Below are 138,704 nucleotides of genomic sequence, written 5' to 3' on the forward strand. Positions count from 1 at the left end.
AGGACCCAGATTGTTGGGGGGGGGGGCGGTAATATACTAACGTAAACCATCCAGAAAGTGCTGCACAGCACTGCGGGGCGGTCTATAAATCTACACGCTATTGCTATTGCTAAACACAAAAAAGTGATAAAGCAGAGATGTCACAGTGGGACACTGCAAATAGCGGTAATGCAGGCTGGTTGCCCTGCACCCAAACTCTGATCATGTGATTGGGTGTGTGTGTGTGTGTGCTGCCATCAGAATTTCAAATCCAGTGTCACAAACGTCCTCCGTGGGATGAAGTCAGTAACCAGCAAACAGGAACAAGTAACAGAGGCTTTATTCTTCAAAAGAAAAAGTCAGCGCTGGGAGTGAACTGCTCCCAGCCCTTCACATAACCGCCTAGGGACATGGCCCTGCCCCCAGCCGACAAACCAGCATCTGGCAATATCACTTTATAATCCCTCCTCATAAGTAGCCCTGGGGAGGGGTGTCAAAATTTTGAACAGTCAATAAGTAACCAGACATAAGTCAAGGACTATCTGTAAAGCAGAGATGGTGGGAGAAATCATCTTTTGATTATGAGGAAAAGTTGAAGAAGTGAAGAGCAGGTGGCATCTGAATTACAACAGGGCAGTTGATTCGTCTCTCTCTCTTTCTCCCTCCCTCCCATATGTTAATCTAAATATCAGGAGATGGTTTTAAAAACAATTATATTAAATAATAATAAGTAATAATACACAAGAAGTCCTCAACGTACGACCACAATTGAACCCAAAAGGTCCATTGTTAAGTGAATTTTGCCCCATTTTATGACCTTTCTTGGCGTGGTTGTTAAGAGAATCTGACTTCCCCATTGACTTCTCTTGTCAGATGGTCACAAAAGGTGATGACGTGACTCCAGGACATGGCAGCTGTCATAAATACATGCCTGTTGCCAAGTGTCTGAATTTTGATCACGTGACCACAAGGATTCTGCAATGATTGTTAAGTGTGAAAAACAGAGGTCATTTTTTTTAATGCCATTGTAACTTCAAATGGTCACTAAAAAAAAAATTGTTGTAAGCAATGATGGGATTCAGCCAGCTCGCACCACTTCGGCAGAACCGGTAACTAATTTTCTGTTGCCCAGGCCCTGAATGGACTTCTGGAAGCGGCATCCACACAGAGAACCGGTTGTTCACATATTTGAATCCATCACTGGTTGTAAGTTGAGGACTATGTATACGCTGCTAAACCCTAGCATAGTAGGAAAAGGGATAGAAATGCCATTAGCTGGAACAACCCTATATGTATCTATTATCAACAACTATCGGTAAAGTCCTCATTTACAGGTGCAGCTTTTTAGAAGATAAGTGGGGAGTTTTCCTGTTTAACTATTTGAGTTAGGAGTTCATTGGGCAAAGTCCTCTGAGGCTGGTTGTGGTTAAACCTTTCAGCAGTGTTTTATGGTTATCTTTATTTGCAGATCTTGTAAGGTGTAAGTAACACCCAGTGAAAATACAGAAACAGAAGTAAAACTAGAATAGAATTAGAGTAGAGTAGAGTAGAGTAGAGTAGAGTAGAGTAGAGTAGAGTAGAGCAGAGCAGAGCAGAGCAGAGCTGGAAGGGACCTTGGATGTCTTCTAGCTCAGCCCTTTGCTCAAGCTGGAGTACCTAAAGTAGTAGCCAAAATTGTGGAAATCTTTTGGGAAAAGTGTATTTTTGAGGTTTGATGGCTAATAACACCACTTTTTTTGGAATAGTACCATGAAATTATATATCAATGGAAAGATAATTTAATCAGGAATGTAATGCAATAACTTTTATGAAGGATTTGCTATTAGAATAGCAGTTATAAAGAAGAAAATTGAAACATAGAAAAAATGAGATATACAAAAATTATCACCATGTCAGTTAATACTTAGTTGGGTAACCTTTAGCATGAATTACGGCCTTACAACGTCTTTCCATGGAGTGAACCAAGTCCTTTAGTTCTGCAGCTGTTATAATGTGGAATCAAGATTGAATTATTGCTTCTATTAACTGGGTTTTATTGCTGGGTCGCTTCTGACTAACAAGTTTCTTTAGTTGGCCAGGCCATTCCAGCAGTAGAATATGATTATCTTGAAACCACTTACAGCAGCAACATGACATAGAGCTGAATCCTGTTGAAATATAAATGCTTCATTGTCTTGGAAAAGATCATGTGCGGAAGGCTTCAGTTTGGGCTCAAGTATTTCGTTAATTTATTTTTGGCCATTTATATTCCCATTAATCACACAAATTCTGCCCACACCTTTTGATGTCATACAACCCCAGATCATAACACTGACTGGGTGTTTCATGGTACATGGTACATCTTCTCCAATTCTTCTCCTTATCTATTTTATGCCATTACTACCAAACAGGGAGATCTTGGTCTCATCACTCCAAATAATACATTGTTCCTCTGTCCAGGTAACACGGGTTTTAGCCCAGTTTAGTCTTTTCAACCTTTGTTTGAGAGATAAAAGTGGCTTTTTTGTGGAATTCTAGATTTTAGGCCAAATTCCTGCAGTCTGCACCGAACAGTCCTTGCACTCAACTTCACGTTGCATTGCATCATTTCATCTTGTATAAAGGTAAAGGTAAAGGTTCCCCCGCACATGTGTGCTAGTTGTTTCCAACTCTAGGGGCCGGTGCTCATCTCCGTTTCAAAGCCGAAGAGCCAGCGCTTGTCCGAGGACGTCTCCGTGGTCATGTGGCCGGCATGACTAGACGCCAAAGGCACACGAAACGCTGTTACCTTTCCACTGTAGTGTTCCCTATTTTTCTACTTGCATTTTTACGTGCTTTCGAACTGCTAGGTTGGCAGAAGCTGGGACGAGTAACAGGTGCTCACTCTTGTATACACCCAGATAATTTTCTTCCGTCTCATAGGCACAGTCTCTTAATTCTTCTATCATCACTTGCTGTTGTGTACCTTTTCCTGCCTTTACCACTGTGGTTTTGTAGTGACTGAGTCTCCTTATAACTCTTCAAAACCTTAGAAATGCCACCTTTGGTTAAGTTTCCACCAATTTTTCTTCTAATTTCTTTAGAACTGTAGCTTGTTCACAATAATACTATTTTATATCACTTTCTGGCCGACTAGTCAACCCTTTGCGCCATTACTTTAATTTTATTACGTTTTACAAGCTCACTAAAGGAAAGAACACAAAAAACCCAACCAACTTGATAAATGATCACATAACACACTGGCAAATGTCCTCCTCTCAGCTTCAATACATGACATCAATAACTGAATCCTACTGTGATCTGATTGGCTCATTGACAAAACAAGATGAGACCTGATTGGCTCTCTAAGCGCTCATGCTCATTGGATACAATCAGATGAAGGAAAGCTACCTGATATCAACCTAAGCAAGTTGTGCTACCTTTTTCTGGTTATTTGGCTATCACTTTTCATAGAATACAGATAATGGAACATCTTTGTTGCATTACATTCTTGATTAAATTATCTTTCCAATGACATATAATTTTATGGTACTACTCCCAAAAAAAGTGTTATTAGCCATCAAACCGCAGATGTACACTTTTCCCAAAAGGTTTCCACAATTTTGGCTACTACTGTATACCATTTCAGAGAAGTGACTGTCTAGTCTCTTCTTAAAAACCTCCAGTGATGGAGCGCCCATGATTTCTGAAGGCAAGCTGTTCCACTGGTTAATTATCCTCATTGTCAGGAAGTTCCTCCTTAATTCCAGGTTGCTTCTGTCTGGTCAGTTTCCAACCATTGTTTCTTGTCCTGCCCCTCTTCTTCGTGGCTGTTATGTATGCAGGCACCTGCATAGCAACAGCCACCAGGGGGCGTTGGCCTGAACGGTTTTGGTGGGAAACCCAGTTTCGGCGGGAAACCTAGGGCCAACCCCATTGGCTGTCAGCTTACCTGGCTAGGTATTTAAGGAGGCCAGGTAACCCTCATCCGCCAGTTCACTACCTCCTTCCAATAAAGAGCTGAACTCACACACCAGCTGGCGTCTCTTCCTTGCGTCAGACCCACTACACAACAGTGGCAGCCCCTCAGATACTGGAATATTGCTATCATGTCACCCCTATTTCTTCTTTTCTTTAAACTAGCAGGGGGGGGCTGGCTAACATCTGTTAAAAATTACTATGGGTAATTTCCAGTTTAGTTTGCATCCAGCACACACTTAATCAGAGCAAGTCCATTCAGTTCAGCTATGAATAATATAACTTGATGTATTCATTTTAAAAAATAGCTATCTGGAAGAAACAGGACAATAGGCAGATAAAAGCAGGGAGACAAAAAACATGAAAAAGCAAGAATTTATATTGTTTGGTGTTTCACAACCTTGGCAACTTGAAGAGATCTGGACTTCCAACTCCCAGAATTCTCAAGCCAACAAAAGCCTTATCTAACAAAATGAAATTCTGTATTTAAGCAAGAAAAACCAAATCCACAGATATACAGTAGTATAGGTGGAACCTGGTTCAATACCATAGTAGTAATTGTGAGAGGGACCTTGGAGGTCTTCTGGTAGACAGTCACTTAAATCTGAGCCAGCAGTGTGCTGTAGCTGTCAAAAAAGCCAACGCAGTTCTAGGCTGCATTAACAGATGGACAGAATCAAGATCATGTGAAGTGTTAATACCACTTTAATGCCTTTGTAAGACCACACTTGGAATGCTGCATCCAGGTTTGGTTGCCGCGATGTAAAAAAGATGTTGAAACTCTAGAAAGAGTTCAGAGAAGAACAACAAAGATGATTAGGAGACTGGAAGCTAAAACATATGAAGAATGGTTGCTGGAATTGGATATGTTTAGTTTAATTAAAAGAAGGATTAGAGGAGACATGTTAGCAGGGTTCCAATATCCAGTGCTTTTTTGTAAAAGAAAAAGGTGCCGGAACTCACACATGTCATACAACCCGCCTTGCCTACTTTACAAGGTTCCATCCAAAAAAGGTGCCGGAACTCCGTTCTGGGCGTTCTATGAGAAAAAAAGCCCTGCCAATATCTCAGGAGTTGCCACAAAGAGAGGGAGTTGGGCTATTCTCCAAGGCGCCCGAAGGCGGTACAAGAAACAATGGATGGAAACTGATCAAAGAGAGAAGCTACCTAGAACTAAGGAGAAATTTCCTGTTAGAACAGTTAATCAGTGGAACAACTTGCCTCTAGAAGTTGTGGATGCTCCATCCACTGGGAATTTTCAAAAGGAGATTGGACAACTATTTGTCAGAAATGGTATAAGGTTTCCTGCCTGGGCAGGAAAAGATCTAAAAGATCTCCAAGGTCCCTTCCTATTCTCTTATTCTGTTGCTCTTAAATTTGTCAAAGTTGAGAAACATTAGTCTAATAACTATATCAATATGGACATAATTTTCCAAAGCCGCTGTGGGTAACCATCATTGATTGAAGAATTACGTCCCATGAAATTGGTGTCATCTCTTAGCAATAAGAGTTTTTTTCCAGAAAGGTCCATCTGTACCCATCTGTCTCCCAAGTTTTTCAATGAGCACTGGATCATTAGCATGTTGTTGTTGTTAGCTGCGAAGTCGTGTCCGACCCATCGCGACCCTATGGACAACATTCCTCCAGGCCTTCCTGTCCTCTACCATCTTCTGGAGTCCATTTAAGCTCACACCTACTGCTTCAGTGACTCCATCCAGCCACCTCATTCTCTGTCGTCCCCTTCTTCTATTGCCCTCGATCTTTCCCAGCATTAGGCTCTTCTCCAGTGAGTCCTTCCTTCTCATTAGGTGGCCAAAGTACTTGAGTTTTAGCTTCAGGATCTGGCCTTCTAAAGAGCAGTCAGGATTGATCTCCTCTAGGACTGACCGGTTTGATCGCCTTGCGGTCCAAGGGACTCGCAGGAGTCTTCTCCAGCACCACAGTTCAAAGGCCTCAATTCTTTGGCGCTCAGCCTTTCTTATGGTCCAACTTTCACTGCCATACGTTGCAACTGGGAAGACCATAGCCTTGACTATACGCACTTTTGTTGACAGGGTGATGTCTCTGCTTTTTAGTGTGCTGTCTAGATTTGCCATGGCTTTCCTCCCCAGGAGCAAGCGTCTTTTAATCATTAGCATGGAGAATGCCAAAGGGAGCCTTTGATTATTCCAGTTTTAACCATTTATATACATGCCAATAGCAAAATATTGCTAAGTACATTGATTTGTGCTTAGATTGTAAGCCGCCCTGAGTCTTCGGAGAAGGGCAGGATATAAGTGGGATTAAAATAAAAAAATAAAAAAATAAATAAATAAAATAGAGATGGAAATTAGGACACCAGGTGATGCTTCTTATAGTATAGTACTGCCAGGGAACAATTTGGTGGGTGGCTGAGGAATTCTGGGAGTTGAAGTCCACACATCTTCAAGTTGCTACGATTGAGAAACCCTGGATAAAAGTTAGCTTATTACTATTTTAGGTATTTTTTGTTTTATTGGGATACTTATGATTCTTGTTAAGTTCTAAATAAAGAATTGAATGTTATTACTGTTCTCCAAATGAGTTTCATCTTACAACTGTAACATTACACATCTGTCTCAGGACATAGAAAAGAAGTAGGCAAATGTTTTAGACTGGTTCATTTGAAATATTGAAAGAACACTTTCAAAAAAATGTTACTCGTGGCTGGCATGCCATCCATTGCTACTGGTTAATTATGCCCTCTCTTGTTCTCTAGAATTTCTCTAAAAATTCCAATCCCATCTCCCTGCTCTAAAACAAAGCAGCCCAAGGCACAGATTTTCCAAGTCATAGCTTTTCCTATTGGCAGAAAGAAATTCCAGCAGTCACAGCATTTATCATGCTATAAAACTGTGATGTAACCAGAATGCCGCAACAAACCGCATCAAGGAGTAATTATATGTGGCAGCAGCCCAAAAATCCAATGCAATCCTAGGTTGCTTTAACAGAGGGATAGAATCAAGATCACATGAAGCAAAGCTACCACTTTATAAAGACCAATACCAAAAAAAAAGATGTTCAGGATACAGATAGTCCTCGACTTACGGCCACAATTGAGCAACACAATTTGTGTTGCTAAATGAAACATTTGTTAAGGGAGTTTTGCCTCATTTCACAACTTTTCTTGCCATGGTTGTTAAATGAATCGCAGCAATTATTAAGTTACGGACTTCCCCCCTGACTTTACTTGCCGGAAGGTTGCAACAGGTGTTGACAGGACCCTTAAGACACAGTAGCTGTTACAAATAGGAGTCAGCTGCCAAGTGTCTGAATTTTGATCATGTGACCATGGGGATGCTGCAATGGTCGTAAGCAGTGCCTTTTTTTGTAAAAGAAAAAGGTGCCGGAACTCACACAGGTCATACAGCCCACCTTGCCTACCCTACAAGGTTCCATCCAAAAAAGGTGCCGGAACTCCGTTCTGAGCGTTCTATGAGAAAAAAAGCCCTGGTTGTAAGTGTGAAAAAATGGTCATAAGCCACTTTCTTCCCCAGTGGTGGTGTAACTTTGAACAATCACTAAATGAACTGTGGGTAAATCGAGGACTACCTGTATTATAGAAGCAGAAGTGGGTGTGGGAAGGCAGGTTGCAGTGGATGTTTGGAGGTTCAGCTTTTATTGGGGCAAGGAAATGGTCCTCTTTAAAGGGAGGAGATCTGGAAGGAGGGACCTGGCGTAACTTGGGATGGTGGTGGAAGGAACAGAGCCAAATCCAGTGTGAGCTGCTTAAGGTGTGGCAGTCCTGAGAAGATCTGCCTTAGGAGAGGTGGGTCTTGAAGTCATAAGGAGTGGAAGGTAAAAACATTGCGCTACTCATGGAACTAAATATTCTGCTTTATCTTCTTTTCCTTCCCTTTCCATCTTTTTCTTCCATCTTTTTAGACTTGTGGTTTTACTATCCTCTACCTTGTTTTGAGGTTGTTTACATGCTTAAAAAGGTAAAGGTTCCCCTGCACATGCGTGCTAGTCGTTTCCAACTCTAGGGGCCGGTGCTCATCTCCGTTTCAAAGCCGAAGAGCCAGCGCTTGTCCGAGGACGTCTCCGTGGTCATGTGGCCGGCATGACTAGACGCCAAAGGCGCACGGAACGCTGTTACCTTCCCACCGTAGTGGTCCCTATTTTTCTACTTGCATTTTTATGTGCTTTCGAACTGCTAGGTTGGCAGAAGCTGGGACGAGTAACAGGCGCTCACTCTGTTACGCGGCACTCGGGATTCGACCCGCCAAACTGCCGACCTTCTGATCGACAAGCTCAGCGTCCTAACCCACTGAGCCACCGCGTCCCTTACTTTACATGCTTACCTATTCATAAATAGGGATAAGTAAAGTTAGACAGAGGACAGAAGACATACGAAATAGGAAGCCAAATAAAGTACTGAGCTGTGAAAAACGCTATCAGAACAGATGTCGGCTAAATCTACTTTATACCAACACCATTTACTGAATCTCCCCATACCTTTCTCTTCTTGAAATATCATCCTTGTCCACAGTCTAATTTATTTATTCTTTGACAAGGAAACGTGGCTAACGAATCCAAATTTTTCAAGGTATAAACCAGAGGTAGGCAACCTTGGCTCTTTTATGACTCAAGGACTTCAAATCCCAGAATTCCTGAGCCAGCCAGAATTCCTGAGTTGAAGTCCAGAGTCATAAAAGAGCCAAGGTTGCCTGTTGTTGTTAGTTGCGAAGTTGTGTCCGACTCATCGCGACCCCATGGACAACGTTCCTCCAGGCCTTCCTGTCCTCCACCATCTTCTGGAGTCCATTTAAGCTCACACCTACTGCTTCAGTGACTCCATCCAGCCACCTCATTCTCTGTCGTCCCTTTCTTCTATTGCCCTCGATCTTTCCCAGCATTAGGCTCTTCTCCAGTGAGTCCTTCCTTCTCGTTAGGTGGCCAAAGTATTTGAGTTTCAACTTCAGGATCTGGCCTTCTAAACAGCAGGCAGGGTTGACCTCCTCTAGGACTGACCGGTTTGAACGCCTTGCAGTCCAAGGGACTCGCAGGAGTCTTCTCCAGCACCATAGTTCAAAGGCCTCAATTCTTTGGCGCTCAGCCTTTCTTATGGTCCAACTTTCACAGCGATACATTGCAACTGGGAAGACCATAGCCTTCACTATACGCACTTTTGTTGACAGGGTGATGTCTCTGCTTTTTAGTGTGCTGTCTAGATTTGCCATGGTTTTCCTCCATGGTGATAAGGACATCATTTTTGGTATTAGTTCTATAAGGTGCTGTAGGGCTTCATAGAACCGGTCAATTTCATCCTCTTCAGCACCAGTGGTTGGGGCATAGACTTGGACTACTGTGATATTGAATGGTTTGCCTTGGATTCGAACTGAGATCATTCTGTCATTTTGGGGGATTGTATCCCAGTATTGCTTTTCCTACTCTTTTATTGACTATGAAGGCTACTCCATTTCTTCTGAGGGATTCTTGCCCGCAGTAGTATACCTGATGGTCATCTGATTCCTAAGATGTCGATGTTCAGTCTTGTCATCTCTTGTTTGACCACGTCCATCTTTCCTTGATTCATGGATCTTACATTCCAGATTCCTATGAATAAAAAAATCTTTACAGCATTGAACTTTCCTTTCACCACCAGATACATCCACAGCTGAGCGTCCTTTCGGCTTTGGCCCAGTCACGTCATTCTTTCTGGCGCTACTAGTACTAGCCCTCTGCTCTTCCCCAGTAGCATATTGGACACCTTCCGACCTGAGGGGCTCATCTTGCAGCGTCATATCTTTTTGCCATTTGGTACTGTCCATAGGGTTTTCATGGCAAAGATACTGGAGTGGGTTGCCATTTCCTTCTCCAGTGGATCACGTTTTGTCAGAACTCTCTGCTATGACCTGTCCGTCTTGGGTGGCCCTGCACAGCATAGCTCATAGCTTCATTGAATTACGGAAGCTCCTTCGCCACGACAAGGCAGTAATCCATGAAGGGGTTCATAAATAGGGATAAGTAAAGTTGGACAGAAGAATACGAAATAGGAAGCCAAATAAAGTACTGAGCTGTGAAAAACGCTATCAGAACAGATGTCGGCTAAATCTACTTTATACCAACACCATTTACTGAATCTCCCCATACCTTTCTCTTCTTGAAATATCATCCTTGTCCACAGTCTAATTTATTTATTCTTTGACAAGGAAAAGTGGCTAACGAATCTGAATTTTTCAAGGTATAAACCAGGGGTAGGCAACCTTGGCTCTTTTATGACTCATTGATTTCAACTCCCAGAATTCCTGAACCAGCTACGGTGGCTCAGGAATTCTGGAAGTTGAAGTCCAGAGTTATAAAAGAGCCAAGGTTGCCTACCCCTGGTATAAACCTTATCCTCTCATTATTTGCAAAGCAGGTATGCAGAGAGAGCAGGAGATAGTTTAAGAAACTGTAAAAAGCTCCTTACCAAAATGTCTATGTCGAAATATCAGTAGAATTTGTGAAACTAAGCCCACTGCATCTGCGAATGAGAAATAAACATAAATGGTTTCCTGAAACGCACTAGAACAAATAAAACACTGTCATGTAGAGAAAAGCAATCTGTAATAATAATAATAATAATAATAATAATAATAATAATAATAATAATAATAATAATAAGAAGAAGAAGAAGAAGAAGAAGAAGAAGTAGTAGTTGGAAGGGACCTTAAAGGTCATCTAGTCCAACCCCCTGCTCAGGCAGGAAACCTTATACCATTTCAGGCAAATGGCTGTCCAGTCTCTTCTTAAAAACCTCCAGTGTTGGAGCATTCACCACCTCTGGAGGCAGGTTGTTCCACTGGTTAATTGTTCTAACTGTCAGGAAGTTTCTCCTTAGTTCTAGGTTGCTTCTCTCCTTGATTAGTTTCCATCCGTTGCTTCTTGTCCTGCTTTCAGGTGCTTTGGAGAATAGCTTGACTCCCTCTTCTTTGTGGCAGCCCCTGAGATATTGGGACACTGCTAACATGTCCCCCCTCGTCCTTCTCTTCATTAGACTAGACATTCCCAATTCCAGCAACCGTTCCTTATAGTTTTAGTCTCCAGTCCTCTAATCATCTTTGTTGCTCTTCTCTGTACTCGTTCTAGAGTCTCAACATCTTTTTTACATCCTGGTGACCAAAACTGGATGAAGTGTTCCAAGTGTGGCCTTACCAAGGCATTGTAAAGTGGTATTAGTACTTCACGTGATCTTGATTCTATCCCTCTGTTAATGCAGCCTAGCACTGTGTTGGCTTTTTTGGCAGCTGCAGCACACTGCTGGCTCATATTGAAGTGATTGTCTACTAAGACTCCGAGATCCCTCTCACAGTTACTACTATTGAGCAAGGTACCACCTATACTATACCTGTGCATTTGATTTTTCCTGCCTAAATGTAGAACCTTACTTTTTTCACCGTTGAATTTCATTTTGTTAGATAGTGCCCAGTGTTTGAGTCTATGTCCGCAATTTTCTGTCTCTTCTTTCCTTAACACAGCTTAGGGCAGGGGTAAGGGAACCTTGGCTTCTTTGATGACTTGTGGACTTCAATACCCAGAATTCCTGAACCAGCCATGCTGACTCAGGAATTCTGGGAGTTGAAGTCCACGAGTCCATAAAAGAGCCAAGGTTCCCTACCCCTGGTTTAGGGCATTGGCAGCTTCTGTTGAACGGTTAGGGGACGTTTCAGAGGTGACAATCCCTGCCCCCGGCAAGGCTATTTCGCAATTCACCCTGGAAAAACCACAGCTTGGGCCCTTGGCTAAATCAAAGCTGCCTTCAGATCTTGCAGCAAGGATGGCGCTTCCTAGAGCAGGGGGTCTTCAAACTCGGCCCTTTCATGACTCGTGGACTTCAACTCCCAGAATTCCTCAGCCAGGCATGCCTGGCTGAGGAATTCTGGGAGTTGAAGTCCACAAATCGTAAAAGGGCCAGGTTTGAAGAGCCCTGTCCTAGACTGAGGGTCGATCTAGCGAAGCATCTGATCCACCCCGGCTTGCGGGATCCTCCTGTACCCAAGCCGGGCATCCTCGCCCGGAAGAAAGCCCCGCTGAACCCGGCGACGGAAAGGTCTTGACGGGGCTCTCGGGCGTGTCCGCCTGTAAACGTCGAGCTCCCGACATCCCGTGTCTCCCTCCCTCCCTCCTCCGTCTTTTCGGACCCGGACGAAAATGGACCCCTTGGAACGGGGGAGGGGGTGATGGCGGGTGGGAGGAAGCGTCGCGGGATGAATGAAAAGCGAGCGAGCGAGCGAAGGAATGAATGAATGAACGAAGAGCCCGGAGGAGGCGGAGGGAGGAGCGCAGCACCCGCAGGAACAGCCGCGGGCCGGAGGGGAGGGGGAGAAGCGCGAGAGAGCGCGAGCCGCTGGTCACGGTGGGGGGGTGGGGACAAACGAGGAGGAGGAAGGAGCCGCCGCCGCTATTGGCGGCCGGGGCTGCCCGTCAGAGCCCCCCCCTCCACTTCCTGCCGCTCGGCGGAGCCCCCCCCCCCGAGGAAGTGGCCCACGCCGGCTGAGGCCACCGCCGCCCAAGCTGGAGCATCTAAGCCCGCCCCGCCGCTCTGCGCTCCCGGCTTCTTCCTCGGCGCATCTCTCCGAAGCCGGCTCCGCCATGGCCTGGCTCTGGAAGCGCGGGGGGTGAGCGGACAAGGGGGCCGATAAGGAGCCCCGACGCCGGCTTTCCCCCTCTTTCCCCCCCCGCCAAAAAAAAGCGGGGCACGCAGAGCCAGGTAAGTAAAAGCGGGGTGGGGGGGTGGGTTGGAGCGGCGGGTTTGGACTTCATTTCCCATCATTCCCTAAGCATGGGATGATGGTGGGCGGATGGGAAATCAGAAGGGAGGTTTTACTGGCGTGGGGAGTTAGGCTGGATTGCCAGTCCAGCAATTGGATGTTTCTAGACTCCGGAATTGGATCGCCCTATGTCCTCTTCTCCATCCACCCCGCCTCGCCGCCTGGGATCTTAAGCCGTACGTTTTTTGCACGCTCTCTGCCTGGATCAAGGGATAGTAAGTCGGCAGCGCTGCGTTTGTGCTAACCCCCCCCTCCCCGTCCACTCAGTTGTGTATTTCTGGGGGTTCCAAGGCAGGGGTCTTCAAACTTGGGCCCTTTTATGACTTGTGGACTTCAACTCCCAGAATCCCTCAGCCAAACATGCTGGCTGAGGAATTCTGGGAAGTTGAAGTCCACGAGTCATAAAAGGGCCAAGTTTGAAGACCCCTGTTCCAAGGCCTGCTGCTCTCCCCTCCCCCCCCCCGTCCCCTTTTTCAGGGAAGAGATCTGGGTCAGTCGCTGGGAGGATACAGGTAGTCCTCGACTTACGGCCACAGTTGAGCAACCACAATTTGTGTTGCTAAATGAAACATTGGTTAAGTGAGCTTTGCCTCATTTCACAACTTTCCTGGCCACGGTTGTTAAATGAATCGCAGCAGCTGTTGAGTTAGTAATACCGTTGTTAAGTGAATCTGGACTTCCCCTTTGGCTTTACTTGCCGGAAAGGTCGCAAAGGGTGTTGACAGGACCCTTAAGACACAGCAGCGGTTACAAATAGGAGTCAGCTGCCAAGTGTCTGAATTTTGATCACGTGACCATGGGGATGCTGCAGTGGCCGTAAGTGTGAAAAAATGGTCATAAGCCGCTTTCCCCCCCAGTGGTGGTGTAACTTTGAACAATCACTAAATGAACTGTGGGTAAATCGAGGACTACCTGTATTATAGAAGCAGAAGTGGGTGTGGGAAGGCAGGTTGCAATGGATGTTTGGAGGTTAAGCTTTTATTGGGGCAAGGAAATGGTCCTCTTTAAAGGGGGGAGATCTGGAAGGAGGAACCTGGTGTGACTTGGGATGGTGGTGGAAGGAACAGAGCCAAGTCCAGTGTGAGCTGCTTAAGGTGTGGCAGTCCTGAGAAGATCTGCCTTAGGAGAGGTGGGTCTTGAAGTCATAAGGAGTGGAAATTAAAAAAAGGGGGTGGGAGAATTGGGGGGTGGTCTGTGAAATACAGTCATATGAATTGGGAGGCAAGAAAAGTGTCAAAGTGGGATTCTGGCAAATTAGGATGATATAATGCCATAGACAGGAAAACCTGGAAAATAACATTTACATAATGTTCAAGTGAGTTCTTGCAGTTGTGGTAGAAGGAGTTTAGTGGATTAATTATGAAAAGATGAGCATCCCTTGAATGTATTTGAGATAGGCAAGTACTGTGCTTCTAGCTTTGTTCAAAGCTTACTAATGGCCTTTGGTTTTCTTAAGTGGTTTCTCTTTCCCTTTAATAGTGGTCCTGAGCAACCAAGTGCCATGAATTCTTATCTCAATCATTCTTGCAACAGCCTTACTGGCATGGCATTGATCAACCCCATTTTACCAACCATGAAAATCCTATTTGGAAGACCAATTTGTCTTGGTTTAACTGGGATGAAAACCTAAGGCTCTTGAATTTCGACAGACATGTCTATCTAATAAGGAAGACTTTGGAACCCTATTGGGTAGTGATTAGATAGGCCTGGAAAGATGGAGTGTTGTGTGGTTCTGAAATTAAAGCAGTGTGCATGGGCTTCGCTGTACTACTTTGGAGTCTCATGCAATATCCAGCGTTAGAAGGGATAATTGGTTTTTAAAAAAAGGTAAAAGGTAAAGGTTCCCGCGCACATGCGTGCTAATCGTTTCTGACTCTAGGGGCTGGTGCTCATCTCCGTTTCAAAGCCGAAGAGCCAGCGCTTGTCCGAGGACGTCTCCGTGGTCATGTGGCCAGCAAGACTAGACGCCAAAGGCGCACGGAACACTGTTACCTTCCCACCGTAGTGGTCCCTATTTTTCTACTTGCATTTTTACGTGCTTTCGAACTGCTAGGTTGGCAGAAGCTGGGACGAGTAACAGGCGCTCACTCTGTTACGCGGCACTCGGGATTCGACCCGCCAAACTGCCGAACTTCTGATCGACAAGCTCAGCGTCCTAACCCACTGAGCCACTGCGTCCCTTAAAAACAAACAAGCAAACAAAAAAAAAACCTCCTAGTAAAAATATCCATAGCAATCATGGGGATGTAGTAAGAATACTCTTATAACAAGAAAGTAATAAGAGCCCTCTTATTAGTTACATGCCACTTTTGGGGGAATTTGAAATATTTTGTTTTTGTGTTTCAGCCACTTTTACAAGATCCTTGCTAGACAGATCAGGATTACTACAAAAGTCTTTAGATGGGGGAATCTGCTAGCTCAAGGCTACTAGCTCAAGGATTGCTCAAGACTGCTTCTGAATAGGAATGTAAGATTTTTACACATGAATAAGAGTGTTGCAAGACTTGAATTAAGGCCCCCCTGGATTTCGCCCGTGACCTAATGAGCTAGATGTCTTTCAGAGATGAGAAAGATAGCTGGACAGCCAATTTGGTACAAGGGTTAGGACAGCAGGCTAGAAATTGGGAGTCCATGAGTTCTAGCCTCCTCTGAGGCACAGAGTCAGTTGGATGACCTTGCGCTAAATCAGACATGTCAAACACAGGGGCCGGATCCGGCCCGTGAAGTGGTTTCATGTGGCCCGCGAAGCCATCCTGGAAACAGTGAGGGAACAGCCCCCACTGCCTTGGCCCTGGCCCAGAGACCCTCCTTCTGCCAGAGACCCTCAGATCTGTCCCACTCCTGCCCAAGCCCCCATAGGCACCCTTGATGGGAACCATGTAGAGCTGGCCACGCCCACCCAGTAAGCCATATGCACTCTAGCCACGCCCACCCAGTAGGCCACGCCCACCCTGGCCATACCCACCCGGCCCCCTGAGGGCAACCGCAATGCTGATGCGGCCCTCAATGAAATTGAGTTTGACACCCCTGAGCTAAATCATTCTTAGCCCCCAGGAAGAAGGCGGCAATAGCAAACTACTTCCGAAAGCGTTGCCAAGAAAACTGCAGGGACTTGTCGAGGAAGTTGATAGGAGTCAACACTGACTCAAAGGCACTGGAAAAAAAAATCTAGATGGGTGATACAGAACAGAAAGCCTGTCTGGACCAGTGTTTCCCAATCGTGGCTGGCTGGGAAATTCTGGGAGTTGTCGTCGCCACCAGGTATGATTACAATTGAGCCCAAAATTTCTGTTGCTAAGTGAGATGTTTCCTAAGTGGGTTTTGCCCCGTTTTATGACCTTCCTTGTCACAGGGGTTAAGCAAATCATTGCAGGTAGGTGTTAGGTTAGCAACGTGGTTGTTAAGTGAATCTGGCCGCCCTATTGATTTCGCTTGTCAGAAGGCTGCCAAAAGGTGATCACATGACCCCGGGACACTGCAGCTGTCATAAACATGAGTCGGTTGCCAAGCATCTGAATTTTGATCACATGAGTATGGAGATGCTGCAGTGGTTGTAAGTATGAAAAATGGTCATAAACCACTTTTTTCAGTGCCATTGTAACTTTGAATGCTCACTAAATGAACTGTAAGTCGAGGACTACCTTTATACATGCCAGTGTTTGGAATATAAAGTTTTAAATGAGTACATATAATAATAGTAATATAATAGAGGAGTTGGAAGGGCCCTTGGAGGTCATCTAGTCCAACCCCTGTTCAGGCAGGAATCCCTATATACCATTTCAGACAAATGGCTGTCCAGTCTCTTCTTAAAAACTTCCAGTGTTGGAGCATTCACCACTTCTGGAGGCAGGTTGTTCCACTGGTTAATTGTTCTAACTGTTAGGAAATTAATTCCTCCTTATTTTTCTTTGCTTCTCTCCTTGATTAGTTTCCATCCGGTACTTCTTGTCCTGCCTTCAGGCGCTTTGGAGAATCGCTTGCCTCCCTCTCTCTTCTTTGTGGCAGCCCCTGAGATATTGGAACACTGCTATCACGTCACCTCCTAGTCCTTTTTCTCATTAAACTAGACAGGACCAATTCCTCTACTTACAACCAGTTGTTTAGTGACAGTGCCTTGCACTTACAATCATCACAGCATCCCATGGTCCATGTGATCTGAATTCAAGAGCATGGCAACCAGCACGTATTTACAAATAGTTGAAGCATCCTTGGGGTCACGTGATCACCATTTGAGACCTTCCTAGTTGGTTTCTGACAAGCAAAATCATTGGGGAAAGCTGGATTTGCTTAGCAACCACGTGATTCATTTAACAGCTGCAGTGATTTGCTTAACCATTATGGTTAAAAAAAGCTCATAAAATCGGGCAAGACTCATTTAACAATCACCTTGTTTAGCAATGGAAATTCTGTTCCCGATTGTCGTCGCCTGTCCTATAATGGCCTTGCTACTGCTCTTAGGTAGATAATGCTTAAATTTACTTTTCCTTTTGGTGTTGCTGTGGAAGGCCAACATAATATGGCATCTGTTGCACAGCAGTGGGGCAAGACCCCTTCGGCAAGTTTGCAAGATGATAATTTAAATTTGCACGGTTGAATATTATAACTTGCTCTAAATGCTATTCCCAATGCTATTCATGCATTATGAGTCATTTTTAATTCAGTTCTGATGAATAAACCATAATAGACAAGATTCTCACAGCATGTAATACTTAAAATAACCAGGTTTACCATTTTAAACCATAATGTGGCTTGCTTGCACATGGTTCAGTATGTGATTTATCATCATCATCATCATCTTTGGCCATTTGTCTATCCCAGGGGGCCCTTTTATGACTTGTGAACTTCAACTCCTGGCTGAGGAATTCTGGGAGTTGAAGTCCACAAGTCATAAAAGGGCCAAGTTTGAAGTCCCCTCGTCTATCCACTACAGGATGAAGGTCTTTTCCGCATGTTTCCAACCAATAGGGTCCTGAGCTCTCTTTTGCCAATTGGGCTGGCAATACTTGCTGATGTCGTCGCTCCATTTTGTTTTACGTCTTCTTTTATCAAGTGGGATGCATTCTATGACTGCCTTGGTCCACCTGCCATCAGTTCTTGCTGTGTGACCAGCCCATTTCCATTTCAATTCTTTCACTCTCTTCATGATATCGTATACTTTCCTTTGTTCTCTAATCCATGTGCGGATCTTTCTATCCGGTCTTGTGATGCCGAGCATGCATTTTTCCATGGCTCTTTGCGCCACTCGTAGCTTTTGTATCAATTGTGAGGCTAGTGTCCATGTTTCACTGGCATATGTTAGAGCAGGTAGCACACACCGGTGTGATTTATAAACCATTTTAGTACCCTGGTTTAATGTAGTCTGTTAGCTGAGCCAATCGTGGGTTTTAAAATTATGATTGAGCAAACTATAGCCCAGTATATTGTGTAATACACACTGTTAAGGAATTTAGTGTGCAGAGGTCTCCTTGTGCTACCAAAGAGTTGCACAGACAAGGAAGGGCACTGAGAGCAGTAAAAGTCACACACAGAAATACACTGAGTTCTAAAAGCAAAAAGTATTTTACTTTGAGGTGGTGTAAAAACAAAAATGCACAGTCAAAAATAAACAGTCCAAGTCATACACAATAGCAACAGTCCAAGGAGTAATCCAAATACAAAGTCTTCTTACCGGTCCAGAGGTCAATACACAGTTTAGGTGTACAACAGTAGTAAACCAACAGCAGAGCAAAAACAGTAACAGTAGAGATCAGTGAATTCAGAGAGAGAGAGAAGCTACGTTCCTAGCTTCCTCTTATGGCCATGAGAACACTTACACACCCATTGGCCAATTAACAACTTAAAGACATAGCATTATGGTTAATATATTTTCAACCCAACATTGTAGGCTAACACCATATGCCTAACATTCTCCCCTTTGGGTAGAATAATATATAACTCTTACAATCTTATGCACATTCTTTCACAATTAGCATTGTGTTTCACAGCACTTTGTACCTTCGTAAAATGGTCTGCAATATTTACATCAGATGGACAATACTCTAACTGTATTAATTTATCTTTGACACATTGTCTGACATTTAAATAACGAAGATCAGTATGTTTAGATCTTGTTCTTACTGCAGCATTATTAGCCATCTTTATCGCAGCTTGATTGTCCTCATACACAATGAATGGATCATTTACATTTAAACCCATATCTAACAATAATTGTTTGTACACTAGCAGTTCTGTACATAACACTGATAGACATGAAAATTCAGCCTCCATTGTAGATAAGCTTATGTGTTTTTGTCTAATAGACTTCCATCCAATTAAAGAATCACCCAACATTACAGCCAACCCTGAGGTAGATTTACGACTGTTTGAATCAGAGGCAAAACTCGCATCTGCATATGCAGTAAGGATTAACTCACGATTTGGCTCTAGATATAACGAGTAGTGAATAGTTTGCTTCAAATACCTTAATACTCGTTTAGCTGATTGCCAGTGTCTAACAGTTGGATTATTGTTGTACCTAGCTAATTGATTTACACAGTAAGAAATATCAGGTCTAGTCCAATTACTCAGATACATAAGACTTCCTATCAAAGATTGGTACATAGTCTTATCAAATACAGGACTCTCAACATTAGTGTCCTTAAAATCCATAGCCATCGGAGTTTTTGCTGGTTTACACATTTCCATATTGTATCTCTTTAATAACTGAGATATTTTACTGGCTTGTGACACCTTAAAACCCCTATTTGTTTTCACAATATCTAACCCCAAATAGTGGCTAATTTCTCCAAGATTTCTAATTGTGAATTTATTTTGCAATCTTGAAATGATAGTTTGTGCTTCTAACTCAGTTTTTGTTATTATTGCAATATCATCTGTGAATAATAAAAGAAAAGATAATGCTCCGTTGTGTTCTCTTCTAAACAAACAAGGATCAGCATTACTGGCTACAAAACCTAATGCACTTAACTCATTAACTAAACATTTATTCCACTCATAGCCTGATTGTTTCAATCCATAGAGGCTTTTCTTTAATTCCCAACAATCATGGTCTCTATCACTGGTCAATCCTGGTGGTATTCTTAAATAAATAGTATGTTGCAATGGAGCATGTAGATATGCAGTTTCAACATCTACATGGGTAACCATATATTGGTTTTTAGCCGCCCATACTAAAGCTGCTCTTAAAGTAGTTGCCCTTAGACTGGGTGCAAACACCTCGTCATAATCCTCAGTAGTTTGGGCAAAACCTTGTGCAACCAAACGTGCCTTATGGGTTACAGTCCCGTCTACACCCTTCTTTAACTTATATATCCATTTACAACCTATAGCTTGCTCACCAGGTGGCAGTTTTGCTTTCACATAAACCTTAAGATCCTGCAAAGAATTCAACTCCCTGTTCATTGCAGCTTTCCATGATGCCTGTTCCTTTTCAGGATACATCCTGATCTCATCATAGTTAGATGGCTCTACACTAACTTGACATACTATACTAGCTTCATAGCGATCAGGTGGATGTCTGATACGCATTGAACGCCAAGGAATTACAGGGCTTTGAGTTTCTGACTCCTTTCCTTCCTCTGATTCATTTTTTATCTCCCCTATCTCCTCTTCATCTTTCATATTTACAGGAGATGTATTATCATTACTAGTTACGTTATCAGAGGAGTCCTCAAACACTAGAGGATCAGTATTAACAGTTTCTTGCTCTAACCTATCCCAACCAACGTGCTCAAGGAATTTTGCACTCGCACTGTTATATACATTAGTTGTGCCCTGTTCCCAGAAACGATAGGATCTGTGGTTAGCTTCGTAACCTACGAAGTATAATTGCCTAGCCCTATGTTGGCCTTTACTCCTGAGTTGTGCAGGAATGTGGACCCAAGCTGGGGTGCCAAACGTGTGCAGGTAATCAAGGTTTGGTCTTCTACCATGCCATATTGTATATGGTATTTTACCAGTAGAAGTATTAACAACTATATTCAGAACATGGTTTGCACATTTTGCTGCCTCCCCCCACAGTCTATCTGTTAAGCCAGAATCTCTTAACATCGTTCTAATCATGGCTTGTAATGTTTGCCCACGTCTCTCAACAAATGCATTATGTTGAGGCCTATAAGGGGCTGAATGTTTATGCTCAATGTCAGCAGATTCTAACATATCAACAAAACGCTTGTTTGTAAATTCAGTGCCATTATCAGTAATTATGCACTGAACCTTTCTCTTTGTTTTTCTCTCCACGAACTTCAGCCAGTTTGCAAATTGTTGGAAAGTATCTGCCTTTGACTTAAGCAGATAACAAAAACCATAACGAGAGTAGTGGTCCAATATACTTAAAATATAACATGACCCTCCTAAACTTGGTTTCATGGGTCCAATTAAATCAGCAAACACAACTTCCAAAGGTACAGTTGTTTTGAAGCTGTTTATCCTGTTTGCAGGAGTTGCCTTACTCTTTTCCTGATTACAGGCATTGCAATTCAAATACTTACTACATGGCTTCAGTTTAACTCCCTCTACTAATTCCACTGTTTTACGTAGTGAGTTAAAGTTTACATGCCCTAACCGCCTATGCAATAAATGTATACATTCATCATGTGGCTTCTTGTTCTCACATATTGAGTTAGCTTTAACTGTACTAACCTGGTTACTTGTGAGAATGAATAAACCATCTTTCAAATTAGCAGTTACACAGGTTCCATTCCTCTCAATAGTGCATTGCTCCCCTCTGAATGTTACCACAAACCCAACCTTAACCAATTCCCTTACAGATAACAAGTTGAATCTTAGTTTAGGTATATATAACATAGGTAACTGTTCATTAATGCATGGACAATAGGAATTACCTTCACCAGAGGCCTTCATCCTCCAACCGTTTGCTAGTGAAACATATTGGTTGCTGTTTTTCATATTAACAAACCTCTTTTTCACTTTAGTAATGCATTGTGAAGCCCCACTATCAACAACCCACAATTCATTATTTCTGGATGTTGATTCACCAGAAATAGCCAAACCAATGCCCTTCTTAGCCTTCCCACTGCTATTCACATTCTGTTTTTTACCCTTTCTACAGAATTTGGCTATATGCCCTATAGCCCCACAAGAATAACATTTCTTGACGTTGTAAACAGTGGTAAATGGCTGCTCCTCTCGTGGCTGTGTCTCTCTCAGCTGGTCTCTGTCACGCCTCCTTCTGGACTCTTCCAGCAGTCTCCCAGTAATGTTAGTCAATGTCAGTTCCTCTCTGGTCAGGACTTCCAAAGAAGAAACATACTCATCATAACTCTCATCCAAAGATGACAGAATAATGTAGACCTGATGCAACTCTGAAAAAATCAGCTCCTTTTCATGAAGCTCTTGAAAAGTTGCCTTCATGTAATTTAAATGGGTCAGCATATCTCCATTCTTCTGCAGACGAGCCCTAAACAGCTTACGTGTAAGGTGTATATGTGCACCCACACTGTCACGAACATAAAGCCTTCGCAAAACACCCCAACACCTAGCAGCAGACTCCTCACCACGAATATGGACAAGCTGCTGGTCATTCAGTGTTAGTCCAATAATGCAAAGAGCTTTCTCATTGCTACGTTTAAAGTTGTCTAACTTCTTTGCATCCTCTTCATCATCTGGATCCCAAGCAGTAGTATCTGGTGGGTTATTTACAACAGACCATAGTCCTTCCTTGCGCAAAAGCAAGCAGCATTTCGTGGACCAGGAAACATAGTTTGTCCCATCCAACCGGGTTATCCAGGAGATGCCTGACATCAGTTCTTGTGCCATTTTACACCAAAAAGCTAACACAAACTCAGCTAGGAATACTGTGTGTACTTACTCTCAGTACAGGCCTGGGCCCATAACCAGTGTTATGGAATTTAGTGTGCAGAGGTCTCCTTGTGCTACCAAAGAGTTGCACAGACAAGGAAGGGCACTGAGAGCAGTAAAAGTCACACACAGAAATACACTGAGTTCTAAAAGCAAAAAGTATTTTACTTTGAGGTGGTGTAAAAACAAAAATGCACAGTCAAAAATAAACAGTCCAAGTCATACACAATAGCAACAGTCCAAGGAGTAATCCAAATACAAAGTCTTCTTACCGGTCCAGAGGTCAATACACAGTTTAGGTGTACAACAGTAGTAAACCAACAGCAGAGCAAAAACAGTAACAGTAGAGATCAGTGAATTCAGAGAGAGAGAGAAGCTACGTTCCTAGCTTCCTCTTATGGCCATGAGAACACTTACACACCCATTGGCCAATTAACAACTTAAAGACATAGCATTATGGTTAATATATTTTCAACCCAACATTGTAGGCTAACACCATATGCCTAACACACACAGCCTTTATCAAAACTTAGTTATTAATTAAAACCAGGGTGGCCTATTAAGCTATCATTGCTATTTCCATTCCTCTTAGTAACCTACAAGTGGAGAGGAAATTCTGATCACATTCCAGATTATAGATAGTTCTACAGGGCACAATGTGCCCTGTAGAACTATCTATAATCTGGAATGTGATCAGAATTTATCTAAGCGACTGGTTCAAAATCAATAGATGGAGATACACTGTTTACTAGGTCATGCCCTTAGTGAGCATGTTAAGCAAACATTCACTGTGTCTGTTTGGAAAAGGATATGTAACCAGGTCACACAAGGATCCTAAACACACAAATAGATCAGTGGAATGACCAAAATAGAAGAAATTTTGTATTTTGGAATCTCAATTATAGCTTACGTGAAGCTCCGATCACATTATAGATCACAGCACTGTGGATCATGGATAGTTGTACAGAGTTTGCAAACTCTCATCACTGTAATTGTGGTAACTGGGTTTCCTTCTAGTAGTTTCTAGTAGAGCAGTACAGAGTTTCATTTCTGCTTGAAATGAAAGTCGGGCATAGTGGTTAGAATAGAAAGCTGGTTTGATCTAGTGCAGGGGTAGGCAACCTTGGCTCTTTTATGACTCGTGGACCAACTCCCAGAATTCCTGAGCCAGCATGGTTGGCTCAGGAATTCTGGTAGCTGAAGTCCACGAGTCATAAAAGAGCCAAGGTTGCCTACCCCTGGTCTAGTGAGTAAGGCTCCAGGCTAGAAGCCAGGTGACTGAGTTCTAGTCCTGCCTTTGGGCCATATATATATATGTATATATAAGGAAATAAGATTTGTCCCGTGTTTGGGGCCTAAGCAAGTGTATTCTAAATACTTAACAAACATTTAACGCATATCTCCCTTGCTTCTCAGCTAACAAAGAGAGAGCGAGAGCCTGTGGCCTAGGGGTTAAAACAACTGCTTAAGACGCAGTCGGCCCAGATTCGAATCTCAGAAGGGTATGGCTGACTGATGAGAACAAATAAGTTTGAAATGATCATATCTGTCTCCCTTTATTCTTTGTTAGCAAGCCAAAAAATTTACATACATACATACATACATACATATATCCCCAACCCACTTCAAACAGAGAAAGAAGTAGTAGTAGATATAGTAAACATTTTAAATTACTTATAAAGTAATAAAGGTGGGATAAAAATAAAATAAAAGGGTCAAACAGCACATCAAAAAAATTCTTGTTATACCTCAATTTTGGGAATGTTCCCTGAACTGGCTGGAATTGGAGTTTAATTGGAGTTTAATCACATGTATAGGGCGGCCTATTACTTATCTAGGCCTTAGGGTTTTGGACCAGGTCTAGCGAGGCCATGGGTTCAAACCCTGATGCAGTGCTACCGTATAAAGGAAGAGAAGTTTATGTGCTGTTGTGAACTCCTTAGAAGGAAGGAGGAAAGTGTTATAGTTGTTATAAAGATCATTATCAGGAAACAATTGGTGGCTGAATGCAGAAGCCCAGAGGATTAGTTCCAAAACAAGAAAGTTATGACTCAAATATGGGAGACATGCTTCCTGATAGACAATAGAACATGTCAAGCACTCCGACAAATAACCTTGGTGTGGAGATGAACAGTGAAGGAGAACTTATTATGTAGCAGGCTGTTCTGCTAGCTGATAAAGTAGTATAGTCAAGAGGTTCATCCTGTGGTCTAGCCTCAACAGATGTCCTCGTAATAATTTCTGTATTAGTTCTGGTCCTATCCTCGGAGGCAATAGAAAGAAAGTCCAGTCTTTCTTCCGTGTGATAATCCTTTAGATTTTTGTTTCTCTACCTCAGTAATTTTAAGATGTGTGGACTTTATGTGTGGCTGGAGAATTCTGGGAGTTGAGGTCCACACATTTTTAAGTTACTGAGGTGGAGAAACATTGCTTTAGATATTAACCTTACAGGCCAAACACAGGTTCTTTAACTGATTTACAGAAAACTCGTTTACAGAGACTAGTATCTTGGAAGCTCTGCTTTGTGGTCACTTAATTTGTCATTAAAAGGGACACAGTGGCTCAGTGGGTTAGGACGCTGATCTTTTCGATTAGAAGGTCGGCAGTTTGGCGGGTCGAATCCCGAGTGCCGCGTAACAGAGTGAGCACCTGTTATTCGTCCCAGCTTCTGCCAACCTAGCAGTTCGAAAGCACGTAAAAATGCAAGTAGAAAAATAGGGACCACTACGGTGGGAAGGGAACAGCGTTCTGTGCGCCTTTGGCGTCTAGTCACGCCACATGACCACGGAGACGTCCTCGGACAAGCGCTGGCTCTTCGGCTTTGAAACGGAGATGAGCACCAGCCCCTAGAGTTGGAAACGACTAGCACGCATGTGCGGGGGAACCTTTACCTTTTTAATTTGTCATTATTCTTTCTGAATTGTCCTGGCAGAACTGAACCCAGTGTATGATCAAGTCAGTACAATCAGGACAGGCTAGAGTTGACCTATGTTGAGGGCAGACGAGAATTGAACCGTGATCGGGGTAGAAGAGCGCTGAGCTATCATCTATAATCTGGATTCTGTGTTCCCATTAATAAACTTCCAAGATGGCTTTTTCCTTTTTAACAGCTGCATCACAGTACTGGCTCACGTTTAAGTTTTCAGTAAGAACATCCACTTCATTTCCACATGTTCTGCTATGGAAACCAAGTCACCTCCCTCGTATATCACGCAAGAGTCACCTTGGGTTTGAAATGAGTGGCAAATAAATTTAATTAGTAAATAAAAACACACGTTTTCATTTCCTTTTTCTTCCTAGATGCAGAACTTTACATTTCCTTATGGCCCACACTTCCTGTGTTATTTATTTATTAGATTTTTATCCTACCTTTATTGCTTTATAAGTAACTCATGGTGGCGAAAATACCTAATATCCTTCCTCCTCCTATTTTCCCCACAATAACAACCCTGTGAGGTGGGCTGGGCTAGGCTAAGAGAGTGAGTGATTAGTCCAAAGTCACCCAGCCAGTTCTCATGACTAAGTGGGACTAGAACTCTCAGTCTCCTGGTTTCTAGACTGGCGCCTTCACTACTACATCAGACTGCTCTCTCTCTCTCTCTCTCTCTCTCTCACTATATATATATATATATATATATATATATATATATATATATATATATATATATATACGGGGTATATATATATATATACGGGGTATATATATATATATACGGGGTATATATATATATATATACGGGGTATATATATATATACGGGGTATATATATATATATACGGGGTATATATATATATATATATATATATATATATATATATATATATATATATAGGGACGCGGTGGCTCAGTGGGTTAGGACGCTGAACTTGTCGATCGGAAGGTCGGCAGTTTGGCGGGTCGAATCCCGAGTGCCGCGTAGCAGAGTGAGCGCCTGTTACTTGTCCCAGCTTCTGCCAACCTAGCAGTTCGAAAGCATGTAAAAATGCAAGTAGAAAAATAGGGACCACTACGGTGGGAAGGTAACAGCGTTCCGTGTGCCTTTGGCATCTAGTCATGCCGGCCACATGACCACGGAGATGTCATCGGACAAGCGCTGGCTCTTCGGCTTTGAAACGGAGATGAGCACCGGCCCCTAGAGTCGGAAACGACTAGCACGCATGTGCGGGGGAACCTTTACCTATATATATATATATATATATATATATATATATATATATATATATATATATATATATATATCTATATCCTTCTCTTCTATACTGTTAGTCACCACTCCTAGTTTTGTTTTACCTTCACATTTAATACCGTAATCATCCCCTCAGCACACTCATCCCATTGTTAATAAAAGTGCTGATCAGAAAGCCCCGTGGCAGTCGGTTCCCATTCCCAAGCTGATGTGGAGACATTGATGCACCCTCTTTGGGTGTGGTCATTCAGTCATCTGTGATGGCATCCAACAGTTGTATCACTTAGGCCGGGGGTAGGCAACCTTGGCTCTTTTATGACTCGTGGACTTCAACTCCCAGAATTCCTGAGCCAGCATGGCTCAGCATGGAAACCTCTCCATGTCCCCTCAGCATGGCTGGCTCAGGAATTCTGGGAGTTGAAGTCCACAAGTCATAAAAGAGCCAAGGTCGCCTTCCCCTGACTTAGACCATGTTTTACCATGTTATTAATGAGGATTCATCTTCCCTGACAATGAGACAGCAGTCGCAGGGCAAAAATTTATCTAGAAGCGTGCCCTGTATTTCATGACTCCAAAAAAAAATAAAAATGCAGCCACAGATGTAATTTTCGTACTGAGAAACAGGGTAACAAAAGTTCAAATGGATTTCCCTTCCTAGCTTGAAATCTGTCATCATCGCCTTGGGGCGTATTTAAAACAGATTGCGAAGTCTCCACATCAAAAGAAACCATAAAGACTGCTGAGTCACCCCAAAAGAGACACCAAAGAAACTTTCTCTTTTGGTTCTTTCAACATAGACCTAGATGTTTGCATTCGGTGTCATCAAGACTAAAGATCTCTGATCCGGCACTTAGATGGATTAAGTGTAGATCTTGGAGGCATTCTCTTGTTCGTATTATGTTACAAAGAAGTTACACAGTCCATCAGTACTGCATCTCTATACAAATAGTCCTTGACTTAAAACCAATTGCTTACTGACCAAGTTACCGTGGACTCTGAAAAAGCTATTTACCACCCAGATTTGAAGTTTCTGCAAACATTCCCCCCCCCCCCAGGTCGCGTGATCGCGTTTTGGTGTTTGGCAACTGGCCCACATTCACAACTGCAATTTATGACATTTTTGCTGGAAAACAATGTTTACCTATTTCCAGTTTCCAGCAAAAAAAACCCGCCCCATAGCAAACAATGGATTTGCTTAATGACTGCTGCATTTCACTTTATGACCGCTGTGCAAAAGGTTGTAAAATCGGGTGTGGTCATGTGATGATCCACTTAACGACTGTCATGAGTTAGGACTGAAATTGCGGGCTCAATTGAGTTGCAAGTCAAGGTGTGCCTGTACTGTGGTCAAATTCTTCCAACAGTCTGTTAGATTTTAATACTACCAGTGTGCAAAACCTAGGATATGGTGATACAGTCTGATATCATTCCTGTGTATATCCTGAAATGGGTGGACAGCTATTATTTTATGGAACTATATGGAATCATAGATGTGATGTGGGAAGAATCCAGTATATAACATTCAGTTACGATTAAATCCACACATCATAAAGTTGCCAGGTTTGTGAAACACTTGATTTAGAATGTTTTCAGCCAATAAAGACTTAAAAGTCTACAGTAGTGGCCAAAATTGTGGAAACCTTTTGGGAAAAGTGTATTTTTGAGGTTCGATGGCTAATAACACCACTTTTTTTTTTGGAGTAGTACCATAAAGTTATATATCAATGGAAAGATAATTTAATCAAGAATGTAACGCAACATACGTTTGTTCAATTATCTGTACTGTATTGTATGAAACGTTATAGCCAAATAACCGGAAAAAGGAAGCACAACTTGCTTAGATTGATTATCAGGTAGCTTTCCTTCATCTGATTGTAGCCAATGAGCATGAGTGCTTAGAGAGCCAATCAGGTGTCATCTTGTTTTGGCAATGAGCCAATCAGATCACAGTAGGATTCAGTTACTGATGTCATGTATTGAAGCTGAGAGGAGGACATTTGTCAGTGTGTTATGTGATCATTTATCAAGTTGGTTGGGGTTTTTTTTCCTTTCCTTTAGTGAGCTTGTAAAAAGTAATAAAATTAAAGTAATGGTGCAAAGAGTTGACTGGTTGTCCAGAAAGCGATGTAAAGGTAAAGGTAAAGGTTCTCCCACACATGCGTGCTAGTCGTTTTCGACTCTAGGGGCCGGTGCTCATCTCCGTTTCAAAGCCGAAGAGCCAGCGCTTGTCCGAGGACGTCTCCGTGGTCATGTGGCTGGCATGACTAGACGCCAAAGGCGCACGGAACGCTGTTACCTTCCCACCGTGGCGGTCCCTATTTTTCTACTTGCATTTTTACGTGCTTTCGAACTGCTAGGTTGGCAGAAGCTGGGACGAGTAACAGGCGCTCACTCTGTTACGCGGCACTCGGGATTCGACCTGCCAAACTGCCGACCTTCTTATCGACAAGCTCAGCGTCCTAACCCACTGAGCCACCGCGTCCCTAATAGAAAGCGATGTAAAATAGTATTATTAAGTGAACAAGGCTACAGTTCTAAAGAAATTAGAAGAAAAATGGGTGGAAACTTAACCAAAGGTGGCATTTCTACTGTACACTTTTTCCAAAAGGTTTCCACAATTTTGGCCACTACTGTACAGGTGATCCTTGATGTATGACCACAATTGAACTGCAGACTTCCATTAGTAAGCAAGATAGTTGTTCAGTGAGTTTTGTTCCATTTTATAACCTTTCTTACCACAATTGTTAAGTGAATCACTGCAGTGATTAAGTTAAGAACACAATTGTTAAGTGAATTTGGCTTCCCCATTGAGTTTGCTTGTCAAAAGGTCGCAAAAGGTGATCACATGACACACACACACACCCGGATTCCTCAACCGTCATAAATATGAATCAGTCGCCAAGTGTCCGAATGTTGATCACATGACCATGGGGGATGCTGCAACGGTCGTAAGTGTGAAAAACAGTCATAATTTTCCATTGCTGTTGTACCTTCAGTCACTAAGCGAATGGTTGTAAATTGAGGACTATCTGTACTGAAGCTTTTATGATGGATTTTTTTTAAATCGCAGTTATTTCTGGGTTATTTCTTTTTTTAGTAAATATTTTATTTTCTAGTTTTACAATCATAAGTACTTAATAAACGTGTTGTCCTAGGTCCATTAGTAATTCAGTGGTACATATTAACTTCAATCTAGGCGTGATATTACCACCATCCAATGCTTCCTCTCTCCTTCCTGTAGTATACCTTTTCCCACGTTAGGCAAATATAATTCTTATTGTTAATACACATACAATTGAATATCAACATCTTTGTTACATTTTCCTAATAATATCAATAGTGTCGGTTTAAAATATCTTTTCTAACCAAAATAGATCTTCATTGCATTTGCACTTAATATCTATTTGTTCAATTAATATCCTGTTTTTCCCTACTTTTTTTAAAAAAATAATTTCCCATTGGTGTTCACAATATCTCTATCGCTTATAATTTCTCATAATAAGTTATATTTGGGCAACCAAAAGCTTCCCTTATTCAAACCTTCTTAGCATTTTCATATTTCCCTTCTCATACCAAAATATAATATTCTAATTATAATTCCTATCTTTCTAGTTATAATAATAATAATAATACTTCTATTTCTAACCGTTATCTATTCTCAGCCATGTTCAAACATCTGATTAAGAGTAAAATATCCCATCTAATGGGACAATACCTCTATGTTCTTCAGGAGTGCTGGGTCATTGAAGATGGACCACTGGGGTACCGGTATGTTAGAATGGGTCTTTGGATATGCTGGTATTTGTAGAGGGTTTGGAAAGCTTTATTTAGGCAGCGTTTTGAGTCTTCGACTGGTGATTAGTTTTTCCAAATGGAGCCTCCAGAGCAGGGGTGTCAAACTCAATTTCATTGAGGGCCGCATCAGCATTGCGGTTGCCCTCAGGGGGCCGGGTGGGTGTGGCCTGGGTGGGCGTGGCCTACTGGGTAGGCGTGGCCAGAGTGCGTATGGCCTGGGTGGGCGTGGCCAGCTCTACATCGTTCTCATCAAGGGTGCCTATGGGGGCCTGGGGAGGAGTGGGACAGATCTGAGGGTCTCTGGCAGAAGGAAGGTCTCTGGGCCAGGGCCAAGGCAGTGGGGGCCGGTCCCTCACTGTTTCCAGGATGGCTTCACGGGCCACATGAAACCACTTCGCAGGCTGGATCCGGCCCCTGGGCCTTGTGTTTGACATGTCTGCTCCAGAGCAACTTCCTAGGCAGATCAGAAGATAATAAGATTTATGCTTCCTTGTTTATGGGACCTTTTGAGCAATGGATTGTCTCTGGATGACTCAGCACCAATCAGCTCTTGAGTGATGGGAGGCTTCAGGTGGGAAGTGCTGCTCTGCTGCACAGGGTAAATTACGTTTGCACCTACGATAGACGTAAGATCCTATTCTTGATTACATTCTTGATGCTGGGTGGCTCATTATGGTTGATTCTTCTGTCTGGGAAGAAGGACCAACTTAATTCATCCATCCCAGGCTTCTGATAGACCTGGCTGGGCTTCAGAGGGGTCCCTGAGGCATAGTCTGACTGAGATCTTAAGGTGGTGCTTGGAATGAGAACGCTCACACCTGAGTGGAGTCTGCTTGTTTGTGGGTGCTGGTCAGTCCCCTGGTTTTCAGAGGACTTCCTGATGATAAAGCGGCACAGAAGATTCCTAGACTAGAGAAAGACCAGTGAATCCAACGGAGAATGGGTGAGAGCCTTCCTTAGAATTATATCCAGGAGATAAAGAGCAGTGAAAAATAGTTGTTTTTTTATTGCTGTTGGTCAACTGCTTGTAAAGGGCAGCCCTAAACCTTCTGGGTGGGTTGGAGGAACATTTGCAAGGCCACTGGGAGGATTATACCCTGCATTTGGTGGACGCAATCCTTCAGACCCCCTCCGAGATGAACTGTCGGTTCAGGTTCTGTGCAGTTAATGAAGATGTGGTCTCGCTCAGTTACCTGGGATAAATTTGAGCCTGTTGGTCCTGAGGAGGTAGACAGGTTTATTGGGGGCTGTCAGTGTAGCAAGCTGTATTTTAGATCAGGGGTCCCCGTGGACTGGCACCGGCCTGTGGCATGCCAGATTCTGGGCCGCACAAACAAGCGGCAGCACGGAAAACCATGCACCTCTCTCCTCCGAATTGGTCCCTGGTGGCTAAAAGGCTGGGGGCCTCCATTTCAGATAGATCCATGCCTCTTCGGGCTGGTTAAGGCCTTCAAGTAGATGAGGGGTCTCCAGCCTTGGCAACTTTTAAGACTTGTGGACTTCAACTCCCAGAATTCCTCAGCCAGTTTGAGGAAGGGTTGCTGGAATTGGGTATGTCTAGTTTAATGAAGAGAAGGGTGAGGGGTGACATGGTAGCAGTGTTCCAATATCTCAGGGGCTGCCACAAAGAAGAGGGTGTCAAGCTATTCTGCAAAGCACCTGAAGGCTGGACAAGAAGCAGTGGATGGAAACTAATCAAGGAGAGAAGCAACCTAGAACTAAGGAGAAACTTCCTGACAGTGAGAACAATTAACTAGTGGAACAACCTGCCTCCAGAAGTGGTGAATGGTCCAACATTGGAAGTTTTTATGAAGAGATTGGACAGCCATTTGTCTGAAATGGTATAGGGTTTCCTGCCTGGGCAGGGGTTTGGACTAGATGACATCTAAGGTCCCTTCCAACTTTATCATCATCATCATCATCATCATCACACAAACCTTAGTTACTTCCTGGGTTAAGTGAGTCATGCCTGATTTTATGACCCTTTTTTTGCCATGGTGGTTATGCAAATCCCCACCGTTCTTAAGTGAGTCATGTGGTCGTTAAGCGGATCCAGATTCCCCCATTGACTTTGCTTCTGGGAAGCCAGCTGGCAAAGTCACAAATGGCGATGACATGACTCTGGGACGCTGCAGTTGTCACAAACATACGCTGTTTGCCCAGCGTCTGAATTTTGAACATGTCACCATGACTGCAATGGTTATAAGTGTGAGGATTGGCTGTAAGTCACTTTTTTCAGGGGGATTGTAACTTGTAACATTGTCCTGGAATTAAGGAGAAACTTCCTGACAGTGAGGACAATCAACTAGTGGAGCGGCTTACCCCCAGAAGTTGTGAGGGCTCCCTCACTGGAGATTTTTAACAAGAGGCTGGATAGTCACTTGTCGGAGATGGTGTAGGTTCTCCTGCTTGAGCAAGGGGGCTGGACTAGAAGACCTCGAAGGTCCCTTCAAGCTCTGCTCTATTCTATTCCTATTCCTATTCCTACTCTACTCTACTCTACTCTACTCTACTCTACTCTACTCTACTCTACTCTACTCTACTCTACTCTGTTGCTAAACGAATGCTTGTAGAAGGAGGTCTACTTGCACATCACTTGTTTTCTACTGAGTAATCTAAAATCTTGAGTTAGAAGGGCGTACTAGGTGACTATGGTTTCACACAAGCCCTAAAAATTATAGGTGTAACCCCCAGAATTTCTCCAGGAGTTATTGCCTTATTTTAATTGTTAATGTGCCCAAAGGATATAATTTATCCCATACGTAGGGAGTAATAGTAATGGTTCCTTAATGGAGATGACATATACATTAAATGATTAGCTGTCCTTTCTCACTCCCTTTTCTGTTAATCACTGAGATGAAATCTCTTCTTTGATGTCTCTATCCCTGTGGAATGAATTGATGACTTCATTGAATAGCTTCCATACCTGTCCTGGGACTAATTGGCACTTGTTCCAAATTCACAATGGATCAGGGATAAACATTACTGGTTCAGTGGACATGTTCTGAATTTCAAGGTCACGATGTGGTGAGGTTATTCCTTCCCCCCAATATGGCTATGGTGGGAGATTAGAGCAGGGTAGGGTGGGGTAGAGTAGAGTACTATTTCTCAATCTTGGACCCTTTAAGCCAGGGGTGTCAAACTCAATTTCATTGAGGGCCACATCAGCATTGCGGTTGCCCTCAGGGGGCCGGGTGGGTATGGCCAGGGTGGGCGTGGCCTACTGGGTGGGTGTGGCTAGAGTGCGTATGGCCTACTGGGTGGGCGTGGCCAGCTCTACATTGTTCACATCAAGGGGGCCTATGGGGGCCTGGGTAGGAGTGGGCCTACTGGGTGGGTGTGGCTAGAGTGCGTATGGCCTACTGGGTGGGCGTGGCCAGCTCTACATTGTTCACATCAAGGGGGCCTATGGGGGCCTGGGTAGGAGTGGGACAGATCTGAGGGTCTCTGGCAGAAGGAGGGTCTCTGGGCCAGGGCCAAGGCAGTGGGGACCATTCCCTCACTGTTTCCAGGATGGCTTCGCGGGCCACATGAAACCACTTCATGGGCCGGATCCGGCCCCCGGGCCTTGTGTTTGATATGTCTGCTTTAAGCTGTGTGGACTTCAACTCCCAGAATTCCCCAGCCAGCAATGCTGGGAGTTGAAGTCCACGCAGCATAACATGGTCATGGTCAGTGCTTTTTTTGTAAAAGAAAAAGGTGCCGGTACTCACACATGTCATACAAACCACCTTGCCTACCCTACCTGTTTCCATCCAAAAAAGGTGCCGGAACTCCGTTCTGAGCGTTCTATGAGAAAAAAAGCCCTGGTCATGGTTAACACTGGAGTGGAGTAGAAGAGAACAACAACAGAATAAAGTTGGAAGGACCTTGCAGGCCTTTTAGCCCAATCCTCTGCTCAAACAGGAGACCTTATACCAGAGGTCCCCAACATTTGGGGCACCAGGGACCGGTTCCATGGAGAGAGGTTTTTTTTGTGGACTGGAGGGGGTGTGGTTCTGCGTGCTCCCTGCATCCTGCGGATAGGGCTTCACTTGTTTGCATGCATGGACCGCTTTCTGGCATTCCACGGACCAGTGCCAGTCCACGGACCAGGGGTTGGGGACCCCTGCCCTATACCATTTCAGACAGATGGCTGACCAATCTCTTCTTAAAAACCTCCAGTGATGGAGCACCCACAACTTCTGAAGGCAAGTTAATTATTCTCACTGTCAGGATTAGCTAAGATTGTACTTTTAAGAAGGATGAAGAACTGAACTTTTCTGTAAGTTTGAAAAGCAGGACGCAAATTGAACAAGGGCATTTTGTGTTACGAACTCGGTGGTTAGAAATACACAGAGTTGAGAGATCTCTATGAAAAAAAAATACTTCTAGCTCACAGGAAGGGGCCGACTCTCCACTGTCATTCATTAAATTGTAATTAGCCCAGGCCTTTTTTAAAAAGGCGTTGGTTGCATTTTCATAATTGTGCTCTTCATGTAAATAATTTGGATCACCAGAAATGTTTGTACTACGGAGGGGAACGGGCAGTACCAACTGGAACCTCCCTTTCTAATAAACACAGATACAGTAATTTGCCTTTTCACGTTGTCATATATAAGCCACAATTAAAAGTAGTGCTTTTATCATATATTCTTTGGCAAATATAATAATAATAATTAATAATAATAATAATAATAATAATAATAATAATAATAATAATAATAATAATAATAATAATAATAATAATAATAATAATAATAAATAAGTTGGAAGGGACCTTGGAGGTCATCTAGTCCAACCCCCTGCTCAGGCAGGAAACCCTATACCATTTCAGACAAATGGCTGTCCAGTCTCTTCTTAAAAACCTCCAGTGTTGGAGCATTCACCACTTCTGGAGGCAGGTTGTTCCACTGGTTAATTGTTCTAACTGTCAGGAAGTTTCTCCTTAGTTCTAGGCTGCTTCTCTCCTTGACTAGTTTCCATCCGTTGCTTCTTGTCCTGCCTTCGGGCGCTTTGGAGAATAGCTTGACTCCCTCTTCTTTGTGGCAGCCCCTGAGATATTGGAACACTGCTATCATGTCATATAATGTAATATGTAATATGAAGGCAAGTGCCTGAAGCTCCTCTCTGCCACCCCATTTTTTGCCCCTCAGGATGCTGACAAACGGTGTCCAGGAGGTTTACTGCCAGCAAGGGCTGGTTGACTTCCCCTCCTAATTTGATTAGAGCTGTTGCAGAGATCCATTTCTCCCACTTCCTCGGCATAGTTCTTTCCCACATACAATTTACATGTCAGCTTTGCTACGCTACCCCTGTAATCCATTTCCTGAGCATGACTGTGGAATTAGTAAGGTCACACCTGGAATACTGCATCCAGTTTTGGTCACGGCATTACAAAAAAAGATGTTGAGCCTTTGGGGGGGAAAAAAGTGGAAAGAAGAGCTAATTAAGATGGAGACAAAATGAAGAATGGTTGCAGGAGTTGGATACGGCCCGTCTAGAGAAAAGAAGGACTGGGGGGTGGGGGGGGACACGATAGCAGTATTCCAGTATGTATGTATGTATGTATGTATGTATGTATGTATGTATGTATGTATGTATTTATTTATTTATTTACTATTTATTTATTTATTTATTTATTTATTTATTTGGTTTATATACTGCCCTACTCCTGAAGGACTCAGGGCGGTTTACAAGGCAAAATTTAAAAACAATACAATATAAAATTAAAATAAAATTAAATTAAGCCTAGCCCCAAAAAAATTAAAATCACAATTTAAAAACATTAAAACCCCTCAGTCCAGACCAGATAGCTCAAAGAGCCAGGTTTTTCGGTCCCGGCGAAATGAACGAAGGTCGGGGGCAGTCCGGAGTTCCGTTGGCAGTTGATTCCATAGGGCCGGCGCGCCCACAGAGAACGCTCTCCCACTGGGGATCGCCCATCGGCAATCCTTGACCGGCGGTACCCTGAGGAGGCCTTCCCTGTGGGAGCGCACAGGACGATGGGAAATTGACGCTGGCAGCAGGTACTCCCTCAGATAATCCGGGCCCATGCCATTTAGGGCTTTATAGGTCATCACCAGCACCTTGAATCTCACCCGGAGGGCAACCGGAAGCCAATGCAGCTCGCGGAGAAGAGGTGTTACACGGGAATATCGGGAGACTCCCATCACAACTCACGCGGCTGCATTCTGCACCAGCTGAAGCCTCCGAGTGGTCCTCAAGGGCAGCCCCATGTAGAGAGCATGGGGCTGCCCCAAAGAGGAGGGGGTCAACTTATTTTCCAAAGCACCTGAAGGCAGGACAAGAAACAATGGTTGGAAACTGATCAAGGAGAGAAGCAACCTGGAATTAAGGAAAAACTTCCTGACAGTGAGGACAATCAACCAGTAGAACAGCTTTGCCTTCAGAAGTTGTGGGTGCTCCAACACTGGAGGTTTTTAAGAAAAGATGGAGAGGCACCTATCTGAAATGCTATAGGGTCTCCTGCTTGAGCAGGGGGTTGGACTAGAAGACCTCCGAGGTCCCTTCCAGCTCTATTTTGATTGATTGATTGACACAACTGTCATGTTCTCAGAGGACTTGTTACTCCATTCAAGGTTCAGCTGAACTCAGGATTCACAACCCAGAGCAGAAGAGAAAAAAGAGGATCCTGAGCATTGAGAGGTCGAGAAAAAGACAATTTCTGGAAAAAGTGTACAGGTAGTCCTTGACTTACAATCGTTTGTTTAGTGACTGTCCGAAGTTACAATGACACTGAAAAAAATTACTGATACCCATTTTTCACAATTAACGACCGTTGCAGCATACCTGTGGATCACCATCTGGATCCTTGGCAACCGGCGTGTACTTTTGACTTTTGCAGTCTCCTGAGGGGCGGGGGAGTGTCCTGGGATCCCCTTTGGCGACCTTCTGACAAGCAAAGTCAGTGGAGAAGCCAGATTCTCTTAATAACCGCGTTGCTAACTTAACAACTGCAGTGATTCACTTAACAACTGTGGCGGGGGAGGTCGTAAAATGGGGGCAATGCTCACTTAGGAACTGCCTTGCTTAGCGGCGGAAATTTGGGGCTCAATTGTGGTCATAAGTCAAGGACTATCAGCACGGGCAAGAGAAGCCAAGGGGTTGGATTCTTGCTTTGTCTGATCTATGAATGGCTATGAAATTCCCAGTTCTGAAAATCAAAAGCTGTGGTCAACTTGTAACTTGTCTACACTGTTTTATTTATGTTTTAAGTGCTCATAATGAGGGGGCTGTAAGTATGTTCCCTTCAGTAAAAAAGATGTTGAGACTCTAGAACAGACATGTCAAACACAAGGCCCGGGGGCCGGATCCGGCCCGCGAAGTGGTTTCATGCGGCCCGCGAAGCCATCCTGGAAACAGTGAGGGAACGGCCCCCACTGCCTTGGCCCTGGCCCAGAGACCCTCCTTCTGCCAGAGACCCTCAGATCTGTCCCACTCCTGCCCAGGCCCTCATAGGCACCCTTGATGAGAAGATGTAGAGCTGGCCACGCCCACCCAGTAGGCCATGCCCACCCTGGCCACGCCCACCCGGCCCCCTGAGGGCAACTGCAATGCTGATGTGGCCCTCAATGAAATTGAGTTTGACACCCCTGCTCTAGAAAGAGTACAGAGAAGAGCAACAAAGATGATTGGGGGACTGGAGGCTAAAACATATAGGGAACGGTTGCTGGAATTGGGTATGTGTTATTTAATGAAGAGAAGGACTAGGGGTGACATGATAGCAGTGTTCCAATATCTCAGGGGCTGCCACAAAGAAAAGGGAGTCAAGCTATTCTCCAAAGCACCTGAAGGCAGGACAAGAAGCAACGGATGGAAACTAGTCAAGGAGAGAAGCAACCCAGAACTAAGGAGAAACTTCCTGACAGTTAGAATAACTAACCACTGGAACAACCTGCCTCCAGAAGTGGTGAATGCTCCAACACTGGAAGTTTTTAAGAAGAGACTGGACAGCCATTTGTATGAAATGGTATAGGGTTTCCTGCCTGAGCAGGGGGTTGGACTAGATGACCTCCAAGGTCCCTTCCAACTACTACTACTTCCTCTTCCTCCTCCTCCTCTTCTTCTTCTTCTTCTTCCTCTTCTTCTTCTTCTTCTTCTTCTTCTTCTTCTTCTTCTTATTATTATTATTATTATTATTATTATTATTATTATTATTATTATTATTATCATCATCATCATCATCATCATCATCATCATCATCTAAGGTAGTTCGGTGTAGTGCAGTTGTAGCTATGTCGGCTTAAAAGTATGTCCCGTTATCTGCAATGGGACCAGCTCTCTGGCCCGCAGATGCATCAGCCTTTCTACCCCCATGACTTTCACGACGATTGCAATTAGAAATCCCGTCTCCTCCGGCCAAGAATAACTGGGAAAGAACACCATTCCAAAATTCAGAGGAAGTGTGGTTTTTGTTTTGTTCTAATCCAAGTTATAAAGGGAGAAACGGTTACACTGCCCAGACTAGGTTTTAGCGGGGATGTCTAGAAGTTCAGCATTAAAGTAAGAATGTTTCCTGCTTATGTGCAACTCGAAGCTCGACATGACTGGGCACTAAAATAGCCTGAAGATCATTTCCTGTGCTTTATTTTTGACCCACCTGATTTGAAGCGCCCAGGAGATGCCTTAGTAGTAGTGGTCCTTCTCATGAGAGGGAAGGACGCGGAGGCCTGCAAACGATGTTTCCCTGCGAATGGGATCTCCCGATTCCACTGAATCTCTCCCAGTTCCTGTCTTATTAGGTTCCAGGAGGGAAGAATTAAGAGGGCCTTTGATTTAGCTTTAGGTTGGGCCAGCCCAGGAGAAAATTGTAACTGCCTTCCCTACTTCATCTAAAACTTTTAGGGTACGAGGCAGTAAAAGTGGTCCTCGGCTTACGACCACAATTGAGCCCAAAATTTCTGTTGCTAAGTGAAGCGTTTGTTAAGCGACTTATGCCCCAGTTTACCACCTGTCTTGCCACACGTTAAGTGAATCGCTGCAGTCGTGAAGTTAGAAACACAGCTGTTCGGTGAATCTGGCTTCCCCATTGATTTTGCTTGTCAGACGGTCCCGCAAGGGGATCACGTGACCCTCCGGGACACTGCAGCTGCCACGATCCAGTTGCCAAAGGGTCTGAAACCGAGCGAGGGAGATTGCAGCAGCGCGAGATTGGCCGATTCGCGTTCCTGGCAATCTCCCTTGCTCCGTTTCAGCTTTGATCACGTGACCCCGGGGATGCCGCAACGATTGTAAGTGTGAAAAACGGTCATAAGTCACTTTTTTTCAGCGCGCTCGTAACTCACAAACGGTTGTGAGTCGAGGATTACCTGTACATTCCTCCTTAGTGCAGACGGTCCTCATTTAACAACCACGATTGGGACCGGCAAATCTGTCATTAAGCCAAGGATTGCGTAAGCGAAACTGCAGCTGTGCTTATGGTCTTGTCTCATCTTTCCTTTGCTGTACGGTTCTGGAAGGTTATTAAACGCGAGAGCTGGTTGTAAAGTTAGTTTTTCATCATCATCATAACTGCAAACCGTTGCTAAACAGGACAGTTGCCCAATGAGGACTACCTGTACTTGTTAACAATAGGGAGAGGCTGCGGCGATGCCAGGGCTGAGTTGTAACTTTGGAGAACTTAGTCCGTCTGGGAAGACCAAAGGCAAAGGCCCATCCGTGGTCACTCAGCTGCTGCAGAAGTTGTCCAAAGTAACATGAGTGGCAACAGAAAGCTGGTATGGGTGTACAGGTGTAATCCAGAAGGCTGTGAGTTCATATCTCTGCTCCTTCAGCACATTTTTCTAAGCCGCTTCCTCTACCTGGGCCCTGCACCTGCTGGTTGATTTTGCTGCATGTGGCAGCGTTCAAGAAACCAGCAATCTAATACTCTGCGCCAAAGTGTGCTCCTTATGTTAATTCAGCCTCTGCCAACCAGGTGTGTTTACTTATGTCTAAATAAATCATGGTGTCGCCCAGCTTCAAGCAACCGGATGCGTCTCCATAAATCTGAATTAATTGGATTCCTTAAATGAAAACGTCTGCCTATAGCTCGGCTTTCACTGGCTGAGTTCCCCTGCTGTAGTATTGTTCTGTCATAACCTGCAACATACTTTATTCAAGGAATAATTATTACAGGTCGACTTAACAACCGTTCATTTAGAAGTTGCAGCAGTTTGTTGACTGACCGTTCAGAGTTACAGTGTGGCACTGGTAAAAGTGATTTATGACCGTTTCTCACAGTTATGACCTTTGCAGCATCCCCACGATCATGTGTTCAGAATTCAGAGGCTTGGCAACTGGCTCGTGTTTATGGCCATTGATTGCTGGGTCCCAAGATTATGGGATTCCCCCTGTTCCAACCTTCTGACAAGCGGTGGGAATGCGGTGGGGATGCCAGTGGGGAAGCCAGGCTGATTTAACAAGCAGGTTACTAACTTCTCAACTGCGGCGGTTCTCATTTTAACAAATGTCTCCCTTAGCAGAAATGTTGGGCTCGGCTCTGATGGGTGAGTGGAGGATTGCCGGTTTTGTTCTGTTGTAACCGCGTTTGCTGCAACATAGCTTATTCGAGATAGTGGCTTGTTTCGCACCCCAAGCTAAGCCCTAAACCCTGCTTTACAATTTTTTTTTCTTTTGTATAGATTTTATTAGTTTTTATAGGGTTAGGAATAAGGTGGAGTTGGGGTTAGGGTTGGTATTTGGGTTAGGGTTAGGATTAGGGTTGGGGTTGGGGTTTTTCCAAGTAACGTTCTCAATATTTAGCAAACAGCTTAATGTCTGGGTTCATGTGTTTAACGAACAATAATAGATATAGTTAATTATCATAAACAATATGTTAATTGATCACTCAATAGCCTTCTTCTTGCTAATATATATTCAAAATTGCATATCACGTTCCTTTCTAACTCATTTTTCTAGCCATTGATGGAAATTATCCTATGTTCCAAAATACTGTACACTGAGTCTTCTTTTCTCTTTAATCTTTAAAGTCAATCTGTCCATTTCTGCACACTCTAGAATTAATCTTATTTTAACTGGGGTTTTATTTAGACAGGGACACATATAATTTCTTTTAAAATTTGTTTTTAACTTTTGTATTTTGGTTTTTTAATCACCCTGTAAACCGCCCTGAGTCCTTCGGGAAAGGGCGGTATATAAATGTAATAAAATAAAATAAATAAATAAATAAATAAATAAATAAATAAATAAATAAATAAATAAATAAATAAATTTTCTTAATTAGTACTTCTTCAGCTGGTAAGTTTTCATTTTTCCAACGTTGGGCAAAATACAATTCTGGCTTGCCGTTAGTACGTGTAGTGTTAAATATCTGCAATCTTTCTCAGAATTAGCTCCTATTATTCCTAACCGAAATAACTCTGGTTTAAAGTCTATTTGTTTTTTAGTCGTTTTCTCTAGTGGTTGCGTCCCCATCTTGCTAAGTGAAAAACAAACATGCCACACAACGCGTTAAAACGAACCCAGCTGTAGACAGGTGTTAAAATTCTCCAGTAGGCAATATTGTGTCCTTCTCTTCCAGAGGTTGTTGATCCTTTGTGTCGTGTTGGTTAGAGATGGGGCATTGAAGTAAAGCAGGCTCCCCTTTTTTCATCTTCCAGCCAAATCTTGGGCGGTATATAAATCTAAATAAAATAAAAATAAAATAAAATAAATCTGAGAGAAAACATCATTTCTCTCTTCTCTTTCCTCCCCCCCCCCTTCTCTCTTTAACCTCTGAGGAAGGATCTGCTGGGACAGGTTTCACACAAGAGGGATCAGGAAGCAGCAGATCCCGCTCTCTGCCTTGTCAAACAAGTCTGTCACACCAGGAGTAGGCAGCGACCTTCCCGCTGTGGTGAACTCTCTCAGCCTTTTTGCAATCAAAGCGTCTTTGGTGAGCTCCCCTTGTCTGTCTCTCTCTGTCTGTCTGTCTCTCCCTCCTTCCTTCTCTCTCTCTCTCTCTCTCTCTTTCCGCTCTCTGATCGATTTGAGCCACTGTCATTCCTCTTTGCTGTTAGGCCCGTTTCGCGGGACATCCATTTTTTATAATGCTTGCCTGAAAGGGGGATTTAATCACTCCTTCCGGGCAAAGAACGAGAGACACGTGCCGAGGAGCAGCAAACCTCTCCTTGCCCGATGAAATATTTGTGGCCTTTTCTGCCTGCTTAATATTATCCTCACGCGGGTTTTGACTGGCACAAAGTCTGCCGGGAATTCTCACTTGAGGCTGCTAAAGAACTAGACCAGGGGTCAGCAACCTGAAAAAGGAAAAGAGCCACTGGGAACCGGTTCCATCACACATAAAAAAAGTGGGAGCCGCGTGCGTGTGTCCATGCACGCGCATGCGCAAAAAAATTTGCGCATGCGCAAAACAGTTTTCCTTGCGCATGCACAGACGCGCGCAGTTGACATTTTTTTGTGTGTGATGGAACCGGTTCCCGGTTGCGCAACGGCGATGGCCCGTTTGCAGAGCTACCGCCTTCGGCAGCCTGCAAACGTGCCGCGACAGCTTTCTCAAAAGAGCGGCGCCGCTGCCCGTTCGCGCGGAGGTACGCGCGCACCTCTCCAAAGGTTTGGGGAGGTGCACGCGCACCTCCACCCGTTCGAAGAGGTGCGCGCGCACCGGGCGGCTGGGAGCTGCAGGAGACGGCTCAAAGAGCCGCATGCGGCTCCGGAGCCGCGGGTTGCCGACCCGTGAACTAGACTCACCCTGTATTCTGTTTGGGTGGCCTAAATTGATTGCCTGAAAGATGAGGTGTTAGACATTAGTTGGGAGATTTGCCTACCTTACGAAATGGGACAACTCGCCAGGGCCAACTCAATCAGACTAGAGCTGGAAGGGACCTTGGAGGTCTTCTAGTCCAACCCCTTGTTCAAGCAGGAAACCCTGTACTATTTCAGATAAGTTGACTGTCTAGCCCAGGGGTAGGCAACCTCGGCTCTTTTATGACTCATGGACTTCAACTCCCAGAATTCCTGAGTCAGCTGACTCCCAGAATTCCTGAGTCAGCTGACTCAGGAATTCTGGGAGTTGAAGTCCATGAGTCATAAAAGAGCCGAGGTTGCCTACCCCTGGGCTAGCCTCTTCTTAAAAAACCTCCCGTGATGGAGCACCCACAGCTTTTGAAGGCCAAGCTGTTCCACCAAGCTGTTAATTAATTGTCCTAACTCCCCATAGGCCAGCTCGCCGTGGGACAATTCAGCAATTCAGTTTAATTATTTAAAATAACCAAAAAATAAATAAATAATAATTTTAACTTTTCGTCATTCACATTTCATTTTGTCCTTCCTTTGGCACCCTTTCTTTAATGACTCTATTCCACCATTTCTTCGATGTTAGTGCAGCTCTTGTTCTGTGACAAATTGTCCCGTGGCGAGTTAGCCATGTTGAGTTGTCCTGCGGCGAGTTGCTTGTGGCAAATTGGCCACGGTGATTTGTCCTAGACCCCTCCTACCTTAAGCAGGAGGTTGACTAAAGTGACATAGGTAAAGGTAAAGGTTCCCCCGCACATGCGTGCTAGTCGTTTCCGACTCTAGGGGCCGGTGCTCATCTCCGTTTCAAAGCCGAAGAGCCAGCGCTTGTCCGAGGACGTCTCCGTGGTCATGTGGCCGGCATGACTAGACGCCAAAGGCGCACGGAGCGCTGTTACCTTTCCACCGTAGTGGTCCTTATTTTTCTACTTGCATTTTTACATGCTTTCGAACTGCTAGGTTGGCAGAAGCTGGGACGAGTAACAGGCGCTCACTCTGTTATGCGGCACTCGGGATTCGACCCGCCAAACTGCCGACCATCTGATCGACAAGCTCAGCGTCCTAACCCACTGAGCCACCGCGTCCCTGCAAAGTGACATAGAAGACTCTTAATAACTTGACAACGTATAATGTGGATCAAATCATTGTGTCATGGTTCCGACAGATGAAACTCTTCAAAGAACTTTGAGGCGTTGTTTACCTTAAAGAATCTTTTATTCGAGTAGCATGGGCAAAGGCAAAATCTGAATTCTCCTCCCCTGAGCACATAGTATCAAAGCACAATTCCCTCCTCTAACTTGCAATCATAAATCACATTCTTCAGTTAATTCGAAATGCAGGCTTCCCTCCAGTTCTCCAACCTGCCATTTCTTATAATCTCTTATTTCAAAAAAACAAACAAACCTTGAATCTCACACTATTCCAGTATTGTTATGTCTAACTAACTCCCGTGCACATTCCTCCTCTTCCCCACCCACAGTGTCATCTAATTCTAACTCTAATTCTAAGAGTAAAACATAAGGAAAATGGCTGCATCTCCATACATTGTCAAAGCAAGAACATCCGACATCAGCAGCGTTGACATCTCTGGTGGGTTTTGAGGTTTAAGGGACCCGTGAGATTTATTTAGAATTGATTGGAGATACATTGGGGATGGCTTTCCTGTCTGTGTTCCTCTGTATTGCTTATGTCTACAAGGAAAAGACAGGTACAACAATTCATTTAGCAACCATTCGAAGTTACGACAACACTGAAAACAGCGGCTTGCCACCCATCCTCATGCTTACAAATGTCGTAGCTTCCTTGCAGTTAACGTGATCAAAATTTGGATGCTTGGCAACCAGCGGGTAATTACGACGGTTGCATCGTCCTGGGATCATATGATATCATTTGTAACATTCCCAGTGGTTTCCGACGAGCAAAATCAATCTAGAAAGCAGGATTCACTTTTAAAAAATTGCATAATTCACTTAACGATTGTGGTGATTTGCTTAGCAACCATGGCAAAAAATAGTCATAAAATGAGGCATGACTCAGTTAACAATCACCTTGCTTAGCCACAGAAATTCTGGTCATAAGTCGAGGACTACCGATAGAATGCTTTCAGGGCCAACCTTTGGGTGTGAAATGTAATATTTGTAACGTCTTGATTGGTTACATATGTGCTCATTTTTAAACGTCACCCATAGCAAAGAGTGATTTTAGATTGGTACAGTAAACCCCATATGAGCACGAGTAGTCCTCAACTTATGACCCCAATTGACCCCAAAATTTATGTTGTTAAGTGAGACATTTGTTAAGTGAGTCTTGCCCCGTTTTATGACTTTCCTTGCCACAGTTGTTAAGTGAATCACTGCTGTTGATAAGTTAATAAACTGGTTGTTAAGTGAATCTGGCTTCCGCTTTCACTTTGCTTGTCAGAAGGTCGCAAAAGGGGATCACATGACCTTGGCACCCAGCAGTGGTCATAAATATGAATCAGTCTAAATTTTGATCACGTGATCATGGGGATGCTGCGAAGGTCATAGCTGAAAAACGGTTATAAGTCACAATTTTCAATGCCGTAACTTTGAACGGTCACTAAACAAACTGGTTGTAAGTCGAGGTATCCCTGTAACCAGCTTCATTTGTGGCCTTATTTTGTTTATTTTGGGGGATAGCTTTCCTGATCTGGGCATGTGAGCTGCCGAATGTCTTATGTTCCCTATTTCCTTGAAAGAATTTCTTTAGATTTCACTGATTTCAAAACATCTCTTCAAATGGGAAGTGTCATGTTTAAATTGTTTCTTGGTGTCACCAGGAGTGCTCTGACTGGTCAGACTGCAGATCATTTAAATGTGATGTGTCCAGAATAACCAGTTGCCTTTCACGAAGACTCACAAGGAACGATAGAGATGTAAAACTGTCCATTGCAGAAGGTGGTCATTAATAGGTTAACCTCTATTAAATTATCTAGTTTTCTACTGACCTCTCCAGTGTCAAGCCATGGAACCCTGCTTTATATTGTCCAGCAGTGGCCCATTTGCTGTTGATTTTTATAAAAATATTTACCGTATATACTTGAGTATAAGCCGACTCGAGTATAAGCCGAGACCCCCAATTTCACCCCCAAAAACTGGAAAAAGTTATTGACTCGAGTATAAGCCGATCTGCCGTTCTGCAAGCCTCTGCCGCCAGCAGAGGCTCGATCCGCCATTTTGCAAGCCTGAATACACAGGAATACCCTGTGTGGCCGCGGCTCGTCGGCAGGTCTCCGTTCCTCCTGCCGACCTTTGGGGAGGTTTGGGCGCCTCCCCAAACCTCCCCAAACGTCGGCAGGTCTCCGTTCCTCCTGCCGACCTTTGGGGAGGTTTGGGCGCCTCCCCAAACCTCTGCAGGTCTCCGTTCCTCCGCGCAGACCTGCCGACCTTTGGGGAGGTTTGGGCGCCTCCCCAAACCTCGGCAGGTCTCCGTTCCTCCTGCCGACCTTTGGGGAGGTTTGGGCGCCTCCCCAAACCTCCCCAAACCTCGGCAGGTCTCCGTTCCTCCTGCCGACCTTTGGGGAGGTTTGGGCGCCTCCCCAAACCTCGGCAGGTCTCCGTTCCTCCTGCCGACCTTTGGGGAGGTTTGGGCGCCTCCCCAAACCTCGGCAGGTCTCCGTTCCTCCTGCCGACCTTTGGGGAGGTTTGGGCGCCTCCCCAAACCTCCCCAAACCTCGGCAGGTCTCCGTTCCTCCTGCCGACCTTTGGGGAGGTTTGGGCGCCTCCCCAAACCTCCCCAAACCTCGGCAGGTCTCCGTTCCTCCTGCCGACCTTTGGGGAGGTTTGGGCGCCTCCCCAAACCTCCCCAAACCTCGGCAGGTCTCCGTTCCTCCTGCCGACCTTTGGGGAGGTTTGGGCGCCTCCCCAAACCTCGGCAGGTCTCCGTTCCTCCTGCCGACCTTTGGGGAGGTTTGGGCGCCTCCCCAAACCTCGGCAGGTCTCCGTTCCTCCTGCCGACCTTTGGGGAGGTTTGGGCGCCTCCCCAAACCTCCCCAAACCTCGGCAGGTCTCCGTTCCTCCTGCCGACCTTTGGGGAGGTTTGGGCGCCTCCCCAAACCTCCCCAAACCTCGGCAGGTCTCCGTTCCTCCTGCCGACCTTTGGGGAGGTTTGGGCGCCTCCCCAAACCTCGGCAGGTCTCCGTTCCTCCGCGCAGACCTGCCGACCTTTGGGGAGGTTTGGGCGCCTCCCCAAACGTCCCCAAACCTCGGCAGGTCTCCGTTCCTGTTTGGGGAGGTTTGGGCGCCTCCCCAAACCTCCCCAAACCTCGGCAGGTCTCCGTTCCTCCGCGCAGACCTGCCGACGTTTGGGGAGGTTTGGGCGCCTCCCCAAACCTCCCCAAACCTCGGCAGGTCTCCGTTCCTGTTTGGGGAGGTTTGGGCGCCTCCCCAAACCTCCCCAAACCTCGGCAGGTCTCCGTTCCTCCGCGCAGACCTGCCGACCTTTGGGGAGGTTTGGGCGCCTCCCCAAACGTCCCCAAACCTCGGCAGGTCTCCGTTCCTGTTTGGGGAGGTTTGGGCGCCTCCCCAAACCTCCCCAAACCTCGGCAGGTCTCCGTTCCTCCGCGCAGACCTGCCGACGTTTGGGGAGGTTTGGGCGCCTCCCCAAACCTCCCCAAACCTCGGCAGGTCTCCGTTCCTGTTTGGGGAGGTTTGGGCGCCTCCCCAAACCTCCCCAAACCTCGGCAGGTCTCCGTTCCTCCGCGCAGACCTGCCGACGTTTGGGGAGGTTTGGGCGCCTCCCCAAACGTCCCCAAACCTCGGCAGGTCTCCGTTCCTGTTTGGGGAGGTTTGGGCGCCTCCCCAAACCTCCCCAAACCTCGGCAGGTCTCCGTTCCTCCGCGCAGACCTGCCGACCTTTGGGGAGGTTTGGGCGCCTCCCCAAACCTCCCCAAACCTCGGCAGGTCTCCGTTCCTGTTTGGGGAGGTTTGGGCGCCTCCCCAAACCTCCCCAAACCTCGGCAGGTCTCCGTTCCTCCGCGCAGACCTGCCGACCTTTGGGGAGGTTTGGGCGCCTCCCCAAACGTCCCCAAACCTCGGCAGGTCTCTGTTCCTGTTTGGGGAGGTTTGGGCGCCTCCCCAAACCTCCCCAAACCTCGGCAGGTCTCCGTTCCTCCGCGCAGACCTGCCGACGTTTGGGGAGGTTTGGGGAGGCGCCCAAACCTCCCCAAAGGTCGGCAGGAAGAACGGAGACCTGCCGAGGTTTGGGGAGGTTTGGGGAGGCGCCCAAACCTCCCCAAAGGTCGGCAGGTCTGCGCGGAGGAACGGAGACCTGCCGAGGTTTGGGGAGGTTTGGGGAGGCGCCCAAACCTCCCCAAACAGGAACGGAGACCTGCCGAGGTTTGGGGACGTTTGGGGAGGCGCCCAAACCTCCCCAAAGGTCGGCAGGTCTGCGCGGAGGAACGGAGACCTGCCGAGGTTTGGGGAGGTTTGGGGAGGCGCCCAAACCTCCCCAAACAGGAACGGAGACCTGCCGAGGTTTGGGGACGTTTGGGGAGGCGCCCAAACCTCCCCAAAGGTCGGCAGGTCTGCGCGGAGGAACGGAGACTTGGGGAGGTTTGGGGAGGCGCCCAAACCTCCCCAAACAGGAACGGAGACCTGCCGAGGTTTGGGGAGGTTTGGGGAGGCGCCCAAACCTCCCCAAAGGTCGGCAGGTCTGCGCGGAGGAACGGAGACCTGCCGAGGTTTGGGGAGGTTTGGGGAGGCGCCCAAACCTCCCCAAACAGGAACGGAGACCTGCCGAGGTTTGGGGACGTTTGGGGAGGCGCCCAAACCTCCCCAAAGGTCGGCAGGTCTGCGCGGAGGAACGGAGACCTGCCGAGGTTTGGGGAGGCGCCCAAACCTCCCCAAAGGTCGGCAGGAGGAACGGAGACCTGCCGAGGTTTGGGGAGGTTTGGGGAGGCGCCCAAACCTCCCCAAAGGTCGGCAGGAGGAACGGAGACCTGCCGAGGTTTGGGGAGGTTTGGGGAGGCGCCCAAACCTCCCCAAAGGTCGGCAGGAGGAACGGAGACCTGCCGAGGTTTGGGGAGGTTTGGGGAGGCGCCCAAACCTCCCCAAAGGTCGGCAGGAGGAACGGAGACCTGCCGAGGTTTGGGGAGGCGCCCAAACCTCCCCAAAGGTCGGCAGGAGGAACGGAGACCTGGGGAGGTTTGGGGAGGCGCCCAAACCTCCCCAAAGGTCGGCAGGAGGAACGGAGACCTGCCGAGGTTTGGGGAGGCGCCCAAACCTCCCCAAAGGTCGGCAGGAGGAACGGAGACCTGCCGAGGTTTGGGGAGGTTTGGGGAGGCGCCCAAACCTCCCCAAACGTCGGCAGGTCTGCGCGGAGGAACGGAGACCTGCCGAGGTTTGGGGAGGCGCCCAAACCTCCCCAAATGTCGGCAAGTCTCCGTTCCTCCGCGCCCTGCCTGCCTGCTTCTTTCCGCTGCGGAAAGAAGCAGGCAGGCAAGGCGCGGAGTTTGGGGAGGTGCGCGCGCACCTCCCCAAACCTCCCCAAACTTCGGCAGGTCTCGGACGGCGGTGGCTTGGGAGAGGTGCGGGCGATCCCGGAAGCACCAAAGCCTCGGCCGCGCACAAGTCCTCGGTAAGTTTTTTTGTTGACTGGAGTATAAGCCGAAGTGGAATTTTTCAGCCCAAAAAGTGGGCTGAAAAATTCGGCTTATACTCAAGTATATACGGTACACTTGAAATGTGGCTAGAGAGGGGTGTTTTTTCCCCTTGAGGCACTGAGTCAAAATTGTATTGACCTTTTAAAAAATTCCAGAGTTTTCATATATATATATATATGATCCATATATATATATATGATCCATATATATATATATATATATATATATATATATATATATATATATATATATATATGATCCTTGGTTTTTCGGGTTTTTCCCGGCGTAGAACTAAAGGTGTAGGCGCAACGTTTCGACGGAATCCCATCCGTCATCATCAGGCTTTAGCTTCCTTCTTCTGGGAGAAGCATGTGGCTGTTTGTTCCTCTTTTTTAAACTGCCAGAGGGGGTGTGTTCTGTGGAGGTGTGCTCTGATTGGGTAGGGGACCAAGTGTGTTCTGATTGGGTGGGAGTGTGTTTTGAATGGTGGGTGTGTTCTGATTGGGTGGGGGGGTGTTCTGAGTGGATGGGCTGGTCTCAGCTGCCAGCTCCAGACCTGAGCTGGTGAGTTGTGCTGCTTTTGTTCGGCTTCGTGTTTGTGGTGGTGCCATGTTTTTATAGTGGGTGTCAGTTTGCTTATTGTGTGGTTTGGAGGGGTTTAAAGTGGCTGATGTTGCAGCTGTAGTTAGGTTTCTGTTTTGTGGTTGTGTGTCTTTATCGTTGTGGGTTCGGATTTGCTTTTTGAATGGTTGTGTGGTGGTGATGTCATGTGATGTTATCATGAGTTTGGGTCTGGTATCATTCTTGGTGGTTGGGCCTCGTCTGTCAATCAAGGCGGGTTTCCAAATGGCTGGTAGACGAGAGGTATCATCTCGTTTATTCATGCTGTGGGGGCGTTTTTCTATCTCAATGGCTTCTCTGATTATTCTGTTGTTGAAATGTTCAATTTTGGCGATAGTTTTGGTTTTTTTAAAATCAATTTCATGTCCCGTGGCTTCAAAGTGTTGGACCAGGGATGAAGTTTGTTCTCCCTTTCTGAGTGAGTTTTTGTGCTCTTCAATGCGTGCACTTATTCTTCTGTTGGTCTGTCCGATGTATGTGGTGGGGCAGGTGGTGCATGGGATTTCGTATACTCCTTGGTTTTCTAACCCAATTATGTCCTTGGGGTTTCTTAGGATGGTGGATATTTTTCTGTCTGTGTAGAATGCTGTTTTGATGTTGTGTTTTTGGAGATCAACTCCGTAGCCAAGACACTCATCTCCAGAACAAAACACCTAGCTGACGAACAACACCTCAAAACCGAACTACACACTCTCACTAATGTACTAACAGCCAATGGATTCCAAAGAAACACGATTACCAACTTAATCCGAAGAGAGACACCCACAAAAACCCAAGACAGAGAACAAGAAAATGGCAAAGCCCTCCTCCCATACTTAAAAGGGACCACAGACAGAATCAGCAAGGTCCTCCAAAAACACAACATCAAAACAGCATTCTACACAGACAGAAAAATATCCACCATCCTAAGAAACCCCAAGGACATAATTGGGTTAGAAAACCAAGGAGTATACGAAATCCCATGCACCACCTGCCCCACCACATACATCGGACAGACCAACAGAAGAATAAGTGCACGCATTGAAGAGCACAAAAACTCACTCAGAAAGGGAGAACAAACTTCATCCCTGGTCCAACACTTTGAAGCCACGGGACATGAAATTGATTTTAAAAAAACCAAAACTATCGCCAAAATTGAACATTTCAACAACAGAATAATCAGAGAAGCCATTGAGATAGAAAAACGCCCCCACAGCATGAATAAACGAGATGATACCTCTCGTCTACCAGCCATTTGGAAACCCGCCTTGATTGACAGACGAGGCCCAACCACCAAGAATGATACCAGACCCAAACTCATGATAACATCACATGACATCACCACCACACAACCATTCAAAAAGCAAATCCGAACCCACAACGATAAAGACACACAACCACAAAACAGAAACCTAACTACAGCTGCAACATCAGCCACTTTAAACCCCTCCAAACCACACAATAAGCAAACTGACACCCACTATAAAAACATGGCACCACCACAAACACGAAGCCGAACAAAAGCAGCACAACTCACCAGCTCAGGTCTGGAGCTGGCAGCTGAGACCAGCCCATCCACTCAGAACACCCCCCCACCCAATCAGAACACACCCACCATTCAAAACACACTCCCACCCAATCAGAACACACTTGGTCCCCTACCCAATCAGAGCACACCTCCACAGAACACACCCCCTCTGGCAGTTTAAAAAAGAGGAACAAACAGCCACATGCTTCTCCCAGAAGAAGGAAGCTAAAGCCTGATGATGACGGATGGGATTCCGTCGAAACGTTGCGCCTACACCTTTAGTTCTACGCCGGGAAAAACCCGAAAAACCAAGGATCCACATACAGGCACCCGCGAAAACCTCAGAAAACAAATATATATATGATCCATATATATATATATATATATATATATATATATATATATATATATATATATATATATATATATATATATATATATATATATATGATCCATATATATATATATATATATATATATATATATATATATATATATATATATATATATATATATATATATATATATATATATATATATATATATATATATATATATATATATATATATATATATATATATATATATATATATATATATATATTAGAGACCTTGTTCGGCTGGACAACACATCACCAATGTGCTGGAGAGCACCAGAGAAAGGGGATTAGAACTTGGCAGTTCCCCTCCCACTTCAATTGTGACACTGGGAGCATGTTGTGCTTGCAAAACAATTACTTGTACTGGTTGTGCCAGTGTGACATTCCTCAGCTCCTTGGCAGACAGTCTGAAAGTCTGGGTTCTTCTCCAGGTCATCTGCTTGTGACTCAGTCTGGCATCTCAGCTTGACATGTCTTTTGTTGCTAATGGACGCAAGCCAATTTAATCCCAGAAACTCCGTGGGTGCCAAGAGGACACACACAAATTGGATTCACACATCCCTGAGCCATCTTTTTTCTCTCTCTTCTCTTCATTTGACTAATCCACAATTGTTCGGGTTCATTAATCCTTCAAATACGATGGACCGATTGGAATTTCTGGGTATACATAACATTCTTAGCCAAAGAAAGTGCATTATGACTTAGCATAAATTGAGCTTATAGGATTGCTTATCAGGATTAGAGACTTGTCCTTAGCATATTTCTTCTAAGGTTGCGAATTGCTGCCCTGGTTGTTAGGAATAGAGTTGGTTGGTTGGTTGGCTATTAAATTTATATGCCATCCATCTCACTGTCAAACAACTCTGGATAGCTTATAAAAACAGATCATACAAACAAAAATACTGGGGTTGGGGAATTCTGGGAGTTGACGTTGAAGTTGAACTCCACATATTTTCAAGCTGCCAAGGTTGAGATACACTGCTTTAGAGCATACTAAATTTTCATTTTTCAAAATGAAATAGGGATGACATGATAGCAGCGTTCCAGTATTTGAGGGGCTGCCTCAGAGAAGAGGGGGGGGTCAAATTATTCTCCAAAGCACCAGAGGGCAGGACAAGAAACAATGGTTGAAAACTGAACAAAGAGAGAAGCAACCTGTAGAATCAAGGAGATACTACTTCCTGACAGTGAGGACAACTAGTAGAACAGCTTGCCTTCAGAAATTGTGGGCGCTCCATCCCCGGAAGTTTTTAAGAAGAGACTGGACAGTCACTTGGTACTGCTGCTCAAGCAAGGGGCTGGACTAGAAGACCTCCAAGGTACCTTCCAGCTTCTATTCTATTCTATTCTATTCTATTCTATTCTATTCTATTCTATTCTATTCTATTCTACTCTACTCTACTCTACTCTACTCTACTCTACTCTACTCTACTCTACTCTAAAATTAAAAAATAAATAAATAAAACTATTGGAAGCAAGGAGCTTGGTAGATAGCAAGAGAACTGTTTGCTGGCTGGTTGGTTGCTGGAGCTGCTGTTCTGAAGATTCAAGATGTTTCACCTCTTATGGGTTTCTTGTGATCTGCAACAACAACCTGAAAAGTGGAAATAGAGGGTAACTTGCAAAGGATTTACTTATCCAGAGATAAGCAACAGCAATGCTATTACTGGTTTGGGAGAGAGACTTGATCTCTTTCCCAATATTATGACCCTGTCAAGATGAAGAGTGATTGATAGTGATGTGGATTTTCCTAAAAAGGAAAAGTTGTCACGGGAAATGTGACATTTTGTGCCCTTCTTCCATTGTTTTTTCTGATGTTGGTGTGTTTTGAGCTATATTGCGGTTTAGTTTGATTATACTGCATGATTATTAGCTGCTCGAAGTATATTTGGTTAAAAGGAGATAATAAAAAGGAAGAAATAGTTCACAGTGTACAGGTAGCCTTTGACTTATGACAATAATGGAGCCTACCCCTTATGGTCCTAAGAGGTTGTGAAGGTTATAAAATGGGTCATCCACATGACCAACCTGATTTTATGACCTTTTTCTGTGGCGGTCGAAAAAGCAGTTGCCAAAACCTAGAAGAAAAGGCTGGTTTTTCAGCAAAAACGGGATGCTGCATACAACTGTAAATGCGGTTCAGTTGCTGAATGCTTGACATGCGGTCACAAGATCGTGGGGTGGGTAGCTGTTGGAATTTTGGAACCAGGTTGTCTGTGCCTCCTGGGAGGTCTGTTGTAACTCTGAATGATCGCAAGTCAAGGATTGTGCAGGCCAGTTGCACTACTGGAAAACCTCAACCATAAACCCTGAGCTATTAAGCCAGTTTTATAGATGAAAATTTAGTAAAACAAATTAGAGATTTAAATCGTGCACATATAAAGAGGATATATAATGTTTTAATCAAACTGGACTCGGAAGCGGAATTGGTTAAAGATTGTATGATAAAGTGGGCACAAAATATTCAGGAACCAATTTCGCTGGATACTTGGGAGGTAATTTGGGTTAGAAATGTTAAATTTACTCAGGCTCAAAATTTAAGAGAAATTTTTTATAAAATGTTTTATAGATGGCATCTGGATCCCAAAAAGTTGTCTAACATGTATCCTAACTTACAGTCTAAATGCTGGAGATGTGGTAGTTTAGAAGCCACCTATTTTCATATGTGGTGAACTTGCAGAAATATAAAAGCTTTTTGGGTAAAAATTTGGTGGAACATTTAAAAGATTTTTAAGAGAAAGATAAAGTTCTCTCCACAATTGTTTCTATTGGGTATTGTTGTAGATTGTGATGTTAAATAAACCAATTTGATGTTGAATTTGATAACAGCAGCACGGTTACTGGTGGGACAATACTGGAAGAAGGATAGTTTGCCTACAATAGAAGAATGGGTGTTTAAAGTTTCGAATCTTGCAGAAATGTCTAAGATTTCTGCTTATTTGAAGGATCATTCACAAGAAAGATATATTTCAGTTTGGAGGAGATGGATAGATTATATTCAGAATAAATATGGGACTAAAAAGTTCCATTTAGCTTATGAGTAGATTTTTGAGGGATATTGTTATTAATTTTAGTGTTAGTACTTTGTATGTATTTATGTTAAAGGGAGGTTAAAGCACATTATGAATTTGGTTAATTTTATATTATGGATAATCTTTAGCTAGAATATGATTATTATAACTATACCCTGTATTTAGCTCTGGGAAGTGGGGGGTAAGGGGGGGTGGTTTGGGGTGGGTGGGATTTTGGGATGTATTGTAAAATCTTGTTTTTGTAAAACTCTTTAATAAAAAAAAGCCAGTTCGTGGCTAAGCGCTCAGGGGCTGTTAGGCCCAACCCAAGAATGACATAAAACGCACATGACACCAGTGAGACTAGCAAAAATGTTTAAAAATACTTCAAAGGTGTGTTGGAAATGTAATCAAAGACCAGGTACTTATTTTACCATATCTGGTGGTCATGTCCTAAAGCTAAACAGTTCTGGCTTAAGATACACTTTTGGTTGGAGAAGATGATTAAAAAAACAAATAGAATTTAAACCAGAATTGTTTCTGTTAGGAATGATAGGTCCCAACTATGACAAGGAGAGCGGATACTCAATGTTACGTGTATTGACAGCAGCTGGAATCATGTATGCCCAATATTGGACAAATGAAAACTTACCGACTGAAGAAGTATTAATTAAGAAAATATTGGGTGGTGCAGAAATGGATAGATTAAATTTAGAGATTAAAGAGAAAGAGCATTCAGTTTACTATGGAACTTGGAATAAATTTTTATCAACGGCTAGATAAGCGAGTTAGAGAGAAAGGAATGTGATACGCAGTTTTGAATTTATTTGAGTAAGAAAAGTACTATATGTTGAAAACTTAGTATTGTTTATGATAATCTATTATACCCAGTGCTTTTTTTGTAAAAGAAAAAGGTGCCGGAACTCACACATGTCATACAACCCGCCTTGCCTACCCTACAAGGTTCCATCCAAAAAAGGTGCCGGAACTCCGTTCTGAGTGTTCTATGAGAATAAAAGCCCTGATTATACCTATCATTGCTATCAATTATTAGCTTTATTACTTTTATTTATATATACCGTATATACTTGAGTATAAGCCGACTTGAGTATAAGCCGAGACCCCCAATTTCACCCCCAAAAACTGGAAAAAGTTATTGACTCGAGTATAAGCCGATCCGCCGTTCTGCAAGCCTCTGCCGCCAGCAGAGGCTCGATCCGCCATTTTGCAAGCCTGAATACACAGGAATACCCTGTGTGGCCGCGGCTCTCGGGGAAGCCCTGGCTGTCCGCTTCCTCGCTCCACGCTGCCATTCGGGGCCCGCGCGTTCCCCGGGCAAATTGCGGCGCCCAGCAGGCGAGGAAACACGCCCGCTCCAGTCGCCCCCCCTTCCCTCAGGAGACGCGAAGCAAGTGACCGCCCAGAGCTTACCGAGGACTTGCGCGCAGCCGAGGCTTCGGTGCTTCCAGGATCGCGCGCACCTCTCCCAAGCCGCCGCCGTCCGGAGACCTGCCGAAGTTTGGGGAGGTTTGGGGAGGTGCGCGCGCACCTCCCCAAACCTCCCCAAACGTCGGCAGGTCTCCGGACCTCCGCGCCCTGCCTGCCTGCTTCTTTCCGCAGCGGAAAGAAGCAGGCAGGCAGGGCGCGGAGGAACGGAGACCTGCCGACGTTTGGGGAGGTTTGGGCGCCTCCCCAAACCTCCCCAAACGTCGGCAGGTCTCCGGACCTCCGCGCCCTGCCTGCCTGCTTCTTTCCGCTGCGGAAAGAAGCAGGCAGGCAGGGCGCGGAGGAACGGAGACCTGCCGACGTTTGGGGAGGTTTGGGCGCCTCCCCAAACCTCCCCAAACGTCGGCAGGTCTCCGTTCCTCCGCACAGACCTGCCGACGTTTGGGGAGGTTTGGGCGCCTCCCCAAACCTCCCCAAACGTCGGCAGGTCTCCGTTCCTCCTGCCGACGTTTGGGGAGGTTTGGGCGCCTCCCCAAACCTCCCCAAACGTCGGCAGGTCTCCGTTCCTCCGCACAGACCTGCCGACATTTGGGGAGGTTTGGGCGCCTCCCCAAACCTCCCCAAACGTCGGCAGGTCTCCGTTCCTCCTGCCGACGTTTGGGGAGGTTTGGGCGCCTCCCCAAACCTCCCCAAACGTCGGCAGGTCTGCGCGGAGGAACGGAGACCTGCCGACGTTTGGGGAGGTTTGGGGAGGCGCCCAAACCTCCCCAAACGTCGGCAGGAGGAACGGAGACCTGCCGACGTTTGGGGAGGTTTGGGGAGGCGCCCAAACCTCCCCAAACGTCGGCAGGTCTCCGTTCCTCCGCGCCCTGCCTGCCTGCTTCTTTCCGCTGCGGAAAGAAGCAGGCAGGCAAGGCGCGGAGGTCTGGAGACCTGCCGACGTTTGGGGAGGTTTGGGGAGGTGCGCGCGCACCTCCCCAAACCTCCCCAAACTTCGGCAGGTCTCCGGATGGCGGTGGCTTGGGAGAGGTGCGCGCGATCCCGGAAGCACCAAAGCCTCGGCCGCGCACAAGTCCTCGGTAAGTTTTTTTGTTGACTGGAGTATAAGCCGAAGTGGAATTTTTCAGCCCAAAAAGTGGGCTGAAAAATTCGGCTTATACTCAAGTATATACGGTATTTACCCAGACAATATGCTGTTTGCCAAATATTGAATGTTATTGGGGAAAACCCCAACCCTCACCCCCAACCTTTCCTGTACCCTAACCCTAATTCCCATCCCCTTACCCCCTCCTTAAACCTATAAAAACTAATAAAAAAATTTCAAAAAAAAAGAATGACATAAAACAATCCAGCCAAGGTTCTCTTCTTTATTTGCTCACCTCACGCAGACAGAAAGTGGGAAAATGCAGAGCTGATTGTTGGTCAGGATTGGGTATTATTGGAGAGTGTTACCCAGAAGGAGCAGATGAGCTACAGGCTGAGGACGACAGAGGCAAGGAAGCTTCAGGAGAATAGAATGGAATGGAATGGAATAGGAATAGGAATAGGAATAGGAATAGGAATGGGATAGAATTAAAATAGAATTAGAATAGAATAGAATAGAACAGAACAGAACTGGAATAGAATAGAATAGAATAGAATAGAATAGAATAGAATAGAATAGAATCGAATAGAATAGAATAGAATAGAATAGAATAGAATAGAATAGAATAGGAATAGAATAGGAATAGAATAGAATTAGAATTAGAATTAGAATTAGAATTAGAATAGAATTAGAGTAGAGAAGAATAGACTAGAATAGACTAGAATAGAATAGGAATAGAATAGGAATAGGAATGGAATAGAATAGAATTAGAATAGAATTAGAGTAGAGAAGAATAGAATAGACTAGAATAGAATAGACTAGAATAGAATAGAATTGGAATAGGAATGGAATAGAATAGAATAGAATTAGAGTAGAGAAGAATAGAATAGGAATGGAATGGAGTAGAGTAGAGTAGAGTAGAATAGAATAGAATAGAATAGAATAGAATAGAATAGAATAGAATAGAATAGAATAGAATAGAATAGAATAGAATAGAATAGAATAGAATATGGGTAGGCAGAGTGCAGAGAGTGATGGGAAGGTAGCAACGGTCAGGGGTTTCCCATTTTCACAGACCCCACTGCTGCCTTACCAGGCTCTAAGTGGAAGAAGCCAGGGACAACAGTGGTGGTGGTCCCATTTTTTTACACACACGCTGTGTCGGGCTCCAGGTCTGGTGCTTCGGTTTCAAGCCTGGTATGGCAACAAGCCTAGCATGGCGGCTGTAGTGGCAGGGGTGTGAAAATGGGAAGCCCCCAGCTGACACACCTCCCCACCACCCGCCCTGACACTCTGCGCTGACCACCCACTCGGCCACCCGGCTCCCTCTGGTCACCCACGGCAAATTGTCCCCGCGCCAAGTGGGCAATGTGGAGAGATGACCTGCAGCGACTTGGCAGCTGTGAGTTGGCCGAGGTGACTCGGCGGTGAGCTGGCCGAGGTGAGTTGTCCTAAACCAGGGGTAGGCAACCTTGGCTCTTTTATGACTGGTGGACTTCAACTCCCAGAATTCCTCAGCCAGCATGGCTCAGCTTGGAAACCTCTCCCTTTCCCCTCAGTGTGGCTGGTTCAGGAATTCTGGGTGTTGAAGTCCACAAGTCATAAAAGAGCCAAGGTTCCCTACCCCTGCCCTAAGCTGTGTTAAGGAAAGAAGAGACCGAAAATTGTGGACTTCCAAATTATGCTGAATTCTGACCAGCCAGAGTGAGGGATGCTGGGAGTTGTAGTTTAGAAACGGGCAGAGGACCGTAGGTTTCCCCGTCCTTGTAAGGTAGTCCTCGACATACGACCACAATTGAGCCCCGAAATTTCTGGTGTTAAGCGAGACATTTGTTAAGTGAATTTTGCCCCCCCCTTTACGACCTTTTCTTGCCACAGTTGTTAGGTGAACCGCTGCAGTTGTTAAGTTAGTAATGAAGTTGTTAAGTGAATCTGACTTCCCCATTGACTTTGCTATTCAGAAGGTTGCAAAAGGGGATCCCGTGACCATGGGATGCTGCAACCATCGTAAATATGAATCGGTTGCCAAGCATGTGAATTTTGATTACCTGGCCATGGGAGACGCTGCAACAGTCATATGTGTGAAAACGGGTCATCACAAGTTCCCTTTTTTGTGCCACTGTAACTTCGAACGGTCACTATATGAATTTTGTAAGTTGAGAACTACTTCTAATCACACTCCATTCATCTCAATCTGTCTAAAAGTATTCTGTAAGAAGAAAAAATATATATTTCAAGAATATTCCGGTTCAGGCAGCTGCCGATGGGCCTGGGAGAAAATCCTATCATACGTCTTTCTGGGCAGAGGGAAGCTAGCGTGTCTATCACAAAGCTCCTGTGTGTTGCAAAAGGTTCTAGGACAGAAATTGTGTTTATAATCTGCCCGGGACCTCTTGGGTCCCCCTGCATGGATTTAAATTCACACATTGAAAAAGTCAATAATAGCAAAGAAACATCAGATCAAAGGTGGTTTGATGTCTACTAAATGTTTTCAACTTTGGGACCTTGACAGCTCTCCGAGGGATTGTACGGTTAAAGTGCTTTCTCAAAAATGCCTTTGAGCAGGATTGGTAGATTAAATCCTGGAAAAGTTGCAGCCATAGAATTGGGAAGTGACCAGTTCCCTGCTGCCTAACCTCAAAAGTGGGGCCTAACTTGCATAGGTTTAAGTTACTGGAGAATACATTTTGGTTGAGTGTCGGAGAAGGTCAGTGGTGAAGCTGGTTCCCGAGAGAGGTGTATTTCTCAACTTTGTCAACTTTGGGATGTGTGGATTTCAACTTCCAGAAGTCCAGCCAGGCAGCGTGCTGGTTGACGAATTCTGGGAACTGAAGTCCATACAGCTTAAAAGTTGTAACCAAATGTTTCAAAGCCATAAGTGGCTCCTCAAAGCATTCAGTGAATCTCTGTGAAGATTCTCCATCATCCAAATCATGGTTGTCCCAAAAGTGCTTTCTTTCAACTGGGACTTTCTTGTTTTGCTTGAAGACATTTTGCTTCTCACCCAAGAAGCTTCTTCAGTTCTGACTGAATAGTGGAGAATGGAAAGATTTATATTCCTTGCAGTCATCTGGTCGTTAGTAATCTTTCGGAGAGTCATTGAAGCCACTTGGAGGTTTATCTGGGCCCTCGGTAGTCTGTAATTTTTCTGGAAATCCATTCACACTCCCATACCATTCGGACAGATGACAGCAAGAAATATAAATCCTTCCATTCTCCACCCTTCAGCCAGAACTGAAGAAGCCTCTTGGATGAGAAGCGAAATGTCTTCAAGGAAAAACAAAGTCCACTTGCCTTTTGAAAAAAAGCACCTTCAGGACATTCAGCGAATCCCTCAGTGATCCTCCAGAAGTTGTTACAAGTTGAGGACTACCTCTATAGCTTTTCCAGTCAGGGGACCTCCAGGTGTATTAGAACTACAACTTCCAGTTGTCTCCAGCCAACGTGGCCTCCCTGAAGAGCACAAGGTTGTTTGCAAGGCTCTATTTACTTTTGGTTTCTAGGAAAGCGTCAAATAAACTCAGCTTCTTCCTGTTCCCTTTGTTCAGAGAAAATGGAGATCTCGCTGGGCCAGTGGCTCCTCATCCTCTTCCTTGTGGCTGTCCCGCTTCTGTATGAATGGAGTGCCACCTTCAAGTATTTCTGCAAGGTGGCGTTCTACAACAGCTACATCCTCTTCCTGGCTATCATTGCCATCCCGATCTGTGCAGTCCGTGGGCGCGACGTGGAAAATATGAAGTGAGTCTGTTTAGGTGTGTGCTAGTGGGGTCCATACCTCTTGGGCTAGGACAGGGGTTAGGCAACCTTGGCTCTCTTATGACTCGTGGACTTCAACTCCCAGAATTCCTGAACCAGCCATGCTGGCTCAGGAATTCTGGGAGTTGTAGTCCACGAGTCATAAAAGAGCCAAGGTTGCCTACTCCGGGGGGCTAGGAGAAAGCCTTCATCGGACTTAGGCCTATCTCTGATCACAGCTGGGTTAGATATCCACCTTCCCGATGTATATTGGACCTAGCTCCCATCTTCAGCTAAAGTAGCTGGTGGAAAAGGGGAAATGTAGTTTAATTCAGTGGGAAAACGGGATGGTTCCATAACTTTGAATAGGTGTGGATTTCAGCTCTCAGAATTCCCCAGCCGGCGTGGGAATTCCCCAGCATAGCTGGCTGGTGAATTCTGGGAGTTGAAGTTCACACCTATTCAGAGTTCTTAAGTTTGAGGAACCTTTGCTGTTGATAGGGTTAGGGTCCAAAAATGGGCTCTGCCGGCTTAACCACCCTAACCCCTCTTGTCTCCTGCTGTCAAGGACTGCAAATTGCTGGTTTGGGTGGGATACTGACCAATACAGGATGCTCCATGAGAGTGGAATCTAAGCAGGAAGGAGGCGAATGTATATGTCCTTGCAGCCTGGTTATACCCCGGTACCTGTTTTAAGAAGAGATGTCCAATGTCACCTTGAAATAGAAAAAAGGAGGAAAAGAACAGACTTGAAGGGAGAGAGATTGTGCTTTTGCCCTGAAATAAGAAATACTTAATTTTTATGCCTTGGAGCGCCTGATTTTCACATTGCTGGCTCACGATTTCTTGAATAAATCACTGTTAGGATAGGTTCAGGCCACTGCAAGCTGCAAAACCTGTTTTACAGCTATGTTAGCGAACAGTCTTGTGGTAAGCCGCAAACCAACCAGCCACATTTCCGTTATGTCTTTATTTAAAACCTTTCTGCTCCACTGCCATCAAAGTGACCCTTGGTGACCTAACTAGAATATAAGCAGAACTTTTGTTGAATATCCGTGGTCATAAGAGTCTGTGGAGATTCTCAGTCATCCAGGTCATGGTTATCCCAAAGGTGCTTTTTTTTTTCTTCACGAGGTAACTGGATTTTCTTGTTTTTCTTTGAAGACGTTTCACTTCTCATCCAAGAAGCTTCTTCAGCTCTGACTGGATGGCGGGGGGGGGGGGGCGAATGGAAGGATTTTTATGCTCCTTGCAGACAGCTGGTCATTTGCATTCTTTTAGGGCAGGGTTAGGCGACCTCGGCTCTTTTATGACTCGTGGGCTTCAACTGCCAGAATTCCTGAGTCAGCATGGCTCAGCTTGGAAACCTCTCCTTTTTCCCTCAGCATAGCTGACTCAGGAATTCTGGCAGTTGAAGCCCACGAGTCATAAAAGAGCCGAGGTCGCCTACCCCTGTTTTAGGGGGTCGTTGAGGCCACCTGGAGGCTTACCTCTGTCCTCAGGGTCACCTGAGCAGTGCAAATGGGTGTGGAGCCTTCCTGGAACTGCCGAAAGGGCTGTGTGGTAGCCTGGGAGATATTTATTTTTTATTTTTATTTTATTTTAATTCCATTTATATCCCGCCCTTCTCCGAAGACTCAGGGCGGCTTACAAGCTTAGCAGTAGCCTTCATTCTATGTATAAAAGGTAAAGGTAAAGGTTCCCCGGCACATGCGTGCTAGTCGTTTCCGACTCTAGGGGCCGGTGCTCATCTCCGTTTCATAGCCGAAGAGCCAGCGTTTGTCCGAGGACGTCTCCGTGGTCATGTGGCCGGCATGACTAGACGCCAAAGGCGCACGGAACGCTGTTACCTTCCCACCGGAGTGGTCCCTATTTTTCTACTTGCATTTTTACGTGCTTTCGAACTGCTAGGTGGGCAGAAGCTGGGACGAGTAACAGGCGCTCACTCTGTTACACGGCACTCGGGATTCGACCCGCCAAACTGCCGACCTTCTGATCGACAAGCTCAGCGTCTTAACCCATTGAGCCACCGCGTCCCTTATTTTATGTATATGCCTGCTTATTAGGGCTTTCACACACACCCCAAGCGGCATTATTACAAAGTCAGCTTAATTGCCCCCAACAATCTGGGTCCTCATTTTACCTACCTCAGAAGGACGGAAGGCTGAGTCAGATAGATGCCGTCATATCCCTCCCCCTCGGTTGGGCTATTCAATTTTGACATATGTCCTCTCTCAACAGAGGGGGGGGGAATGCTTTTTTCAAAAAGCAGCTGTATTTATTTATTTATTTTGGTTTTTCCAAGAAGCTTGAACTGAACTTGAACTGAAAAAGCTTCTTGGGTGAGAAGCGAAAGGTCTTCAAGGGGGAAAAAAAAAAGTCCAGTTGCCTTTTGCAAAAGCACCTTTGGGAAAAGAGCACGGAAAGTAAGAAATACCGAAGGTGTTTCAGAACAAAAATTAAGCAGTTAAAAAAATGAAGTAAGAAGAGCACATAATCAACTCGGGCAAAAGGCCTTTGAAACAATGGTGTCTTCCAGTCAGATTTCTCCCCAAGCCAGCCTTTTCTGGCCTCATATATCTCAATGAAGCTCAGGTGGGAACGTGAGGGATTAATAATTGCCTCTTTGGGGGAAGGCATGATTTTCCTCCTTCCTTTTGGAAAAAACGCTGAGGCTTGCTTTCGGCGGGGGTGTGCTAGCTCGGGGGGGTCCCCAAACTTGGCGGCGTTAACGACTTGTGGACTTCAACTCCCAGCCAGCTTCCACAAGTCCTTAAAGCAGCCCAGTTTGACGATCCCTCTTCAAATTCGATCCGTATACCAGCCACGTATGGTGAAGTTGCTGTGGTAAAAGGCAGCCTCCGAGCGTTGAGGAGGGACCGTATTCCCGAAACCTGACATATCCACCGACATTCACGCTTAATGTTGCCAAATTCGAATCTGATGTGCCTCCGCTTTTCCTTACCCTTCCAGGATATTGCGATTCATGTTACTCCACATAAAATATCTCTACGGGATCAAGATTGACGTGCGAGGGACCGAGAACTTCAACATCAAGGAGCCATACGTGGTGGTCTCCAACCACCAGAGCTCCCTTGACTTGCTTGGTAAGGCCAGAAGGAAGGTGGGGAGGATGGGAAGGAGCTTAAGAATTTGTTCCGGGCTCTGCCAGTTCATTTCTTGCCGTTAAGTTTGTAAGTGGAGGTTGCCCAGAATCGTTGCATTACAGGATGGGCAGCAAATAAATTGGATGGATGGATGGATGGATGGATGGATGGATGGAGAGATGATAGATAGCAGTAGCGATTTATAGCTTTTATCCATGGGCTGTTAGGCTCTTGAACGGGAAATGATTTTATAAATTTTATCTATGATTGACTGAATCCTTCAGGAGAAGGGCGGTATACAAATAAAATTAATTAATTAATTAATTAATTAAGAGGCCGGTGTGTTGTGCAATTAGCTCACATGGAGGGTTTGTTGTCACTGTGATTTGTGGGGGAGGCTCAGCCAATCTCAGTTTATACATGGTTGTACTTTGACAATAAAAGGTTCATTCATTCATTATACTTATATACTGCTTCACAGTGCTTTACAGCCCTCTCTCTAAGCGGTTTACAGAGTCAGCATTTTGCCCCCCAACAATCTGGGTCCTCATTTTACCGACTTGGGAAGAATGGAAGGCTGAGTCAACTTTGAGCCAGTGAGATTCAAACTCAAATGGCGTACTGCATTCTAACCACTGCACCACGATGACTCATAGATGGATGGATGGATGGATAGATAGATAAAAGATAGATAGATAGATAGATAGATAGATAGATAGATAGATAGATAGATAGATAGATAGATAGATAGATAGATAGATAGATAGATAGATAGATAGATAGATGAGCTAGATGATGGATGGATGGAGATTTAGGTAGATAAATATAGATCAGACATGTGAAACACAAGGCCCGGGGGCCGGATCCGGCCCGTGAAAGGCCCACAAAGCCATCCTGGAAACAGTGAGGGACCGGCCCCCACTGCCTTGGCCCTGGCCCAGAGACCCTCCTCCTGCCAGAGACCCTCAGATCTGTCCCACTCCTGCCCAGGCCCCCATAGGCACCCTTGATGCGAACAATGTAGAGCTGGCCACGCCCACCCAGTAGGCCATACACACTCTAGCCACGCCCACCCAGTAGGCCACGCCCACCCTGGCCATACCCACCCGGCCCCCTGAGGGCAACCGCAATGCTGATGCGGCCCTTAATGAAATTGAGTTTGACACCCCTGATATAGATGATAGATAGGTGATAGAGATAGATGATAGATAGATAGATAGATAGATAGATAGATAGATAGATAGATAGATAGATAGATAGATAGATAGATAGATAGATAAAAGATAGATAGATGTATATATATAGATGATAGAGATAGATAGATAGATAGATAGATAGATAGATAGATAGATAGATAGATAGATAGATAGATAGATAGATAGATAGATAAATAGATGTATATATAGATTAGATAGATAGATAGATAGATAGATAGATAGATAGATAGATAGATAGATGATGATAGATAGATAGATAGATAGATAGATAGATAGATAGATAGATAGATAGATAGATAGATAGATGTATATATAAATGATGGAGATAGAGAGACAGGTAGACAGATAGACATAGATAGATAGACAGACAGACAGATAGATAGGTAGATAGTCTGGCATTTTTCTACTGTTTCTTTTGTTTAAACTCCTCTAATAAGCATTAGTTAATAAAAAAGTTCGTTTTCCACCACTTCCTAAATTGAAAATTGCCCAACTTAATCTAGGTAATTAAAAAAAGATATATACAGGTAGTCTTCGACTTACGACCACAATTGAGCCCAAAATTTATGTTGTTAAGTGAGACATTTGTTAAGTGAGTTTTACGACTTTTCTTGCTCCATTTTACGACTTTTCTTGCCACAGTTGTTCAGTCAGTCACTGCAGTTGATAAGTTAGTTACCCGACTGTTAAGTGAATCTGGCTTCCCCTTTGCCTTTGTTTGTCAGAAGGTCACAAAAGGGATCACGTGATCCCTGGGACACAGCAAAGGTCATAAATATGAACCAGCTGCCAAGCGTCTGAATTTTGATCATATGACCATGGGAGATGCTGCAAAGATCGTAACTATGAAAAACAGTCCTAAGTGACATTTTTCAGGGTTGTAACTTGGAATGGTCACTAAACGAACTGTTGTAAGTCGGGGACTACCTTTATTCTGTCTCCACTTTGTGGTTCCTTCACTTGAAGCCGTGGCCGTCTGGTTCTTGGCAAATATTTTTGTCTGTGACAGGGATGAGCAATTATGGCCCTTTTATGACTGTGACTCAGGAAATCTGGGAGTTGAAGTCCACAGGTCATAAAGGGGCCACGGTTGCCCACCCCTGGTCTATGACTTCTAGAGCAGGGCTTTTCAACCAGTGGTACGGGTACCACCTGTAGTACATTTATTTTATTATTTTAATTCCATTTATATCCCGCCCTTCTCCGAAGACTCAGGGCGGCTTACAAGCTTAGCAGTAGCCCTCATTCTATGTATATGCCTGCTTATTAGGGCTTTCACACCCCACACCCCCAAGCGGCATTATTACAAAGTCAGCTTAATTGCCCCCAACAATCTGGGTCCTCATTTTACCTACCTCGGAAGGATGGAAGGCTGAGTCAACCTTGAGCCTGGTGGGATGCGAACCTGCACTAATTGCAGGCAGCTGGTGTTACTTAAGGAGGCATTAGCCTTGGCATCTAGCAGGTGGTATGTGACCATTCTAGAAAAGTGGTAGTAGGGGAGGGGAATGAGCTGAACCAGTGGCAGGACCACACAAGCCTGAGCGAGAGACGGTTGTCAGGGCTGTCAGGGCTCAGCGGAAGCGCCAGGATCAGTGCCAGGCTCCAGCTGGAGCTTGGCACTGATCCCGGTGCTTCTGCTGAGCCCAGAAGAAGTGCTGATCAGCTGGAATGCTGCAGCATCTCCAGGCTCTCGTGATTTACATTCAGATGCTTGGCAACTGATTCATATTTATGATGGGCACACTGTCCCAGGGTCATGTGAAGTGACCAAAACCTGCTGCAACCACCCAGCAGACTGGGGGAGGGGAATAGAAACCAAACACCACCCCACCCCACCCCCACTGCCAATCCTCAACAGAAATGCTCACAACAATGAAAACCTCCGACAGGAGGAAGAGCGCAGCAGGGCGGGCAGGCAGGTGTCTTGCTTGGCTGTGGCTTGGGGGGGGGCACTTTTTTCACTGCCATTGTAACTTCGGACAGTCACTAAGCAAACTGTTGTAAGTCGAGGACTACCTGTACTTCATCCCTTTTTTCCTTTTTTTTTGTCATCAAGTTTTTTGACACCTTGCTAGGCGACTGGTGGTACTCGGATGTTGCCATATCCTAAAAGTGGTACAATGAGTGAAAAAGTTGAAAAGCCCTGTTGTAGAGTAGCATAGCTAATCCTTATTTTTTTTTCCCTGCACAGGTTTAATGGAGGTGTTGCCAGATCGGTGTGTGCCAATTGCCAAGAAGGAGCTGATGTATATGGGCACGGTGGGGTTGGCTTGCTGGCTGGGGGGCATCATTTTTATCAACCGCAAGAAAACCCACGATGCCATCAGCGTTATGTCTGAGGCTGCCCAAACTATGCTGAGCCAAGATGTGAGGGTTGTTGTTGTTTTTTTCCGAAAGGGAATTGCAGAACTGATGAAATGGAGTGGGGAGGCTGGTGGGATGGAGTTGCGTTTGAGCTAGGGCAGAGGTAGGCAACCTCGGCTCTTTTAGGACTCATGGACTTCAACTCCCAGAATTCCTGAGTCAGCTACGCTGACTCAGGAATTCTGGGAGTTGAAGTCCATGAGTCCTAAAAGAGCCGAGGTTGCCTACCTCTGAGCTAGGGCAATGCCATATCCAGATGGCACTGAACTTGGTGAATCGGGATTGAGAGATTGAGGAGTGGGGAAGGAGGGATTGGAGAAAGGGCAGAGAAGAGCAACCAAGATGATTAAAGGCCTGGATAAAACATAGGAAGAACGGTTGCAGGAATTGGGATATGTCTAATTTAATGAAAATGGGACGCGGTGGCTCAGTGGGTTAGGACGCTGAGCTTGTCGATCAGAAGGTCGGCAGTTTGATGGGTCGAATCCCGAGTGCCGCATAGCAGAGCGAGCGCCTGTTACGCGTCCCAGCTTCTGCCAACCTAGCAGTTCGAAAGCACGTAAAAAATGCAAGTAGAAAAATAGGGACCACTCCGGTGGGAAGGTAACAGCGTTCCGTGCGCGTTTGGCGTCTAGTCATGCCGGCCACATGACCACGGAGACGTCCTCAGACAAACGCTGGCTCTTCGGCTTTGAAATGGAGATGAGCACCAGCCCCTAGACTTGGAAACGACTAGCACACATGTGCGGGGGAACCTTTACCTTTACCTTTACTAATTTAATGAAGAGAACGACGAGGGGGGGGACATGATAGCACTATTCCAGTATTTGAGGGGCTGCCACAAAGAGGAGGGGATCAACTTATTTTTCAAAGCTCCAGAGGGCAGGACAAGAAGCAACGGATGGGAATTAATCAAGGAGAAAAGCAACCTGGAATTAAGGAGAAACTTCCTAAGAGTGAGAAACAATTAACCAGTGGAACAAATTGCCCCCAGAAGTTGTGAGTGGTCCATCACTGGAGGCTTTTGAGAAGAGACTGGACGGTCACTTGTCTGGAATGGTATAGGGTCTCCTGCCTGAGCAGAGGGTCAGACTAGAAAACCTCCAAGGTCCCTTCCAGCTCTATTCTGAAACTGAATTTGAGACACTTTTGCCAAATTCTTAGAAGGTTTGACTTGGGGTTTCCCCCCCCCCCTATTGAGAGTGTGAATTACCAAGTGTATTTTACATACAGATAAGTCTTTACCTCACAACCATTGGTTTAGTGCAGGGATAGGCAACCTCGGCTCTTTTATGACTCATGGACTTCAACTCCCAGAATTCCTGAGTCAGCATGCTGACTCAGGAATTCTGGGAGTTGAAGTCCACGAGTCATAAAAGAGCCGAGGTTGCCTACCCCTGGTTTAGTGACTGTTCAAAGTTACAATGGCGCAGGAAAAAAGGGACTTATGGACGTTCTTCACCCTTACAACCATTGCGGCATTCCATGGGTCACATGACAAAATCTGGACACTTGGCAGCTGGTTCATATTTATGATGGTTGCAGTGTCCCCGAGTTGTGGGGATCACCTTTTTTAACTTTCCGATAAGCAAAGTCAGTAGAACGCTACTAACTTAACAATAGCAGCGAATCACTTAACAGCTGTGGCAATCCAGGCGGTAAAAATGGGAGAAAGCTCTCTTCACTGCCTCATTTAGCAAAGGAGATCTTGGACTCAATTGTGGTCGTAAAATGAGGACCACCTGTAGTGAATATGTTAAAACGAGGCCTCCCCGCAACGCCCCCTGGCCACAACTGGTGGATATTCGGCCAGTCCTTCCCTCTCAGCCCCACAGCCAATGTGGGATAGCAGTGAAATGCTGGGATTAGACTCCGACCAGCTTGTAGTCTACCCTCAGTCACAGAAGCCCCTCTCTTTCTGCCTACCCCACAGGGGTGTTGTCGTGTGGTTAAAATGAAATTAGATTCCCATGTAACCTGGCTTGAATTCCTGGAGGAAAAGTCAGGTTATAGTTCCCCTTGCTGCCTGAGGAATTCTGGGAGTTGAAGTCCACACATCTTAAAATGGCCGAGGTTGAGAAACACTGGATTACACCCCTGTGGACCGTTTTGCCAAGCAGATCCAGGCAGTTTCAGGCTGAATACAGGTAATCTTCGACATGCAACAGTTTGTTCAGTGACTTATGACCGTTTTTCACACCTAATGACCGTCGCAACATCCCCACGATTATGTGATCCAAATTCAGATGCTTGGCAATGGATTCCTATTTACGACCGTCGCAGTGTCCTGGGGTCATGCGATCGATCACGTCTTGCAATCTTCTGACAGGCAAAGTCAGTGGGGAAGCCAGAGCCACTTAACAACCTTGTTACTAACTGAACGGCTGCATTGATTCGCTTAACAACTGTGGCAAGGTAGACGGGGCAAAATTCGCTTAACAAATGTCTCTCTTAGCAACAGAAATTTTGGGCTCAATTGTGGTCGTACATCGAAGACTATCTGTATTTGCTGGAAACTCCAAGGCTGAATCTACGAGTGGCTCAATTTCTGTCATTAGTTATTGCAATGAGGCAGCAACTTCTGACGGAAGGTCTCTTTCACAGGGAGGGCTATTTTGGGAAATTGGGTTGTATTTCTGTACTGCCTGTTTACTTGCGGCCAGATTTTCGTTGCATAATTCATAGAAGCAGAATTGGACAAGACCTCAGAAGTAACAGAATAACAGTTGGAGGGGACCTTGGAGATCTTCTAGCCCAACCCCCTGCTTAGCGGCAGCTTCCTGAAAGAGCGGCACCGCTGCCCGTTCGCGCGGAGGTACGCGCGCACCTCCCCAAAGGTTTGGGGAGGTGCGCGCGCACCTCCGGTCGTTCGGAGAGGTGCGCGCGCACCTCTCGGAATGGGCAGGGGCGCCGCTCTTTGCGGAAGCTGCCGCGGCCCGTCTGCTAAGCTGCCGCTTTCGGCAGCTTCACAGACGGGCCGCGGCGGGCTTCCTGAAAGAACGGCACCGCTGCCCATTCGCGCGGAGGTACGCGCGCACCTCCGGTCGTTCGGAGAGGTGCGCGCGCACCTCTCGGAATGGGCAGGGGCGCCGCTCTTTGCGGAAGCTGCCGCGGCCCGTCTGCTAAGCTGCCGCTTTCGGCAGCTTCACAGACGGGTCGCGGCGGGCTTCCTGAAAGAGCGGCACCGCTGCCCATTCGCGCGGAGGTACGCGCGCACCTCCGGTCGTTCGGAGAGGTGCGCGCGCACCTCTCGGAATGGGCAGGGGCGCCGCTCTTTGCGGAAGCTGCCGCGGCCCGTCTGCTAAGCTGCCGCTTTCGGCAGCTTCACAGACGGGCCGCGGCGGGCTTCCTGAAAGAGCGGCACCGCTGCCCATTCGCGCGGAGGTTAGCGCGCACCTCTCCAAAGGTTTGGGGAGGTGCGCGCGCACCTCCGCCCATTCGGGGAGGTGCGCGTGCACCTCTCCAAACGGGCGGTGCCACTCTCCATTTGGAGAGGTGCGCGCGCACCACTGCCCGTTGGAAGAGGTGCGCGCGCACCGGGCGGCTGGGAGCCGCAAGAGACGGCTCAAAGAGCCGCATGCGGCTCCGGAGCCGCAGGTTGCCGACCTGTGGACTAGACCAGGGGTTGGCAACTGGAAAAAGCAAAAGAGCCACTCGGAACTAGTTCCATCACACATACAAAAAAGTGGGAGCCGCAAAAAGTGTGCGCGCGTGCATCCATGCATGCGCAAAAACAAAATGTTTTGCGCATGCGCAAAACGGGAGGCACCTGCGCGGCGACGGGTCTCCCTGGTGACGGGTGCTGGGTTGCGGCGCCGCCTTCAGCCCGGGCGCCGCCGGAGCCACCCCTGGGACCTCCAAACCGCCGCCCGTTCGGGGAGGTGCGCGCGCAGCTCTCCAAACCTTTGGAGAGGTGCACACGCACCTCCACCCAAATGGGCGGTGGTGCCACCCATTTGCAGACGTGCTGCTGGCGGTTTGGAAAGCTGCCGCGGCCCGTTTGCAAAGCTACCGCCTTCAGAGGAACTCGGCAGCCTGCAAACGGGCCACGGCAGCTTTCCAAAAGGGCAGCGCTTTGGAAAGCTGCCGCAGCCCGTTTGCAGAGGTGCCGCCTTTGGAGGAAGGCAGCAGCTCTGCAAACGGGCCGTGGCAGCTTTCCAAACGGGCGGCGCCACTGCCCATTCAGAGAGGTGCACGCGCACCTCTCGGAACGGGCGGTGGCACTGCCCTTTTGGAAAGCTGCCACGGCCCGTTTGCAGGCTGCTGCCTTCCTCCGAAGCCTGCCCGTTTGGAGAGGTGCGCGCAGCTCCGCCCTTTCGGAGAGGTGCGTGTGCACCTCTCCAAACGGGTGGCGCCACTCCGTTTGGAGAGGTGTGCGCGCACCACTACCCATTCAGAGAGGTGCACGCACACCGGGCGACTGGGAGCCGCAGGAGACAGCTTAAAGAGCCGCATGCGGCTCCGGAGCCACGGGTGGCTGACCTGTGGACTAGACGCACCCATTTCCCGCAACCATTCTTTGTATGTTTTAGCCTCCAGTCCCCTAATCATCTTTGTTGCTCTTCTCTGTACTCTTTCTCAACATCTTTTTTACATCGTGGTGACCAAAACTGGATGCAGCATTCCAAGTGTGGTGTTAACTAAGGCTTTGTAAAGTGGTATTAGCACTTCACGTGATCTTGATTCTATCCCTCTGTTAATGCAGCCTAGCACTGTGTTGGCTTTTCTGGCAGCTGCAGCACACTGCCGGCTCATATCTAAGTGATTGTCCACTAGGACTGTGAGATCCCTCTCACAGTTGCTACTATTGAGCCAGGTACTCAGGCACCCAGGCCAGTCCCCTGCTTGGTACAGAATCAGCTGAAATGTGTCAGACAATTGCTATCTGGACCTCCAGTGAAACGGGCCATACCTCATCATGAGCAACCGGTTCTGCTGCTTGACAATTCCAGATCTTGGGACATTCTTCCCAAAAAACTAGGCTGAATATGTTCCTCAGGAGTTTCAACCCTTTGTTCTGTCCTCCATTTGACATCTTCAAATATGTGAAGTCTGCTACGGTTATCTCCCTTCAGTCTTCTCTTCTGTGGAGTAACATACAAGGAGTCCTTGATTTATGACCCCAATTAAGCCCCAAATTTCTGTTGCTATGCAAGACAGTTGTTAAGTGATTTTTGCCCCATTTTATGACCTTTCCTGCCACAGTTGTAAAGCAAACTGCAGTTGTTGAATTAGTAACACAGTTGTTAAGTGAATCTGGCTTCCTTATTGGCCAAGAGCCTGCAATGCAACCGTGGAGCATGGCAACCAACTATAGCACACATAGTTCAAGAATATCCCCTCAGGAAATCTCAAGGCACCTGCGATGATGTCACTTCAGCTACACCAGAAGTAGTTAGATGAGGGGTCTTCAAACCTGGCCCTTTTATGACTTGTGGACTTCAACTCCCAGAATTCCTCAGCCAGGCACGTTGGCTGAGGATTTCTGGGAATTGAAGTGCACAAGTCATAAAGGGGCCAAGTTTGAAGACCCCTGAGTTAGATGGTTAGCTTCCTTAGATAATGAGTTATAACATCTATCCCATTGCAGTTCTGTGGCCCCATATTATGATTCTTAATATTTTATCTCCAGTGTGTGTGTGTGTGTGTGTGTGTGTGTGTGTGTGTGTGTGTTTGTACACACAGGCATAAAAACGTTTATTGATGCCTTATTTAAACTACATTTGTATATCAGAGATTGCAAGACCTCTATAAATGCCATACACCCCATAAATAATAATTGACTTTGCTTGTCAGAAGGTTCCAATCGGTGATGACATGACCCTGGTGCACTGCAACCATCATAAATATGAGTCAGTTACCAAGCATCCAAATTTTGATCACTTGACCGTGGGGATGCCACAATGGTTGTAAATGAAAAACGGTCATAGGTCACTTTTTTCATTGCCATTGTAACTGAACAGTTACTAAACGAATGGTTTAGATTCACTTTACAACTGTGGTTGCTAACTGAACAACTGCAGTGATTCAGTTAAAGGTGGCAAGATGGGTCGCCAAAATGGAGTCGCTTAACAACCGTCTCGGCAACATAAATTGTGGGCTCAGTTACGGTCGTACGTCGAGGACTACCTGTAGCTGTAACGGTCTGTGAGAATGACCTTGGGAGACTAGTGGAAGAAAGCTGTGGCCTAGTCCTGCAACCCTCAACCTTTTGGGCACCAGGGACCGGTTCCATGGAGAGAGGTTTTTTTCTGCGGACCGGAAGGGGGCATAGTTTTGTGTGCTGCCGGCATCCCTTAGATCAGGGGTCCCCAACCCCCGGGCTGTGGACCGGGGCCGGGCTGTGGCCTGCTAGCAACCGATGTGCAGAAAAAGCAAAGCCCTGTCCGTAGGATGCAGGCAGCACACAAAACCACACACTTTCCGGTCCGTGGAAAAACCTTTCTCCATGAAACCGGTCCCTGGTGCCCAAAAGGTTGGGGACCTCTGCCTTAGATGGGGCTTTGCTTGTTTGCATGGGCCGGTGTCTGGCATGCCATGGACTGGTGCCAGTCCATGGACTGGGAGTTGGGGAGCCCTGGCCTAGTCGATGGTCTGATAAATGAAATCTTGAGTCTGAAGGAAGAGTGAGGATGGAAAAAATGTCCCAGAAGCCAGTCTCTGGTTTTCACAAGAATAAAAGGAAGGTAGGGGAGAGAGCTTGCAAGGCTGTGTTACTGTAACTTTACAATAAGGGTAGTGTTGGCGTTTCTTGACCGGACTACCTCGAGCGGCTGACCGGGACCCACTCTCGAAACACCCATTTCTCACGGGACTCTTTGCTTAACCCTTGTGCATCTTCATGTGAAGCCAGAGATCTTCGATGAAAGGGACTCAGTTCTTCTTCCTTTCCTTGGGCTCCCTTTGCAGGTTCGGGTCTGGGTGTTCCCTGAAGGTACCAGGAATCACAACGGCTCCATGCTGCCCTTCAAACGGGGCGCCTTCCATTTGGCGGTGCAAACCCAGGTAAGGGGTGCCCTTCTCTCCCCCTCACCCAGGGGATGGCTGCCAGCTCCTTGACAGATACACCCAGCAAGGCTAAAATATTGGGGAGTTTGGGGTTCGTTGCTATTTGAGCCCATGATACAAACCAGATTATCCCACTGAGCCTTTGGGTTGTTATATATTATGTCAAGGGACGCGGTGGCTCAGTGGGTTAGGATGCTGAGCTTGTCGATCAGATGCTCGGCATTTTGGCGGGTCGAATCCCGGGTGCCGCGTAACAGAGTGAGCGCCTGTTACTCGTCCCAGCTTCTGCCAACCTAGCAGTTTGAAAGCACGTAAAAATGCAAGTAGAAAAATAGGGACCACTACGGTGGGAAGGTAACAGTGTTCCGTGCGCCTTTGGCGTCTAGTCCTGCCGGCCACATGACCACGTCGGACAAGCACTGGCTCTTCGGCTTTGAAACGGAGATGAGCACCGGCCCCTAGAGTTGGAAACGACTAGCACGCATGTGCGGGAGAACCTTTACCTTTATCTTTTATATTATGTCAAGACAACCATTGTATTTGATTACCTTGTATTTGGTTTAACCCGGTTAGGCCTTTTCTGTGGCCTGACCATTGTACTGATTATCCTGGTTAGTCAGGCTTTTGCAAGCTCAGAGCAGGATCTGAGGGTTTAGATTGCCACAACTCTTGTATGTCTCTGTGTGTGGGGTGTGTGTGTGTGTGTGAGAGAGAGAGAGAGATTTTGCAACAAGGTGGAACTCTGTCTTCATTTAGGGGAGGTCCTATAGAGAAGAATGTCCCTGCCATTAGAAGCCCACCAGAGAAATGGTTTTTGAAATTCTTAGCGTGGGGAGAATTTTAATCCTCATTGTAAAAAAATAAAAATAAAAATAAAATAGTTTTACCCTGAATGCAAACCTAAGTCCTCCAGAGCTGAAATTCCCAGATGAGCTGAAAAGGGAGTAGATACTTCATAAAAGGCAGTGGCAGACAGTAGCAGATGACAACGCAGAGTAAAATAGCCTTACTGTTAACTAGGAAAGGAGGGTTTTCGCGCCCTACATTCTTCCCATTTTTATCAGAGCTAAAATAAATTGGACGAAGCAGATTTGCAAAGCGCTTGACACCCCTATGTGGTGCCGAGAGAAGAGAATATTTGTAACTCAAGAGTTGAACTGTGATGCTCTCTTGAGTTTGGCTGTTTGCTTGCAGACCATCTCATTACCCAATTAGGCCTCAAGGATTCCAGAGCAGATTTGCTTGATCTGATATGTTTGTTTAAAATAAAAAAAACAACTCCGTGTAATATAAAAGAGAGTTTTGCCTTCAATTAGATACAACAGAATGGAGAGGAAAAAGCTCTGACTTCACTGTCTTCCTTTAAAAAAACAAAAATACAGGAACTTAAGCATTGTTTTGTGTGTGTTTTTTTTAAAAAATCATTGTATCACACCCTGAGATCTGTTGAAATAAGCTGTGTTATAAATGTGTTTACAATTGAGCAATAAAATAAGTGGCTTGAATCCCGTGCAAAATGAGTAGGCAGAGACAATGTCTTTAGAAATATTTTGCTAGAGGTGCATTAAAAATACAAAGCGGTTGGGGAGGTGGTTTTCCACCTTTAATGGCAGCTGGCAGTTGCTAGGCCCAGCCCAGCCTCTTGTTTCAGGGGCAAAATGGTTGACACATATTGAGCAATTTCCAGCTGCTTCCGCCCTCTCTGTTTATTTTCTTCTCTCTTCTCACAAGGTTCCTCTCATCCCTGTTGTAATCTCATCGTATAAAGATTTCTACAGTAAGAAGGATAGGCGTTTCACTACAGGTAACTCCATTTCTGATTTCTCGTTCGTTCGTTTGTGAGGAGCAGAAAGACATCCTTCTGATACCAATGAGCCTGGCTATTTTCTGGTACTTTCCATCATGGTTTACCTCAAGGTTTTACCCACAGGCATAGTGGAGACTATACAGGTAGTCCTCGGCTTAATGACCACAGTTGAGCCCAAAATTTCTCTAGAAAGAGAAGGCGATTCAGTGAAGCTTAAAAAGCTTTTTTTTAAAAATGAAGATTTATTTGGACCGTCTGTGACCTTTCTAATCCAGCTGCTTCTCAAGGATTCCAGGAAAAGTTTAAAAAATAATCTAAATGTGACAAGTTAAAAAAAACGAAAAACCTGGTCCTGAAACATCGGTTAACAATCCAGTTTGTCAAAAGAGATAGGTAGTCCTCAGTTTACAACCACAACTGAGCCCAAAGTTTCTGTTGCTAAGCGAGTCATTTGTTAAGTGGATTTTGCCCCATTTTGCAACCTTTCTTGCCAAGGTCGTTAAGTGAATTGCTGCAGTTGTTAAGTTAGTAACAGAGTTAAGTGAATCTGGCTCCCCCATTGACTTTGCTTGTCACAAGGCTGCCAAAGGGGATCACATGACCCCTCCAGGTCACTGCAGCCATCATAAATATGAGTCCGTTGTCAAGGGTCCAAATTTTGATCATGTGACCATGCTGCAATGGTCATAAGTGTGAAAAACAGTCATAAGTTGCTTTTTTCAATGCCGTTGTAACTTCGAATGGTGATTAAATGAATGGTTGTAAGTCAAGGACTACATCAGAGGTGGAGAACTATGGCCCCGTTACGATTTGGGACTTCCTGGCTCAGGAATTCTGGGAATTAAAGTCCCAAGTCATAACGGGGCCATAGTTCTCCATCTCTGATGTAGTCCTTGACTTACAACCATTCATGTAATCGCCATTCAAAGTTATAATGACAGGAATTCTGGGAATTGAAGTCCACAAGTCATAATGGGGGGTCATAGTTCTCCACCCTTGGACTACATGTCCCTCTTGTGCGATTTGCTGAAGTGGGGAATGCCTTCGCTTACACTCTGGTGGGGCCTTCTAGTTATCTTGCTTTTTCAAACGCCCTGCCTTTCTCTCCTCATGCAGGACGCTGCATTGTTCAGATCTTGTCCTCCGTGCCCACCAAGGGGCTGCGAGCCGACGACGTGCCGGCCCTGACGGATCGGGTGCGCCAAGCCATGTTGGTTGCGTTTGAGGGGCTTTCCGCGGAGCTGGGTTCCCCGCAGTGATCTCCACCGCCGCTTCCCCCCAAGGTCTGGCCCAGGAGCACTGCGGGGTGCGACTGGGAGCAGCTGACACCCACGGGCCATCAACCTGAAGATAACGGGACCAAGACAGAAGAGGGCAGCGCTTGGAGGGGAGGGGGCAGGGGAAGAGGAAGAGGAATCGGAACCGGTTCTGGCAGAAGAGTGATGGGCACAGCACCTTGCAGCAAAGGAGGGGGGCTTGAAATGGGTGGGGAGGGGGCTGGATTCGGCTCCATGTACAAGGAGACCTGGGAGTGGAGTTGATCCCAGCCACCCTCATTGCCCTCTTTGCTTCTGGACCAGAGTTCTGACTCCCCCAGTAGATGGTACAGTCCTATCCTAGCCTCCATCTCCTCCTTGCTTCCCCGTTTTGTTCATGTGGACTATTCCATTTAAGTTTTTTGGACTTGGCCAGTGCGTGCTCCCCCTTCCAGGAAGTTTTTTTCCCCGGGCTGAATCACGGACCCCCCCACAGCAACTGAGCCGCCCCTGGGAGCCTGCAGAGGGAGCCATGGACCAGGTTTACCCTCGCTTGCTTCAAGGACCAGGGGAATTTTGGCAAACTTCAAGCTCAGAGCAATGCAATGCCGTGGGCCGGCAATGCCCCAGCTGTTTGTGGGGCCTCTGCGTGCGAGAACTCCGGACCCGCCGTCGCCTGGGGAAGGAGGAAAAAGAGGGAGCCACTCCGGGGAGGAAATGCTAACCAATCCATCAGAACAATAGCAAAGGGCCTGGGCTGCTCAGCTTGACTCAGTTCCAATCATGGACCGGACCTGTTTCCTTGCAGGGAGGGGAAGGGAAGGAGAAAGGGAAGGGAATCACCCTCTTTTACTTCCACCCGACAGGTGAAAAAGGAGCCAAAGGGATCTTCTAGGAGACAAAGTAGAGTGAGATCGCTTGGTTGCTTGCGGGTTTGGGTGGAAGATGTAGAGGGGAGGAAAAAGGATGGATTTGGGTGGGGAACGGGCAGAGAGCAGGATATGGGGGCTCCGGTTGCTTGTCTGCTGTGCTTGGAAGGGCTGTTTCTCTCCCCCTCCCCCCTCCCATTCAGTGTTGGGAGAATACCTTAAACCCTCCTCTCCAAGGTGAAGATGGCCTAACCCTGAGAGCTGGATCAGTTTGCCAGACGGAAAATTTCAGGAAGGGGAGCTGGCATCATCGGCCTCCTGTCTCAGTCCCAATGGAAAGGGCAGGAAGCCTTGCCTGGGGAGAGGAGGGGAGGGGAAGGGCAGGGTGAGCAGGCAGGGCTTGTCCCCAGGTCAAATTAAGCAGCGAGGGTTGCAAAAAGCAGGGGGGGGGGTTTCCGGCCTCAGGCTGGGGCCTTTGAGCCAGGTATTATGGGACGGGATGGAATTAACACGGGGAGGGGTGGGGTGCCTCCTGCATATCTGATAAAGCTGGTGTGTGTGGGGGGCATTGGCATCCCGAGAGCAACTGGGGAGGGCGTTTGCAACAGGCCCTTTCGGGGAACCAGGAAGAAGAGGAAATTGTAGCCCCTTCCAGGACGAGAGATTGAGAGGTACAGAGGTGCTGAATCGGGGACGGCTAGTCTGGTTTGTGGGGTGGTGAGCTTTGCAGTTCCTTGAAATATTCCGCGTACTTCTCTTCTGCCTTCGGATTTTCCTGGAAGGCTTCTGTCCTCTCCCTCGGATGGTGGGTGACCCAGGGGGCTTGCTTTCCTCTTTCCAGACGCTCCTTCTTGGGGGGAGGAGAAAAAAGAGTTTCGATCTGGGGAAGGGAGGGGTGAAGAGTGAAGAGACGTTATCAAGTCCGTGTTCCCAAGACCTTCCTGCTTTTAATAAAAACCCTCGAAAATTAATCCCATTCACACATGCTGTCTTTTCCTCAGTCTTCGCAGCTGATTGGCAAGGTGTGTGTGTGTGTGTGTGTGTGTCTCCCCGCTACCATGCCTGCCCTTTCAGGAGCTCTTTAGAGCATTGTTTCTCAAATTTGGCAACTTGGAAGTCTTGTAACCTTCAAATCCCAGAATTCTGCAGCCAGGGAATTCTGGGAGTTGAAGTCCACATGACTTATTATTACAATGTTTTTTTTCCCCTCAAACTGGTGTGTACTTCCAGTTTCTGGCAAAAAAAAAATCCTCCCTGGTGAACAATGGGTTTGTTTAACAACCACAGTATTTGCTTAACAACTGCTGCATTTCCGTTTAATTGTCAAAAACAAGGTCGTGAAATTGGGTGTGGTCACATGATAACCTCCTTAATGACCGTCACAACGTACAACCGTAATTGCAAGCTCAATTGCAGTTGCAGTCAGACACAATTTAGTACAATAAAATTAATTAAATTTTGGGAACAGATGGCAAACTATAATAAATCAAGCGTGGGTGTGTTTTTCTTGGGATGATCCGATGGTACGTGGGCACTTGCAGTTTGTCAGTCCATAACTTGGAATATTCCAAATAATAGTTATTTTGAAGAAAGGCATGACTTGGATTCAACAGAACTAATGCCTCCTGAGATTTTGTCCTAATTGAAAGTGATCTTATCCCACTAGATTCCTTTTGTTGAAATGGAAAAAACTTCTGCTTTAAAACTTCCTGTTCAGGAGCAGTATAGCTAGTATAACTAAATCTGTGATTTGAGGACCATTGATGATCCATGAAGACATTGCAAATGGTCCTAGGGTGGGCACTAAAATGATGAATGAAAGAGGCCAAAATCTCACAAGATAGTCTTGTTTCCAAAATTGCAGGAGATTTTGGTTGGAACACTAAAACCTCTTGAGATTTGATGATCCTACAAGATTCAGTCATTACATTTAGAAAAAAATAATAATTTTAGAGTCCTGTTTTGTTTCCTCAGAGTCAGCATATCGCCCTCAACAATCTGAGTCCTCATTTTACCGACCTCGGAAGTATGGAAGGCCGAGTCAACCTTGAGCTGGTCAGGATCAAACTGCTGGTAGTTGTCGGAGTTTGCCTGCAGTACTGCATTCTAACCACTGCGCCACCTTTGTAATGTAAATATAGAAAACTGGGGAACTGCTTAAGTATATCATAACTCATAGTTTACAAACTACAGTGAAAAAGTCCAAATCAAGTAAATATCATTAGATTTTAAGATAGCCAGTGCATTACGCACTTGATTATGTGACTTAACACATAACACAAATGCAGTTATTGTGGTTTGTTAACTGGTTCCTGGTTTAATGTATTGTGTGAATACAGCCTCTATTTTAGGCTGTTTATGTGCTATATGTGACCAATTTTTGTGCCGGATGCAGCATTAGCCAAGACATCTTGTTGGATTATGGTAGTTGAAGTCTTACACACCAAAAGCCGGCAGTGTGCAGCAGCCGCCAAAAAAAGCTAATACAATCCTGGGCTGTATAGAATCAAGATCATGCAAAGTATTAGTATTATATAAAACTAGTAAGACCACACCTGGAATACTGCAGCCAATTTTGGTCAGCATATCACAAAAAAGATTTTGAGAGTTTGGGGAAAATTCGGAGAAGAGCAACTTAGATGGGTCAAAGGCCTGGAGACTAAAACATAATAAAGAACGACTGCAGGACTTGGGTCTGGCTAGTCTAAAGAAAAGAAGAAATAGGGGACACATGATAGCAGTGTTCCAGTATCTGAGGGGCTGCCACCAAGAAGAGGGGGGTCACGTTATTCTCCAAAGCACCAGAGAGCAGGACAAGAAACAATGTTTGGGAACTGACCAAAGAGAGAAGCAACCTGGAATTAAGGAGAAACTTCCTGACAGCGACGACAATTATCCAGTGGAACAGCTTGCCTCCAGAAATCATGGGCGCTCCATAACTGGAGATTTTTAGGAAGAGGCTAGATAGTCACTTGTCTGAGATGGTATAGGTCCTCCTGCTTGAACGGAGGGCTAGACTAAAAGACCTTCAAGTTTCCTTCCAGCTCTATTGTATTCTAAAAAAGGTACATCTTGAGGATAATCAATAATGTAGAAGACAATTGCCTGCAGTTGAAGAGAACAGTTGCAAATCACTGTCTAAAATAGGCTTTAATCTGGTGGTTTAATATTAGGACTACAACTTCAAGAATTCTCAACCAACCCAGCAATAACAGTTCTGTGGTCCATAATAACACGAACTATCATGCAATCTTACGTTGTTAAATCCAGCAATTTTATTTATTTACTTGCATTTCTAATTTCCATTTTTTTATGGCTGCTCACCCACACTTGGCTTTAGGCAGTTTAAGAGTTAAAAACAAGTTAAAGTAGAACAAAAACAGCCCGCCAAGGTAACAAAGCCCATCACAGCTCAAAAGTTGTTTGCCATCATAATTCAACTGACTTGTTGGTCTTTTTTAAAAAAAAATGATTTAGTAAGTCTAAAAAAACTAGTATCAGTGAATTCTAGCGTGACTAGAAAGAACAGGAACAGCAGGGGAACTTCCTTATTAAAATTCAGTGTTCAGTAACCAAATAAAAATACGCAAAAAAAGATAGATCTTCGTAAGAATTGAGTCCTTTCAAACCCAAAGGAAGAAGTTTAGACGCACAAACAATTCCTTTAGAGTAACTGGCTGGGGATTTTTGTGAATTGTAATCCCACCCATCTTTCTGGAAGAGACAGAGGAGGGCAGAGGTCTGTTTAGCACAAAGTGGTCTGTTTACACAACTCACCAGAAAGGAAGTTGAAAAAGATGACAAAAGAGGCACGGATCCCTCGCATGAATGGCATGTACATTTCAGTAAGGAAATATAATGGGGAGAAAATTAAAAGAGGTATCAAAACTCTGTTGGCTTAACCTGGTTTCTTGAATCCATTTTGGAGCTCCCATCAGAACCCAAGGAGCCAGGCTTGCAGAATATACCAAATCGCCAATTTCCCATCCCATCCTGAGATTAAACTTGCCAAAGTCTTTAAAACAATGTTTCTCTCTCCCACTAAAGCAGCCAAAAGGCTTAACTCTGGATGGACACCACCGGCTGTCCCGGGGGGGAGCATCTGGAGGTTTCGGTGGGATTTGAAGGCAGCTTTTGTTCTGTAATTAATCCAGCAGAGTTGCAGCCCACTTGCGCTTGGTTTTCAATTAATAAGCCATGCCCGCTAGCATAAATAAAGGGAATTAATTTGAGCTTCAAACAACAAGAAGCACCAGCACGGAGTAAGGAGGGAAAAGATACGCTGGTTTTCTGCCGATCCAGTTTCAGTCCAAGATTCGGGCATCACCGGGTGAGATCGTACCCAAAGCCATTTTTATCATTTTGACAGGCACCTGTGTGTAAGGACACCAAAGGAAACAATGAGGCCTAGGAACTAAAAATACTAGCTTAAGAATGAAACCAAACCAAGCTTTATTTTGAAAAGGGATTTGATCTACACCCGGCCTGTGCCTGCACCAGAACTACTATCAACACAGTACTGTAGTGACATGACTCCAATTGTTTAATAAAGCCACTCAAAGCTGTGGTTTCTGAAAGGCAAGTAATCTTTTGATGAACCAGAATGGACTTCACCAGATAGGTGAAACGTTTGCCTTCGTCAGCTAGTCTAAGGTGAAGTGAGCAATTGGGTAGGACAAGTGGACCCACACAATCTCAAGTGAGTCTTCTGCTTGTAATAGCAGTATACATAGTCCTCGACTTACAACAGTCTATTTCTCCTAGGATTGCCAGCCCTGTGACCCAACGGTCAAGGCAATGAGAGTCGGAGTCTTAATGTCAGCTGAATTATTGTTAAGTTTCCCTCCAAACCCAAATCAGGACTGTGTGTGTTTAAGGCTTGGATTCTCTTGCAAAATTGCCAACCCGCAAGGCAGCTAACATAGGTTGTCCTCGACTTACAACCACAATTGGGACTGGTTCTACCGTCAATAAGGAAGGTAGTCATTAGGTGAGTCACGCTCAACTTTATGACCTATTTCGCTACACTCCTTAGGCAGGTCACTGCAGTCATTAAACGAATCCGGCTTCCCCCATTCACTTTGCTTGTCAGAAACCAGCCGGAGAGTCACAAATGACGGTCAGGTGGCCCCGATATGGTGCAACCATCCTCAATACATGACGGTTGCCCAGTGCCCTAATTTTGCTCATGGAGCCACGGGGACACTGCAAATGGTGATGAATCTGAAGACTTATCTATTTTTTTTTCTTCAGCGCCATGGTAACTTTGAACGGTCACTAAATGAATGATTGTTAAGTCGAGGGCTGTCTGTAATTATTTGTGGGTAGGGTGTTTCGATACTCACAGTCTCCCAGTTTCTCCTCCAGAAAAAGGAGCTGCTCGCTGAGGGATTCCACGTGGTCTAAATAACGAAGACGATTCCACATCTCCTTGATCTGGGTGGGCTCCACAGAGGTTGGCAAAATAGAGATGGCAAGCTCCAAGCGCTGAGAAAGGGGAAAGGCCCAAGTCACTTATTAAGAATCAGGTACTACCTTGGCTTGACAAGCTCCAGAGGAACTGTTCCTCTGATTTTTTTTTCCACCTGCGACTCCACCTATGGAGTAGATAGGGTGGGTTGAGAATATGGTGCCGGATTTAGAGAGTTACCATGGCTTAGGATTGGTCTAGAACAGAGTTGGGGCACTCTGGCCTCCTTTATGGTTTGTGGACTTCAACTCCCAGAATACTTGAGCCAGCATGGCTGACTCAAGAATTCTGGGAGTTGAAGTCCACAAGTCATAATGGGGGGGGGGCATAGTTCTCCACCCCTGGTCTACAACCTGCATCTTCCTACTTCTAGCTCAACCCCCTTCACTATTTCACCATATTGGTTCTGGGGTGAAAGAGAAATGGGGGGACTGGATAGGGTGATGGACAGCATATAAATTTAATACATAAATAAAATGATAAGAGAGTAGATCCTTGCTTCTAGAGGGATACCTTAGCCACTACACCACACTGTGCACCTTGGAAATGCATAATTCTCACCCTGAAATTCTACCACTTTTTAAATGCATTTATACCTACCCTTTTGTCTTTTTTCAACACATAAAACAGTTTCCAACAATGAAAAGTACTAAGGATCAAACAAACTAATAGTGGGTTATATATCCTTCAGGCAAACGGAGGGGGGGGGAGAGAGAGAGAATGAAAAATGGACACGGATGTTCACCAAAGATGATTAAATTCTAGGGGAAAGATATGTTTTTTACTCTCTTCCTAAATACCAGAAAAGGGCAGTACCTGTGCCACACCTGAGAGATCCACTGAAGTTCCTTTCCCACATATCATTAATGCTTATAGGGGCCTCTCCTGCCAATTAAAACAGGCTGGTTCTTGGCAGCAGAGGCAGTTCTGCCATACAGTAGACCAGGGGTCTTCAGACCTGGCCCTTTTATGACTTGTGGACTTCAACTCCCAGAATTCCTCAGCTAGTGTGCCTGGCTGTGGAATTCTGGGAGTTGAAGTCCACTAGTCATATAAGGTGACTAGTGGTTTGAAGACCCCTGCAATAGACCTTGGCTTATGACCAGTTGCTTAGCGACCCAAGTTACAACAGATCTACCTTGGGACTACTTACAACCCAGATTTAAATTTGCAATGGTTGTCCTCCCCCCTCCCCCCCACCATATTTTATGATGATTTCCCCCAAAAAACGGCATTTACTTCGTTTACTTACTGTTTTCAGCCAAACCAAGCCCATAGCAAAACAGGAACGACCGCCACATCCGTTTAACCACCCCAAAAAAGGTCATAAAATTTTGCAACCATCACCACTTACTAACCATGATGGGCAGGGCTCCGTTATGGTCATAAGTTGAAAACTACCTTTGTAGGAGGTTTTTATGAGGGTGTCAGATTAGCCTGTGGAGGCAAGTAATATAGCCAGTGCAGCCTATATATTTCGGTAATTTGCAGTAGTTAGCAGTTTGGGCTGCTTCAGTTTGGGCCAACTGCAAATTCTGGACACTTCAAGAATAGCCTCTGGCAAAAGTCAAGGACTGCCTCTATTTATCTGGAAAACAAATACAGTCTGAGAGTTTTAGAGCAAGACTGCCAAGCTTGGCAACTTTAATTCCTGTGGACTTCAACTCCCAGAATTCCCCAGCCAGCATGGGAATTGAAGTTCACAGATTTTAAAGTCGCCAAGATTGGACATCTAGTTTAGAGCAATATTGTTCCATTTTGGTGTCTTTAAGATTGTGTGGACTTCAACTCCATGCTGGCTGGGGAATTCTGGGAGGAGAAGTCAGCACTTCTTAAAATTCTCAAAGCTGAGAAACGCTGCTTCAGATAGTAATACAAATGTTTTAGAGAATAGGACTCACCTCTTCCAGCTGTTCTACTTTTGCTTGAAGTTCCTGGATCTCATTGGGAATTGTCTCCTGAATCCCTAAAGTTTGCACTGCAAGAGAAACATGAAGAAAATGTGAGTTGAGCTGTATCAAAGCAGATACATGGATTGTTTTATCTATGGATAGTTGACAGATCTTAACCTGGTTTCAGGACCCTGCAAGTGTAATCCCATGCGAGCTTTATCAAACCTCAGACTGGCTGATCTAGGAGTGCTCCATTTTCTTGCAAATATATCTAGAATTGCTTCTTTTTTCTTTTCATTTTCTGCAAAGCAATTTGATTTCTCTCTCATTTTTATGCCCAAGCAGCGCCTTCACTTCCTTCTGAGAATCCAAAGCCTCCGGAGGAAAAGCAGACTAGAAACTTAACAAAATGAAAACGTATACATGAGCTTTGTGAAATCTTAGGGGGTAGAAACTTGTTTCCGCAAAAGAAAACAGGTTCTTCAACTACTACGCTCAACACCCAGTCAACCTTATTTATGCAGCAGTTGCAAATTACACAAGTCTAACAATATCCAACTGTAATGTGAAACTCTCGTCGCTGGGGAAGAGCATTTCCTCTTTCCATGGAGAAAGGTTGTGAAACTGAATGCATCACCTTCTCACCGCATTTCGGCTCTCATGATCTGCACCTCAGTGCAACCAAAGAATTGGGTATGTCTAGACTCTAGTCTAATGAAGAGAAGGGCGAGGGGTGACAGGATAGCAGTGTTCCAATATCTCAGGGGCTGCCCCAAAGAAGAGGGAGCCAAGCTATTCTCCAAAGCGCCTGAAGGCAGGACAAGAAGCAAGGGATGGAAACTAATCAAGGAGAGAAATGACCTAGAACTAAGGAGAAACTTCCTGACAGAACAATTAACCAGTGGAACAGCTTGCCTCCAGAAGTTGTGAGTGCTCCAACACTGGAAGTTTTTAAGAAGAGACTGGACAGCCATTTGTCTGAAATGGTAAAGGGTTTCCTGCCTGAGCAGGGGGTTGGACTAGAAGACCTCCAAGGTCCCTTCAAACTATTATTATTATTATAAAACTTTTATTCGTAAAATATGAAACTCAGTCAACTGAACACTCAAATTGACTGGCACTAATGGTTGACATGGGTTGCTACCAGCACCCTAGATAACAACCAGGTATCTCTTTAAAATGTAAGATGTTCCGAGTAGCACAGTTTTTTGTAGCTTTGCTGGAGTTATTGCAGGAAGCTGCAATTTCTTGATGTATTTTGCAAAGTTTTTGGACATAGTTCTCAGTGCCCCGATGACAATGGGTATCACTGTTATGCGTTTCATCCATAATTGCGCAGTTTCGATGGCCAGGTTGCGGTATTTCGTAATTTTTTTTAGTTCTTTTTCTTCGACTCTGGCATCTCCTGGTACAGTGATATCAATAAATTGTACGCTTCGGTTCTCTACAACTGTGATATCTCACGTGTTGTGTTCCAAATGGTGATCTGTCTGTATTTGGATGTCCCATAAAATCTTCACCCTCTTATTCTCGACAACTTTTTCCACCCTATGTTCCCACGACTTTTTGGACACAGGCAAGTCATATTTTTTACACAATGCCCAGTGGATTAGTTTAGCAACTTGTTTATGTCTAGCTTTGTTGTTGTTGTTGTTGTTGTTGTTGTTGTTGTTGTTGTTATTATTATTATTATTATTATTATTATTATTATTATTATTATTATTATTATTATTATTATTATTATTATGTAACAGATGCAACCTGGGCTGTCATAACTCTTGTTGTGCAGCTAAATGACACAGACTGGAGTATTTAAAACAAGAACAAGGTGATGCCTGCAGTGTCAAGGTTCCGACTGCCGAACCCAACCAAGCAAATACCTTTGAGACATTCCGATCTCTTAACGTAAAATTTTATTGAGTACATCACTTTGGCACTACTGAAAGCACAGTTGCAAAGCTTTCTAGGGTTTGCCAATTTCTACCGCCAATTTATCCCGGAACTTTCAAAAACGAGCCCAGGGGTGGTGGTGGTAAACCCTGACCCAACAAGCCATTGAATTGGACATTGGAATGCCAAACAGTGTAAACAGATCGTGCCAAACTAATCTTATTTCATTCTTTGATAAAGTGACCAAATTAGTAGACCAGCGAAACGCTGTGGACATAGTATGCTTGGATTTCAGAAAGCCATTCAACAAAGTAGACCACAATCTACTGCTTGGTAAGCTACAAAAAGGTGGAATAGACAACATCACCACCAGATGGCTTTGTAGCTAGCTGACAGACTGTACTCAGCGAGTAGTCCTCAGTGGTACTACATCCACATGAAGTAAGCAGTGGAGTACCACAAGGCTCCGTCTTAGGCCCAGTACTCTTCAATATCTTCATCAATGAGTTAAATGAGGAAATTGAAGTGGAACTCATCAAATTTGCAGATGACACTAAACTGGCAGGAATAGCCAAAACCCCAGAAGAAAAGCTCAAGATTCAAAAAGATCTTGACAAATTGGAACAATGGGCCCCATCCAACAAAATGAGTTTTAATGTGGAGAAAAGCAAGGTTTTACATTTGGGCAGGAAAAATCAAAAGTATAAGTACAGGTTAGGCGAGACCTGACTCAAAAACAGTACTGTGAGAGGGGCCTTGGAGTCCTAGTGGACGATCACTTGACTATGAGCCAGCAATGTGCAGTAGCAGCCAAAAAAGCTAATACAATCCTGGGTTGTATAAACATAGCCACAGAATCAAGATCATGCAAAGTATTAGTACTGCTTTATAAACCCTAGTGAGACCACACCTAGAATACTGCAACCAATTTTGGTCACCATACTACAAAAAAGATTTTGAGACGGGCTTCCGGTGGCGACGCGACGCCGAAGACAGCCGTTTTCGGGCTGCCTGCTCCGCAGCTGTGTTTTTCCATCGTAAACAGCGCCGATCAGCTGTTTAGATGGATTTGAAGCCCCCTCCTCGGGAGAAGAGGAGGGGGTGAGGCCCCAGGTAGGGGTTGAGCTCTCCGGGGCCGCCTGAGCTGAGAGTTTGGGCGGCTGAAGGATTGAGCCCCCCCCCGAAGCCTGGGTTGCTCCGAGCTGCGCAGCGCCCCTGCTCCGGGATTAATGGAGCAGAGCCAGGCGTTAGCAACCACCCCTGCCAAAAGGAAATACTTTTGATTATCAAGATGCAGGCAGAGCGGTACAGGAGGTCAAGGTGATGTGGACTCTTATCTTTACTCTCTAGCTCAATGGATTTTATAGCTTTAAAGTGAAAGTGCGCAATAAGTGAAAGTGGGGGAAGATGGCGGCTAAAACTTCTAAAGCTCTTCAGAGTGCGGGGTCGTCCCTGGTGCAACAGACCTCATTGCAAGCTTTGCTTCCTCCTGCACCTCCTCCGGCATTGACGCTTAAGGATTTACAAGATGCTCTTGGAAAGCATTCACAATTGATGTCTGACATGATGGATGAAAAGCTGAAAAAGTTGGAGGAGAAACTGGAGAAGAAGATGGAAGAGAAGTTTAGAGCAATGAGGGTGGACATGTTGTCTATGATTGAATCTGTAGCTGAATGTGTGCAACAGCTGGATGAAAAAGTGAAGGATCTCAGTCAAAAGAACTCTATATTAGAAGCAAAGGTATCAGAAAATGAAAATATAAGGGATAAAATGGACGGAGAATTGAGCCTTGCTCAGTATCATCAGATGCAGTATGCTATTAGAATCGGGTTTAAAGGAGAACTGTAAAGAAGATTTAAAGCAGCTGATTTCTGAGGCTCTGGAAGGGGTATTGGGCCAGACAGCATCTGAAATTGAGGGAAATATGGACAAAATTTTTCGTGTTAATTCATGGATTGCAAGACAAAGGAAGTTACCCAGAGATGTGGTGGTCTATTTTACAAAGAGAGTAATTAGAGATGAAGTTATTCAAGCTGCCTATGATACTAAACTGGTAGTGGCTGAGCAAGAAGTCTTGGTTTTAAAAGAGATTCCTCCGAAGATTTTAAGGAGAAGGAAAGATTTTGCATTTTTAGTACAGGAACTTAAGAAATGTGATATTAAGTTTAGATGGGAGATTCCAGTTGGACTGGTGGTGACGCATGAAGGTAAAAGACATCCTCTGGTTACTGTGGCCCAGGCACGTGATTTTTATAGCAATGTGTTAAAAGCAAACCCCCTATCATTTTTGGAAGCTGTTAAGGGATACGGCGAGGGAAAGCTTCAAGATGTTGCAGACAGACAGATAAAGGACAATGGCGTTGGAGGGGATCAAGATACAGTTTCATTGGTTGCCAGGAGGCCAGAGGAAGACGCGTGCCGCCCTAAGAAGAGCGAGACGAGAGCAAGAGCAAGACCAGCAGATAGTTATGGAATCTCCAAAGTGTATTTACAGTGAAGATGTGGGAGGGGCGCGGTCCAAAGAAGTTTTGGGGGTCATGACAGACGTGCTCCAAAAGTTTTGGGGCGTTAAGATTGCTGATTAAATTTTTAAATTAGTATCTTAATGGATTAAATTTATCATAGAGGAGAAAGAAAGTTTTTTTTTTAATATTTAACACAATTTAAGATGGATGTTATTTGCTTGTTAGAAAAGTATATTAGGGTTATGGACTAAAAGTATGTGTTGAACTAAGAATGGGTATGCAAGCTCCTAATTAACAACAAGTTGTCTTACAGACTGCTTAAACCCTTTTTTTTTTTACTCTTTTTATTTGAACTCAAGGATGACTTGGAACTGCGAGACATTTGGTGTGATACATGCAAGAATTATTTTTGATTATGGTTTAGTTTGGTTGGAGATTATTAAGGTTAATAGATAGGCACTTTTGGCGCGTAACTGAGAATTTGTTTATTTTTTTTTCTTTGAAATTAATATGAATAAGGACTGGGATTAAGAAAATCTATTCTGAGTAAAGCTCTTTTCTGTTTTTCTCTTTTTCTTTTTTACTTTATTTGTAATATTAATATTGTTTGTATTCATTTTACATGAGCTAGAGGGAGATAGAACTAATAGTTTATTGCTGATAACATAGGGGTGCTTATGTTTGCTTTTTGATTTTATACCCTGTATTTAGCTCTGGGAAGTCGGGGGGGGGGAGGAGGGAATGGGGGGAAGGGATAGGGAGGGTTGGGTGGGGGTGGGGGAGGGGGGGATTAAAGTTAAAATGTATTGTAAAACTTTTTAAATTAAAAAAAAAGATTTTGAGACCTTGGAAAAAGTTCAGAGAAGAGCAACTAAGATGATCCAATGGCTGCAGGACTTGGATTTGGCAAGTCTAAAGAAGAAATAGGGGTGACATGATAGCAATATTCCAGTATTTGAGAGACTGCCACAAAGAAGAGGGGGTCAAATTATTCTCCAAAGCACCAGAGGGCAGGACAAGAAACAATGGTTGGAAACTGAACAAAGAGAGAAGCAACCTAGAATTAAGGAGAAACTTCCTGACAGGACAATTAACCAGTGGAACAGCTTGCCTCCAGAAACCATGGGCGTTCTATCACTGGAGATTTTTAAGAAGAGACTGGACAGTCACTTGTCTGAGATAGTAGACAGGTTCTCCTGCTTGAGCAGGGGGTTGGACTAGAAGACCTCCAAGGTACCTTCCAGCTCTATTCTATTCCTGAGACTGTTTGTTGCAGAGCCTGTCCTAAAGCATGACATTCAAAGCCCTTTGAAATTCTCCCTTGTGCAGCTCCATGACAGCTCTGGGTGTTTCTGCCATTTCCTTCTGTGCCCTACCTCAACCAGGAGCTGTTTGCTGAGTCCAAAGGAAAGTCTCAGCTCTTGGGCGAGGTTCTGCTCTGCCGTGAGATGAGGATGTGAAAGTTGGTAGAAATATGAAAGAGGCACTACTAAGCAAATCAGCTGCTTCGGAGTTTCACTAACACTTCAGCCATGCAGAAAAGGAATTCAAAATATGTTCCCAAGGTCATCAGCTGGCTGTTGATGGCCCACATGAGATGGTTCTGGTAAAACAGGGGTAGGCAACCTTTGGCTCTTTTATGACTCGTGGACTTCAAACTCCCAGAATTCTTGAGCCACCATGGCTCAGCTTGGAAACCTCTCCCTTTTCCCTCAGCGTGGCTGGCTCAGGAATTCTGGGAGTTGAAGTCCACAAGTCATAAAAGAGCCAAGGTTGCCTACCCCTGTCCTAAAGCAAAGGTCAAGAGACACAAAATGGATGGACAGAAGCCATCTGGTTGGGCAGGGAACAAAAGTTTAATTTCAGCCATCGGGAATTATTAACATTAATAATTAGCAGAGGCATTGAATCAAGATCACGCGAGGTACTAATACCACTCTATAAAGCCTTAGTAGGACCATACCTAGAATACTGCATCTAGTTTTGGTCACCGCATTATAAAAAAAGAATGTTGAGACTCTAGAAAGAGTGTAAAGAAGAGTAACAAAGATAATTAGAGGCCTGGGGGCTAAAACATATGACTGCCACAGCTGATCCTCTGTGAGGGACTTTGAGGCATGGTAGAGCCGGCCCAGCCAGTCTCAGCCCTTGGCAACAACAACATAACAACAACAATAATAATGATGATGATGATGATGATGGAAGGGACTTGGAGGTCATCTAGTCCAACACCCTGCTCAGGCAGGAAACCCAGATAAGCCCAGATTGCAGCTGACAAAGATTCCATACTACAAATTTGAAAGTGTCTAAAACAAGCAGAGCTAGCTTGGTGTCATGGTGTGTTCTGTACCAGCCTGCTACCGGCCCTGCAGAAAAGGCAGGGACAACCCCTTTACAAACGGCAAGAGGCTTGAATTACGCCTGCCAAATTTATAGCTACAAAAACAAACAAGACATGAACCAAGAAACAGGAGCTTTAAGAAACACGAACTATCCAAGTGGTTGCCTTCAGCAAACCAGCCCTCCCCACACATTCCCCTTATATAGAGTTCAGGGCGTGGCTTCTCTCTGCCTCCTTCTGAGAAGCCCCATTGCCCTCCTCTGTTTACTCCTAATTGACTGCCTCCTGCGTCGGGCGTCCTTGAACAGGGCCAGCTGTGGGTCATCTTCATCCACGCTGTCAGGCTCATACAGCTGGGTCTCCGTGGTGACCAAGTGGGAGGGGCCTGGCTGAGGGCTCTCATCAGCAAGATCTTCAAACCCCTCAGCAAGGTCTTCAACACCCCCCTCCTCCTCCTCTGAGTCATCCGACCCAACTGCCGAACCCACAGGCTGACCCTGAATCACAACATGGTGAAGGTCTCAGGGTCTAAAGTGGGAGACTGAGTTCTGGTCCCACTTGAGGCCCAAAGCCAGCTCGTGAACCTTGGGCCTGTACATCTCTCTCTCTCTCAGTCCTAGGAAAGAGCCAAAGGCAAACCACTTCTGAGGAACCTTGTCCCAGCTGTTTCCAAAAATCAGACACGACTAGATGGAAGGGAAAAAAATATATATGGAGAAATGGAAAACTTGACATGAGTCCATAGGTGGCTCTATAAGCCTTTTACTGGCCTTTAAAACTCTAAAGCAGGGGTTTCAAACTTGGCCCTGTTATGACTTGTGGACTTCAACTCCCAGAATTCCTCAGCCAGGCATGCTGGCTGAGGAATTCTGGGAGTTGAAGTCCACAAGTCATAAAAGGGCCAAGTTTGAAGACCTCCGCTCTAAAGGAACTTTCTCTAGGCTCAGTTTCTTGGGTTTGCAGATTTCAAGTGATCCAGTACAGGTAGTCCTTGATTTACAGCACTTCGTTTAGTGACCATTCAAAGTTGAAAACTCCAGTGTTGGAGCAGCCACAACTTCTGAAGGCAAAGCTGTTCTACTGGTTAACTGTTCTCACTGTCAGGAAATTTCTCCTTAGTTCTAGGTCAGTTCTTTTCTTGGTTCATTTCCATCCATTGCCTTTTCACACTGCAAGCTCTCGGTCATCTTAATACCCACCTTTGGCGTCGAGCAGAGGGACAGCCTGGCCGGTGGGAAGCAGACGACAGCTCTTGCCATCTGGCTCCAGGGCGTACCCAGCCCGACACTGGCACTTGTAGCTGCCAGCAGTGTTAAGACAGTCTTGTGCGCAGCGAGCAAGCGGCGTGACACACTCGTCCACATCTAAACAAACCAGAACCACAAATTAAAGAGTGATCAGAATGGTGAGTTTTGATTGGGATATCCATATCTGGTCAAGTCTTGGTCAAATCTTTGCCTCCGGGGCGATATTCTTCCTGATACATGCACCATTCTGACCAAGAATGGTAACCATTGTATTTCACTAGTAGGCCTTGCAGGGGTAGACAACCTTGGTCCTTTTATGACATGTGGACTTCAACTCCCAGAATTCCTGAGTCAGCATAGCTGGTTCAGGAATTCTGGGTGTTGAAGTCCACAAGTCATAAAGGAGCCAAGGTTGCCTACCTTTGGCTAGGTACCTTCACCAGATACCCCCATTCCCTAGAATGCCCTTGTTTTAACAACTGTACTGTTTTTAATCCTTGTTACAGGCAGCCCTCGACTTACAATCATTCGTTTAGTGACTGTTCGAAGTTACACCGAAAAAAAGTGCCTTACAACCATTTTTCACATTTACCACCATTACAGCCTCCCCAGGGTCACATGATCCAAATTTGGAACCTTGACAACTGACTCACATTTATGACGGACGCAGTGTCCTGGGGGAGGGGGTTTCCTGTGATCCCCTCTTGCGACTTGCTGTCAAGCAAAGTGAATGGGGAAGCCGGATTCACTTCATAGCCGTGTGACTAACTTAACAACTGTGGCAAGAAAGATCATAAAATAGGGCAAAAGCAATAACTGTCTTGTTGAGCAACCGAAATGTTGGGCTCAATTCTAGACGTAAGTCGAGGACTACCTGTAGTTATCCAGAAACATAGACAAGTAGTGGCTTGAAAAATTGAACTGATTGAAAAGAAAACACTTCATAATATCTGTTTTGACTGCAGGGGAAAAAAACCACCATGTCGTGATGGGTAAAGGGATTGTATGTCATTACTCAAACAAAAACCACTTGTGGGAAGAATCCAGAGAAAGAAATATTTTGGGAAATATTAAAAAGACAGAATATATTTGCCCAAAGGATTTTAAAGGCAGAAACCAAACCCCCCACCCCACCCCCAATCTCTCTGCCCCAGACAGAAACCAGGTCTGCAGAAATCCAGGCTCAAGGTTGACTCAGCCTTCCATCCTTCCGAGGTAGGTAAAATGAGGACCCAGATTGTTGGGGGCAATTAAGCTGACTTTGTAATAATGCCGCTTGGGTGTGTGTGTGAAAGCCCTAACAAGCAGGCATATACATAGAATGAAGGCTACTGCTAAGCTTGTAAGCCGCCCTGAGTCTTCGGAGAAGGGCGGGATATAAATGTAATAAAAATAAAAATAAAATAAATAAAAATAATCTTCTCAGAAAGATTGGAGCCAGGAAGCTTGGATTAGAAAGACAAAGATCCCTAGAATCAACAATCCCTCACACCAAAAATCCAACAGTCATCAGCCCCAGCCCCAGGGAAGCAGGATATGACCTTTGGGACATAGTAGGATTAGCCCACCACCACCATCAGAATACCAGAAAGGCACACTCAGACTCATGACACAGGAAATACAAAGCCTCAAACAGGAACAGGAAACAACCTCAAGAGCTCCAGAAGGTATAAACGCCCACCACTCTGCTCCAGGTGGTCTCTCTTTCCAGAGCCATTTTTCTGTCTGGCTCTCCTCTTCAATAAACTACAACCTTCTTTCTAAAGCAGTCTCCGTGTTGTTTATTCCCCGCTTGGACTGGACCCTGATGAAGTTTTTTTTTCCCCTTCAACACACTTTTACTCAATTTGGGGTAATTTACCCTGGTGGGGGAAGCACTGCGCTAAGGACTGTAGTTGTGCAAGAGACACTCGATCCCTTCTACGCACGCCGGTTGTATCTTCCAATCATAAACCCTCAAGCGTCATAAGGACTAGAAACCTTTTTTATTTTTTAATCCACCGCTCACTCGTCAGATTTTCACCCGCATGAAACTAGAAACCTGCCTATCAGCCTGGTATGAGAAGAAGGAGAGGACCAGAAAAATCTGAGCAAAGAGAGAAGAAGCAGGACCAGAAACCAACCCCACCCCGCCAACCCCGACTCCTGCCTTCCACTCACCAATCTGGCAATACCGTCCACCCCAGCCGGGCGGACACTGGCACTTATTTGGTTGGATGCAGCTACCTCCATTCTGGCATGACTTGTGGCAAGTGGCTGGTGGGAGAAAGGAGAGGGGAAGGCTCAGCGCGTGTACCCACGCTTTTAGTGCACCAAGCATATTCATTAGTCTCAAGAGATGTTGCTTTGTGTTCCTGTGTGGAGAGAGACTTTTTTTTTGTTTGGAAAAATTAGTTGGCTAAGCTGCGGTACAGATAGTCCTTGATTTATGACCATAGTGGAGCCCGAAATTTGCGTTGTTAAGCTGAATCAAGGAACTAAGAAGAAAACCCTCAGCCGTTCTCTTCTAGCGCTGATGACGTTACCTAGTTTGGGTAGTGAAACGTTTGCAAGAAAACAACCAAGCTCAGAGAGCACCAAGGACCCCTCATTTCAACCAGGAGCTACAAATATTCTCTTTTTATTTAGCTGGGAACACCCAATGTTGAAAAGCTTGGATAGCTCCGATCAGCCAGCACCGAAGGGGTTTCTTTCTTCCTCCCTAATGGCACGCTGGAAATTGTTCTTTTGTGTTTTTTACTTCGTTTTATCATACAAGGCAAAATACAAGCCAGAAAAGCAAACCAACAAAACAAAACAAAAACACACGTCCTGTGTTAACAACAATAACAAAATTGGTGTGCAAAAAAAAAGAGAGAAAAAGGTAATCCAAATACCCCCCCAAAATTAACATTTAACATATAGAATCCACCCAGGCTAGATGCTGAAAAAAACCAATATTTTTTCCCCTTTTACACACACACACACACACACACACACATGAAAGAACAGTCAACAGGTTAAGCTCATGGTGGCAAAACTATGGCACGGCTGCCACAGGTGGCACGCAGAGCCCTCTCTGTGGGCACGCATGCCATTGCCCCAGTCCTAGGCCTTCAGCTGGGTTTTATAAAACCTTTTCGCTTTAGGCGTCCGCCTCCGTGTGCAAAAAAAAAGGTTCAATCAATCAATCAATTTCAACTTCTTGCAGGGAAAAAAAAGATCTCGCAAAGTTGGAATTGATTGATTGAACTTTTTAGTCCCACCCAGTCTGCCGTTACCACCGCAGCCACGCCCACCCAATGGGCCACGCCCACCCGGCACCTGACGATACATAAGGGGGTTTTGGGTTGTAGTTTGGGCACTCGGTCTCTAAAAGGTTCGCCATCACTGGGTTAAGCTAAACATTCCACTCATCTTCAAATCCCTCCGTTGCCCATCTATTGTTGTATTTAGCACATAGAAAGTCCATTGGAAATTGTTCTCTGGGATTTTATCGCTCACCTTCCTCGCACTTCGTGTCCCCCAGGTGACGTTTCTTCCATCCTGGGCAGCAAATGATGTTGGCCTGTAGGATCTCTTTCCGCACCTGTCGCGTGGCTACCCGGTAGGTCGTCCTACAGAAGAGAAGCCATGTTCATTCTCCTGAGCAGAGTAGACAGAGCAATAGCAACAGCACTTAGACTTATATACTGCTTCATGGTGCTTTGCAGCCCTCTCCCTAAGCAGTTTACAGAGTCAGCATATTGCTTCCCCAAAACAATCTGGGTCCTCATTTTATCGACTTTGGAAAGATGGAGTTCGGTCAGGATTGAATTCCTGGCAGTCGGCAAGAGTTTGCCTGCAATACTGCATTCTAACCAATGCACCACCCAAGACTCCTAAGGTCATTTTATGACACTTCTCTTTTTAGCCGCAGTTGTTAGGCAAATCCAGCTTCCCCGTTGACTATGTTTGTTGGAACTCAGCTAGGAAGGTCACAAATGTCAGAACATGTGACCCCAGCATATTGCAACCATCGTAAATACACACTGGTTGTCAAGGGCCCAGGTTGCAGTCATGTTCCTGCTGGGACATTGCAATAGTCGATAGTTGTGAGTAATTTCCCCCCCCCCCCATGCCATTGTAACCATTAACAGTCTCTAAACCAGGGGTAGGCAACCTTGGCTCTTTTATGACTCGTGGACTTCAACTCCCAGAATTCCTGAGCCAGCCAGCAGTCATAAAAGAGCCAAGGTTGCCTGCCCCGGCTCTAAACAAATAGCAATAGCACTTACACTTATATATCACTTCATAGTACTTTACAGCTCTCTCTAAGCGGTTTACAGAGTCAGCATATTGCCCCCAACAACCTGTGTCCTCATTTTACCGACATAGGAAGGATGGAAGGCTGAGTGAAACTTGAGCCAGTGAATTGAACTGCCGAATAGCTGGCAGCCGGCAGTCAGCAGAAGTAGCCTGCAGTACTGCACTCTAACTACTGTGCCACCACGGCTCATATGGTAATAATGTCTGTCCAGATCAAGCAACCAGGATCATGGGACTCCCATTTATGGGTTCTTAGCAATCATGCCACAATTGGCAAAGAGAGGGATATTTAATTGGTACCTTAAGCAATCCTATATAGAAGCACCACCTATTACATCCAAATGAAAGTAGCACAGGTAGTTCTCAACTGGCAACGGTTCATTCAGTGACCCTTCGAAGTTACAATGGCCCTGGAAAAAAAGTGACTTATGACCGTTTTTCACACTTACGACCGTTGCAGCATGCCCATGGTCACATGATCAAAATTCAAATGCTTGGCAACTGCTTCCTATTGATGAGGCTTAGCAGCGTCCCTGGGTCACGCAATCCCCTTGGGTAACCTTCTGAACAAGCGGAGTCAATGGGGAAGCCAGAGGCACTCGGCAACCGGGTCACCAAGTTAACAACTGCAGTGATTCACTTAACAACGGTGGCAAGAAAGGTCGTACGATGGAGCAAAGTTCACTTCACAACTGTCTCACTTCGCCACAGCATGGCCTCAACTGTGGTCGTAAGTCAAGGACTCCCTATATGTCTCTAAATGGATAAGATTTGAAAAAAGAGGCAGCAATTATTACGTCAGACACAAAACAGCATAGCTGGCTCGATAAGACTGCCTTCCTTGGCAACCTGAAACAGGCCCAGCACACTCCAAAACGTCTTTTCACTTTCAGATCCAAAACGTTGCTCAGTCCTTACATGCAATTCGGAGCCACTTTAGACTGCTCCCTCTTGAAACACCTGAAATCCATTTTTAATTGGAAATATTACTTGGGAGCGGCAGATGACAAACACCTAGACTTGACAAGCATCAGGGGGAGCTGATCTTAAAAAACTGCATTGAATAGGAATGCAGTGTTGTAGCTCTCCCTCTCCTCGGCTGTAGATTTAGGACCCACAGATCTTTCTGGCTCTTTGTCAGACCAAAACTTTGATCATTCATACCTGTAAGTACTGCACACTCGAGGTCCTGGGCACAGCGTCAAATATGGATGGTGTTGGGGCTTGGCGTACGTCTCATTGTAGGCTAAGGGGATCCTCAACATATTTCGGGCACACACTCGGCTGCGGGTAGAAACGGAAGGAAACTGAAAAAGCAAATTTGTCTCTTCTAATCCATGCAGAATTGACCAGAAAAAGCCTAGAGCAGCAGGAGTTGGTTTTATCCTTGGCTAATTTCTGTTGCGCAACCAGTCTGGTATAATGGCGAAGGCACCAGCCTAGAAACCAGGAAACTGTGAGTTCTAGTCCTGGAAGGAGACTGTGAGTTCTAGTCCTGCCTTAGACACAGTGCCAGCTGGGTGACCTTGGGCCAGTCAGCCCTTCTTAGCCCTACGAAGAAGGAGGGATGGGCATACCACTTCTGAAACCTTACCAAGAAAACCGCAGGGGCTGGTGCACACAACCTCCAGGAGTCAACCTAGAAACAAACGAACAAAACCAAAACCACCCACCCTCTCCTCTAGCAATTCATCTTCTCTTTCCCACCTCAGCAGGATAAGGGGGACACTGAACCCAGGGGAGTGGTTTGGAGCAGAGAAAAGCAGGTACAGAAAGAGGAATAAAGTCTGCCATAAAAAAGACGGGAACAACCTATTCTCCAAAGCGCCCGAAGGCAGGACAAGAAGCAACGGATGGTGACTAATCAAGGACAGAACCAACCTAGAACTAAGGAGAAACTTCCTGACAGTTAGAACAATTAACCAGTGGAACAACCTGCCTCCAGAAGCGGTGAATGCTCCGACACTGGAAGTTTTTAAAAAGAGACTGGACAGCCATTTGTCTGAAATGGTATAGCACAGGTCTGCAACCCGCGGCTCCCAGTCTTCTGCCATGTGCAGTCCAAAAAAAAAAAGTGGGACTAAAAAAGTTCAACCAATCAATTCAAATATGCAGGGTAGGTGCATATCTCGCCTTGGCTGCACTCTTCAGTCAAACCCTGTTCTGCGCATGCGCGCATGTATGCACATGTGCACAGATTTTTTTGCGGCTCCCAGTTTTTCCTTTTGTGAGGGAACCAGTTCTGAGTGGCTCTTTCACTGTTTCAGGTTGCTGACCCTTGTGGTATAGGGCCATGGTGGCAAACCTATGGCACGGGTGCCACAGGTGGCACGTAGAGCCCTCTCTGTGGGCATGCGCGCCGTTGCCCCAGTCCTAGGCCTTCAGCTGGGTTTCATAAAACCATTTCACTTTAGACCGCTGCTACTGTGTGCAAAAAAAAAAGGTTCAATCAATTTCAACTTCTCGTGGGGAAAAAAAAGATCTCGCAAAGTTGGAATTGATTGATTGAACTTTTTAGTCCCACCTAGTCTGCCGTTACAACTGCAGCCATTCCCACCCAATGGGCCACGCCCACCCAATGGGCCACATCCACCTGGCACCCGACAATACATAAGTGGGTTTTGGGTTTCAGTTTGGGCACTCGGTCTCTAAAAGGTTTGCCATCACTGGTATAGGAATTCCTGCCTGAGCGGGGGGGGGGGGGTTGGACTAGATGACCTCCAAGGTCCTTTCCAACTCTGTTATTCTGTTATATGTCCCATTCCTTCAAGATGCTTTTCTGTCTAAAAACAAAATCATGAGTCTTTTTCCAATGGGGCCTCAAAGGTGCTTTTTGAAACGGCAAGTGGGCTGTTTTTTTCCTTGAAGAAGATGTTTCACTTCTCACCCAAGAAGCTTCTCAGTTCTGACTGGATGGTTGGGGGGGGGAAATGGAAGGATCCTCCCTCCACCATCATACCAGTGTGCAGCACTTAGAGTTATAATCTTTCCATTTCTACCACCACCACCACCACCATCTAGATCAGGGGTGTCAAACTCAATTTCATTGAGGGCCGCATCAGCATTGCAGTTGCCCTCAGGGGGCTGGGTGGGCGTGGCCTACTGGGTGGGCGTGGCTGGAGTGCGTATGGCCTACTTGGTGGGCGTGGCCAGCTCTACATCGTTCGCATCAAGGGTGCCTATGGGGGCCTGGGCAGGAGTGGGACAGATCTGAGGGTCTCTGGCAGGAGGAGGGTCTCTGGGCCAGGGCCAAGGCAGTGGGGGCCGTTCCCTCACTGTTTCCAGGATGGCTTCGCGGGCCGCATGAAACAGCTTCGCAGGCCGGATCCGGCCCCCGGGCCTTGTGTTTGACATGTCTGATCTAGATTGAACTGAAGAAGCTTCTTGGATGAGAAGCGAAATGACTTCACGGAAAACCAGAGAAAATCCAGTTGCCTTTTGAAAAAGCACCTTTTGAGACAGCCATGAGTTGGTTGACTGAGAATGTCCACACACATTTTTCCCATGGTGGTTAAATCCATGGGTCCATACTAGAATAATACTGAATAACAACGTTGGAAGGGACCCTGGAGGTCTTCTAGTCCAACCCCCTGCTCAGGCAGGAAACTCTGTGCCATTCCGGACAAATGGCTGTCCAGTCTCGCCTTGACAACCTCCAGTGGAATGAAGCCCTTTGCTTTGGCGGGCAGGAGACAATGCTATCTCAAGAAATTGTGGTTGAATCTGAGAAAGGTTTTGCTTTGTTCTTCTGACCACATTCAGTCCCACAGGTTTCAAAGATTCAGTTCATAGGTAGATTAGGTAAATACAAAATACAATACTTCTAAATGTCTCCAGAGATTCTCAGTCATCCAGGTCATGGTTGTCCCAAAGGTGCTTTTTCAGGAGGCAACTGGACTTCCTTGTTTTTCCTTGAAGACGTTTCGCTTCTCATCCAAGAAGCTTCTCCAGCTCTGACTGGATCCAAAGCACCCAAAGGCAGGACAAGAAGCAACGGATGGAAACTAATCAAGGAGAGGAGCAACCTAGAACTAAGGAGAAACTTCCTGATGGTTAGAACAATTAACCAGTGGAACAACCTGCCTCCAGAGGTGGTGAATGCTCCAACACTGGAAGTTTTTAAGAAGAGACTGGCCAGCCATTTGTCTGAAATAGTACAGGGTTTCCTGCCTGAGCAGGGGGTTGGACTAGATGACCTCCAAGGTCCCTTCCAACATTATTATTATTATTATTATTATTATTATTATTATTATTATTATTATTATTATTATTATTATTATTATTATTATTATTATTATTATTATTATTAACAAGAAAGTCCAATTGCCTCCTGAAAAAGCACCTTTGAGAAAGTACTTCTATTTGCCACATATCAAATAAAGCTTGATTAGTTGCCACACATAAAGTTTATCAAAGTCTCTTGAAGAGGGAAAAAAAATCCGTTTTCAACTTTAGGCAAACCAGCTGTTTCGATTTGAGGTGGTTTTTTTTAAAATATCCAGTTGCTTTGACTCAACATTTTCATAGCAACTTGCAGTTTATGTATTTCCAACTACTTCTATTCTGATAAATCCATAACAGAGAAATAAATATTACTGTTACTCTATGAGCATCAGATGTGCTAATACAAAGTCAAATTAGTAGTTGTGGGTAATAATCAACAGAGAACTAACATTTTTTTTGAGCAGAATTTTTTTCTACCTTTAAATAGTTGCCTGCTGGGGAGAAAAGTAATATAGAGCAGTTTCCATGGGTATCATTACCCCAGGTAGTCCTCGACTTACAACAGTTCACTTAGTGACCATTCAAAGTTACAACAGCACTGAAAAAAGTGACTTATGACCATTTTTCACACCTTTGCAGCATCCCCATGATTATGTGATCAAAATTCAGATGCTTGGCAACCGACTCATATTTATGACGGTTACCGTGTCCCTTCTGACAAGCAAAGTCAGTGGGAGAAGCCAGATTCACTTAACAATCGTGTTACTAATTTAACAACTGCAGTGATTCACTTAACAACTGTGGCAATAAAAGGTCATAAAATGGGGCAAAATTCACTTAAGAAATAATTTTGGGCTCAGTCGTGGTCATAAGTCAAAGGCTACCTGGGTTTCTGAGAAAAAGTCTATCTATGGAGGCCACCAAGAGCTGACACCGATTTGATGGCACAAAATCAATCATTAATTTAAAAAGTTACCACTGTTATGAAAGCCGTAATGGTGTACAACATTGGTCCAAGTTGCTAGATTGAACAGTGAGCGATTGTGAGTTCAAGTCCTGCCTTAGGCAAAAGTCACCTGACTGACTTAGGGCCAATCACTCTTTCATCTCTGGGAAGAAGGCAAGGGCAAACCACTTTCAAAAAACTTTCCAAGAACACCATCAGTGGATTGTAATATTAACAATTATCACTACTACAGGTACTCCTCAAGTTATGGCCATAATGGACTCTACCCATCAAGGTCCTAACTCATGACAATTGTAAAGCAGACAAATAACTGACCTGGTTTTTTTGCGATGGTCGCTATGCAAATCACCCCAGTCGTTAAGCAAACAATGCAGTCCTTAAGCGGACTAAAGGTTTGCTCTGGGTGTCAATTTGCCAAAACCAGAAGTAAAAGCCAATTTTTGTCAAAACTGTCATAAAACGTGATTACGTGACTGTCGGACACTGCAAACAGCTGTAAATGGAGGCTGGTTGCTGTGCACCCAGAGTGCGAGCACATGACTGCAGGCAGAGTTGTTCATAAGAACTTCAAATCTGGGTTTTACGTAACCTCCAGCTAGGTCCACAAGAACTTCAGATATTCGCCTAATTTGAGGACTACCTGTATTCAAAAAGCTGCAGAATTTAGCAAGAGCTGTGCCATGAGACGAAAAAAGAACAACTAAGAATTATCAGTACTTCTCCTATTTGATGAATCTTTTTTTTAAAAAAAATAAACTGCCGCAATCCTCAGGATATTCTTGTGGCAATGAGTTCCACAGATACCATACTACGTAGTTCCTGTCAAAAAGCACAGGACTTCATTTTTATTTTATTTTTTGCATCTTCACTCTCATTCGCTGAGTTAGCACAGCGCACCGAGTTCAACCGTAGCCAACCACAGTGTTTAATTCAATCCAGGCTTGTGTTTTTACGCAAACATGTCTCTAGATTGTTTTGAAGGCATGACTAAATTTTTCAGATGCTTCCCAAGAACAAAAAAGAGGAACTGCTCAGTGCTTGAACCTTTTGACTGTGGCAGGAGCTCTGTATTGTTCACCATTTTGTTCCCTTCTTTCTAAATCGCCTTACCCCTCTCTTTGCTTGCTCTGGCTGAACGTTTCCTTTAGAAGGAAAATTACAAGGAATTTCCCACAAAGCAGGACAATGGGAACGGTGGCTAGCTTCCCCATTTCCCAGCGCGCAGGAAAGCCTCCAGAGCCTAGGACCTGTGGGAGCAAAGAAGAAATGTTAAGCAAGGCAACAATAAAATACAATAAAGTCAAAGGAGTGTGTGTGTGTGGGGGGGGGAAATCTGTATTTCCTGTCTCTTTGGACCCCTCTTAATGCTTGGCCAGCCGTGGGTTCTCCTGGAACCCTCCCCCCCTCCATTCAGAAGGGCCTCCCAGTCATCCCTTGGCTTCTCCAGAAACCACAGCTCAGCAGTTGGGGGGAGGTGTGTGTGTGTGTGTGTCACAATTTGCAAAACATACCCAGGAAATTTGATGACAACACAGAGCATCCTCTGCAGGATCTTACTCAAAATTCACATGATGCAACCAGCTGAGATTTTCCCCATGCTACTGCATAGACAAAAGTTTTGCCATCCCTGATCTATGACTCAAATGCTGGCAACATGTATGCACATGCACACACAGACACAGACACAGACACACACACACACACACACACACACACACACACACAAAATAGAGCATAGGGTCTTCCTTCTGCAGCCAAGAATAAGCCCCCATTTCAAGCTCTCGAGCTCCCATTAAAGGCAGAATTGCGGAGAGGGCAGGAAAACAGGGCTGAGCTGCAAGGCTCTGGATGGCCCCTAGATGGCGCCACAGCCAGGGAGAGTACTCAAAAGTTGCTGCCCCTGCTGGTGATCCAGAGATTTGCAACTCAGATCCCTAAAACAGGAGCAGCTCCTACAGATTACAATTTTTCTGCCCTCTTCACAGTGCAGTATACATGCGTGATCAGGATCTATGTCCTAAAAGGCTGTCCAGCAGCTCATCCATGCTCACAGACTCTCTTGCACTGGCTACCTGTTTCCGTGGCTCTCCGTATCCTCAGCCAGCCTGGAGACTCCAGAGCAGAAGCTGCTGATTGCAGTGAAGTTGTTGGCTCAGGCTGGCTTGGATGGTGGCGGGGTGTGTGTGTGTGTGTGAGAGAGAGAGAGAGAGAGAGATCTGGAGCTGCCAAGTCCCCACCTCTCTTGGATGGCTTCCACACACCCCTGCAGCATGGCAAAGCCCCCGTGCCCCCTGGCATTTCATCCCCTGGCATGAGTCACGGCCCTCCGACCCTGGTCCCGCCGAGGAGGCGAGTGGCCCAGACAGGGCCCCATTGTCCCCTCCGCCCCCTTTGAATTCCTCACCCCCCACGGAACACATGGGCCCATTGTCACGCTCGGGGGCTCGGGGAGGGGGTGGCAGGGCGTTCTGGGGGGGAAGAGAGCCCCCCCCAGGCCGAGATATTTGGGGTGTGAAGGAGAGGGAGGTGCGAAATGGCATGGCAGGGCGTCACCAGTAAGAGACAAGGCCTTGCGAACTGCGGTGGCTTTCCACAATAGGACAAAAGCAGGAACCGGTTTCAGGCCCTGACGGAAAATATCACCCACAGATGTCGGATTTAAAAAAAAGAAAAAGAAAAAGAAAAAAGGAACCAGCAGATCTCAGGCCAGACGCTTTGACTCCCACGAGCCCTCCCAACGCAAGAAACTGGGGGATGTCTGGGTGGGCCAAGCTGCTAAGCCTCAGCATGGCTTCAGGCTTCCTCTACCATTGCCTGGAATTGCCCTCTCGCCAACCCCCAGACCTGGCAGCACCCCAAAGCTGGACCATGAAGCCTTGGCTGGATTGGAGCAGCAAGACGGACCGTATGGATTCTGAACCACGAGGAGGATCTGGAGACCTCAGTCGCCCAGGAGGCTGGCTCGAGTCCTGGGCATCCTCCAACTTCATCTCTGTTCTGCCAACTTTAGTTTTGAAAATTTTGCACGGGGCTAAAGAAAAGAGATTGCACAGTTCGTTGTGGGTCTGAAGGAATTTTGCACCTGTTCCTTAAGGGGAAAAGGACAAGAGGGCCACCAAGAGAGAAAAGGGGGCACCTGGCCGGTTTTTGACCTCTACCCCCCCCCCACCACCACCATGTGCCAGAATATTTTGTGTGGAAGCCAACGTTCAGATTTGCAACCCACGCAACTCACCCCGCTCAAGCATCAAGCTCTTGGGCTCAGCCCCAGGGCATTGTTTCATTCACACCCTGTGGTGTGTGTTTTGAGGGGCACATATGTGAAGCCTCTCTCCAGCCGTTTCCACACCCCCACGCACAGATGGCAGCCAGAAAAAACACAGCAGCCGGTTTGGGTGCTACGAGGCGTACATGTGTGGTGGCTGGCCAGCCTCATCTGCTTGACACCCTGTTGCCTTTCTCGAGATCGGGAGATGGAAAATCAGCACGAGAGTCACCCTCTGGGGAATGCAGAGAGGGGGATCTTCAGAGACCGTTAACCTGGGTTGTTTTGCTTCATTGGCCCAACAGCTGCTCAGAAGGCAGAAAGTCGATAAGTTTCAGTGGTCGGCATCTAAGTTAATAGACAGGCGGGGAACTTTATCGATGGAAGCACTGCTGCCGCTCATATTGCCATGAGCTTCATCAACCTGATTGTTTGTTTTCTTCCTTTTTCCTCCTCCTCCTCCTCCTCTTCCTCCTCTTCCTCTTTTCCGTCTTCTCAACAAGTAACAGTCCCTGGCTGATACTGTATATCCGCCCAGATTGATGGGGGCAATGTGCTGACTCTGTAAACTACTTAGAGAGGGCTGTGAAGCGGTATATAAGTCTTAAGTGCTATTGCTATTGATATCTTCAGCCGTCAGTGTGGGGGTGATGATGAACTGGACTAGGAGTGGGGAGACTCAAGATTGTGGGTCTCCACTTCACCCCTGGGAGCTGGCTGGGGTCTCTGCACCCATTCCTAAGTTGCGGATGTCATTGCAAGAAAAGAGGAGGAGGAGGAGGAGGAGGAGGAGGAGGAGGAGGAGGAGGAGGAGGAGGAGGAGGAGGAGGAGTAAAGTTTACTACTTTGGTAGCTAACTATCTTGGTTGAGACCAGGAGAAGGAAGAAGGGTTCCCACTGCACTACTTTGCACTTCAAGCATACCTCAAAAATAAATAAGAGTGCATGAATGTGTCTCTGAGGGTGGGTTTGTTTTGCTCCCGTCTATTTTAAAGACCTCAAGTGAGGGAATGGGGGATAACTGGGAGTAAATGCGCAGGCTGGAATTTGAGAGTATTCAATGAATTTAAAGCAATTGATACAGTTATTTATTTATTTATTTATTAAATTTTTATACCGCCCTTCTCCCGAAGGACTCAGGGCGGTGTACAGGGCAGTGTATTTAATGAAGAGCTACTCCTCCTGCATTTATGAACTTCAGATGAGGCTGCAGCTCCTTGGGCAGCAAAACCTGTCAGGTGGTTGCATGACCCCGGGACATAAGTATGAGTCAATTCCAAGCCTCTGAATTTTGATCAGATGATCATGGGGATGTGTTACAACGGTCGTAAGTGTGAAGGATGGCCATAAGTCCCTTTTTTCAGTGCCGCTGTAATTTTGAACAGTCGCTAAACGAGTGCTTATAACTTGAGGACTACCTGTAGTGCATTTTAAGCAACGTTTGTAAACTGCCCAGAGTTGCCTTTGGTGAGCTGGGCAGCATACGTAAATAAACAAATCAAGTCACAGCACTGATTTATATGACTGATATTAATGCATCAACTTAGTACTGAAAGACCAACGGCAGAGGATCAGAGTAAACATCTATTTCTCTTTTTTTTTTTACTTCCTGGAATAACCAGAAATAGCAGAGATCACCCTGGAGGCTAATGTCATGAGCATGGAAAGAGCTTAGCAATAGAAGTGACTAAGAAAGTTTCCTCTTTGACCTTTGCTTTTCTATGTTTTCTCTGCTGATACACTTCTGTGTTTTGCTTGGCTGTTTTCTCTTTAGCTGAAAAGTCCTCCTCCCCATCAAACTTTCTCGACTTCATGGTTGGCTGGGGAATTCTGGGAATTGAAGTCCACCCATCTTAAAAGTTGACAAAATTGAGAAATACTACTCCACACAAATTAATCAGGCTTGCCTAATGGAAGCAGATGGGCTGTTTTCTGGCCCAGCTTTGGGGCGGGAGCTATAGTTTAAAATTCAGAATGTTTTCCTTTGTATATGTAATCAGAATAGAGCTGGAAGGGACACTGGAGGTCTTATAGTCCAACCCCCTGCTCAAGCAGGAGACCCTTGTTGTGTCAGTAGTTAATGGGGAGTGGTTTTCCTTAGGCGGGAAAACCTGGTACTGGGATTGGTTGTTGTATTCTCGGCGGGAGATTCCAGGCCGGGGATTGGTTATTGTTCAAGTTGGTTTGGCATATAAATACAGGGTTTAACGGTCACAGAGCCAGTTGACCATTGTGCATTCAATAAACGTTCTTGTTAAACCTCGCTGTCAACGCTCGTCATTTCGAACTTAACAACCCTATACCAACCCTAATTTCCATCCATTGCTTCTGGTCCTGCCTTCAGGTGCTTTGGAGAATAGGTTGACCCCCCCTCCCCCTTCTTTGTGGCAGACCCTCAAATATTGGAACACTGCTATCATATCATTGATAGAAAGTCCACAAGTGGCTGGAAGGTGGCTGACTGTCCATCAGATCCATAAAAGCGAACTCTGTATTAAAAGGGGAGGCCTGGAGAAAGGCTTCCCTTGAAGACCACTCGGAGGCTCCAGCTGGTACAGAATGCAGCCGCGAGAGTTGTCTTGGGAGTTTCCCGGTACTCCCATGTTACACCTTTGCTCCGCGAGCTGCATTGGCTACCAGTTGTCTTCCGGGTGAGGTTCAAGGTTTTGGTAATGGTTTTCAAAGCCCTACATGGCATGGGTCCGGAGTACCTCGGGGATCACCTGCTGCCGGCGTCAACTTCCCTCCGCCCTGTGCGTTCCCACAGAGAGGGCCTCCTCAGGGTGCCACCAGTCAGAGAATGTCGGCTGGTGGCCCCCAGGGGGAGGGCCTTCTCTGTGGGCGCCCCGGCCTTATGGAATCAGCTGCCGGTTGAGCACCGGATGGCACCTGACCTTAGCTCCTTCCGACGCGGTCTGAAGACCTACCTGTTTGAACAAGCCGGCCTGGCCTGATGGGGGATGGGCTGGGGTTTTTATTGGGGATTTTTATATTTTTTACTGTTTTAGCTTGGGCTCTTATTTAATTCTTTCTTAATTTTTGTATTCTGTACTTTTATATGTGCCCTGTTCACCGCCCTGAGTCCTTCGGGAGAAGGGCGGTATACAAATATAATAAATGAAATGAAATGAAATGAAAAGGGGAGGCCTGGAGAAAGGAAAAAAAAAACAAAAACCAAAGCTCAAACTAAATCCAGCATGTTGCAGGTATGCCATAGGAAGGATGCAGACTCTCGCTAGCCATCTTCCCCCAGCTGTCTGCAACAGGGGAAGTGGTTGCAGAAACTGAAGGTTGAGCAAGTCAAGGGACGCACCTGTCTCTTTTCTTTGCTTCTCTAGCCAGCCAGGGCAGGGGAGGGGGAGGGGGGGTGAATAGGGAGGCACGAGAGATGGATGGCTGCCTGGAGCCGAGCAGCAAGCCAGAACAGGAAGCCTGTGGTTTCCCGTGTAGAAATCGAGGCGTAACCAGGCAAGGCTGAGAGAGAGGCAGCGGAAGCAGCCGTAAGAGAACGAGCTGAGATGGAAGAAGGCCAGACGCCAGCAAAGCCCGAGTGAGAGCGAAGGGGATGAGAAATGGGGTGCTGCCGGAAACTCCCAGCGGCCTGAAGGCAAGGGGACCTGAAAGGTGAGGGGTGGGGTGCCAGAAAGAGTTGCTTCATGAAGTTGATTTTGTTTAGAGACAAGGAAGTCTTCTACGTAGGAGGTGGCTGTCCAAGTGAGAGGTTCTCAGTAGGCCTCCTGGCCTGGGACCTTAAACCAGGAGTTTCTCAACTTTGAAGATGGGTGGACTTCAACTCCCAGAATACCCCAGTCAGCCATGGGATTTGGGGAGTAGGTCCACCCATTTTCAAGCTGCCAAGACTGAGAAACGCTGCCTTAGATATTGCTCCAGCCTGCCATCTTCCAAATACTTTTTGGGTCCAACCCCATAACTCCAGGTCAAGACCCCAAACCTTCCAAACTAGTGAAGACTTGGGTTTTCCTGGGTAGGATAGGGGATGGGCTGTGAGGATGTTTGATCTGATGCCTGGGGGAAAGGTACCTTTATTTCTAACCGTGTTTTCAGGATTGTGGTGAACTGCCTAGAGTCCTTGTATGAGATAAGCAGCCATATAAGTCCTGTAAATAGATAATAAGTAGACAGAACCAGACCGTGGAAGACTGGCTGAAAGAGGGCTTTCTGGATAGGGTGGACTACAGAATTCCTAAGAAGGAGGCTGACTGGAAATTCTGGGAGTTGTACCCCAATATATGGTGGAGGAACAGACTGAGGAAAGACTGGCAGAGTCAGTCATAATGTACTGGAGGCTTTTATTGCAAACGCTGACACAGGGAATAAAAGAGATAGATGTGGGTTTTGGTTGTTGATAGCTATGGCTCCTTATTAACCAGGTTGCTAATATGAGGAAGGAGAAACTGGGACAAACTGGGAACATGGTACTAGACGTAGGAACTGGAAATCTTTGCCATGTTGTGACTTCCTCAAATCTAGACTATTTCATGTCCTTAATTTATAAAGGAGAGCAAATGCCAGAGTATTGTAACATGCTAGCTGGGAGGAAGACTGGATTTGATCATGTTTAGGGCAGAGGAAATGGCTAGATATCTCCTCCCATCGATATTGACCAAATGAGGGGCTCAATTATCATCTTCATTGCAACAAGGCCAAACAAGCCACTAAGATGTCCCCAGTAAAATTGTCACGGCTAGAACCTACTAAGTGGCAGGGCGGTTGTGAAGCCACCCTATTTTGAGAATGAAGCAAAGGGAAAATTCTGAACTCTAGGGTTCAAAAACCTGGCAATTTATGCTGAATACCCTCTCAGCCAAGATCCCCTCTCAAAGGGGATGTTTGTGGCTGTTGTTAAGATCAAAGTGATTCTGATCATGTTCAGGAAACATTTCACTTTCATAAAAAATAAGGCAGTAAAAATGCAAATATTTCTTGCTGGGACGGTCTATATTTGTGGCTGTTTGGAGTATTTTAAAGAAAATCCAAACATTGGAATCTTTCTGGTCACCTACACAAACCTTGGTTTACAAGGAAAGAAGCAACCTAGAATTATCAAAGGAGGGAAGCGACCTGGGATTAAGGAGAAACTTCCTAACAGTCAGGACAGTGGAACAGCTTTGCCTTCAGAAGTTGTGGGTGCTTCATCACTGGAAGCTTTTAAGAAGAGACTGGACAGCCACTTGTCTGAAATAATATAGGGTGTCCTGCTTGAGCAAGGGGTTGGACTAGAAGACCTCCAAGGTCCCTCCCAACTCTGTTATTCTGTTACACAGCCTGCATAGCCATTTGAATGAATATCATTGATGTTGTAGTCCAGCAGAGCCAGACAGGATTAGATTGAGGAAGACTGGCTTAACAAGGAACTCATTACATTTGAATGTGACTCCCTAATGTGGGCAAAACAACACAATCTAGGCCACAACAGCTGCTATTTTGAAGAGGAACTGAAGGTTTGCAGGACTAATTATCCATCTATAAAAAGGGAAGGCGAGAGAATTTAACCAGAAGAAAAATCATTTAAAAATCTTATTCTATTAAAACTAGTCTTAAACTAGCAAGAGGAAAAAAGAGAATTGAACAGATTAACGTGGAAGGGGATATTTTTCTGCAGTACTGCTGATTTTGCAACAATATTTTATACTGCAGGATCCAATCTAGGTTGGTTCACTGGAGCGAGAGCTTTAGTCTCCTGAGCTTAGGGGATATTTTATACTGCAACGTGTTGTGGCTGTTCCCCTTTTTATGATATATTTCCATCCTTGTCGCTGTCTGTATTGCATACAGCAATATCTGCATAAGTAAACAGGGTGAGAGAGAAGAAAGTAGGCAGTTTGCAGAGAACCATGTGTGGTGTTGTGTTCAGAATACAGTACTATAGTCTATATATAGCCTTTGTTTAATAATACTAATTGGGACCAGAAGCTTCATCATTAAGTAATGCAGTCATAAATTTAAAAATATGGCTGTACATACATAAAGGTAAAGGTAAAGGTTCCCCTGCACATGCGTGCTAGTCGTTTCCGACTCTAGGGGCCGGTGCTCATCTCCGTTTCAAAGCCGAAGAGCCAGCGCTTGTCCGAGGACGTCTCCGTGGTCATGTGGCCGGCATGACTAGACGCCAAAGGCGCACGGAACGCTGTTACCTTCCCACCGTAGTGCTCCCTATTTTTCTACTTGCATTTTTATGTGCTTTTGAACTGCTAGGTTGGCCAACCTAGTACATACATACATATACACATATCTGCATACAGACACACACAGTGTTGTAACACAACCTACACTTACAGATGAATGAAACTCCTTGGACATATTTTACTCTTAACTAGAGAGAAGAGTCACGACAGGAATCAGGCTGAAAAACTGTAGTAGTAGGAGTCCAAGCAACAGCTAGACAAGCAGAATAACAGAGTTGGAAGGGACCTTGGAGGTCTTCTAGTCCAATCCCTTGCTCAGGCAAGAGACCCTATACTCAGGGGTCTTCAAACTTGGCACTTTAATGACTTGTGGACTTCAGCTCCCAGAATTCCTCAGCCAGGCATGCCTGGCTGAGGAATTCTGGGAGTTGAAGTCCACAAGTCATAAAAGGGCCATGTTTGAAGACCCCTGCCCTATACCATTTCAGACAAATGGTTGTCCAGCCTCTTGTTAAAATCTTCCAGTGTTGGAGCATTCACAACTTGTGGAGGCAGGTTGTTCTACTGATTTAATTGTTCTAACTGTCAGGAAATTTCTCCTTAGTTCTAGGTTGCTTCTCTCCTTGATTAGTTTCCATCCGTTGCTTCTTCAGGTGTTTTGGTGAATAGCTTGACTCCCTCTTCTTTGTGGTAGCCCTTGAGGTATTGGAACACTGCTATCATGTCCCCCCTCATCCTTCTCTTCATTAAACTACACATACCCAATTCCAGCAACTGTTCCTTATATGTTTTAGCCTCCAGTCCCCCAATCATCTTTGCTGCTCTTCTCTGCATTCTTTCCAGAGTCTCAACATCTTTTTTTATAACATGATGACCAAAACTGGATGCAGGATTCTGAGTGCCGTCTTACTTAGTTTGAACCCTTAGTAAAGCATTCCACTAATCTGGGATGCTTTATAGTACAGGTGTGAAAAAAAAACAGTCATAAATCACTTTTTGCATAGCTGTTGTAACTTTGGTCACTAAACGAATGGTGGTATGTTGAGGACTACCTGTAGCAACTACCTGTAGCAACTTAGATAGGCAGCTTTAACAGACAATACTTTTTTTTTACACATGCTTCAAAAAAACTTGGCTGCTGCTGCTTTTCTCCCAAGTGAATCACTAATAAAGCCCCAGAAGCAGGAAATGACTTTTTTTTCCTTGCTAAATTGGCAGCCCAAATTCCATTTCTTTGCAGATTTGCCTCTCCCTTCCATTAATTGTCTAACTAATTGTTCCACTGGTAAATTTACAAGACAAGGAGCCAATTTCTTTGTGTATATTTCTCTCCCCCACCCTAAGCAGAGAATACAATTTCTGTTTATGTTTAAATGCCTAAGTGCTGATGGTAATATATATGCCTGAATTAAATGCACTTCAATACAGTTCTGATGTATTCAGAGCCCGCTTTATCTTACTTTTTTTTAAATGTATGTATTTATAGCCTGCCTTTCTGTACTCTGTAAATTTAATATATTTGTTAATTATTTTAATTATAAATAATTTTAACTGCGTAATTTTTTTTGATGATTTTCTCCACTCAGTCGAGTCTGACTCTTGGTGATTTTGTGGGCCAGGCCTCTCCACATCTTGCATTTCTTTGGGTTTTTTCCCTATGTTGGGTGTCCAGCCACTGCCTTCTTTGATGGCATGCTTTTCTTTTACCACTAACTCTTCCAAACATAATTGCTTTCTCCGGTGAATTTCCCCCAGATGACAAGGCCAAAATAAGCGAGACGCCATTTTGTGATTTTGCCTTCTAGTGACGTGTCTGGTGTTATGCGTACACATTCTTGTTTGTTAGTTACCTTTGCAGTCCAAGGAATACACAGGGGCCTTTTCCAGCACCAGATGATCAGATGAGTCGATTTTCACTCAGAAGTCCTATTCCTGAAATTCTCAGAGGTGTCAACGCTGCTAACGTTGGATGTTTTTGCATCTGACAACAGATGGAAATGTAGCCATTTTTTCCCCTTTCCCTTTTAGAGTTAGAGGACGCTGGGAGGGGGGAGATGTGAATGAGAGTCCAGCTAGACATAACAACACTAAAATTTAACGTGAGAATCAAGGTTGTTGAACTCAGAGCTGATAAAGAATTGGTGGGCTGGAGAGCTGGAGAGGAAGCCCGGGCTTCAAGCTAATTGGGGAATGTGATTTATGACTGTTAAGTGGAGGAGGGAATTGTGCTTTGATACTATGTGCCCAGGGGAGGGGAATTCAACTTTGAGCTTCAATTATGTCAGTGCCGATATTCTGCTACTCGAATAAAAAGATCCTTTAAGGTAAACAATGCCTCGAAGTTCTTTTGAAGAGTTTCATCTGTCAGAACCCTGACAAGAGGACTGAATCTGGTGTTTTTTTTCTTGTAGCAAACCAGAAAATCCTTCCACATAGAAGAGTCTTTAGACAATCCATTTGGAGCAAGTTAAAAAACAAACATGGAGCACGAAATGGATGTAATAGGAAAAGAACAGACACCAAAGAGTAATGCTTCAGATGCAGGAACAGCAGGAAAACAGGTAAGGGGCCTATCTATGAAGCAAAGGAACCATATGCAAATATGGTCAGTCCCTATCACTTAGAGCAGACATGTCAAACTCGCCATGTCGCATGACGTTGCGAACGTATTGGGACGGTTTTGCCATTGCCGGCAATGGGGTGGGCGGGGCTTCAGGATGAGTCATCCGGCCCGCGGGCCGGCAGTTCGACACCCCTGACTTAGAGGGAAGCTGTAAGCATAGGATCAACCCCAAGGATGCAAAAGCACAAATTAAAAACACACAAAGAAGGAACTTTTCTCTCAACAGTAGTTGGGAATGAGCCAAGTGGGAGAGATGGAATGCAGCTGGAAAAGCAGAAAGAGGAGGAGAATGAACTGGCCCTTTAAGAAAAAAACATAGAACAGCCTTCCTCAGTGCCATGCCTTCCAGATGTGGCCAAATGTAAATTCCTGTAATTCTTCAGTCATCTGGTGATATCAGCCCTAAAACATCTGGAGCAGTGTTTCCCAATCATGGCAATGTTAAGATGTGTGGACTTCAATTCCCAGAATTTCCCAGTCGGCATGCTCCTGGGGCAGCCTGGAAAAAAGAGGCAGCTGTTTTAAAGAGGCTCAAGAGCTTATTAAAGCATCCGTATCTTTTTTTCAGACTGATGTAGAAAAGAGGTGTTGTGCTCCTAACAATGGTCTAAAGACTTCTCCCAAACTATTTTTAAAGCACACACAGCCCTGTAAATTGGGGGGGGGGTCTGCAAAAGAGTTTATTTTTAGATTAGATTAGATAACCTTTATTGCCATTTCCCTCCTCGCCCCCCCCCCGTGGGCACAACAGCACACATTAAAAATGAAATTTACTTGCTTGCTGTCAAAGTGTACAGATACATAACACACATTTAAAACATACTATATGCAACATATCTATAGACCTACACCCTTACATATAAGTAACATATAAATAACACCTTTCCAAGTGCAAAGCCATGCAAGATCCTGAGCATTTTGGACGTGTTCCAGGCTCAAGCAGTTTTGCATGGTGAGTTAATTGAGTTTTTCACTCGCAGGGGTTCAGAATGATGCATCACCTACTACAATGATTAAGATTAGAGTTTTGTTTTGTTTTTTAGATCTGTTTTGTTGCTTCCAAAAATTGTGCCTTTAATAACAATACAGCAGATGGAACTGTTGCTGATTTGATTCTCAAGTGGTTTCTCCTTTATCTATTTTGAGAGGAGGAAGGAACCTGAGGCCTTCCAGGTGGGATTAAATGAGAAGTCCCGGCGGCTTGATAGAACAGGATGATGGAACCTGTTGGAAGAGGTAGTTTGGGTCCCTGAGGGCTTGTAGGTTCCTGAGGAACCTCTCTTGCTAGTCACCCACCCATGTCTTTCCCGAGCCTCTGAGCTCCTTGGCTAAGGTGATAGGAATTGCAATGAAACACCATTGCAAGATGGCAGCTTCAGGAGAGCCTTAACCTTTTGTATTTCCCTGTAGAAAGGATTAATCCAGGGGCCCTCAAATGTGGCCACTTTAAGACTTGTGGACTTCAACTCCCAGAATTCCCCAGCCACCCTGGCTGGGGAATTCTGGGAGTTGAAGTCCACAAGTCTTAAAGTGGCCAAGTTTGAGGACCCCAGGATTAAGCTATGGCAGAGATCTAAAGGCGGCTTTAACAGTTGTCTTCTTACATAGATATCTTTGCTTGTGCTCTTCCTGTTACAGAGCTAAACAGAAACCTTGTTTGCTCCAAGGGCCATTGATTGGGTGCTGGTCCTACACTTTGATGTGCACCCAGTAACAGTTGCTCTGTTTTTATCACATTCTTCCTTTAAGACAGGGGTGTCACTCAACTTCACTGAGGGCCGCATCAGCATTGCGGTTGCCCTCAGGGGGCCGGGTGGGCGTGGCCAGGGTGGGCGTGGCCTACTGGGTGGGCGTGGCTAGAGTGCGTATGGCCTACTGGGTGGGCATGGCCAGCTCTACATCGTTCGCATCAAGGGTGCCTATGGGGGCCTGGGCAGGAGTGGGACAGATCTGAGGGTCTCTGGCAGAAGGAGGGTCTCTGGGCCAGGGCCAAGGCAGTGGGGGCCGTTCCCTCACTGTTTCCAGGATGGCTTCACAGGCCACATGAAACCACTTTGTGGGCCGGATCTGGCCCCCGGGCCTTGTGTTTGACATGTCTGCTTTAAGATGTTTAGAAAAGGACAGTTGAGGCTTTCTCAGCACCCCCATCCCAACCTTCATCGAGGGCATATCTGCCTTTTTTTTACTTTTAGGTTTTTGAAATGGGCGTCCTGCCTTTCCATACTAGATTTTTCCCAGGCACTAAGCCTTGCTAGAAGACATACAGGTAGTTCTCGACTTACAGCCACAACTGAGCCCAAAATTTCTCTCGCTAAGCAAGACAGTTGTTAAGTGAATTTTTGCCCCATTTTTACGACCTTTCTTGCCACAGTTGTTAAATAGATAACACAGTTGTTAAGTGAATCTGGCTTCCCCATGGACTCTGTTTGTCAGAAGGGGATCCAATGACCCCAGGACACAGCGACGGTCATAAATATGAGTCAGTTGCCAAGCCTCTGAATTTTGATCACGTGACCATGGAGATGCTGCAATGGTTGTAAAGTGTGAAAAATGGTTATAAGTCACTTTTTACAGGGCTGTTTTGATTTCGAATGGACACTAAAAGAATGGTGGTAAGTCGAGGACCACCTGTAGTCCATCAAAATTCTAAAACAGTTAGAGCATACAACAATAGTCTAAATAAAATGCAACCCGTTAGAGCAGTGTTTTTCAACATTGGAAACTTTAAGATGCATGGACTTCAACTCCCAGAATTCCCTGGGTACCGCCATGCTGGCTGAGGAATTCTGGGAGCTGAAGTCCACACGTCTTAAAGTTCCCAAGGGTGAGAGGCACTGTGCCGGACCCAATTCAGATAAGCATCCCATTCCACTTGTATATATTTTCCTTCTCCTGTTTTTCCCCCCCATCCAGAGCCTTCCTTCTCAAGTTGAATTCAGCGCTCTTCCAAGACAGGGTCCTGTTCTGCGCTCAAAGCAACGAATTCCGAAGCACCTGCTTGTCCGTCCCTGGAAATCGCTGCCCCCTACTCCTTCGGGATTACTGGAAAAAGACCAGAAAGGTAAGAAAGATCAGCATACTTGCCCTCTCTTATTTCCTTATACAGGTAGTCCTCCACTTATAACATTTCATTTAGTGTCTGTACAACAGCACTAAAAAAAAGATGACTTATGACCATTTTTCACACTTACAACTGCTGCGGTATCCCCACGGTCACGTAATCAAACTTCAGATGCTTGGCAACTGGCATGTATTTAGGACGGTTGCAGTGTCCCAGGGTCATGTGATCCCCTTTTGCAACCTTCTGACAAGCAAAGTCAATGGGGAAGCCGGATTCATTTAACAACTGGGTTACCAACTTAAGAATTATAGAGTAGAGTAGAGTAGAGTAGAGTAGAGTAGAATAGAATAGAATAGAATAGAATAGAATAGAATAGAATAGAATAGAATAGAATAGAATAGAATAGAATAGAATAGAATAGAATAGAATAGAATCTGGAAGGGACCTTGGAGGTCTTCTAGTCCAGCCCCCTGCTCAAGCAGGAGAACCTATACCATCTCAGAGAGGTGAATGTTTAGCGGTTCTAGCCTCTTCTTAAAAATCTGCAGTGATGGAGCACCGATGATTTCTGGGGGCAAGCTTTTCCACTGGTTTATTGTCCTCACTGTCAGGAAGTTTCTCCTTAATTCCAGGTTGCTTCTCTCTTTGATCAGTTTCCACCCATTGTTTCTCGTCCTTCCCTCTGGTGCTCTGGTGAACAACCTGGCCCCCTCTGCCTTGTGGCAGCCCCTCAGATACTGGAACACTGCTATCATCTCTCCCCTATTTCCTCTTGCAGTGATTCATGTAACAAGTGTGGCAGGACAGGTTGTAAAATGGGGGGAAACGCACTTAACAACTGTCTCACTTAGCAACAGAAATGTTGTGCTCAGTTGTTAGGAGATGACCCAGCTGAGCCCAACGGGGAAGGGGTCAAAGGCATCATAAGTCCCTGAGCGTCTGCAAGAGATCTAAGTCCAGCCCACCTTGAACGACTCTTTCCTATCTCCAGGAAAGACTCACTGGAGAAGAGCCTAACGCTGGGAAAGATTGAGGGCAATAGAAGAAGGGGATGACAGAGAACGAGGTGGCTGGATGGAGTCACTGAAGCAGCAGGCGTGAGCTTAAATGGACTCCAGAAGATGGTAGAGGACAGGAAGGCCTGGAGGAACATTGTCCATAGGGTCACAATGGGTCGGACACGACTTTGCAACTAACAACAACAATACTTTCCCTATTGTAATTTTCACTTTTTTGCTGGGGTTTACTGTGAAGTTTCAATTGTTTCTGTCTTATTCGTAATCCAATCATGTGTTTCACTAATTCTGAAAATGGAGGGATTCCAGAATTCAAGTTTATAGAGCAAAGGTCCAATCAGGGTGCTCTATCCACTTATTTTATTTCTTTTTTCCCCTGTAGCAGAGAAAAAAAAATCAGAGCACCCCCTTTGTTGAGTTCAGTAATTGATGCTATTGATGAGTATAGAAGTTTGACGCTACTTTAAAAATCATGAAACGGAAGGGTTGGAGTGATAAAATAGTGCTCGGTTTCCAAAGGCAGATAAATCTGGCATTCCTCACTCATTGGACCTTCTGTGTCATATCACAAGAATGAAGCATATAGAAAAGTTGTGTACTTAGGTTGTATAAGTCTATTGTGGTTCGTTTATTTCCCCTAAGAAATTGGATGTCTGTTCAGCACTGCCCCCCTGTGGCAAAGAACAAGACCTCCCCCAAAGCTCAACTTTTAACCCAAACATACTAGATCAGGGCTTTTCAACCTTTCCACCCACTGTACCACTTTTAGGATATGGCAACATCCGAGTACCACCAGTTGCCTAGCAAGGTGTCAAAAACTTGATGACTAAAAAAAAAAGGAAAAAAGTGATGAAGTACAGGTAATCCTCGACTTACAACAGTTCACTTAGTGACTGTTCAAAGTTACAATGGCACTGAAAAAAGTGCCCCCCCCCAGCCACAGCCGAGCAAGACACCTGCCTGCCTGCCCGGCGGTGCTCTTCCTCCTGTCCGAGGTTTTCATTGTTGTGAGCATGTCTGTTGAGGATTGGCAGCGGGGGTGGGGTGGGGGGTGTTTGGTTTTTATTCCTCCCGTCTGCTGGGTGGTTGCAGCAGGTTTTGGTCACTTCACATGACCCTGGGACACTGTGACCATCATAAATATGAATCAGTTGCCAAGCATCTGTATGTAAATCACAAGACCCTGGAGATGCTGCAACATTCCGGCTGATCGGCGCTTCTTCTGGGCTCAGAAGCACCAAGATCAGCACTGAGCTCCAGCTGGAGCCTGGCACTGATCCTGGCGCTTCCGCTGAGCCCTGACAGCCCCAAAGAAGCGCTGATCTGGTGCTTCTGCTGAGCCCTGGCAGTCCTGCAGCTCCAGCCATCTCTTGTGCGGTGCTGCCACCGGTTCAGCTCATTCCCCTCCCCAGCTACCACTTTTCTAGGATGGTCATGTACCACCTGCCAGATGCCAATGTACCACAGGTGGTACCCGTACCACTGATTGAAAAGCCCTGTACTAGATCAGTGATGGCAAACCTTTTAGAGACCGAGTGCCTGCAACTGCAACCCAAAACCCACTTATTTATCGCGAAGTACCAACACGGCAATTTAATCTGAATACTGAGGTTTGAGTTTAGGAAAAAACAACTCATACATTAACATCTTTTGCCTTAAAAGAAAAACACAATAACAAAGCTTTCAATGATACAAACAACTTTTTACTGAAAGGTAAAAGTTTGCATTTGATGCCAAGTGCTTTTGAACAATTAATGTGATTTTTGCTGTTGTATGCTTGCTGATAATTTGTCTTGGCTTATACCCTGGCTTATACTTTGTAAATTTGAGAGCAATACATGGAGCACTCAGGTCATCTGTTTCTGGTGTCAGATTTGATATAATTCAAAGATGAAAAAAGTGCGCTCACTCCGGAGGCTTGTTTTGGCTAGGAAGGGACTTGAGAAATGGTTTTTCCTGCGAAAACTTAGCCAAAGAGCGAGGTGCATGTGCCCACAGAGAGGGCTCCGGGGGCCCCCCTCTGGCATGCTTGCCATAGGCTCACCCCCACTGTATTAGATATTAAAACACCCAAGGAGTCAAAAAAGTCAAGATGGTGGTCGTAACAGTGTTGCAGAAGCCCCACCCCTTTTACGTGCATGATGGACTTCCTTTTGATTTTCGTTTTTGCATTTGGTATCTGACAGAAGCCAAAAACCAACGGCCCGACAAAATAAGCCACAGTTATTTTCTTACTTCCTAATTATAGCATACGCTCAGTTTATTTTATTTTTTTATTATTTTTTTTTAAAAAGAACTTTGGGGAACTCTCTTCAGTTGTGCAACAGAAGCTTCCAGCACTTGGTATGAAATGTGGACTAAGCCAAATTAGTTTAGAAGGGGCAGGGATTCAAATTTCCACACGATGCAACTTTTAGGCTAGTTTCAGCAATTGTTCTTGCACAATTGTTTTTCTCGAAAGAATGTGTTCATGTGCAACAAAGTAAGTGGGTTTTTAGTGTCTGAGAGCTGTATTTAAGGCTTTGGGGTGGAGGTATCTCAGACATCTGGGGCTGAGACTGTAATTTTTTTTTGTCGTCGCAGGGAAGGCTTGTAGAAATGTCATGATTTAAATCTTGAGATAAGTCTTGGGGATCCGTGGCCGTGGTCTGTGGCCACTTTTTCACAAAAAAGTGAAAATTACAATATGGAAATGATACTGCTACATATTTAACTGACCCAACCCTTGCTTAAAAGGTATTTAAAGGGGGTCCATGTGAAGAAAAGGTTGAGAACCACTGACCTAGGTAAAAGGGGCCAAAACATTTTTGAAGTCCAGAGCAACGAGATAACATTCAGAAACACCTCAAGCAGACACTTTCCTGATTCACAGGAGTATAAGAGGGACAGGAGGGATAACCCAGATACTATTATAGCCCATCTCAATAAAAACTAGTCGTAGCCTTCTTATTGATTTCCTGATCTGGTTTACCTAGTAGGGCTGGCAGTTTGGTAGCTCAAAATGTAAAAAGCCAAGGATTTGATTATTGACAATAGGATAGTGTAGAAAGAAAAATCTTCATCAGGGTCCAGTCCAAGCTGGGAATAAACAAAATGAGACTGCTTTAAAAAGAAGGTTGGAGTTTATTGAAGAACAGAGCCAGACAGAAGCATGGCTCTGGGAAAGCTGGCCACATGTTGCTGGGAGTGGTGGATTTTATACCTTCTTGGGCTTTTGAGGTTGACTCCTCTTCCTGTTTGAGGCTTTGTATTTCCTGTGTCTTGTACTTTGACCTACGTCTGAGTGTGCCCTTTTAGTATTGGTGGGTTAATCCTATTATGTCCCCAAAGGTCATGTCTTTTAGAGTTTGGGTGGGGTATGTAGATTTTAGAGGTCTTTGTCTTCTTAATCTCATATCTCCTAACTTCCTGGTCCCAACCTTCCTGAATGGATTATTGAATTTTCATTTCTAAAAGCTGGCCTCTGCTTAGTTTCTGCTTGGGGCTGTTAAGAAAACTGGGCTTGCTTTTCTGCCTTTAAGATCTTCTCCATTATTCCTTTGGATAAATATATTCTGCCTTTTTAATATTTCCCAAAATATTTCTTTCTCTAGATTCTTAATAGAATAGAATGGAAAAGGAATAGGAATAGGAATAGGAATAGAATACTTTATTTGGCCAAATGCAAGGAATTTGCGTAGTCCACAGTAATCCACAATAGTCCACAGAAGGAGTCCAGGACCACAGAAAAAGGACTCAGATGGTGCATTCCCTGCCCCTCCCCCTAATATATTAGTAGGAATTTCTGAAATTAAAAGGAGAGGCTGTTTTTATTTCTAGTGCAATGGCATCTATGAGTTACAGGTAGTCTTCAACTTATGACCACATTGGGGCCAGGATTTCTATTGCTAAGCGAGGCAAGTTGTTAAGTGAGTTGTGCTCAGTTTTATGATCTTTTTTGCCACAGTTAAGTGAATCACTGTGGTCATACAGTGAATCATGCAGTCATTAAATGAATCCAGCTTCCTCCATTGACTTTGCTTGATCTTGTGGCAAGATCACAAGTGGCGATCACATGAACCCAGGATGCTATATAACCATCCAAAAAAATACATGCTGGTGCTAAACACCCAACGTTTGATCACGTGATTGTGGGGATGTTGTGTTGGTCGTAAATTTGAGGACTGGTCATAAATCACATTTTCCAGTGCCTTCATAACTCAAACCATTGCTAAATGAAAGGCTGTTAACTGAGGACTACCTGCATCTCTTTTAATAAGATATGTTGGTCTGAAAACTCTCCTGATTTGGGGGTACCACAGAGAAACACAACTCTTCTTTTATATAAATGTCTTACTTTTAATGCAAATTGTTCAAACAGGGTACAATTTTATTGATTGTGAATGCTCTTCACTGTAAATATCAACCTGGGCTCTGCAATAACCTTCAAGGATTTAATGGCAGTCACTTTAAGGGGCAGGTGAATGTTAGAAGCTCAGAGATGTCCAACTCACTCTTCCGTATTTCTTTCCAGAAATCATGCTGAGGAATAAAAGGTCATTTCTCTTGAAATGTCCTTCTCTTAGGAAGCCCGGAAATAGAGTGGACTCCCATTTTTCAAGGAGATGCTCTACACGCACACGCACCAACACCCCCCCCCCCGCAGATACTAGTTTTGTTGAAGGGAATTCTTTGAAAGGAGTTTGAAATCCTCACCTAGCGCCAGTTTGGCTTGGCTGCTAGTAGGTCAAATTCTTGTGTAGCGATAGCGTAAAATAAACTTGTAGTGCTTTGAACTCTGCTCCTGTTCCTAGTTATTCTCTCTCAGAGCCCCATGAATGAGGAAATGGCAAACCCCTTCCGAAAAATCTTGCCAAGATCTCTGTGGGCCTTACTGCCCCATCCTTGTAGGCCCAGCCAAGCGGCCTACAACTCGCTCAGTTCTGATAGAGTTTTGCAGGTGGTTGTGGTGTGCAGAGGGGACAAGCAGAATTGGGGGGGGGGCTGATGGAGGTCCGCCCCCCTTCTTGGCAAGGGATGGGAAGGAGGAGTGTGGAGGAGAGAAAGGCAGGGGTGCTGTCGGAAAACTCTCCTCTGAGGGAGGGTCCCTCCTTGTGCACGGCTGTTCAGGAGAGTGGCTCTGATTCCCTGTCCAGGAGTCCCTCAGGGTACAATTTCAGCTGTGTTGCCTACAACACAGAGAACTAGTTGGTTTTAACCTGGTTTGCTGCTTTGCTTTGTGTAATGTGCAGATCCAACCCTTTGGAGAAATGCTGGTTCAAGTGGGTTATGCAAAATCAGAAAAGGGGTGAACTTGATAATTGTGTGGCACGAATTCATGCAAGGTTGTTGTTTTTGTTTCCTCCTCTGCTTCTTCTTCCTCGTCTTCCTCCATTTTCTCCTTCTTCTCTTCCTCTTCTTCCTCCTCCTCCTCCTCCTCCTCCATTTTCTCCTTCTCTTCCTCCTCCTCTTCCTCCGCTACCTCCTCTTCCTCCTCCTCTTCCTCCTCCTCCTCCTCCTCCATTTTCTCCTTCTCTTCCTCCTCCTCTTCCTCCGCTACCTCCTCTTCCTCCTCTGCTTCCTCCTCCTCTTCCTCCTCCTCCTCCTCCTCCTCCATTTTCTCCTTCTGTTCCTCCTCCTCCTCCTCCTCCTCCTCTTCCTCCTCCTCCTCCTCCTCCTCCTCCTTCGTTTTGCACAGTCTTTTTCTCTTCTCTGACTTCCCTCCAGGCTGAAGAGTTTTTTGACATGGTGGCCACAATCCAGGCCCGGAGGCTCAATGATCAGCGGGCTGATTTTGCAGGGCCTGAAGCTGCAAGTGAAGAGAATCCTGGGATATTGGAAGACCAACTCTATGACACTATTCTAGCTCACCAGGTATGTGCCATTGATCCTCCAACCTCCAGTCCTCCCGGAGGACTCTTTTAACTTTCTTGGGTCATCCTCCTCCCAAACACTCAAATTGTAGATTTAGGATTTAAGCTGTTGTAATGAGATGGTTTTACAGCTTTATAAATCCTAGTTTTATGGTTGCAATTCCCTTGTGAGTTTCTCCTTTAGAATTACCGTGGTGCAAAGCGAACTGCCACTTACGCATAAATAATAAAATCAATGAATAATAATTCCAGGGTCAGTATTTATTTAATCTATTTCTAAGGCTTCCCCCTCACCAATTACTCTGAGCAGTTTATGAAAGGATAAATTAAACTGACTGTAACAATACAAGGCATGCACTTTGGGAAGGAAAAGCAAAATCAATATAGAATGGTTAACAGTGACAACTACATAACTACCTAGCCCATTCAGGATGGAAATGTCATTGTTTATTTAAACAGAATTTGTGTGAGCAGGATCTATCAGGAGTATAGTTTCCGGAGATTTGGTGAAACTTCAAGTTTTGCAGAAAAACTGAAGAATTTTTGAGAGAGAGAAAAAACAAAAACAGCCAAAAGCTGATCCAAATGCCCAAATGAGGTGTATCTACTCAGCACTTTAAAGCATTCCTTAGGTTTTCATTTTATTGCAGTTTTCATTTTTTTAATGTCAGGAGTATATTAAGGGAGGCATTAACAGCGCAAATTAGAAAAGAAAAACATTGTCAATTGTTGCAGCAAGAGACAATGAATTTGCTGCAGGAAGTTTGAGAGCAGACTCTGCTTCTCTGATTATTATTATTGTGTGTGGGTAAGCTACAATTAGGGACGCGGTGGCTCAGTGGGTTAGGATGCTGAGCTTGTCGATCAGATGGTCAACAGTTTGGCAGGTTGAATCCCGAGTGCCGCGTAACAGAGTGAGCGCCTGTTACTCATCCCAGCTTCTGCCAACCTAGCAGTTCGAAAGCATGTAAAAATGCAAATAGAAAAATAGGGACCACTACGGTGGGAAGGTAACATTGTTCCGTGCGCCTTTGACGTCTAGTCATGCCAGCCACATGACCACAGAGACGTCCTTGGACAAACGCTGGCTCTTGGGCTTTGAAACGGAGATGAGCACCGGCCCCTAGAGTTGGAAACGACTAGCATGCATGTGCGGGGGAACCTTTACCTTTAAGCTACAATTAGAGTCACATCATTTAAGGGTGAAAACTTAATAATTCAAGTCCACTAAGGACCTAAGAATGACTAAGGTAGCAGCTGAGGTTCTAGCCCAGACATGTCAAACACAAGGCCCGGGGGCTAGATCCAGCCTGCGAAGTGGTTTCATGCGGCCCGCAAAGCCATCCTGGAAACAGGGAACGGCCCCCACTGCCTTGGCCCTGGCCCAGAGACCCTCCTCCTGCCAGAGACCCTCAGATCTGTCCCACTCCTTCCCAGGCCCCCATAGGCACCCTTGATGAGAACGATGTAGAGCTGGCCATGCCCACCCAGTAGGCCATATGCACTCTAGCCACGCCCACCCAGTAGGCCATGCCCACCCAGGCCACACCCACCCGGCCCCCTGAGGGTAATCGCAATGCTGATGCGGCCCTCAATGAAATTGACGCCCCTGTTCTAGCCAATTCCAATCAGGGTAAATTTTGTTGTAAAATTAGGGTGTTTGTCTCTGGTAAATTCAACATTTCTCTCCAATATTAAACCTTTAGATATTTCTCCAAGGATTCTGATCATGATTGGTATAACAGAGAATTTATTTTTTCCATAAAGTTTCATTATTATTAATCCCTAAGTATTTGGTCACACACTCAGCCAGTTTTTAGATGTCATTCATTCATCTGATGTTTTTACCATATGGCGTAAGGCAGGGATTTTCAAATTTTTTCCACAAAAAATTTAAGTTTAAAAAAAAAAAGAAATGCAAAATCAAGAGGCAAAGCCAACTCTATAGGACAAGTAGAAGGATGCTTTCATGAAACAACAACAACAGTAGTAATAGTAATAGTAATAGTAATAGTAATAGTAATAGTAATAATAATAATAATAATAATAATAATCAACCCCAGTGAGGCACTACCTTGACATGGTTGTGGGGCTTGTGTACTCTGAGGAAGATGAGAGCTATGCCAGAGGTTCAACCATACTGAACAGGTCTCATCAGAGGAGTCAGACAAAGAGTGTCTCTCCCATAAAAAATATGGTGAGATGTAAATTTCAGAAAGCCACAGCGGCTCGGATGTTGCCCAGGTTAACAAGGTCCACACTAGATGCTGGAGTTCCTGGATATCTGGTGAAATGGGTTACAGGACTCAGAACTGTTGGCTGAGCAACCAGCAGCTGCAGAACTACTGGAAGAAAGGTGTTATACCATCAAACATCCACATCTGCCTATCCCAGGTCCTTGGTAAGGACTCGATAGGTAGACAAAAATGCCAAATCCAGTCTGAACATCTGGCTGACTGTGCAATGATCAATCATAATAATAATAAAAGATACAAGCAGTCTTCAACTTACAACCATAATGGACCCTTCCCATTGCAGTCATAACTCGTGATGGACATAAAGTGGGTCAGACAAAGGACCAACCTTTTTTGTGGTGGCCACTCAGCGAGACTATTGTTTGCTATGGACTGCTTTTGATGAAAACCTAAAAACCTATAGATGACCATGGGGATGCTGCAACAGCCGTGTGATAAATGGTCAAAAGTCACTTTTTTAGTGCTGTTGTAACTTTCAACATATGTATGATTGTAAATTGTGGGTTTTATGAGTCTCTGTAATATTCTCCCACCTCTCTGGATTCCAGTTTCTGGTTCAGCTGATATTTTTTTCTTCCAAAAGCCTCTGGATTCCTTCTCTGAAGTCAACCCCTTGGCTCCCTACGCACAGTCAGAGTAACCCAATATAAACTATGCATGTCTGAAGCCCGACACAAGGTGGTGAATAAATTAAACTTATCTCACATCAATTTCTTCCTTGGGGAGGATTCACTAACCAATAAAATGAGTTGGGTGTGGGTTTTATTGGTTGCATTCATAGGCTCTGCAAATGTTTAGTTTTATGATTCAGTGGGCATGAGCTAGAAACGATTCCAGGGTCGTTGTCTTCATCTAATAGCAGTGAATTTTAGGAAACGAGAGGATAAGCTAAATGTAGCTGTATACAATAAATACAGCTACATAACTGTTAGAAGAGTTTACTGCTTCTTGGAGATTTATCTGTCTCGGATGCATATATCCACCGCTTTTAAGAAGCTTACAACTACATGAATTGCACTTTGGGGACACTGTATGTTTGTGTGTGTGTGTGTGTGTGTGTGTGTGTGTGTGTGTGTGTGTGTGTGTGTGTGTGTAAAACACATATACATTCACCCCTGCGTTTCCCCACTTCTTTTTCATCGGCTGAGGGCAGTCGGTGAGGGCTATGAGAAAAAGGCCACAAGAAGATGGAGACTCTTCTTACATTTTCATCTGGATTAAGCCTGTGGGTGGCCCAGTTTAGGGACATTGCTGGAGGGGGTCAAAAAAAAGTCAAGAGGGCAGCTCTGATCGTGTGCTTGGGGCTGTCCACTGGATTTTATTTGCATCTACCTTGGAGGACAATCTTAGCCCGGTTCATCCCTTCACTCCATTTCCCAATTAAAAAAAAATCCCACAGTGAAATATCAGGGGTTCGAGTGCGACGGAGAGAAGGAAAAGGGACCTCAAAGAAGAGACAAAGGGGTTGGTGGCTACAAGGTTTGATGACCAACTTCTGTCCAAGCCCTTAGAGAGTTGTGTGAGAATTAGAGGTAGATCAATTATTCCCCTGGATCAAAAACTTAATGGGATCATTCGCTTCCCTTCCCCTGCAACCCATTTTCTCCTCCAGGAACCAACATGCAGGAAGTCCTCAACTTACAACAGTTCGCTTAGTGACCATTCGAAGTTACAACCACCCTGGAAAAAGTTACTTATGATTATTTTTCACACTTAGAGCCATTGTAGCATTCCCATGGCCATGTGATCAAAATTCGGATGCCTGGCAACTGACTCATATTTATAATGGTTGCAGTGTCCCGGGAGGGACCTGTGATTACCTGTTGTCAGAAGGTCCCAAAAGGTGATTACATGACCACCGCCACCACCCCTCCCCTGGGACACTGCAACTGTCAATGGGGAAGCCACGTTCACATTACTAAGTTAACAACTGCAGTAATTCACTTAGCAACTGTGGCAGGAAAGGTCATAACATGGGGCAAAATGCACTTCCAATAGCTCAGGGGTTGCCACAAAGCCAAACTATTCTACGGAGCACCTGAAGGCAGGACAAGAAGCCATGGATGAAAACCAACCAAGGAGAGAAGCAACCTAGAACTAAGGAGAAATTTCCTGACAGTTAGAACAGTTAATCGGTGGAACAACCTGCCTCCAGAAGCTGTGAATGCTCTGACACTGGAATTTTTTAAGAAGAGACTAGACAGCCATTTGTCTGAAATGGTATAGGGTTTCCTGCCTGAGTAGGAGGTTAGACTAGAAGACCTCCAAGTTCCCTTCCCATTATTATTATTATTATTATTATTATTATTATTATTATTATTATTATTATTATTATTATTATTATTATTATTATTATTATTATTATTAACCATTGCACAGTCAGCCAGATGTTCAGACTGGATTTGGCATTTTTGTCTACCTATCGAGTCCTTACCAAGGACCTGGAATAGGCAGATGTGGATGTTTGAATTGAAGGTGCTACAGATATCATCACAGGATGGAAGCTGTTCCTAGTAAAGCCACCTTTTGCAATTGACTGATGGTGAATTTGTCAATGCCAAGGGTGTCTAAGTGGTGCCCCAGTTGTTTTGGGATTGCACCCAAGGCGCCTATTACTATTGGTGCTACCTGTTGTGATTCAGCGTCAGCCTGTGGATTCGGCAGCTGAGTCGGACAATTCTGAAGAGGAGGAGGAGGAGGAGGGGTTTGGAGAGCCTTTGGTGTAAGAGGAAGGTTCTGATGCACTGCAGAACTCTCAGCCTGGCCCCTCCCGTCTTGTTCCTCCTCAGACCCAGCTGTGTGAGCCTGAAAGATTGGAAGAAGACAATCCACAGCTGGCTCTGTTCAGGGACACTAGGAGCAGGAGGCAATCCAGCAGAACTGAGCAAAGGAAAGCAGTGAGGCAACTTGAGAGACGGCAATGAGAAGCCACGCCTTGATACTGCTGTTTAAAAGGGGAATGTGTGGGAGGTGCTGGTTGCTGAAGGCAACTGTTTGAAGAGCTTCTGATAAAGTCTTGGTCTGTATTTGTTTAACTTCTGTTTGAATTTTTTCGTTTAGCTTTTGCAAATAAATTTGGTTGGATTTTGTTGTTGTTAGTTGCGAAGTCGTGTCCGACCCATCGCGACCCTATGGACAATGTTCCTCCAGGCCTTCCTGTCCTCTACCATCTTCTGAAGTCCATCTAAGCTCACGCCTACTGCTTCAATGACTCCATCCAGCCACCTCATTCTCTGTCGTCCCCTTCTTCTATTGCCCTCAGTCTTTCCCAGCATTAGGCTCTTCTCCAGTGAGTCCTTCCTTCTCATTAGGTGGCCAAAGTATTTGAGTTTTAGCTTCAGGATCTGGCCTTCTAAAGAGCAGTCAGGGTTGATCTCCTCTAGGACTGACCGGTTTGATCGCCTTGCAGTCCAAGGAACTCGCAGGAGTCTTCTCCAGCACCATAGTTCAAAGGCTTCAATTTTTTGGCGCTCAGCCTTTCTTATGGTCCAGCTTTCACTGCCATACATTGCAACTGGGAAGACCATAGCCTTGACTATACGCACTTTTGTTGACAGGGTGATGTCTCTGCTTTTTAGTGTGCTGTCTAGATTTGTCATGGCTTTCCTCCCGAGGAGCAAGCGTCTTTTAATTTCTTGGCTACAGTCCCCATCTGCAGCGATCTTGGAGCCCAGGAAAATAAAATCTGTCACTACCTCCATTTCTTCCCCATCTATTTGCCAGGAATTGAGAGGGCCGGATGCCATGATCTTGGTTTTCTTAATGTTTAGTTTCAACCCAAGTTTTGCACTCTCCTTCTTCACCCGCAACAAGAGGCTCTTTAGTTCTTCTTCACTTTCTGCCATTAGAGTGGTATCATCTGCATATCTTAGGTTGTTGATGTTTCTTCCGGCAATCTTAATTCCAACTTTTGATTCATCTAGCCCTGCCTTTCTCATGATGTGCTCTGCATATAAGTTAAATAGGCAAGGCAACAGTATACAGCCTTGCCAGACTCCATTCCCAATTTTGAACCAATCAGTGGTTCCGTGTCCAGTTCTCACTGTTGCTTCTTGGCCCGCATATAGATTTCTCAAGAGACAAATAAGATGGTCTGGTATGCCCATCTCTTTAAGGACTTGCCAGAGTTTGTTATGATCCACACAATCAAAGGCTTTAGCATAGTCAATGAAGCAGAAGTAGATGTTTTTCTGGAACTCTCTAGCTTTCTCCATGATCCAGCGTATGTTAGCAATTTGATCTCTAGTTCCTCTGCCTCTTCGAAATCCTGCCTGTACTTCTGGTAGTTCTCGATCCACATACTGCTGGAGTCTAGCTTGTAGAATTTTAAGCATAACTTTACTAGCATGAGAAATGAGTGCAATGGTGCGATAGTTTGAACATTCTTTGGCACTGCCTTTCTTTGGAATTGGAATGTAAACTGATCTTTTCCAATCCTGTGGCCACTGTTGAGTTTTCCAAATTTGCTGGCAAATTGAGTGTAGCACTTTTACTGCATCGTCTTTTAAGATTTTGAATAGCTCAGCTGGAATACTGTCACCTCCACTAGCTTTGTTGTTGCTCAGCTTTTCTAAGGCCCACTTCACTTCACATTCTAGGATGTCTGGCTCGAGGTCAGTGACCACCTCATTGTGATTATCAGGGACGTTAAGCTCATTCTTGTATAGTTCTTCTGTGTAATTTTGCCACCTCTTCTTAATCTCTTCTGCCTCTGTTAGGTCCCTGCCATTTTGGTCCTTTATCATGCCCATTTTTGCATTGAACGTTCCTTTCATCTCTCCAATTTTCTTGAAAAGATCTCTGGTCCTCCCTATTCTATTGTTTTCTTCTATTTCTTTGCATTGTTCATTTAAGAAGGCATTCTTATCTCTTCTAGCTATTCTTTGGAATTCTGCATTTAATTGGGCATATCTTTCTTTTTCTCCCTTGCCTTTCGCTTCCCTCCTTTCCTCAGCTATTTGCAAAGCTTCCTCAGACAGCCATTTTGCTTTCTTGCATTTCTTTTTCTTTGGGATGGTTTTGGTTGATACCTGTTGTACAATGTTGCGAACCTCTGTCCATAGTTCTTCAGGCACTCTGTCTATCAGATCTAATTCCTTAAATCTATTTGTCACCTCTACTGTATATTCAACAGGGATATGATTTAATTCATACCTGACTGGCCTAGCGCTTTTCCCTACTTTCTTTAATTTAAGCCTACACTTTGCAACAAGAAGCTCATGGTCTGAGCCACAGTCAGCTCCTGGTCTTGTTTTTACTGACTGTATAGAGCTTCTCCATCTTTGGCTGCAGAGCATATAGTCAATCTGATTTCTGTGTTGACCGTCTGGTGATGTCCATGTGTAAAGCCGTCTCTTGGGTTGTTGGAAAAGAGTGTTTGCTATGACCATCGTATTCTCTTGACAAAATTCTATCAGCCTGTGCCCTGCTTCATTTTGTACTCCAAGGCCAAACTTGCCTGTTATTCCAGTTATCTTTTGGCTTCCTACTTTAGCATTCCAATCCCCCATGATGATAAGGACATCATTTCTGGGTGTTAGTTCTATAAGGTGCTGTAGGGCTTCATAGAACCGGTCAATTTCATCCTCTTCAGCACCGGTGGTTGGGGCATAGACTTGGACTACTGTGATATTGAATGGTTTGCCTTGGATTCGAACTGAGATCATTCTGTCATTTTGAGGATTGTATCCCAGTATTGCTTTTCCTATTTTTTTATTGACTATGAAGGCTACTCCATTTCTTCTGAGGGATTCTTGCCCTCAGTAGTATACCTGATGGTCATCTGAATTAAATTCACCCATTCCTGTCCATTTTAGTTCGCTGATACCTAAGATGTCAATGTTTAGTCTTGTCATCTCTTGTTTGACCACGTCCAGCTTTCCTTGATTCATGGATCTTACATTCCAGGTTCCTATGGAGAAAAAATCTTTACAGCATCGGACTTTCCTTTCACCACCAGACATATCCACAGCTGAGCGTCCTTTCGGCTTTAGCCCAGTCGCTTCATTCTTTCTGGTGCTACTAGTACTAGCCCTCTGCTCTTCCCCAGTAGCATATTGGACGCCTTCCGACCTGAGGGGCTCATCTTCCAGCGTCATATCGTTTTGCCTTTTGGTACTGTCCATAGGGTTTTCATGGCAAAGATACTGGAGTGGGTTGCCATTTCCTTCTCCAGTGGATCACGTTTTGTCAGAACTCTCTGCTATGACCTTTCCGTCTTGGGTGGCCCTGCACGGCATAGCTCATAGCTTCATTGAATTACGCAAGCCCCTTCGCCACGACAAGGCAGTAATCCATGAAGGGGTTGGTTGGATTAGTTCCAGCCTATTGTTTATAAAAAGGGGTTGTCCCTGACATTCCAACAGGGCCGGTCGTAGGCTGGAACAGAACACTACCCTTGCTTGCCTTTGCCACAGTCTTTCTATTTCTATTTGTAGGTATTTGTATTGTGTAATCTTCTCCAGTTCTTTCTCGTCTGTTCTGCTGTCTCCAGGCACTACCACGTCCACTATCCAGAACTTTTTGTCTGTCTTATCGACAATTGTTAAGTATGGGGTGTTATGTTGCAGGTTTGAATTCTGAATTCCCAGAGCAATTTAACATTTTCATTTTCTATGACTTTCTCTATTTTATGGTCCCACCAGTTTTTGCTTGCAGGCAAATGATATTTCTTGCAGATCTTCCAATGCACCATTGTTGCTACTTTGTCATGCCGCTGCTTGTAGTCAGTCTGTGCGATCTTCTTGCAGCAGCTTACCAGGTGGTCCGCTATTTCTTCAGCTTCTTTGCATAGGCGTCTATTATTATTATTATTATTATTATTATTATTATTATTATTATTATTATTATTATTATTATTATTATTATTATTATTATTATTATTATTATTATTATTATTTCTTCATAAATGTCTAGCTTAGCAACAAGAAATGTTGAGCTCAGTTTTGATCCTTTAACTCCTTCTCCCTCGTCTGCAGAGCCAGCGTCTTGAAGATCAGCGTACGGAGCCTCCTATCCCGGTCGGAATTCAGGGGCTGCTGGATTTGCTGCTCTCAGCTCAAGGAACCCGGATGGAAGACCAGCGCTCTGCACTTCCTCCGGGCCTCGCTGTCCCATCCTTGCTAGGAAGACAGCCCTCTTTTCTCCATGGAGTATGAAACTCCGCCTTCCTTCACCATTTGGGAGCTCAAAAGATTTTTTGACTTGGTCAGAAGCTGGAACAGGGTTGACCTCAAAGTATAGTTTCAAGGAGACTGAGAAGTCAAAACGGTGTTGGAATACTTTGTGCAGGACAGGTACCACGCTTTGCGAGAAAAGGATGAGCAAAGCTCATGCTCCAGCACAACCCAGCTTTGCAAATGGCTAATTTTCACTGGCTATGACATGTATGAGGTTCTTGATGCTGTCTGAGCTTGGTGTCTTTCTGGCAGACGTTTCATTACCAAACTAGGTAACATCATCAGTGCTGGAAGGGAGTGGGGTTGACAGCTATCTTTTCTAATGCTTGGTGAAAACACCTTCCATCCTTCTCTGCCTCCTCCTTGCCAAAAGCCTATGGTGGTAGTACAGCTACTCTGCGACTTAGAACCATAATTGGGACTGAAGCTTCTGTCGCTAAGCGAAATGGTCATTTAAGTGAGTTGTGCTTGATTTTACCTTTTTTTGCCATAGTCATGAAGCAAATCACACGGTCACTAAGCAAATTTGGCTTTTTTTCCCATTGACTTTGCTAGCCGGACGTCCCCTGGGAAGGCAATCATGTGACCCCAGGACTCTACAACTGTTGCAAAGGAATGGCTTGCCTTTAGATGTGTGGGTGCTCCATCACAGGAGGCTTTTAAGAAGAGATTGGACAACCATTTGTCCGGAATAGTAAAGGGTTTCCTGCTTGACTAGAAGGGGGCTGGACTAGAAGACCTCCAAGGTCCCTTCCAACCTTATTACTCTGTATTCTGTAAACCTGTTGGTTCCTAAGCACCCCAAGGTTTGATCACATGACCACAGGGATGCTGCAATGGTCACGAGTCCTTTATCAACGTTGAATGGTCATAATCTAGAATGATTGTAAGTCGAGGACTACCTGTGTATTTAGAGGGACAATGAAAAGTCACAGCGGTGCCATGATTTTAACGGTTTAGGGGCAACGTGGAAAGGAATCTACTGCTGATAAAGAGCAAGGGAAAAATCTCTATTTGCAATATCCGACAGTCTTAAGAAGCTACAAGACTGGATTTAAGCTTAGCACGTTCATCCCAAAAGCACAATGCACGACGTCTCAGCTAACGCGTCCCTGCAGCGAAAGAGCTCTTAAGTTAGCACTTTTCCTAAATGATTTGATATTTTAGTGCAATGTTTCTGAATCTGGAGCCCTCCAATTGTCCCGTGCAAAGCCATCCAAACTAAGAGTTAGAGAAAGAGTTCGATAGGTCTAGCAACTTAAGAGCTAGAGTTTATTTGAAAACGACAAAATAAATGTAGCTGCTTTCATTTTATTTTTGCAAAAAAAAAGAGAGAGACAGGTTGATGGTTTTCTAATTCTTAAAATATTATGGATCCCGTTTTATTTAAGAACTGTGCTGTGCTGGATCCAGCCATCAACCCATGCAAACCTGCATTCTGAATCACATAGTGGCCTATTGACTGTGTTGAGGAAGTTCACAAGCCTAGATTGGACAGCCTTCTTCTCCTCTTTCTCCTTAGTCATGGGACTTTTCAGACCTTGGGCCCCATGGCAGTCTCTCACACAATGTCTAGGTACGGAGTCCCTGCTGTGAGATGGACAGCCACGTAAATTCTTTAATAATTAAACTATACAGTAGGTACATCCCATTCCAAATATTGAAAAAAACTAAAGAGCTGTCGAAATTACATACTGTAGTATTCCTGTTTGGGGGGGATACGGTGTTCATGCACAACTTGGCTACACATAGGAAGTTTTGGAATTTGTAAAATTTGAAGGGAAGGCATTAGAACAGGATTGCGCAACCTTGCCAACTTTAAGATGTGTGGACTTCCAACTCCCAGAATTCCACAGCCAGCATGGGTAGCTAGGAATTCTGGGAATTGAAGTCCACAAGTCATAAAAGGGCCAAGCTTGAAGACCCCTGCTCTAATTCAATGCAATGTATTGCATGCAATTCAGTTTTTTTGTTTGTAGCCATGTTTCTCAACCTTGGCAACTTTAAAATGTGTGGACTTAAATTATCAGCTGGGGAATTCCGGGAGCTGAAGTCCACACATCTTAAAGTCGCCAAGGTTGAGACCACCTCTATTAGAATTAACATGGGAGGTATTATGCATATCTCAGCACCTCCTATGTTGCGAAATCTTATTCTACAGTCTGCTGAACTCCAAAAGGTTGGGAGTATAATTCCCCAAATTCAGGGTGGTGTTGTCCTGATTTATCTAGATTTAAAGGTTTTGTGGTGTTGCTCTTCTGTTCCACATTCTCTGTGCACATTTGTGCTTGCCTGGAAGTGGAACCATAATTGAATTTTCTCACCAATTAAGCTACTTCCACACACACACACACACACCCAATAACATATTTAGCACATAAAAGCTAACAAAACCTGCAGCAGTTGACTGCTTCTCGTTCTTCATGCACAATTGCGCTTTTAATGTGGTTGTAATAAATTTTGTTGTGAAGCTACCGTATTGTGCTTCTGTGCGAGAGAGATGCATAGGCAGTTCAAGAACAGGCGAGCGTGTTGCAGGAAAGTGAATCAGAAAGGAACCAACAGGTGATACTGTCTACTAAAAATTCCTGTAACTTTTAACTGGACAAAATGGCACATAGTAGGTACCTCAAATGGGCTCACTTACAGAATGCATCCAAAATCCAGGACCCATGACTCCTGTGGATCTGGAATTGGAAAATTTTATTCAACGTTTTATGACATGAAAATGATCATAAAAGTTTAGGCCACAATACAAAATGTCAGAAAAATATATCTCCTCTGTTAATGTTTGGCTGCTGCATAGTTCAGCAAGGTCCACCTTCAAGACAGATAACGTCTCTGAATGTCTCCCTGGATTTTTAGGAATTTTCAAAGTTCATTAAAAAGGTCTGCCATTGTTGAAGACATTGAGAGATTTGGCAAAGGAATATCTCTGAAATATAACAATATCATTGTTATTTTTCTGTTAGACAACTAAGGTGCCATAGGATGTCTAATACAGAGGTCCCAAATGTTTGTGGCTTTGCGGCCTGGGAGGGGGGGGGAAGAGGTAAGCCAGGCCACGTGAGCAGCGGGCCAGCGGGCACATGCAGTTCAACTTGTGCAAGCGGTGGGCCATTGTGCATGCGCATGCGGGCACAATTCGACTTGTGCAAATTGAGCTGCCTGTGTGTGTATGTGTGTATACCAGCCTGCCACTCACATGGGCCAGTTCCAAATAGGCCACAGCCCAGTAGTGCTCTGTGCCCCTGATCTAATAGA

The 138,704-nt window shown here is 45.2% G+C and overlaps 3 protein-coding genes across 3 annotated transcripts; 2 read left to right on the forward strand and 1 right to left on the reverse strand.

The window, feature by feature from the left end:
- The first annotated feature begins 12,472 nt into the window (after positions 1 to 12,472).
- AGPAT1 (1-acylglycerol-3-phosphate O-acyltransferase 1) lies at positions 12,473 to 78,508 on the forward strand. The gene is made up of 7 exons (XM_081321572.1): positions 12,473 to 12,628; positions 61,444 to 61,633; positions 64,604 to 64,737; positions 68,149 to 68,324; positions 75,231 to 75,326; positions 77,061 to 77,133; positions 78,253 to 78,508. The coding sequence occupies exons 2-7, from the start codon at positions 61,449 to 61,451 to the stop codon at positions 78,393 to 78,395; spliced, it is 807 nt and encodes a 268-aa protein (XP_081177698.1). The 5' UTR covers positions 12,473 to 12,628; positions 61,444 to 61,448; the 3' UTR covers positions 78,396 to 78,508.
- Positions 78,509 to 82,725: 4,217 nt separating this feature from the next.
- EGFL8 (EGF like domain multiple 8) lies at positions 82,726 to 106,185 on the reverse strand. The gene is made up of 9 exons (XM_081321571.1): positions 106,117 to 106,185; positions 105,155 to 105,291; positions 100,018 to 100,137; positions 98,050 to 98,162; positions 96,727 to 96,822; positions 94,519 to 94,683; positions 86,633 to 86,709; positions 84,607 to 84,748; positions 82,726 to 83,634 (listed from the first exon to the last, which is right to left on the reverse strand). Exons 2-9 carry the CDS (start codon positions 105,253 to 105,255, stop codon positions 83,585 to 83,587), a joined length of 864 nt encoding a protein of 287 aa, XP_081177697.1. The 5' UTR covers positions 105,256 to 105,291; positions 106,117 to 106,185; the 3' UTR covers positions 82,726 to 83,584.
- Positions 106,186 to 110,815: 4,630 nt separating this feature from the next.
- Positions 110,816 to 137,914, forward strand: GPSM3 (G protein signaling modulator 3). The gene is made up of 5 exons (XM_081316350.1): positions 110,816 to 110,933; positions 115,867 to 116,016; positions 118,992 to 119,139; positions 125,833 to 126,008; positions 135,240 to 137,914. The coding sequence occupies exons 2-5, from the start codon at positions 115,936 to 115,938 to the stop codon at positions 135,417 to 135,419; spliced, it is 585 nt and encodes a 194-aa protein (XP_081172476.1). The 5' UTR covers positions 110,816 to 110,933; positions 115,867 to 115,935; the 3' UTR covers positions 135,420 to 137,914.
- Positions 137,915 to 138,704: the final 790 nt, after the last annotated feature.

This window comes from Vipera berus (genome assembly GCF_964194415.1).
Source record: "Vipera berus genome assembly, chromosome: 2".
Lineage (NCBI taxonomy): Eukaryota > Metazoa > Chordata > Lepidosauria > Squamata > Viperidae > Vipera > Vipera berus.

Coding starts and splice junctions, on each gene's coding strand:
- AGPAT1 (XM_081321572.1), top strand. CDS start 61,449: ATGGAGATCTCGCTGGGCCAGTGGCTCCTCATCCTCTTCCTTGTGGCT. Junction 64,738..68,148: donor GAGCTCCCTTGACTTGCTTG/GTAAGGCCAGAA, acceptor TTCCCTGCACAG/GTTTAATGGAGGTGTTGCCA. Junction 77,134..78,252: donor GGATAGGCGTTTCACTACAG/GTAACTCCATTT, acceptor CTCCTCATGCAG/GACGCTGCATTGTTCAGATC.
- EGFL8 (XM_081321571.1), bottom strand. CDS start 105,255: ATGGGGAAGCTAGCCACCGTTCCCATTGTCCTGCTTTGTGGGAAATTC. Junction 94,684..96,726: donor TGGACGGTATTGCCAGATTG/GTGAGTGGAAGG, acceptor TGGTTTGTTTAG/ATGTGGACGAGTGTGTCACG. Junction 86,710..94,518: donor CCCTCTGCTCGACGCCAAAG/GTGGGTATTAAG, acceptor TTTCTCTTGCAG/TGCAAACTTTAGGGATTCAG.
- GPSM3 (XM_081316350.1), top strand. CDS start 115,936: ATGGAGCACGAAATGGATGTAATAGGAAAAGAACAGACACCAAAGAGT. Junction 116,017..118,991: donor CAGGAACAGCAGGAAAACAG/GTAAGGGGCCTA, acceptor CCCCCCATCCAG/AGCCTTCCTTCTCAAGTTGA. Junction 119,140..125,832: donor ACTGGAAAAAGACCAGAAAG/GTAAGAAAGATC, acceptor CGTTTTGCACAG/TCTTTTTCTCTTCTCTGACT.